The sequence below is a fragment of the Brassica napus genome, chromosome A2, assembly GCF_020379485.1.
Source record: "Brassica napus cultivar Da-Ae chromosome A2, Da-Ae, whole genome shotgun sequence".
Taxonomy (NCBI): Eukaryota; Viridiplantae; Streptophyta; class Magnoliopsida; order Brassicales; family Brassicaceae; genus Brassica; species Brassica napus.
The window spans coordinates 9159745-9303923 of NC_063435.1; the positions used below are offsets into that span (position 1 = coordinate 9159745).

Below are 144179 nucleotides of genomic sequence, written 5' to 3' on the forward strand. Positions count from 1 at the left end.
ATAGATCACATTTAAAAGATTGAAATGAATATGGCGATTGTGTTAGTAAGATTGATATCATTTGGTTAATTTCATACCTAAAAATAGGAATTGTATTTCTAATTTCCTTGAACGGAGGTAGTCTATAAGTTGGTTGAGTATAACATTCCAAATATTGTATTTTAGTTATATTTTTTTAAGATTATTATAATAATCGTGGTTATACAAACCATGGTTTCAGTATGTAGTTTGACATGAATTTTTCTCACAAAAACTGGATTCATATTCAAGATTTGAAAGTTATACGAACCGACATGACATTTGATTTAGTGATATACATAAAAAATTCTTGAAATGATGAAGGATTTCTTGTTAGTTTTCTTATATTAATGTCTAATCTGAAAATACAGCATATATATTTTTGCAAGCTTGAGGAAATTTTTTTACTCGAGTACAATGATAATTGCCCATTTTGTGTTGAATTTTCGTTGATAGAATTTATGAAAATTTTTAGGTTTGTGTGGTGTATGGCCATCCCAGTGCCTGATTGACCGCTTGGTTAAGTAGGTAGGACGGCTCCTTCTCTTTTTGCAGGCACTGATTGCTGAGTCGATAAGCTACCCTTATCCAACCTGTTCTCTTGCTTGAAGTTGAAGGTGTGGAGATTCTACCTTTGTAAGTGTTTTGGTTGTCTCGGATCCTTCCCTGATTTCCCGGCTTTTATGAGCTTCATTGTCCAGATAGATTGCGGTTTGTTGAAGTAACCGGTAGTCAACTACTCCGGTTGGAAGGTCGGCTCATATGATGAGTACAGTCGCTTAGGCTCGGGGTGTACTAGCAATGTGGATCTCCTGCATTTATTCCATCTTCACATGCAAGAGAGATCCACTGGTTGAGAACGATATCGGTTCCGCGTATGTCTTTCTTTTTTAAGTGGACTGTGCAGGTCAGGTTTGTGTAAAGGAAACTTAGTAGGTTGGGATAGAAACGGGTTCGCTGATTCAAATCTGTAATCGATTCCGAAATCCCCGAACCCCGATTCGAGTTTTTTCGTATTTTAAATAAATATAATATTAAGAAAAAAAAACATGTTTTGCCATATATTAAAATATTGAAATCCAGATTTGAATAATGTTCAGTTTAATCTAAAACAAGTAAGCTGGCTTTGGAAAAAAAACATCAGAAGACAATGGTAAGTAATGTGAACACTACTAGGTTCATTAAAACATCAGAAAAAAACAGAGGAATGAGCAAAAAAAAAAAAAGTCTCAGATGTTAACATGTTCCCCACAAATTACGTACCAAATGACGACTCCTTGTTCCACGAGTACGTTTGCGTGATTAACGTTAAGATTCACACGCACACACTTGTATACATCAATCAGATTAAGTATATATATATAAAGAGGGCTCACAGATTTGCGAATCTTACTTACTCAATCAAAAGCTAATTGGGTGGTTTCGAATTTGATTAAGCTTTTCTTTGTGCAAAAGTAATAATTGTGTAAATCTTATGAACTAAAGTCTTCGTTAGGGGCTGCAGAAATGTCCCATCTTGTCTCCCTTTTAATTATATATCTCCAGGCGAATCTGCATTACTCGTTTTCGCTGGTTGCTTGTATCTATCTTCTTCAAATCTCTTCTCACACCCAAAGTCACTTACAAATCCCTAATCAAATTGATTTTGGCATTCATATGGTGACATAATATTATAAAACTAACTCAAATATGTGTTGAAGATGCTTCAATTTTCTTTTGAAATCTATCGGAGATCTCTGTTTCATGGAGAACACGATCATCAGAGAATTCGTTCCAGCGAACTTTGATTATCGAAAACCTTGGAAATTTTGTTTTAAAATTACTGAGTGTTCAACTTGTAGCGAACATAATATGCGTAATCTCACCCCTAGGTCGATTATTATTTACATACACCAATTTCGTTAAACTAGACCTAATTTATTTTAGAATTTTAAAACTGAAAATATAGATGATTAACTAATCCTTCTAAGAATCTCAACCCTACGCTCCTCGATATACAATATGCATGTCATGTGGACCTACAATTTACTTATGCAGGTAGATTGTTTTGTCACTATTTTTTATCATGATAATCATGTTATACATCAAATATTTCTTATTGGAAATAACTAAAAGCAAAATGATGTCCAACATGCAATTAACTTTCCCCTTCTTTTTCTTTCTTTAGCGCATCCAATGGAACTTTGTTTTGACTTTTTTTATTAATAATGTTTTGTGCATCGAGTAATATGTTCCTCGTTTCTTTATGCAACTGAAGGACTAATATAATGTGTGTATGGTTTGAGAACACATACAAGCATATATATATATTGGCCTATCCTATTACTAGAAAAACAAAGATTAGCATACTTTAGAAAACAAAGATTGCCAATCCTAGAATTAACTTTCAAATGTAATTTAAGAGTTTAAATGTTTAGGTTTTTTCTTGCTTGGGGACCAGATCTGCTCGGTGGCCACTTGACATAGTCATTTAGTTAGGGGCTAAGAGAAAGGTTCCAAATATGAGAAAGTGGGTGGATATAGGCACTTATAGATTATCTCCACTAATTAAGGATTATACATGTGATTATGAATCCACAATGTCTATATCTCTTGCTACCTTCTCCATAAACAGATTTGAAATAGAAAAATAGAAAAGTCTTTATATATATATTATAGAGATTACATGAACCATAGCCATGTTAGCCCAACTTTGTTCAAAGCTACTACAAAATTTCCAGAATTTTCAAATAAACATGCATCTCATTGAGATGGAAGACCACTAATCTTGCGTCTTAAGACAGTTGAGAACCGGTTTCACCAGAAATTGTCCAAATAAAATTTGACCAAAGATTTATGGCACAAAAAAGTTTCTTTAAATTACTTCACTCCAGTTTAATGAAAGTTTTTAAAAGGAAAATAAGGAGAAAGTATTGGCCAACTTGCTTTGAGTATAAAGTTTATAAACTGATAGGATTTAAATTTCTTCTTGAACAAGTCGATGTTTCTAGGTCTCAAATTTAAATCGATTGAATGAAAATTTGGTCCATTGGAAAACATATAACGATATTTTTATATGAGATCTTTCTTTCTATCTTGTTAGGTGGTGGTAAATGGACATACCAATGAAATGGAGCTGCAATTCATGTGGATTATTTAAATTTCTGTGGCTACAATATTCAAATTAGTAAACATTATGGTTTTAATAGACAAATGACATAATGTTAAAATGATTTAATAATTTCACAGGTTTTTTTTACCAACTACACTTCGAAATTATGATGTGTGTTCTGTCATTACGTACTTCCACAGTTCCACTATTGCACAAAATAATGTTCGAATAATAAAATAAAATCCTATTATTTAAATCATGTAACTAAGTTAAAATAAAATTGTCCTCTGATTCTATAATTTCTATCAACAATTTTATACCTTTCACAAATCACTGTTAGTCGTTTATTTTTTTTGAACAAACCTTCATTAGATAAAGCAATCAAACAATGTTCTGAGGGTTCGACAGAGCAAACTTTGCTAAAGCATCAGCTTCAACATTGTTAAGCCTGGGAACATGACGAAAATAAACAGCAGAAAAAAGATTACAAAGATGCTCAATATCAAATAGCACTCCTTGTGCTTCAACTGATTTCGATCGGGACGAGATGATGGTGCTGAAAGACTGTGAATCTGACCAGATAGTCAGACGTTCGTAATCCCAAGTTGACTGCCTCTAAAAGGCCAGTTTTAACCGCTAAAGCTTCTGCTTAAAGACAGAGCCGACACTATAAGACACTATAATCAAACCTATATAAGTATGAAGAAGTTCTTTCTTACAGCATAACGGGTTAAACATATTTTCCATGGTAAAGAAGTGATGTTTATAGACAAGAAACTGATGGCAACCATCAACCAAACGGTTGACAATCTGATAATAGTGATGTTTAATCTCTTGAAATTCATAATTAATCACGAATTTGGGAATAATACAATTGATCTCTTCATTCAATCTATAGTCCCGGCAAAAGTGTTATTATTTGACAAATAGAAGTACCAGCTGTATATATCTTGATGGTTTTTTCTAGCACCATTTAGGTTTTCTTATCAATTAGTCTAATCGATTTTGACATAAATGGTGTTTATATTATCATTACAAGATCTCCAAGATCAACATTATGACCCACCATAATTTGATTAGCAGCGAAATTCAACCAATGGGGTTTATAATAAACTATTACTTTAAAATAAAGTCGATCCCACAAAAGAGAATAATAAAACTATAATGTAGCTTTTGGTTGATAAATGCGATTAGTTTAATCTTGACCCACACATCAGGAAGACTCCACAAAAACCAAAATTAGACATTTGATTATTCAAATCCCAATCTCCTTTAATAGATATCTCCTAAGCATCTTTCTGAAGCCAACCAAAGATGGTGGGGTGTGATGATTCATCCCGAAGCCCCATCATACATTCCAAGTGACACTTAATCGAGCAAATTAAATGTTTTTTTAATACTAGATATAGCTTTTCTTAAAGCAGAGGGGCTTTAGGCTGCAAACTTACAAATTAATCAAAGTGGGACACGTCAAGTGGTTACATTAACATGCACGCACTGTCACACAGATACATCTATACTCTTAAATGCCATTATTAATCGGGCTTTACTTGTCGACAAAAAAAAAAGAAAAAAAAATCGGGCTTTACTAATCGCTAGGAAATTATTAATTATAATACTCTTTCGGTCTTATTTTAGTTGTCGTTTTAAATCTGTGCACACAGATTAAAAAATTATGTAAATTTGTAAATAAAAAATTATTATATGTACATGTAACCACATTTGAATCAACAGAAAAATAAATTAGAATATAAAATCAATAGAATATAAACTATATTTATTTTGAAATAAAAATTTTACATTTAAAAAATTAAAATGTAATGGAAAGAGTATTATTTAGGAAGCATCTGCCATGGATATGAAATTCAGAAACTGTTTTAAACTACTAATGCAGAATTGTAAATGCAGAATTGTAAGAAGAAAAGGAACGATTTTTCAGAAAAAAAAAAGGAACAGTTAGAATAAAAATATATCTATAAGAATCTTGATATTTTTACTGTTATACACTAGTATATTCAATTATTCATATACATATCTTTTAAGAAAATATTTTAAGATAACAACATATGTGTATGCATATTATACATATGGAAGTTCGATGCAAGTTTTTTTTTTCTTTTTAGTTCGATGCAAGTTATACTCCAGTTATACTTTATTACTACGCAGTTCTGCAATGTTCTCTGATAAAGCTTTGATACACGTGATTTAGTACTTACGTAAAGTATCGTTATAAAAGTTAACTAAAACAGAATATATAAACAACATTTAATATGATCATTGATCCGTGGTCTCAAGATATAAGCAGCCACATATTTTCTTTGTTAGATAAGCAGCCACGTTTTATGCCTCACATCGAGGAAGCGACCATGGAAAACTATTAGAAAATCTTTTATTTATCTTTTAGCACAACTTACTTTCATTTAAATCAACTTATTAGACTAAGCATCTTTTAAGATAAAAACCATACACTACAATAGCAAAATATATTTTGATTAATCTTCACGAAAAGTTAACAACGAATTCGAGCTGAGGCTTGAACGGTAAAAGCCTTTACAAAAAAAATCAGACATCAGAAATTTAGTCACTTTATGTTGTGGTGTTGAAAGCCAATTCCCACTAACAAAACAAACTAAAATAAACTTTCGGGCTCCGTTCAGACCGTTACACTAGTAAGCAAGCTGAAATTAACGCTCGGTAAAAAAAAACCCTCGATTCTCAAAATATTACTTCTGGCAGAATTTGATGATTTCTTCCGTTCCAGAAATTTTAATTAGTTAACATCTAACTACGAATCCAATCGATTTATATTTGAATTCAATAGTTTGCTAAACATTTATTTTCAAAGTTATCGTGTAATATACTTTTTGTATGAACCCACAGTTTTACCTTCCTATATAAATTTTATTCCCATTCTTAATTCTTATCATAAACATGCAAAGGTAAAAAACATGTAAGCGTTTCACGTTTAGCTACTAGGCTTTGAATTGACTAGTAATGTAAAACACAAAGATATGTTTATGATACGAATTAAAATGACGACTTTTTTTTTGAACTTTATTAAAATGACGACTTGGAAAAAAACATCTAAAACTAGGCTATGATGACGAAGGTTATCTAAAGCTTCTTGAGAATTAGCTCGTTAAACTAAGTTATAAGTACTGTTAGTATAACTCGATGATACAAAATTCGTATAAATAATATTACAGTGTCTTTTTTTTTTTGATCGAAAACCATACTTGATTAGCTAAAGAAGAAAACATAAGTAGTTTTTACTCATCCACAGACGGAGAGCTGATTAAGGATAGCAGCGCTGATTTCGCAAGAGTATCAGCTAGAGTATTTCCCACACGCGGGATAAAATGGAAAGATATGTTACTAAACGAACTAGATAGATAGTGAATATCGAAGAGTGTTCCTTGAATCCAAGTGTGGTTCTTCTTGGTAACAAGCAGTGAGATGAGGCTTTTGGAATCAGAGAACACTCTAAGAGAATCAATGCCACGGTTGACCACTTCGGAGATTGCGGTCTTTAACGCCAATGCCTCTGCTACAAGGGCTGAGGGGACTGAGCGGCGTTTTGAGAAGTTGCTTCCTGCTGGTGAAGCCATGCTGTCGCTGAAGTGCCAGCCCATACCACAGTTTCCGGTTCTAGAGTCCCAAGCAGCATCAGAGTAGACGCTCCACGAGGATCCTGCAACAAGAGGGAATTGGGGTACATGGGGGTTAGACACATGGCGAGAGAGATCCACATTCTGTGGCAACGGAATACATTTTTTCGACTCCTGAGCTTCTCTCCAAGCTTTAGAGTCTTTGAGGATTTTCAGAACTGATTCCTCAACAGTGTACTCTTTATTTTCAAAGAGTAACTTATTCCTATTAGTCCAAAGGATCCACAAGACCCATGGCGAGATCGGAGTTGATCCCAATCCTATCGGAGGCAAGGTTATTACTCTGCTACAGCTATCAAGTAGATCCGGTACCGACATGGGAGGTTGCTGTAGTGAAGATGGAGCATGGAGACAGGGGAGTTTGTTCCACACTTGGGTAGCAAAAGGGCAGTGGAGCAAGACATGAATCTCTGTTTCAACTGCTCCACAACGTTTGCACTTATCATCAATATCAATTCCCCTGCTTTGTAGTGCGGCTCCAACGGGTAGGGCTCCAACGTTTGCCTTCCAGAGTAAATGCTTGAGCTTCGGGGAGGTGTTGAGGGACCATATCCTCTTCTTCCAGTCGAAATGGTCAGAAGGTTCTGCCTCAGAGTTGATCTTTGCTAATGCGTACCCTGATTTTGTAGTGTAGTTCCCAGATTTATCCTTCAGCCAAACCAACTCATCCTTCATGTTGCAGTCGCTAGGAATAATGGACTTAATAACCTCCTCATATTGAGGCAGATGGTCTCTGATCATTTGAATGTTCCATTCTGTGGAGGAGGGCAGTAATAAGCTGGCTACACATAGGTTGGAATTTGCTAGGGTAGGCGGTCCTATAGGAGCTGTTGGGCTCTCAAGATTTAGCCAAGGCTCTGACCAGACAGAGATATCGTTCCCGTTTCCCACCACCCAACCCAGGCCCTGCCGGAGAACCTCTCTTCCCGCAAGTATCCCTCTCCAGCCATGGGAAGCTGAGGCGGGTGCCGTGCATTCCAAGAAAGAGGAGTTTAAGCAGTATTTACCAAGCAGCGTCTGTGCTAGTAGAGAATGGGGTTCTTTCAGGATCCTCCAAGCAAGTTTTGCCAAGAGAGCGTCGTTGAATTGTTCGATTTCTCTGAAACCCAAACCTCCAGCCCCTTTTGGCCGCGTGAGTCTATTCCACGAGACCCAACAGAGCTTGCGAACTGTTGGCTTTACATCCCACCAAAAGTGCGTTAAGACACTCTGAATCTGCTTGCATATTGAGAGAGGTAGCTTGAAACAGGACATAGTGTATGTTGGCAGAGCCGCTAACACTGCTTGTAGTAGGACTTGCTTTCCCGCCTTTGATAGATATCTCGTTGTCCAGCCAATTGATCGTTGTCGGATCCTATCAATGAGGTTAGCAAAAATGTCCCTTTTTTTCCTCCCAAAGTGCTTGGGGAGTCCCAAGTATTTGCCTACGCCTCCCTCATTATGGATGTTAAAGAAAGCTTTTATTCTAGTCTTCACTTCGCTAGGTGTCTTTGAGGAAAAGGTAATTGCCGACTTCCCTAGGTTGATGCACTGGCCCGATGCCCCTTCATACACTGTTAAGATGCGTTTTAACGCTTCACAGCTAGACACATTTGTTTTGGTGAAGAACATTGTGTCGTCCGCGAAAAGCAAGTGGTTAATTGGAGGGCAGCCTCGTGCCACTTTAACACCCGCCATTCTCCCATCTTGCAGAGACTTATCGCAGAGCTTCGAAAGAACTTCCGTGCAGAGGATGAAGAGGTAGGGTGAGAGGGGATCTCCTTGTCTTATACCCCTTGTGGGGGTTACTTTTCCCTGAGCTGCTCCATTTACAAGAAAGGAGTAAGACACTGAGCGGATGCATTCCATTATCCACACCACCCAGATTGGGTGAAAGCCCAGCTTTCCTAAGACTCTCTCCAGAAAATTCCATTTGATTCTGTCGTACGCTTTACTCATGTCGGTTTTCACCGCCATTGAGCTTCGTACACTAGCCTTAGAGTTTTGGAGATAATGGAGGACTTCATGGGTAATGAGCACGTTATCAGATATTGCTCTTCCCTTAACAAAGGCAGATTGGTTCTTGGAGATGATGGCTTGAAGCACAGGTTGTAGTCGCGAGGTGAGTACTTTGGCTATGATCTTGTAGTGAGTGCTACACAAGGCGATTGGCCTATAGTCAGCGACTGTCTTTGCTCCTCTGTTTTTTGGAATTAACCTGACATGGGTCTCATTGAAGCGAGCATCAAGGGTGTTCGTCGTGAAGAAGGAGCCGACTTCCTCTGTTATATCATCCCCGATAATGTCCCAAAAGCTCTGGTAAAAGCTTGCAGAGAAACCGTCCGGCCCCGGCGCTTTATCCGGGTTGATAGAGAAGACCGCCTGTTTGATTTCCAGCTTATCCGGTATCTTGACCAAAACCTCATTCATCTCAGGTGTGATGAGAGGGGACAAGACTTCATCCACCACATGGAGCGAGGGTGTTTGCTGCGACGAGAATAGTTCCGTGTAGTAGTCTGAAATGGTCTGAACTATTTGTTCTTCTTCAAACACCGGTTGACCCAATGAGTTTTCTATCACAGAAAACTTATTAATGGTTCTTCTCTCAAGGGTAACAGCATGAAAAAAGGCAGAATTACAGTCTCCACTGTAGAGCCATTGAATCCTGCTTCTTTGTTTCCAGTATTGTTCTTCCTCCAAATATGCCTTTTCCAGTTTCTGCGATAGTGTATCAATTACTATTGGGTCGGGGTTAGTGCTTGAAAGCGCCTCTTCCAGCTTTGTCTGTGTTTCCAAAATGAGCTCTTTGCTGTTCTTGTTTTGTAGCTTAGACCATTCCATGATCTTTCGCCTGATCCTACATATCTTAACTAGGACCGACTCATATGACATTGAAGTCCAATGTTTCTCAACCAAATCTTGTATCTCAGGCTTATCTTTTAATCGTCTGTCGAAACGGAAGAGTCCACGTTTCTTTGGAGGACTTTGACTGAGGTGTACCAGTATCGGCCTATGATCTGATCCTTCAAATCTCAAGTATTCGCAGCACCCAGAAGGGTAGTCCTCAGCCCATCGACAGTTGATCATGGCTCTGTCCAAACGGGACTGAATGAAGTGACTATATCGGTTTCCTCTCCAAGATAGCGAGTTGCCCGAGTGCTGGAGATCCCATAAGCCTGTCTGAGAGACAAAGCTTCTGAACGCCAGGAAGGACCCTTCCCATCTCAGAGGTCCTCCTAATTTTTCCGAGTTGTCCAGCAAGTCATTAAAGTCGCCCACTACGAGCCAAGCTTCCTCATCGCGTCCTAATCCTAGTTCTGTCAGTTGGTTCCAGAACTGTGCTCTATTTTCTTGTCGGGGTGATCCATAGATAAATGTAACCAGCATAGATCTTTGGAACATGGATATAGATGTGTCAATAAAGTTTGAAGAAGAGGAGAGGATATCCACCTGAACCTCAGGCTTCCAAGACAAGGATAGTCCCCCTCCTGTCCCACTTGGGGGTACTGTGAAATGGCTTGTATATTCCGTTCTTTGGAATAATCGGAGCACCACTTCATCTTGATTCATAGTTTCTTGAAGGAAAATAATTTCAGGGGAAATTCGCTTTTTGAATTCCCGCATTCGCTGGCCTGTCAAGGTGCTCCCAAGTCCTTGGCAGTTCCAGCTGAGAAGCGCTAAGGAAGAGCGCTTGGGTTTACCCGAAAATCCTTCTGCTTCTTTGTTATTGGAGGGACGATGGTGGTCTTCCGGATGCCTTGACGCTGAGACGGTGCTGTTGTGTTTCCAGTCTGAGTCCTCCTTCTTGGGGAGCTTTGGGTTTTTGTGACCCTTCTCTTCTTAATGCTAACTCCTTTTAGCGGGCTGGTGTTATATTTCTTTTTTTGTGGCATTTTCCCATCCTTCTTCTTGGCCACGCTTCTAGTGATAATTCCAGGTCTTTCAGATAGTCTGGCTTGCATAGGGGAGTCCATCTGGTTAGGCACAGGTTGCGGCCCTAAGCGTAGAGAGACATGTCTCCTATCTTCACTAAGAGTTCTTATCGGAGAGTTTTCCTGCGGGGGTGAATGTAGGACTCCTGGAGGACGTGAGCCTGAGGGTCGACTGGTATCAAGTCGTGGTGGTTCCATGATCTCCTCCAGGTAGTGAATATCGATATCTTGTAGGCGACTAGAGCCTGTAGAAGTTCCTTGCTGCGCAAATCTAGATTTCCCATTAGAGGGCAATGATAACCTTTGTTTAGCTGGGGGTCTGTCCGCAGATGTCTGGCCTCCCATCTCATTTCCATCATCTCTCAGTGATAGAGACCGTCTTAAGTCTGTGGAATGAGGGATCTCAGGTAGCCTCAGTCTTTCCTTAATGGGGCGACGTCCTGAAGACACTTGGTCTCCTGAAGCTTCTCCATCCTCTCTACGTGAAAGGGCCCTTCTTAAATCTGTTGAGTGTGGAGTAGGGTCTTGTAAGGCTGGAAATTACAGTGTCTAACGATATAAGATATACCAAAACTTGTGTGATTTGTTCTTTAGGAAATTCACCACCAAAAGCAAAACAAATTGGCATGAATTCCTCCAAAAGTAAGAAACCGCCACTCAAATGTTACCAATATGTCGAAGCTGTTTTTAATGTTAGTTTTGGTAATATAGCTACTATTTTTTCCATAACCAGTAGAAAACCTCCAATGCACCACAGAACATTTGATCACCAATCAAATCCAAGTGTTGTTAATCCAATGGATTCAAAAGTCAAAACAGGTAAACCTTTTTTTAATGGTCGGCCTTTTTATATTAAGAACACTCGTCAGCCAATTATCCTTTTACTTCATGCCTTTTGTTCTTTAAAAAGATATATAATTTGACATCTTGACTTCTTATTGAGGATGTTTAGTTGAAATCTAGTCATTTGACATTTACAATTACTAAAAAGTAGCTTCAATAAAAGGAAGGTAACTTACATGCATACGTCTAAAAACCAGTATGTAAATCATATAAATTATTTAGCCCGACTTTCTTCTTTATTAGACTTTAAAGATATAATTCTCCGTAATCTTATTGAATAACATTTCTCGATCAACCTAGTATGTGTCCATCATTACTACAGAAACCAAATATATATTCTGAAGAAAATGAAGGACAATAAACTTATTGGAATTGATCAGAACCGGCGAAGCTAATCCGACGTGCCCAAAGTGAATGTAATGGGTGGTTTGATGCAAACTTAAATCATAATGATGATGCACAGCCACGACACCAGACACAGAATACACAGTTCTATGCATGTGGGATCTTAAACTGTAGAATCATATGATTGGGTACGGTTAGATGAAATGGGAAATCAACAACTAATGGGTTTAAAAATAAGAAGAGATGCTTGTCCCTTCTACACTCAGAATTGGATGTTCTCATCTGGGTTACGGAGAACATGATTCAACATACCACATGTCAGTATTTCGGGACAGACTGCAAGGAGGTAATTGCGATAATCAAAGATTTTTTGACAAAACTATCAGAGTTAGCATCACTACAAGAACGCTTCCAAGAATTTAAGATCTCTCACGTTCCAAGGGCACATAACAAGACATTCGATTCTCTAACCAGGACTGCGCGATCTTTTCATAAGAGTTTTAGTTTTTATTGATTGTTCTATTCTGATCTGAATTCTCAGACCTACTCTACTTTGAGTAATAGTTTGAGTAATAGAGCAGTTGTTTATTGTAAAAAAAAAAAAATTTCATATGTATTATTTTTTGTCCTTTGCAAGAAAATGATGATTACTCTTTCCATTATTTATGGCTCAAAGAGAAAAGGGTTACTTCAAAACCTTACAACGAAATAATACTGTTGCATAATAACCTAAATTTAAAATTTCTATGACAACAACAATTCATGCACATTAAAAGAATCTAAGGAACAATTCATGCACATTAAAAGAATCTAAGGATCATTCTAATGAACATATTTACCGATATAACCGCACACATATTAATTTCAAACACATTTTCTCCTCAGGCTCTACACCTTGAGTAAAACATATTTACTTAGCCACATTGTGTTAATGGCTGAACAAGTTTTACGTGTGTTCTAAAAATTGGTCTAGGCGGCGCTCACCTAATCAGTAAATCGGATATGAGCTAAACGACTTTTCAAACCAATTTTTTTGTTTAAATTGGTTTTCGCATTCAAACAATCAGCCTAAGCGCCCGCGATCACCGCCTAACCATTTTTAGAACATTGGGTTTACACCATCTTCAACCAAATTTAAGCCTCTGAATCAGTTTTCTTTCTAGATTTGGCAACTCTTAAGAAAAATTTTGGTAAGTGATGATTGTTGAGTATATAGCTACAAGAGTGAGTGGAAAATAGATGGAAGTACTTTGACAAGTGACACTAAGCATGCAGGGAAAAAGAACCATAGACAAAATGGTCAATGCAAAAATACCATGAACCCACTATAAACCCTGCAATCTAACTCTCTCGAACCCTTGACCTCACCTACAAATCCACAGCATTACCCATTTGGTCAACATCAAGTACAATTTAAATAACTAATAGGGAAGTGTTGAAACAATGACAAGTCTCAATAATAAATGTTACAAACAATGAATCAATGATGCATTTGCATACATTTCAAAACCACCATCAAGTTGAGCTTTTTGCATCTCTCTATCAACAAACCATTCTTATGAACATATATATATATATATATATATGCCTACACATAGAGCAACCCCCCAGGGACACATCTGTTTTAACGAATAAAACAATGACACACAACAAATCTGCGTTTAAAGTGAGGTCAACCAACCTTCTTATCAGATCCTTTTAGGTTCAAGTTGAACCATTTTCTCTTCGATTTGTCTCTACTCTCTGATCCGCCTTCTTCACCCACACTATCCCCATCGCCTTTAGATTCATCTCCCTGAGCTTTGCTGCTACTTCCATTGCTCAAGTTGCTACCGCTTGGTGTCTTCACCACAGAGAAAGAGGAATGGATTGAATCCCGTTGCTTTAGCAGTTCATCCACCTTTACCATCATCCAAACAAGACACATATCAATAAATGCAACAGTTCCTAAGTAGTGCTTAAAGTTCACAAAACATCAACGCACCGTTTGCTTCTCCTGTGTATATCTGTTGGTTACTTCTTGAAACCGCGCCAAAGCCTTGCAAAAAGAATATAACAAAGTCATCATTATATATGGTCTCCCTGAATACTAACTAACTGAGCTCTTAATAGCAGAAAGTTACTTTTCGGTACTCAGTTTCAAACAGCCGCAGATCGTTTCTCTTTCTTAAAATCTGAGCTTCAATCTCCTTCAAACTCTCTGTTGTGTCCTCGTAGGTCTTGGCACAGAGTGCCTCAATTGTGTAGGATGCAGTCTTGAAAAAGTTATCACCTGAAAAAGTAGCCAGAGACCACTTAAACTAAAAGTCTCAAAGACAGTCCAGTAAAAGAGAAGAATTATTCATTACCATAAACTGCAAAGATATGAGTGCCAGCTTTCAGTTCTGAAACCTCACAAGGTTGAAGACCTTCCAGTCTCTTAAAGAAAGCAGATTCAGGGTCTTTGGCTACAGCTAACTGCACAATAAGGAATGCTTTCACATTCTAAAGATCGAAAGGAAAAGGAGCTCAAAAACTTGCATACCGCATTGATAGTAGAATCCATTCTGTACACTTGAAAATGTAAGAAGTACATGCCAGCTGACGTCACCTTGCCTGTTTTCTCACTCTCTTCCTGCAACAACAAAGACAGTTCAGTAATGGTGTAATGCTAAGAACAACATTCTTTTAATATGAAGTTAACCTGTAAGGCCAATCCATAGCCGCCACTTGAATCTTGCTCAAAATAAAGTAACTGCAGATAGATAGACAGAGTTAGAAGCTAGTTGGATACAGTCATGGTTCAGTAATGGCATATACCTTAAATTTACTTTGTGCTGCTGATGTAACTCTAACAACCACACCTGACTCAGCTTGTTGTTCACTTATCGTCACTCCAAAAAAGTGAGCGCATTGCTTCTCCACCTTCCCGCTGACAGATGTTCCAATAGGAAGGGGCCTAACAGTAACAGTTCCGTTCATAGCCTCTTCGAGAACATTGGCAGATACACTAGTCTTGATAGGCACACCTAGCTTGCTGAATAAAGCAGCAAACATGGTGTTAACGGTTCCAAGGTTAGACAAGTCAATTTCCATGTCCATTCCATCAGCATCAAGTGCCTCAAAGCCTGCATTGTCGTATTGCCTCCTCTTATCAGGATCAGACAAGATGCTGTATGAATATGCGACTTCCTTGAAAAGCTCGGAAGCATCAGGGTTGTTGGCGTTCTTGTCTGGATGATACCTATCAAAAAAATCAAATTGGTTTGGATCGAATAAAAGATTACATCTTTACTGGGAGAATCTAAAAAGAAGGATACTTTAGAGCAAGTTTTCTGTAAGAGGATTTGATTTCTTGATCAGAGGCGGTTCTTGATACGGAGAGGACCTCGTAAGGGTCCCTTCGAGTTGCCGGAGAAGACGAGCCTTCAGCCTTTTTGGAACTCATCGTCTCTCACCAAGAATACGACCAAGGGATTTAACCTCGGATGAACAAAAGAAGCAGAAACGAGATCGAGAAAGAAATCGAGACGAGGGTTACTTCGGGTTACTCAGACCAAACCCTTGAAACAAGTTGGCATACGCCTGGTCTTTTAAGTTTTTTTTTTTCTTTTTTTCTTTTTACATGACATAAAAAATAGAAAAATTACACCAACTAACCATAAATTTATTAATAAAGAAATCTTACATTTTAGATTTACATATTCTAAAATATATGTGTATGTGAAAATAAGAAACATACTTGATTTTATAGTATATGTATTGATTAAATTTTAAAAGTACAAATTTAATGTTAACTTTATATGATTAAATGGTGTATCAAAAATATGTACAGTAAATGTAAATACACTATAAGTGTAAAATGATAAAATAACATCAATATATTCTGAAATATTTTAAAAAGAAAGATAGAATTAAAAACAATTATACAATATATTATTTATGTTTATATAAATGTTATCTGTATCTATACTATTAAAGCAGAATTATATTGTCCTTTTTACCTTAACATGTCCTTTTATTTACTAACATTGCATGTTTCATTAAAGGCAATCAAGTAATATTAATAACACATCTATATTGGGTCATTTTTTCGGATCCAGCCCACATCAAATCTCTTTTGGGCCATTTGGGCCGATTAAGAAATCAGATTCAGTTCTCACATTTTTTTTCTTTGGGCCACTGAGTCCAAGTTCAAATAATTTTTTTCATCTATTATTAATTATTATTTTTTTCTTTTCTTAATATAATTTAAGCATTCATAAAAAAATTAAATTTTTTCATTCAAAAGTATAAATCTTTATTAAAAGTATATAATTTTTTTTATTAAAATATTAACCACATAATTATCAGAGTTATACCAACTTAATTCATTAAAGAAATAAAGTTTATTTTTTTAAACATAAATAGTCATTTAAAATAAAATACGATAAATAAAGATAAAAAGTTTAAGTCTTTTATAAAATAAAACACAAATATATTAAAATATGACATTTACTAAATATTTGTCAATTGAAAAAAATAAAAAAAATAAACTCGGCTTTGAAAGCGCGGGTCAAAATCTAGTTTTATATTATATTGTGACCATATATTTACATAAGTTTTTTTAAAAAATAATTATCTTATTATATTATTGTATTATATGTTACATTCGTCCAATTCGAAACTGACAAAATTTAGTAATTTATTGTATATATTAATTTATGGAGGTACTATTATATAATGTTGAATTTTATGTGTTACTTTGTACTTTACTTATAAGATGTTCAATTTATTTTGTGCTTAAAAATATATGTAGTTTTAAAGTTTAGTATCTTTTACATTTAGAGTTGAATTATTAAAGGTTAAGTAAAACAAGTTTTTTTATCTAAACATATAAGAAGTGAGAGAATAAACCAAAATTTTGTATCCTACCTTTAGACCACCTTGCCATGAAATTTATCTCTATTCATTTTCTGCAGTGTTTGAAACACTTCTTATTTTGTATCAAGTTCGGTCAAGTATGAGTTCATCTCATCAAAAACCATTTGAAAATAAATTTTTAGACAAAATTATAAACTGAAGAATTGTGTTATTTTATTAGAATTTTAAACTATCAATTACAAAACTATAAATTTATATTCTCCAGTGATCTTCTAATGTCGAATTAAAAAAAAGCGAAAAAACATAAATAAGAATGTACATTATCATTTATTAAAAAAACAAGATTTAAGCTAATTTGAAAGAAAAGAAAAATTAAAAGGACTAGTTTAATAAATATATTAAATATGTTACAAGAAATTATATTTAAACTCTTTTATTTCACTTAATTTTGAGTGTTCGACTTAGCAAAATATTCTAGGTTCTTGATTCTTTTAGGAATTAGGATAAAGATCTTCTTGCTTTTTTAAGACTTGTTGATCTTGAATGTCCATGCATGGCACTAAATACTTTTGGGGCTTGGGGGAAGATAATGGCTTTATTTTATTGGGTTGGGGTCTGGTGGTGCCATGATCGGATCTATAGAGCATTGGTCAAGTTTTGGAATATCTCGGCCAGTATTCTCCAAAACTACTATTTTATCATATAAACTAATAGTAATACAAACATTTACAAAAACAAAAAAAATTATACATGTGTTCGAAAACACGCGGTTCAAACTCTAGAGCCAGTTATATCTAATCAAGAAGAATTATCACTGGGAGGAGCAAACACAAATTAGTTAGGACGCAAATGGCAGAGTTAATATATACTGGAGTATCAAACATTCAAACTTATAAAATTTAAATATTAGACACATATACCTTCTCCCTTAGTATATTTTAAATTTTGAAATCTAAAAAAAGCATCCAACATATATAGATTATCAATTTAAACAAAAATAGAACCAAATTAACATAGTTTTTTTTTTTTTGTAAAAACGAAATAAGGAAAATGGAATTAGCCAGATGCAGGCAATGAAACAAAAAGATAAAAAAAAAATACACAGAAGCGGTAAAAACCAAATACATGACAAAAAAATGGTAAATATACTTTGTAAATTATATGTCAAAGATTGGTTGAGCTAGAGACAATAATTATGTAACACGTGCCATCCTTCCTGGAAAGTCATAAAGTATTATTGGAAGCTTCATGCCATTTGGGGCATAAGATTTTGTTCGTTTCCTAGAAGTGAAACTGAGCATAATAATAAAGGAAGTCAATTGAAAATCGACAGATTAGACGAAGACTAATGATGGCTGAAAGTTTGTGGCCTGGCTCCTTAGAACAAAGTTGAAGGCTGAACTTGTTGAACCAAGGAAATATGAATAATAACGGAAAATATTTGTGATTTCTCAGATACCAACCTACTTCTTTGTTCTTCACATTTGTCACCAACTTTTCATATCGTTTTCTTGGTCTAAATGTTAAATTTCATATCGCTTTGTTAGTTGTTAAACATGCAAATCCTAAAAGGTGTTGACACGAAGCAGTCATTTGCATAATTCACACTCGTCTGTTTTATACTTTTGTCTTCCCATGGTTTTAATTTAATAAGTACGTACAGTCACTTTGATGATAGAACGATATGGAAATTTACACTAGTTAATATAATGGTTTTACTAATTATTTTTACTTGAAAAAGTTTCCATTAAATACTTTCTTTTTAAATAAATTCATGTTGTTTTTATATAAAGTTGGTTTTCAAATAAAATCACTTTATACTAAAACTAAAACATTAACCGATAATTACTAAAAATTATGTTAAATTTTTTTGTTGAAAAAGTGTTTTCTTCGAATCATTTTACTTGAAGCTTTTTTAACTAAAACTCATTTTAGGTCAACAATTTTTAATTATGGTTATAAATGGCAGTGACAGTTTTACTTCAAACAAAAATAAACGTCAATTAGTTTATGTTGCACTTTGAAGTTCTTTTACGTTTTTCTCACCAAACTTATCGAAGTTGCCCGATTGGCATTTACTGTGTATGAAAAAAAAACTCATGCCAAAAAAAAAACTTAACATAGTGGCGTTTTTATTGATTTTATTTTGACTAGTAGTACGTAATCTTCTTAGGTTTCTTAAGGATATTGCCGACCAAAAAAGTTAATAAAAATATTTTACTAACTAAAGAATCAATTCCATAAATTTCAGCTATTCACCTGAATATATTATTGTCTGTCATTTTCCGTACTAAATTATTCAGTTTTAATATGCGATTAAATCACCATTACCCGTTAAAATCTTCCATAACTAGTTTCTAACAGATTCTTCCATTAATGTTTAGTACATAGACTTTATATGAAACCTTTATTTTGGTAAGCAAAATTCATCTTTTCAACCCCAAAATTTTCTATTTTGACAAGCAAAGACTCCACAAAATAGTATAAATAGAATTCTCCACTTGTAAAGGCGGGTATCATATCTCTTGCCCTTAAAGCAAAGAACTTGTCTCTCCTCCATCTTCAAACTTTGTAAATCCATTCACCCCTAAAACACAACCCTCTCTTTCTTTCTCTCCATGAAGAACCTAAAAGAGCAAAGCTCATTTTTGTCTTCTTCATCACCATCTCTAGTAGCAAAGCTTCTCAATGCTCAATACCATCATTTCCTCAATCTCATTTCATTTTCCCTTATTCTATGTTGCGGCATAATCATCGGTATCCTTCTCCATTCCTCTCTACAAGACATATCTTCCACATCTTCTCTCAACATCCAACGGATCTCTCAGCTCTTCCTTGTCTCGTCTCCTCCTCCTCCTACTATTCCTTCTCCTCCCCCTCCACCTTCTAAGCCCGTGCGCGTCGGGCTCAAAGGGTTTCTGAGGTCGCCGAAGAAGATCATGCACGACATGGAAGATGAAGAACTTCTTTGGAGAGCTTCAATGGCACCTAAGATCAGAAGTTATCCTTTTTATCGAACACCAAAGGTTGCTTTCATGTTTTTGACAAAAGGTCATTTACCTCTGGCTCCTTTATGGGAGAAATTCTTTAAAGGACATGAAGAGCTTTTCAATATTTACGTTCACTCGTATCCTTCTAATAACGAGTCCTATCCCGAAGGTTCCGTCTTCCATGGCCGGCAGATCCCAAGCAAGGTCAGTTTCCTACACTTTGATGTTTCCATTTTTTGAATGAAATAAAGATCAAACGAAAAAACGTTTAAAATTAAAATTTTGTAACATTTCTATAAGATATTCAAACTATATCAAGCTGTCAAATCGATATCAAAAAGGATAGAATAACAAATTGCTATACAAATTCTTGAAATTAATAATGTTACAAATCTTACACTCTTAACTTTATTGAAAACTGTGTGCTCTTGTTGTAAACATGCTCTGACTGTGATTGAGTAAATGTCAAAACAAAAATTTTACATTAAAGAGTTCAAATTTCATATAAGATTGTGAAGGGAATGTATAGATTATCTTGCACACTACGGTTGCTTTTTGTTACATAAATTATTAAAAAGATTTAAACAAGTAATTGTTTGTGGTACATCGTCGGTGCCAGTGCTATTTTATTATATAAGTATATGCTACAATACATTGCATGGTTTTCCTTTTCTTTTTGGGTCAATCTATTATTGCATGGTTTCTTCGTTAGTTAACATAAACGTTTTTGCCAACAAGAATCGCAGGTGCAAACGCATGTACCCCATAAAGGAAGATGAATATATGATCTTATTAGTGGTTAATTTAATTTAGTTGGCACAAACGCATCTGTCTTAAATGAAAAACATATCCCAATTGATTTCTTCCCGTAATCTCTCAAATCAAAAGTCAAATTCCAAATTAATTATTTCCCGTAACTTTCTCAATTTAAGATTCATCAATCTTCTCTTGTGACGTGACTTTTGTTGAGTGCGCCTAGTGTTACCTATTTTAGAAGGATAAATCTTACAAAGTTGGTTAACAAGTTGGATTTGATTCTAACTTCATCGATAAGACTTTTTTTCTTGGTCCATTATGTCACGCGGTCATTTGAATATAATTTTAGTATTAGTTCAATACTTCAATTATATCAATTGACCACAACTAGATTAGCTTATGTTTTTTTTGGATAAATTTGCTTATTTATTTTATAAACTTATACGGGTCTTGTAACATTGTTTTTATTAATGTTAAAAAAAAACATTGTTTTATTGATAATGCAGCGAGTGGACTGGGGATATGTTAATATGGTGGAAGCAGAACAAAGATTATTAGCAAATGCTTTGTTAGACATATCAAACGAACGATTCGTACTTCTTTCCGAATCATGCATCCCTCTCTTCAACTTCACAACCGTTTACTCTTACCTCACGACATCAACTCAAACTCACGTCGAGTCCTACGACCAACTCGGTGGCGTTGGACGTGGTAGATACAGTCCTGAAATGAAACCACGTGTCCAGCTACGCCACTGGCGAAAAGGCTCCCAGTGGTTCGAGTTAGACCGTGCCATGGCCCTTGAGATCATCTCCGACACAACCTATTGGCCTCTCTTTTACCGTTATTGCCACCACGGTTGCTACGCAGACGAGCACTATATCCCAACGCTCCTCAACATCAAATCTAGCTTGGGTGGCCGCAACTCGAACAGGACTCTCACTTGGGTTGACTGGACGAACGGTGGGCCCCACCCAACCCGGTTTATCAGATACGAGGTGACAGAAGAGTTGTTGGTGAAGCTGAGGAATGGTGATGATAAGAATAGGCAGTGTTACCACAACGGAGAGAAGACCAATGTTTGTTATTTATTTGCTCGCAAGTTCTTGCCCACTGCTCTCGGCAGGTTGCTCAGGCTTGCACCTTCTGTTTTATATTTCTGATCATTCTTCTTTCGTAATTTATTTTTGTCAACTTACGCTGTATTCTTTTTGTTCTTTTCCTCAATTCATAAATGATCATTTATAAAGTGAGAATAATTTCTGTGGATGTCGGTTCCAATTTATCTACTTCCGGTCAAGGATCCCGGGTTGTTCTCTGTTCAAAAATTCCTTTTTTTTGGGTGTAATGTTCAAAAATTCTTATTTAGCAGTTGGTATTATCCATGCCTAACGTTTTGATCTAAGCTTTCACTTTGCTTATGCGAACTTGATATGAAATAGACGCTAATACATGAATATCTATGCATATCCTCTTACTGTTTGAAGTATAAGAATGCTACCTCCATTCGTGATCCAAGATAATTGTCTCGTTCTTTCTTCTCTTTTTATAGCTAAACCTCTTTCTTGGATCATAATGTTTTCTTAATCAACAGTTTGTTTATGGGCGTAACCACTTCCTACAGTTTGTTTATGGATTCTAGATAGAAAGTCATATTAATTTGCAAAGGCTTGTGACAGATTGAATACTTTGTAGAAATAAATCCTATCAAGTCTTATTTTTCCAACATCAAGATGAATTTTCAGACTACTTGACTACCATGAAATGAAATAATTGTATCCGGGTCATCTATTTGTAATGGTTCATGAAAAAGTCTTCTACAGATTTTTGGATGATTCATTTACACATTGCCGTAAATGGTTTGTTCGTCCGTAATATCAGCCAACGAAATAACCTTTAACAATCACATGTATTCGATATTGTATGTTTCTTTTGTTGACTATCGTGTAACTCTTATATAAATACTATACAATCAGTAGCCGACAATGTTACCATACTATGCGATAACAAGCGCGCACATGGTTTCATTATACTCTATTCGTGTAGTTTTCATCGTCCGAGAAATCAGAAAGAATAATGGACCGGACATTAAGGCATCACTAGTGGGCGGCGTTACATGCATTTAGACCCGGACTTTCTAAAGTAATCATCACTCGCTACTTTCTTCCTTAGTTTAATACTACTACTTGTGTGCTACGCAACCCAATATTTCAAAAGTACCAACCTAATTTTTGGCTTTACATACAAATAAAAAATATAAAAAATAAGAAAAAAATAAAAAAAGAGATTCCTGCTTTCAATTACAAAAATATTTTTATTGTGTAGATGTAAAATTTTAACGCAAAATATTATGAACTTTCAGTTTATGTTATCTTAATATTTTTTTGAAGATGTTGAAGATCTAAATAGAAACTAGCAATATCCATAAAACAGAAACTAGCAGTATTAAAACAAATTAAAAGTGAAAACAACTAAGAAACGCCTAGAACTCTAGAAGTGTAAGTGTTATGAAGCAAAGGTAATGATTCTGCTTACGAGATTTACACAGAGTTTAAGTTCACACATCTCGCTACTGACTAGTAGTCCCACCACACGTGTCCTCAGACAAGCACGGAGAAGACTCCGCCGCAGAATTGATCCCGTCGTTACACGGCGACGTCTCAGAGCCACCACCACGTATCTCCTCTATCATCTTCACCACGTGACCCATCTTTGGCCGGTGATCCGCCGTGGCCGCAGTGCAGGCCATAGCAATCTGCAGCAGTCCCACCATCTCCTCCTCTATATCCTTATACCTCATCAGCTCCAAATCGAACACTTCAGCCGTCCACTCCTCTCTCACCACCGATTGAACCCACCTCGGTAAATCCATTGCTCCGCCCGAGTGACCCGTCTCCACTAAGTTTGGACACTTCCCGGTGAGAATCTCGAGAAGTAACACTCCAAACGAGTAGACGTCGGATTTTTGGGTGGGTTTACGACCGTCCAGCAGCTCCGGTGCACGGTAGCCGTTAGACTTGGCGGTGGTTTGCGAAGGTGCGAAGAAAGAGAGGCCAAAATCGGAAACACGAGCGTTGCCGGAGCCGTCCAGGAGGACGTTGGTGGATTTTATGTCACCGTGAGTGAGCTTCAGGGTTTTACATGAGTTGTGGATAAAAGCTACTCCACGCGCCGCCCCAGCTGCGATCTTGAGGCGCGTGGTCCAGTCTAGTGGGGTCCTACCCGGTCCACGATTACCTACACCAAAGCGTAAATAACCAATTAGACACTATCATAATATTACGAATATGGCTCTGAATGGTGACTGCGGTTTGAGCGGTGCGGGATAAGCGGTTCAACTGCGGTGCGGTTTTAATAGTTATAAAAATGTAAAGATATATAGTATATGTAAATTTTTTTGTTACTGTTAACTGCGGTGCGGGACAGAACAATGGTCACCATTCGAAGCCTATGACACTTATCTTGAAAAATGTAATTAGTCGCTTTATTAGTTAGTAAAAGTAGTGTAAAACAATGAACGAAGTGATTATATTAAATTAACTGATTAGGTGGAAGGGACAAAGAGTAGAAGCCGAGCCGAAGAAACAACAAAAAGCGATTAAATGAGACAGATCAGGACTTTATTTGTCCAACTTGTTGCCAATATTTGTGTCTATCCAGAGTCTTTAAATTCTCAATTATCTACATTTAGTAATAATAATAAATGCCCACGTGAAAGTGAATCAGTTTGGATTAGGCGGCTTTGGTTAACCGAACCCAGCCCTTTTTTGGTTATCGATTAACCAAAGTTTTTCTAAAAGATTACTACTTCAATACTATAATAAGTTTTGGTTTGGTTCGGTTCTTAATTAATTTCGATTTTTAATTTTACTAAACAAAAAATAAACTTTTTGTAATAAGGTTAACATCAGATTTAAATCATATTCAAATAATTCAGTTTGACTAAATTCTAGTAATGATAAAAATTTAATTTACTTTTGGTATAATCAATCTAGTTTCCTATAAAATTTGGTATAATTCATCTAGGAAAATTTAAAATTAGTTGTTCCGGCCAGACGAGCCAAACCGAACCAGTAGAAATTTTGAAATATTGGTAATCACTTCTACTAGATTAACCAAACCAGAACCAAACCAAATGACTAAATTCTAGTAATGATAAAAATAAGTTTACTTTTGGTATAAACAAATCTAGTTTTCTATATAATTTAGTATAACTCATCTAGGAAAATTAAAATTTTAAGATTAATTGATAGGTTCCGGCCAAACGAGCCGAACCGAACCAGTAACTGCAGTAATTTTGAACTAATGGTAATCAATTCTACCTTACTAAAAACAAACCAAGAACCAAAAATCTAGATTTGGTTTTGTTAGCTCGGTTTGGTTAAAATCTGCAGTGCTACTTTGGATATATGTCCAAAGTATTAACCCTACTCTTAATGCCTTTTGGCGTTATCCTGGCTGTAACTGGATTGCATTTTTTATGAATGGAATCATGTGGAATTAGTTATTCATGAGCATTCCAGAAAAAAGTTACCAGTTAAGTGGAAAAAATTAAAAAATTGATTCCATTAATTCCTCTGGGATAACTGAAATTTTTTATGAATCACGTTAAAAACCATTCATAATAAAAAAGGTTGAGGAATAAAAGGAATGCATGGAATGGATTAACTTAAATATAATTAAAAAATAAATACATATATCATTCCATTAATTCCTCAAATTATCTCTATTCCATTCCACTTTATTCCATTTATTCCAATTCCATTTATTCCATTCATTCATAAAATGAGTTACCAGTTACAACCAATGTCATTTCCTTTCATGTACCAGGAATTGGGAATCACCTGTTTTTGGCCCACACAAGAACATCCCTACCATTTCTATAATTTCTCCTCCTATGGAAACATAAACCTAAGCCAACTTTTGGTAAAAATAATTACCCCTAAATCTCTAAACTGATTAGCAACTGATTTCCAGGATTGGTAATGATTAACATAAAAGTAAAGAACTGAAAACGACGACGTACCATGGAGAAGCCAGAAGAGACTACCATTAGGCATGTATTCACAGACAAGAAGCTTCTCTTCTCTAGCAAAGTAATAAGCCTTCAAGCTCACAAGATTACTATGACGTAGCCTTCCCAAAACCTCCATCTGCTGCTCAAACTCTTTCTTCCCAGCCACATTCACCGCATCTTTCAACCGCTTCACCGCCACCTCGTTGCCGTCGTCAAGCACCGCCTTGTACGCCGTCCCAAACCCTCCTTTCCCCAGCATCTCCGCCGAGGCTCGGAGAAGATCTTCAAGCTCGAACCGCCTAGTTCCTTCGAAAAAGACCATTCTACCCCTCTCGCCGCCTTGTTGCTGCTGGTTGTTGCCACTGTTCTGCGCCGCCGTTGGGTAAGGACTCGAGGAGTAGACTATCTTCTCTCCTTCGAGAACCTTCGAGGGTTTCTTCCTGTTTGCGGCGTATTGTCTCCAGAAGCAGCAGTAGAGAAGGAGAGATACGAGGCTTAGGATAATGACGTCTCCGAGTATGATAGCTACTAGTGCTAATGTGCTGATCCTCGCCGTGCTGCTTTTGTCGCCGTCTTTGGCGGTGTGAACTGATGTCGGAGAGGAAGGTATGGTTTCCGGGTTGTTTAGAGGAGAAGCTGTTGCTCTACCGGGTTGACCCGGTTTAGTTGGGTCGTTGCATTTTACCAATGGAGCTCCACAGAGAGATGGGTTTTGTCCGAAGACGGAGGTCGGGAATTCCGACAAGGAGTTTGGTATCCGACCAACCAGGTTGTTGTCGGAGACGTTGAAATCTTGGAGATCGGAGAGACTGATGTCTGGTATCTGACCGGAGAACCGGTTTGCTTCTAACCGGAGAGTGAGGAGATGGGTTAAATGGGTTAGCGTCGGTGGAATCTCGCCGGAGAAGTTGTTGAAGGAGAGATCAAGGCGGTAGAGACGAGTGAGTGAAGTAACCGACGCCGGGAACTCTCCGGAGAATTGGTTTTCCGATAAGAAGAGTAGCTTCAATGCTGTGAGGTTCGAGATGTCGGGGACTGTACCGGAGAAGCGGTTACGCTTGAGGCTGAGAACTCGGAGCTCGGTGAGCGAGGCGAGTGAGGCGATTGACCCGGTGAGTTCGAGGTTCTCGAGGACGAGTCGCGTGACTCGGTTTCCCCCGCAGGAGACTCCGGTCCATTTGCACGGGTCGGTGGTTGAGTTCCATGAGAAGAGTTTTCCGGTGGAATCAGCGGCGGATTTGAAGTTTAGAAGAGCCTCTAAATCAGAGCTCGAAGAAGAAGAAAGGAAGCAGCAGAGAAGGAGTAGAGAGAGAAACAAATGCTGGCTGAAGAAAGACCGTTTCTCCATTGTCGCTCCGACAAATTTGCAGACAGACAAGAGATAGAGAGAGTTTCAAGAAGAGAGCGTTGAGAGGAAAGTGGTATGGTCGTGTAACTAAAGCGTTTATTGTGTACTGGTTTTGTGACGTAACGCAAAACGTAACGACAATGACTAATTTACCCTTCTTTGCTATCTGAGTATCTGGACCGTGCGATTGTTTCGGATTTGACCAGTGTATAGAGGGTTTTAAAGAGAGTCAAAGGGTTTTGATGTTCCCCGTAACGGTTGTAATATTTGCTTCTGCCACACGCGTGCCTGTGTCTCTCACGTGTTAACTCTATAGATTTTGTTCCATGTGAACAAGATTAATGTTCATAATTACTACTCCTAAACCAAGAAAACAATCTCTTAACAATTTTTGCATAATTTTGAAAGATGGTACAATCTGGTAAATAAAGAGAAAAGTGGGGGCCTTTCAACGATTCTCGAGACTTTTGTTTGTTGATTTATTATTTTCGCTGCAGGAGAAGATGAGCTTTTTGCTTTATTCATAATAAAGCAGAAGAAGTCTGAGCTTTTGCTTCAACAATGTCTTTGCTTGTTTCATGCAAAATTGTTCCCCATCAAAAACATACGTCGCAACCTTACAAATTCCATTACTATTTTTAACTAATACTAAACTTCTGACATCTAATGGTATTTACACTTTATTAACTGTATAATGAAAACATTTAAAGTTAGTATTATTTATCATATGTTATATTATGAGTAATCAAATTCATTAATCATACAACTAGAACATATCCTATTTTATTTCATATTTACTACAAATTTCTTTTCGGAGTAAAATATTTTATATTTTAGAGTAAAAATTAAAATTATTATTTATTACTCTATTTTATATTAAAATGAATACTGAAGTAAAATTTAATTATATTTTAGAATTATTATATTTAATTTAAAATATAATAACATGTTAGAGATGCTCTTGTAATCAATAGCTTTTTGAACAACAACTCCACGACCTACAGTTCTAAATACACACATTTAAGATGGACAGAACTCTCCTGCATCAGAAGAGCTCTACTTGGGGCAATATATATATATATATATGAAACTTTTGATAAATTTTGAAATAAATCTGCAAAAGCTGTTTGTTAGAAATCAAATTCCAAACCCGAACCTTTAAAGTTTCTTAATTTCGTGAAAAGTATTTTAGATATTAAAAAAACTATGTTTTGGCGAAAGAAATCATTTATAGAATAATCTTTTGGCCTTTTTCGAAAATTGAGTAATAAGGAAATATGCCAAAGGAGCGTAAGGCCAAGGGTGGAAGCCAAATCATACAAATCTCGTGTCTTTTCTTGGGTCCATTTAAGATAGTTTGTCACTAGAGACATCAATCGGTTTGGTCCGAACGAGTCGCCAACATTTCGGGCCGGTTTTGCATATTTTGGACCGACCATCATTAATTAGAGTTCAATGATTCTTCTATGTCGGTGGTCTTCGTGACATGTGTGGCCGTGATTAAGTCAACTTGCGCAAGTAAAAACTTATAAACAATGGTGAAATTGCTAAATTATATGGCTCCTTCATCACCAAGCCGTTCTTCTTCTAAAACTAGTTTCAGTTCTCTTTCTTAATGGCTCTTTCATCATCATCTTCTTCTTCTTCTACCTCCTATTCTCAAAATTGTGTGTATGATGTCTTCCCAACCTTTAGCGGAGAAGACGTCCGAGTAACTTTCTTGAGCCACTTTCTCAAGGAGCTGGACAGAAAACTTATCACTGCGTTTAAAGACAACGAGATCAAGAGAAGCCTGTCACTTGATCCCGAGCTTCAACACGCAATCAAGAATTCAAGGATTGTTGTGGTTGTGTTGTCCAGAAACTACGCCTCTTCAAGTTGGTGCCTTAACGAATTGGTGGAGATCATGAATTGCAAGAAAAAGTTTGGTCAAATGGTGATATCGGTTTTCTACGGTTTGGAATTTGGATCCTTCTCATGTACGAAAACAAACCGGTGACTTTGGAAAGATCTTTGAAGAGACATGTCACAACAAAACAGAAGAAGTGAAAACTAGATGGAAGGAAGCTTTGACCAATGTAGCAAACATCCTTGGATATCATTCTGTGAGCTGGTGGGAGATTTTATGAATCATTACATCATGCTTATACTTCATTAACAAACAATCAATTTGCTGTAAGAAAAACATGTTTGTGAAATTATCTTTGTCCTTTGTTAGGGGCAACGAAGCTACAATGATTGAAGCAATTGCCAATGATGTTTTGGACAAACTGCTTTTAACTCCATCAAAGGATTTTGATAACTTTGTTGGCATTGAGGATCATATAGCTCAAATGAGTGCGTTGTTGCATTTGGAATCTGAAGAAGTGAGGATGGTTGGTATATGGGGTTCTTCGGGGATTGGTAAGACGACAATCGCAAGAGTTCTGTTCGGGCGGCTCTCTCGACACTTCCAAGGTACTCCCTCCGTTTTTTTAATATAAGTCGTTTTAGCTATGCACGTAGATTAATAAAACCATTAATTTCTTATATTTTCTAAACAAACATATCATTAATTATTTACCTAACCACAATTCAACCAATAGAAAAATATAAGATATATTACCATTGGTCATACAACATTAATTATTAATAAATTTTACATAGAAAACCGAAAACGACATATAATTTGGAACAAAAAAATTTGTCTAAAACGACTTATATTAAAAAACGGAGGGAGTAGTATTTACATAGACAGACGTTTCATCTCCAAGAGTACGGAAAATTATAGTCACTAACCTCGAAACACTTAATCTTCCGTTTTGCTCGAGTTTGGTGGAGCTTCCTTCCTCTATTCAATATCTCAACAAACTCAAGAAGTTGGATGTGACATTCTGTGAAAATTTGGAGATTCTTCCAACCGGAATGAATCTGGAGTCTCATGAACGGTTCACTCTCAAGGGATGCTCGAGGTTGAAGAGTTTTCCTGATATTTCAACCAACATTTCCGTGCTCGATTTAAGCGAAACAGCCATTGAAGAATTTCCATCTAGCTTGCGTTTAGAGAATCTTGCTGAGCTTGGAATGTGTAGAATGAAGAGTGGAAATTTGTGGGAAAGAGTCCAGGTATGTACTTAACCTAACGTGCGTTTTAAGCACTTCATAAGAAATTATTGTGGCTAGGTCTATATTTCGTAAGAAGCAATTAGTGAAAGGAAAATTTCATAAAAAATATTTTTACTAAATTTTATTAAACTTTTTAATATTTAAACTTTTTGGCCAATTAATATTTTAACTAAATTTTATTAAACTTTTTGGCCAATTAATATTTTAACTAAATTTTATCTAAACTTTTATTAAACTTTTTAATATCTAAACTTTTAAAACTTTGCTTATTTTAATACTCAAACTTTACTTATTTTTCATCCAAAAACTATACTTATTTTAATATAAAATATTAATAAGTTTCAAACAAAATTTAAAAATCTTAAAAATTCAAAAAAAAAAATTAAAACAAATTCTGATTTTATTCTAAATAAATAAAAGAAACTAAAACTGTGGCTAATCTTAAAAAATTTAATTTTAGTTTTGTTTTAATATCAAATATACTACCAATTCATATTTTCATTTAAAATTAATATTTTAAAAAATTTAAAATCTTCATTCAATTTTTATTCATTCCTAAAATCTGAAATCAAAATAGAATTTTTAAAGTTTATTTTTAAATTCTGAATATTTTTTAAATTTTGTTTGAAATTTATTAATAGTTTTAATTTACAGTTTTAAAATTTAGTGCATTGAATTGAAAAATAAAATAATTAGTTGAGATATTAAACTGGGTAACAAAAAATTTTGGGTATTAAATATCTTAACAAAATTTAGTTAATGTATTTTTAGGAAATTTCCCCTTCACAGAAATAACAATTTTATTAGTTTTTGTTTTGTTTGTTTTTCAGCTGCTTACACCCCTCATGGCCATGCTGTCTTCCTCTTTAACGAGGTTGTACCTTTCGGACATACCAACTTTGGTGGAGCTTCCTTCTTCATTTCATAATCTCAATAAACTGAAAAGTTTGAGCATTAGACACTGCATAAACTTGGAAACTCTTCCTAACGGCATCAACCTCAAATCTCTCGACATACTCGATCTTACTAGTTGCTCACGGTTGAGGAGTTTTCCTGATATCTCGACCAACATCTCAGAGCTTTTTCTAAGCTAAACAGGGATCGAAGAGGTTCCTTGGTGGATCGAGAACTTCAGTAATCTAAGCTTGATAAGTATGTGGGAATGTAGAAACCTGAAGCATGCTAACATTTCCAAACTGAAACATATTGAGGAGGTTGACTTTTCAGGTTGTTGGGCATTGACTGAAGCTAGATTGACTGATAGTCCAACCGTGGAGGCAATGTCCAAAGATAAATATCTACCAAACATCCTGCTCAAATTCATAAACTGCTTCAACTTGAATCAAGAAGCTCTAGTTGAACAACACACAGTTTTACAGGAGCTGGTCTTTTCACTCACCAAGCTACTGGAAGCTCCTCCTCAATGACTATTCCTCTATCTCACTGCTTTCTCTTGCACCCCCTCTTCCAATTTAGGGTTTGCACACGACTCTATGCCCACAAGTGATGTCAATGGAGTATATATCCATGTGAGTTGTCGGTTCAAAGGCAGATTTGGGAACATCTTTGAATCCTTTGGACAGCCACATAGCTTTTTGACAAATCAGAAGGACAGCCATCTATTTATAATGGACTGCCGTTTTCCCCTAAACAAAGACAATGCTTGCTACGATCAGGTGGATATACAACTTCATGTAAGTAATAATGGGGAGTCTACGTTCAAGTTAAAGAAATGGGGTATAAGCCTATTCAAAGACTGACTATTCAGTAGCGGAGAACAGACTTAGTGATCAAAACATTCTTCCTCGATGAAGAGAATACTGTTTATGGTATTTGCCATGAGACTGAACTAGGTGCGAACCTGGAGATGAGTTGGTGGAAACGATGAGATGCAGGAAGCGAATGCGAGTAAGCATGAACTGAAACTGAATACTATATATGTATCTCATAATTCGTTTTTGAGGACCAATACATGACTGTTTCTATAATAATAGATAATTCAATTGTGTTTTACAGACTACATGAAGCACCTGACAAGAAACTATGCCTCCAGACCCGTAAGATCCATATTGAGTAGCATAGGATAGGAGCATCATAATTAAGAAACCTATACAAAATCTTCTGCCACTCTGACCAAAGAGTTAATTCAATTTTTAGTGCTTTCATAAGATGGGTGCCCATCAGTTTCTACATTTGATTCTTTTTGTGTTGCTAACTTTGGTTTTAATACCTGCTCCAGCAAGATAATGTAATGGTATGTAGCTTGTGATAACTTCATCTGCAGAGGATTTTAAGAAATAGACTCTGGTCATGCCATTAATACTTGGTTTGCTAAAGTCTAGCATATTTAGGAGATGGAGGAGACCAACAAAACCATAAGGTTGATTATGGATTTGCTTGCCAGCTTTTCAAAAGTTTGGATTCTATTTCATAGTACTTAGGTTTTTAATATTATAATAATGAAGTATAAAAAAGGACCTCGTTTTTTCCGAGAATGACAAAAGAGAAGACATAAGTTTTTTGCTTTAGTAAGAACACAAGCTTTTCAAACCGTATACCAATCAATACACTCTATCCGACACTGAACTGATTCTCATATGCATAAAGAATCAGTCCAACTCAAATTTATTTGAATGGATACAATAAACAACGAACCAAAGAAGAAAGAATTACAATGAATATGAATATAGAGTGTGTGTGTGTGAGAAGTGGAAGTGGATACCATTCTTCAATCTTAGATGACTTTAACTCCACTTGGTCGCTTTCCTTCCATTGCGTCCTTTTTGTCACGACAGTCTGTGCATAAGAAGGGTCCTTGCCACGGCTTCAAACTCGTGGAGAAGATTGAACCCGCATGGACCGATATGCCTTCACTTGGAGCCAAGTCTAGTTGGCATATCGCACACGTGAATATCCCTCCTCCTCCTCCTCCTGTTGTTGGTTCCTTAGAACAATCACCTGATCCTAACCTGTAAGAAGATTAAAAAAGAAACATAGCTTAGGCTCAGACATTACGTTCAAGTCTTTGAGGGAGAATAAGGACTGACCTTTCTGCTAGCATTGCAGAGCCTTCTTCGAAAAGCTCTTCAACGATACTGACAGTGGAGAGTTTCTTGGAGAGTTTGTTAGATGAGTTCGATTTCTTTCTAAAGAGCAAAGATCTAAAGAAGTTGTTGTGTTTCTTAAGAGGAGAAGAGGACGGTTCTTGGGAGTTGTCTGGTGGGATTATGTCGACCACAATGCAGGTTGTGTCATCCTTTAGTCCCCTTCTTCTCAGTGCTTCCTGCAACACAAAACTCAAAGACTCAATCACCATAGAAACGTTCATTTATGGAATGTTTTGAAACGAATTTTCTTCAAAATTGTTGTATCTTATATATAAACTCATTTACTTTTTTTTCCAAAAATTAAAAGCAGCTAAAATTCTAACTCTATTTTAACTTATATTCTTGTTTCTATGTTTATGAAAGTTTACTAGAATCAGATTTTGATAAAAAATGTTTAATCATTATTTATATTATTATTTAAATTACTATACTGAAGTAATTTTTATGTTAAGAATTTGGTGTAATTTTGTCAATTATGGATAGCTTATATATTTTTAAACATATATATATATATGTGTCGTACCCATAAATTTATCTATAAATTTCTAATTTTGCAAAAAAAAAAACATAGGATTACACAATTTGAAACTGGTTTTAAGAAAAGTATATCACCTTAACTACTTGTCTAGCAGCAAGTTCAGCGGGTAAACCACGGCAAGCTTTAGCTGCGGCTTCTGAGGAGAGAGCGTCCCATATGCCATCAGAGGCTATTATAAGCCTTCCTCCAAGGTTTGATAGCTTTTATATTCATATATAAACAATTGTGAGTGTTTGTTTGTAAAATGGCAAAATAAGGAAACACTGACTATATATATATATACCTTGACTTGCTTTACAAAAGGAACTGGAACAATGAACTCTCCAACATCCATATCCCCTATAGACCTCGAAAGACAGAGACCTCCAGGCCAACACCGTAGAGGACCAATCTCAACGCCTCCAACAATGCTTAGCCTTCCAACTTCTCCACCACTAGCAGTCACCCGTTCTCTCCTATATAATAAGGGTTAGATGTTTGCTTTAAGAATCTAAAAGCAAAAGCGAGATACATACTCTTCTTTGTTATCTTCAAGCCTGTGATCCACAGTGAGACTGGAAACAGAACCGCCTGAAGTATCCAAGATGCAGCGGGAGTCCCCAACACATGCAACAGTCACAGTCCATCCATCTACTATCACAAACGTGGCTGTTGTTCCAGAAGTTTCTCCTGTTATCAATCAAGAAAGTAAATAAACCACAACATCATTCATTAACTACTAGAGGCAATACAATACCTCTGCTCTGAAACTCCTTGTCAGTCTTGACGAATCCAGAGACTAACGCACGAGGCAAAGCTTGAAGCCACTCATCACGGCTAAGCCCGCGGGGAAGAGCACTAAGCACATGGTTCAACAGATTCTCCCTTGTGAAAACAGCTGCAGCTTTTCCATTGTGCCCATCAAATATCTAACATTACATAAACACAACACTAAGGTATAGATTAATCAATCCATTAATTACAGAACATATCTTTAATGTTACCGCAAAGACAGAGAAAGTAGTATCAGTGTTGATCAAGAGATAATCTTCGCCTTTCCTAGATTGAGCAGCTTCCCCGTATCTCACAATCGGTTTCTCCATCTTAGCAGCTCTCGTCTCTCTGCTTAACAGAGCGGCAAGAGGCACAAGAGTCTCATGACTAGGCCTCTTTCCTTCTCTAGACGCCATTACAGACCCGAGACGACCTTACAACAATCTCAAATTACTAAAAGAAACAATCTTTCAGAGCCAAGTCATGAGTTTACTTGACCTGCAAATAACATATAAGACGAAAAGTAAATCTGAATCAAGAAGTAAGTAAAGGAAGTAGCTTTTGTTTGTTACTTGTAAGAGAAATGGACTAACACTTAAGGCTCTCTTTGTTGGCGAGAGAATGTCTGCCTCGCGATTTGCCGGTGGCGAAGACAAGAAGAAGAGCAAAGTGCATATCTGCCCGATTCAGGCAGAGACACGGATAAGGACAAAAGTGAGTTGAAGAAAATTATTAAAATGGTTTTCCGAAGGGTGAAGGAAGAAAGCTCAACGCGGAGACATAAAACGCGTGATTGTTGGTGCTCACTCCAAAATAAAAACCCCACAATAATTCATATCTTCAATGAAAAAAAAAGATAATACGGTAGTACTTTTCATTTTAATTTGGTTTTCTAGTCATTCTCATTATTTGTTGGGTTAATTAATGTTTTTATAGGTGTTGACTATGATTTAACTTTTATTTTAGAATCTTTACTAGATTTTAACCCGCACGTTCGTGCGGATATTTTTTCATTTTATAAATGCATTAGATGTTATTACAAATTTTTTAAATATAAAATTTTCATTTTAGTATTATATATTATGTAACTCTATAATATTATTGTTTATATTTTTTATTCAGCATTATTCATATATAGTGATTTTTAATACATTTTACTTTGTTATTAATGTTTATTTCTTACTAATATATTTTTTTGAGTTAGATACAATAAAATAATAATATGAAATAATCAAATAGAAAACCTCCTTCAAATTTTTTTTTAATTTATACATTTTTATAATACATTTTAAAATTTTAAAATTTATATTATAGAAAATAAATATGTTCAAGATAATTTATATTTGCATGCTCCATTTAAAAAATATATTTTAATATATATTATTTTACTATATTACAGAATTTAAGTAAAACAAATTTGTTTAAATATTATAGCCTGTTATTTTAGTAAATTTTATACATAGTAGCATCCATCATATTATTTTACTAAATTTTATTGATATAAGATATTTTTTTGGATGCTATGATATTAAGTTTTTTTTTAATTATATTTTCAAAATATTCGGTTGCTTTAATTTTTACAACATATATAGTTTGTTTTTTTCCGTGGTGCATTTCAAAAAGTTATTCTTTATTATCTGTGATTTAATATTTTGTAAAATGAAATATTATCATTTCGAGTTTGAATATTTATTTTCAAAATTTATATTGCGTCAAGTAAACTTTGAAAAATTACAGTACTATATTTGAGTTTGGAAGATTACATTTTGAATTTGTTTTTGTTACTATATTAATACATTATTTTATAATAAAAATATTTAAATTTTGGTGATATTTTCTAAATTTTCTCAACAGATTTTGTTATAATTAAAGAAAAAATTATAATTAAAATTTGATTTGAAATATTAAAATTTCATAGTTTTTAATAACATATTTTTAAATAGTATATGAATTAAAGGTTATTATATAATATTATGTCTTTGTATATAAACATTTTAAAAAAATATTGTCAAGAGTTTCAAAATAAATAAAAGATAATATATAGTTGTAGATATAAAAGTTTAACATATCTTAATAAATTTATTTTTGTATAAAAATATTATATAGTATACGATTTTTATCTAATTTTAATGATGAGTGATGATTTATTTAAATGAAACAATTAAAAATAATTTTTTTTAATTTACCTATTTAATATAATTTTATTATATTTAACTCTTATAGAACTTCTATTTTTATATAATACAGAATCTAATTATATAATTTATTAAAAATAGTATATAATTTTTATTTTCTTTTTTATAATAAAATTTTAGTTAACATTGATTTATAATAATATTATATTATTAATTACGAAATTAATTAATATGTTATTTTATAAAAATATTTAAATTTTAAGTAAGATTTTGTTAGATTCTTTTTCAACAGATTTTGTTATAATTAAAAATAAAATTCAAATTTATAGTTGGTTTATTAGTAATGTAAATAATCAAATATGTCATATTAACTATTTCTTTAGGTGGTCTTACTATGACTTACTAATGGTAGATAAAAATAGAACCCTAAATTAATAGATTAGATGTTATGTTTCGAGTTTATATCGCATGGTAAAAAGGAGATTTTTTTTTTGTGTGAGTCTACGCAGGTGACTTTTCTTCTGTGTTTTCTAGTATTGTGGTTTTATTCTAAGTGATTTGTTGTAAGTTTACATGGATATTTTTGTTCTCCGTCAGCTTTTGTAATCGAAGATATATACTCGTTTTGCTTTGATTGTTGTTGTAATGGTTGTCACAGATTTGTTTAACGGGTTTAGAGTATATTTTTCGGAAGAGATTTCTTCTAGAACATTTTTAACCAAAGAAAAGGATCTATCTTTATCTGGAATTTTTTTTATCGTGTAGGCAATGAAGGTGACTGCAGCACGTTGTGATATGGGAAACCACTTTGACTGTTAAAAAGCACGAAACGAGATCATTTTTATATCAATGTATTGGCATCATCAAACCAAATTTCGGGCTGGGCTTCATCATTGATTTTTTTTGTAGTAGTATTTGTCAGATCTTTTTTTACCGGTTAGATTGTTTCTCAAAAGCTTGTTTTGGATTTTTTGATATGATTTATCATATCAGATGTTTTGTTATTGTCTTTGATAGACAATATTGAAATAAAATAACATTTAGACGGAAAAAATGTTTCGAGTCATTTTTAGAATCTTTATAAGTATTTTTTATAGGTTTAAGTATGTTCCATACAACTTTAAAGATTCTAGAACATATTGAATTATGAAGTGAAGTAATGCTAAAAAGATCAAGTTAGAGTCTGTATTTTTGACTTGAGTAGATCGACACCCACATAGACAAAAAAGCTGACATGATTTATCAAGTTTTCAAGAATTACCAAAAAAGTCTAGAATTATTTGCAATTTCGAACGTGTTTTGACCTATATAATCTAGTCTCTGATATTAGAGAGTTTTTGGAGAGAAACTTCATAACTCCTTCTTGATTTTGAACTATAATATTCTTTATCTTAATATTTTAGTGAAATTTATTTAGAATATGATTTGCGTTTTTGTTATCATGTCTGAGTAAATCCACTTATTAGATTTAGGATTTTAATTGCATGATTCGTTTGAGTGCTCCAGCGAACATGGTACATGTTACGATTTGAAAGGAGAGAGACACAAATCAAGATGAGAGTGTGTCGGCTACTTTGATGAAGATGTGAAACAAGGAAGAGTTTTTCATTATAAGTGGGAAATTAGCAAAGCTCTAGCACACTTAAACAAAAACATTCCTGACCCAAAGAAATGTCTAATTTTGATGGTCCACATGTGATAGAGATGAAGTTATCCAAGCACTCAACATGTTGATCAATGAGATTTTGGCAAAAGAGATGTAAGGACCCCATAAAAATCAACATAACTGTTCATCGAGAAATTTATCAACATATATTTACAAAAACTCATTTTTTACGGTCGCCACCATTTTTCTTGTGTCTGAGAAAATCACTTTTGTACATACTTGCTCCACAGCTAGTCACCAGGGTTTAATGAAATCAATGCACCAGCTCCAGTTTGTAGCTATTTCTCAGTCAAGTATAGCTGTCACAAATCAGTTCATCTTAAGAAACTCTAATCCAGATATAGATCCTTAACACAATCACATTCTTTCTGAAACACTTTTAAACATCTTGTGTGTGACCACTACTTTTTCAGTAGATCTTTACCATAATTAGTTTTTCATCCAGAGATGAAAAGAAACATGTGCCTCAACAGGACAGTGGTCGAAATCAGAGACAACATGTGGTAGCATTTTGTTCCAAAACGAGTATCCATCACACGGGGCCTTGTATTGTAATTTTTATGTAACACACCCCGTTCTTTACCGGACACACTAATTTCACCCACGTGTTTCTGTATATTACACTCAACTTTTATAATGTTTCTCGATCCATTCCAGATAATGATATTCAAACCAAAAATGTGTTTGCATCCTGATCTGAAATGAGTATCTTTCATTAGTTTTGTGCCTACCAAATAAGTCTCTAGTTTCTTTTTTTATTATTGAATTGTGTCTTAAGTTTATCATCTTTGAAGCTTAACTGGAACAAACGTTATGGTTCTCTTTTATTTATGTTATTTCGTATTTACCAAAGATTTTTTGACAATCAGTAATTCTCTCAGTATCACAAATACTTTTGGAAAAAAATGCAGAAAATTTCACTAACATACAACATAAGAAAAATATAGAGCACTAAAATCATAATCTTAAACAAAATACTTGTTGTGGTCCTGAAATCTGTGGCTTTATCAGAGTCTCACCAAACCGTCCACACAAGCCATCTAGGAGAATCTAGCGATTGAGGTTTCGTCCAAGGAGCATATCTCGACAACCAAAAGGAGCTTTAGCATGAAAACCTTTTCCAAGAAGTTCAACTCATCAATTCATCACTGAGGTTTGGAATTACCAGAAAATCTCTACGGATCAAGAAGTTATGGATCCTTGAAGAAGACATCCAACCCACCCGGAGCCATTTAAGAAAAGAGTAGAAAATCTTTCGGTTCAATCAATTCCAAACCAATCTATCTCAACCAGGAGGATTACTACTTGAACCAAGACCTCCATAATACAAATCCAACCACCCATGAGCACTTGCCATCATCATATCATGGACCAGCAAGCATAGGATCTATATATTCTTGCCCATGTTTGCCTTATTTGGAGTCTCATACATTCAAAACCCAAAAGCTCTTTTCCCTTGAGTTTATGCACGAGATCAGCACCTTAAATCAATAAGGAAGACTCCAAGGAAGAAGACTCAAGTTCTTTAATTGGAGCTAAGATCCCTCAAAAGCTCCAACGGCTAGTTTTTAAATGCTTGATTTTCTTTTTTAGTTTTGTAATTCTGAGAAAGACCACGACTTACATAAGCTCATTCTATTTCTTTGTACAAATAACCTTACAATCATTAAGTAATAAAATCAGTTTGTTCTTATTTTATCAAAGAAGAGTCTTTGCATAAAAATTGGTCTTTAGAATTCAAAGTGTGATTCTTTGTTGTTCTATTGATTTCGCGAATTTCAGATTGTTTGTGTGATTCAAACACACTTAGTTCACAGATTGAGAGAGTCAATCGACCCACTGATTGATAGAGTCAATCATCTATTCATCAGTTCTATCGCATCCACTTCAACCACCATTTGATCAAGCTGAGAGTGTGCCAGCAACTTGATACCGCTTTATCTATTTTTATTTTATTTTCTTTTTTCATTCTTCTTGTTATTATTATTATCATCAGAATCTATTCAAATTTCTATTTGTTTTCAGGTTATAAGGTCAGATTCCATACATATCGATATATCAACCATATCTTTGGTCGATCAGATTCAAGCTTCTTCGACCATCTGGTCAAGTCGGCTTTCGTGCCCACAACAATACTACACCAACATTTCACACATAGAAAGTACTAAAGATCAAAAACATAATCCTTTAAGAGGTTTGATATTTCATGATCTATTATGCGTTTCTGGTCACTGTTAGTAGTTGAAGTTTTCAATATAAAAGTTTATTTGTTTTATTAGAGCATCTTCAGTCGCTATGTGTCTTCTCATTTTTTAGGATTTTGCATCCAACAAGCATTGATCCTCTCAAATTTTAAGGGTGTAACATTGTACCTTCAAACTTTAATCATTATCTTTATATATATATAATAATAATTTCATGAATAATTTTTTAATATCACATTTTTGTGCTTATCATTATATTTTCACATAAATATTTTATTTAGCACTTTTATATTATTGATATATAGTTACATTTTAGTATTTATTATTATATATTTCTCAAAATATTTTATTTTAATATTTGTCAAATACTAATATTTTATATGTATTTATAAAAAATAGTGATTATTGTAAATTATTAATGATATTAAGGACTCAAAATGTAAATATCAATTTTTTAAAAGAACAAATTAAAAGTGACCATTATTGGAGCAATACACATTCAACCTCTTGTATTTCCCATTCAAAACTAAGGTGATTGTTGGAGGTGATTGTTGGAGATGCTCTTATGATATATTCAAACTTATAGTTTGTTGGCGAGATACGAGATTTGATGAAAGCATAAATATACTTTTTTCATAGAGAAACTAATGGTTTCCAAATTAGTTTTGAGTGTCACATAAGAAAGACAAGAAACTGGTTATACATTACTCAGGAATGGTACCAAGCTTAGGACGCCAAGCTCGCTGGAGAAGCCGCTTGCTGAATCTAAACCAAACCGGTGCTGCATTGTTCCCCACCTGTGAACTAGCAGCTGCGTTTAATTTAGCTGCCATGGCTGCAAGAACTTCTTCTTTTGTCTTCCCTTTCGGTCTCTCTTTCTCTTCTCCTTCCTCTACGGGAGACGAAGTCACGAATAAGTCTCGCAGTTTGCGCGCAGCTACGTCCTTGTCAGCAGCCAAGGAGCGGCCATGATGAATGAGCGGCTGCTCTCTGCGGCTAGGCGGTATAAGACTCAGAAGCATCTTTAAGGTTGTCTTCTTGCGACGAAACTGCACCAACGGACTTGTCCTCGGGCTTGGACTTCTTGTCGGGCTCGGTGCAATTCCACACTGCGTCGCTAGGAACTTGATTCTCTGCAGCGTCGCCATGGATTTGCGAAATTGAAAACTTGAGCTAATAACAACGTGCCTCGTTATAGCTGTTTCCAAATGAGAATCAAACGCAAAAACACTTTGATTTGTCTTTTTTATTCTTTTGATGCAGTCTCTTCTCTCAAAAGTGCGTGCTTTGAATGGAATTTATGTGGACCTTAAGGACGTAGTTTCCGATGAAATTCCAAATGTGTCATTGCCGAAAATTTGAAAAAGAAAAAGTGTTTGTTTTATTCGATTCCTTTTTCTTTCTCATGTTGTTTGCACTTGTACTTTCTTCAATGTGCATAGCGAAACCTGATGAGAGCCACATGTTTCTGGTCTTAGATTCATCTTTTCAGCTTTAAATATTCTCGTCTTCTTAGTGCGTTTTGGAATGAGACACAGTACCTTTTGTGATTTTGATGACTAGTAGTTATTTCGTATGCCACTGATTTGCAAAAAAAAAAACCTCCATAAGAATATCTAACAAATAAACACAGTCTTTTTTTTTTTGGTTCAACAAACACAGTCTAATATTAGACTGCATAGCCAGATTCAGGTGGTCAGTAGCAGGTGGTCAGTAGCGGTCCTGATTAGAAGCCATAGAAGCATATGCTTTCCGCCAAAGCTTTGTTAGGATATCTATATTTTGCCACCCATTTTTCAAAATCAACGCTACCTTTTGTTGTTATGTTGCTCTTGTGCTTTAAAAGGTGGCCAGTTCAAACCTGATTAGCATCACTTTTAACTTTTCATTATGTCTTATATGTATTTTTTTTCTGACGTCTCTTATATATAAAATAGAAACATTTGTAATTAATGCGTTCACGCTATATTAATTACGTAGCAGCCTCACATTAATTTCAATTTCACATACTAATTTTTTTAACTTTTCATTATCTCTTATATATTAAAAGAAAAATATTTGTAATTAATGTGTTCACACTATATTTTACCATGTGGTAGCTTCACATTGATTTCAATTTGAGTGTGCTGATATTTCGGTCTCACAATTATTTAATAATTAATGAGTTTACACACTAATTTTTTAACTCCACCGCAGATAATTTAATGTGTCCGCACACTTTTTTTAATCAACTAATCTGGATCCAAAACTGAATCGAACTAGATTTGAAAGTAATATTAAACACAAACTAAAATTGATTAAATATATTCAGATGGATCTAAAAGTTTAATATTCAAATAACCAGACTCGATACTAATCCAAACTAAAATATTTTGGATACTAAAATATATTAATTATTTTAAAATTATATCTATTAGATATTCAAAAATATGAAAATATCTCAAAATTATCAACATAGTCACAAGTAAATATCTAAAAATAACAGTAAATGTTTAAAATACTAATAACATTTATTTGTTCTCCATCCAAATATTTTAATTGAACTAATTTTTATGTCAATTTAAATAGTTAGTCTTACATTATTCAAATGTGTATGTTTTATATTATTTTATTTTCAGATTTTGAGGATTTAGGTATATTTCGGTTTTTTTATAAAAAAATATGTAATTAAAATGGGTATTTGAACTCAAATTCGAACCGAACCCACAATGATTAGAACCAAATTTAAACCAAAGTTTATAAATATTTAAATAAGATTTAAATTATTACTCTGAAAATTTGAAAGATCAAATGAATCCAAACAGATATATGAATATTAATTCATAAAAAGCTATACGACAAATCTCTTAGTACATCATACTATAAATAATCTAATAAACTATTTCACTTCACATACATCAGAGGTTACTGTCTAGTTATTATTTGTTTAAATAAAAAACTCACGTTTTTTACTGCTTCCAGCCCAATTTTTGTAAGGCTGGGCCTATATATGGTCAAACAAAGTGGTTTTGATTGTTATGTATCTTTTATATACTAAAGCACAAGTCACTTGACCACTAAAATAATGACATATGGCTATTGTTTTACAAAAAAAAAAACTAAAAAGGCTAAAAAAACCATCACGTAATTTCCAAAATTTGCAACTTCAAATATAATTAAACTCCTATATTTTCTCAAAGGATCTCATCCCACGTTCAAAATTAGTTTTCACCCCTTCAAACAATTTTTCTCCTACATAACTTTTGATCTACGAATCGGTTTCACGTCATATATAACTTCTCAAATCATGATATGACTTCAACCTGTTTCATTTTCTACTATATAATTTTCCATAACTGTTTTTTTTTCTCTCTTTTTCTCCATCGATTCATATTCAATTTTCCCAGCTTTTTTGTATATAAACAAAAATCAGTACAGGTCTGTGACTACTCTATTCATATTCTTTTTCTATTCTGTTCAAATTAATATCATTTGATTCGTTTAACATGATTCAGATAGAAGATGTAACTTCAGTCTGTTTTTTTCAGAGCTTAATTCTTCTAAAGGACAGGGAAACCAGAGTAATATTTGCAAATGAAGTAAAAATAATTACATTCTCTCTATATAAAGAATTGGCTATTTTAAATTAGTTTTTATGGCTTATCTTTAGAAAGGTATATTCTTCAATCAAAAAGTTCTAATTTATTAGAAGTTTTGCATGTTTTGGTGATGCTTCTGTATAGAAAAAGAGTGAACACGTGATTAGTGGACCATTAACACAAGTATTATGTAAAATATGAAGAGTCAATAAAAACAAAAACAAAAAGATAAAACGATGTGCGTACAAATGAGTGTATTCTTCTAATACAACACTAGACTAGAGAATCCACATCATTTTACTGGATCAGATTATAACAACAGTATATCAGGTAGGAAACTTTTTTGAGGATCTCATCAGTTACTTCATTGGATCTTCGACCAATATTATTGTATATATTAGATTTTCATAAAATATGCAAATTAATTTTTGTGCAAATTAATTTTTGTGCTGTAGTACGAGACAGAACACTAGTTTTAACTAATTCTTAACACAAAATCTAGAATTTTGAATCGTATCTCTCCTTGAGTAATCATATCATATATTGATCAACTCATTCATTGGCTATTGAGAGCAGAGAGCCGGTCATCGGCACAAGCCCATCAATTATGCTTTTGGCTGTACTTTACATAATTTGTTGAGGCCAATTGTCAAAATTAGTTGATTCAGACGATTTTAAAATAGTTGTGTATTTGGTAGTGTTCTTAAGTTTGAGTCTTGTAAACCTGGTTTTTATATTGGCTATTGAGAGCAGAGGATCGGGTTTTTACATTGGCTATTGAGGGCAGAGGGTCAGCCATCGCACAAGCCCATCAAATATATGCATTCGGCTGCATTTTACATAATTTGTTGATGCCAATTTGGCCAAAGATTAGTTGATTCATAATATTTTAAAATAATTGTGTATTTGGTAGTGTTCTTAAGTTTGAGTCTTGTAAACCTGGTTTCTACATATTTCAAATTAAATACTACGAGTTGTTGCAAATACCCATTATTATTTTATATTGTGTCATGAAATGATAAATAGAAATATAACCCCAGAGAAATGTCACAAAGGATTGAATACTCAAATACAACCAATTGATAGAAATATGAATTCATATTTTGAAGTTATGACACCACCTCTAAATAACAAAAGAAAACAGAAAAAATGTAACAAAAGAACTACTAAATACACAAAATGACACTCTTTGTGAACATATAAATTATTAATTTTTAATAAATTTACTTTAACAGAAAAATATTAGTATTTACTACAATGAAAATAAATTGAAATAATGTACTTATAATATGATAGACTAAGGGTTTAACTGGTGACAATTTTAGGAACATCATGAAAAAATATGAAAAGAATAAAGAAGAATAAAATTATAGGAATTAATAGAAATTATTGCTCCTTTCTAAATTTAGTAAGAAATAATTTTGTTATATTATTTTTTACAGAAAAAATAATAAGAAGAATATTAGTAAAAAAATATTCCTCGTAAATTATGTAATTTTATAAGAATGATAAGGAATTGAATTATTTCTTGTAATTGGTGAATGTTCATTTTCGTTTTCTTGGTCACCATCTAGCTCTTTCATTCATAGGATTCAAATAGGATCGGGTTTGTATCATATATGGCTGGGCCGGGCCAAAATTGTTTAGTTAACATCCCTGGATGTGCTTATTGTTATGATTAGGCTGGAAACAAAGCAAAAGAGGAAGGATTTTCATTTGTTGGGCAGAAGAGATTTTCATTTGATTTGATTTATTTGGATCAATAGTGAATCCAAGTGGGTCACTTCTGAAATTCGTTTGGCCCAACTCTGAAACCCTTTTCCAGCTGTCGAATTGGTGGCTTCTCCTTTTCAGAGTTTTCTCAAAAACATTCGTTCCTTGATAATTTTCCTATCCAAATCATAAAATCATTTTAATGGATGACTTTTCTTGCACTTTCACTTTACAAATTACAACATGCATCTCAACTTGACTCCACATTATTGCCATGCATAATAATCAAATCTCATCATTATCAAAATTTTATCATTACTGTCTACTTCATCTGAACGAGTATTCTATACTGAGAGTTACCAAAAAAGTGTTAACTAAATAGTTACCCCCCCCCCCCCTCTCTTACACATCTTATCTCAATAAGAAAAGATCATATAAAATGACAAAAGTTAATAAATATTAAAATGAATCTTAAATACTGCAATAATTTACATTGATGTGTTAAACTTGGAGTATTGTTTAATCAGAAAATCATGATTTACACGTCCCTATAATTAAATGTAGTAACATAAAAATCCATTCAAAGAGCTCAATACCTTAGAAATCGGTAACACATTACTAGTGTAACCCATTCAATAGCTTAAAAAAACTAATCCATTTATGCATTTATTTGTAGGGTAGAAGAATACCTTCACTAATAAACGGATTGGATCGAGTCAAGCCACCATTCTGGCATATTCGGTGTGTAAGGGTAATGTACCATCATGAGAGGATAAGCTTAATTAGCTGTTGAAAAATCTTATCTTCAAAATAAAAATTGCACTAAAATCTACTCCTATAACTTTATCCCAAAAGAAAAGTCCAACATTTACATAAGTAAAACAAAATAGACTTTGCTTTGAATTCTTTTGTTGAACACACAAGTTTTAAGTCAAGATGAAAACGTAAAGCCCCTAATCAACTATTAAGTAAAGATTTGATCTGATGATGTTACCTTCTCATAGAAGAAACCGTGGCGTGCATCTAACCATATAAAAAATTATTGTGATTCATCTGGACCAAATCTATCTACAGCTCATGTTGGTAGGAATCAACTTATAAGTTATAAGTAATGGCTATAAATGCTATTTCGTTTTCCCGCTCGTTTAGGAGAGACACGTGGCAGGAAATATGTGGTTAATATGTCTTTGTTCTTACAATACGAAATTGTCTCAGACCGGGTCCACGAGAGTTTCTAGCACCCTTTCTGTGTTTTTAATATAATTTAAAATTTCTGATTTCCGAAAACAATATTCATATGTTTTCAAAATTCTGTAATTCTGTAATTTAACATAATATGATAAATTATTTTTACCATACTTTAAGAGATAAAAGTAAATTTAATCGCCACATATAATAGTCAAACGTACTTAGTATACTTTTAAGTATCTTTCTAAAATAAAAGTCATGTATGTATTTTAAAATTTCCTTAATACATAATGATAAGAAAATAAATATGTATCGGGAAACAGTTGTCATATTTTATGAGTTGTCATATAATAAAATTATAATCCTATTATTGTTTTAAAATGCTCATAAGGAAAAACAAAAAGATCTTATTCTTTGAGGACCTCAGTGATCATCTTAACAAAGTAACCACCACCAACACAATTATTTTGGGCGCCTCAAATCCAAACCTGATTTCAATTATTGTGAAGTAGGAAAAGGCAAATACTAAAATAAAGCTATATTGTGGTAGGTGGTTCGAACTACTCGTGTATTTATGATTTTAATTACTAAAATAACACCGAAAAAACAAGAAAATTTGTTTTTTATTGTGGTGCAGAGAGATAATAGTTTTAACACTTTAATGATAGACACATAGAACCCATCTGGCACAAGTTAACTCATTCCGATTGTTACCTTATCTTTCTCACTCTTTCATACGTGTGCCCACAAAACTCTCACGCTCATCCACTAGTTACCGTGCTCCTCATCTCTCTTTATAAGACTTACTTCACCTCTTGCATTCAACCCTCTTCTTCTTTCTCCTCTCAACCATTTTCTCTTTAGCCTAATTATTCTTTTTGTTTCTTTGCTTAAAAACTTTTAGCCATGGAGGTTCCGATGATTAATATAATAAGAGATTTCGAAGTGGGCATGAGCTCAATAAACGACCCGTCGTTTCTCTCCAGATCTGTTGCTGTTTCCGGTATCGGAAAGCTACACCAAGCCTACGGTTTCTGGAAATGGGGAGCTTTGATTATTGCTTTCTTAGCTTATTTCACAAATTTCATTACAAGACTCAAGAGTTTAGTTGTTAGGTTACGAAAAATCGATGTCTCGATATCTCCCCCAACTCTTTTCGATGATTACGACAGCGACTCCGATGTTTCTTGCTCTTCCTCTGTTTCTTCAGACGAGGAAGACGAAGATGATCGAGAAGATGATGAAGACGAAGACGAGAAGGATGTTGACTTTATCTATAATAAGGGATGGGTCAACGGAGGCTTCCGCGTGAAAGGGTCTGATTATTACAGTAATGACGACCAGGGGCAAAATGGTAATTTCTCATGTTTCAATGGTAGCTTCGGGGATTTGTTCTCGTGGCCGGATCTCGGTGGGATCGGGTCGAGCGGAGTCGTGAAGCTTTGGGATCATTTAGATATAGACGGCGGAGACTACGACGGAGATGATGATCAACAGAACAATGTGGTGGCGTCGTTTCTCAGAAACTGTAGCTCTTCTTCGCCGTCGTCGTTTTTCTTGACGGCGGAGAAGAAAGGCAGCGACGCCGTTAAAGTGGAGGCGTGTGATCCACGCGTTGGTTTTAGGATGCCGGCGTTGCTGGCGGAGTGGAGGCAGCCGGGGAGGTTTCTTGGGAACATAGTCGGAGTTGACGTCGGCGGCGTGGAGAAGTTATATGTCAGGGATGACGTCAGCGGGAAAATCGCCGTGGGAGATTTGAGGAAGTTTAACGGTGCGTTGACGGAATCTGACGGTGAGACTTGGTGGGACGCTGACGTCGTTATCGGGGCTGATGGTTTCGTTGAGGAGAAGCGGTGATTAAATGATTAAGAATTGATTGGGACGGTTGCGTCTATAAATTAAAGACGGCGAATGATTTAAACGCGAAAATGTTTAAAACGGGGACGCCGAACGTTTTGTAAATAATTTGTATGTTTGTTTCTCGTCAGTTTTTATTTTAAAATTTGAATAAAATCATCTGAGGATGATTTTATAAAAAATAAAATAAAATGATTTAACATATTTTTCAGTGTTTGGTTTGGGTCGATTAGTGGCTCAATAATGCGAAGCCAGCAATGTGGCCGGTTGCAAGTTTCTAATAGGTTTTTTAAATAAATTGTGAATATAATGTCGTAAGAATATGGCAAGGACTAATAATGGAACATATGGCTGAAAATGGAAGAAAAAGCTTGTATTCTAATTTTAACAATCAAAAGTGAGGAAAATATTTAAGATTTGATTGGGGCGGTTGCGTTTATAAATTAAAGACGGCGAAAATGTTTAAACGAGAACGACAAGCTGTTTGTAAATAATTTGTGTGTTTTGTCGTCTGGATAATTTGAGTGCCACATAATGCGAAGCCAGCAAAGGCCGGTTTCGAGTTTGTAAAAGGTTTTGAAATAAATAGTTATTACGAGATTAAAATATTTAATATAGTATAGGGCAGAAACCACAATGGCAATGTACTTTACTTTATTCTTTGTATGTAAATAGAAAAAAATAAGGTAAAAACGTGACTTGTTTCTATGTATTTTTTTAAATAACATTTTTTAAATATAGAATAAAAGTTAAGCAATATAATTACTTTCTTTATAAATAGAAAAACAAATTGTAATTCTACTTTAGAAAAAAAAACAGATATGAGATATAACAGTTTACCTCAAATCAGTGTTGTCACTCCGATCCATATCCATGGTCGGACCGGCAAAACCTGATGACCTATTAAATGATCTAGCTTGGATTTTAAAATATCCATTAATTTAAAACCTGTTAAAACCTCTTAAAACCTCTTAAATCCAATAATCTAGCTACTGGTAGAACCACTAGATGAACTAGTGAGTAATTTTTATTTAGCATTTTTTTAGATTTTTAAATATTTTATTAAGAGGTTGATTGTTTGTAGTTTTTGTTTTAGTTTTTGGTTTTTGCTTTTGTAAAAACCATTTTTTATCCAATTAAGTTTTTAGCTTTTAGTTTTTGTTTTTGTAAAAACCATTTCACTTGCCAATCAAGTTTTTTAACAAATAGATTCCCTAAAATTTAGGAAACTAGTTTTTCAAAATTTCAACCAATTTGTGAAGAAAAGCCAAAAACCAACTTTTGTGGGTTTTCAATACAAAAACGAATTTTGTTTATTTTGTATAAAATACTATATTTTAATTAATTAATAATTAAGTAAATAATGTTTTCATAAAGGTAAAATTCCCATACAATTTTTTTTATCATTTAACACTAATGTAAAATAATTTATGTGTTTCATATATGTAAATAAATATAGATAATTTCAGTATTAGTTGTAACCAATTACTTATTAATATCTATAAATAAATTATTGAATTTTTTTATGGAAAATTGCCATAAATAGCACATTCATAGTAACACTTTTCATGTTTACACTAACCATTTTTACCATCACTTTTAATGAAAGGTAAAACACAATTATACCCTTAAGGTTAACTAATCTAGACTTAGGGTTTAGAGTTGAGGGGTGGGGTAAGGTTTTTGGAATGTTAAATTTAGGATTCTAATAAATATATAAATAAATACTTAAAAAATATAAAAAAATTTTAAAAATAGTTTCAAACATAAATTTCGTTTTTCAAAAAGAAATTTGAAAAAAAAACTTCAAAAAAAGAACATTCAAAAAAAAATTATAAAAAATTTCGAATTTGAAAAAAATATAATTCGAAAACATAAAAAAAAATTATTACTTTTATTATTATTATTATTATTATTTTTTTATTTTTTATTTAAATAATGATTTATTATATATATAAATAATAAGGGCATAAGAGTCTTTTGCCATTTAGTAAAGAAGATATTTTTGAAAATGTCTTCTTAGTGGTGGTAAAAATGAAAAGTGGTAACATGAAAGTGGTAAACATGTAATTTTCCCTTTTTTTGTTATACATACTAAACAACAACTAAAAATTATAAATTTAAAATATTTTATTAATACAATATATTATATTAATTTGAAAAAAATAGCCATTCAAGTTCTAAAAGACGAAAAATATTTTATGTAATAAAATTTATTAATAGTTTCAAATTTTTAAAATATTTTAATTTTAATAATTTATAGATATTTATTAATTATATTTAAGTATAACACTTAAAAGTAAAATAATTTAAAACATGGTAATGTTTTTATTTTAAATAACAGCCACTATATTTTGATAAACTTTAATGGTAATTTTTTTAAAAATTATTATTTTAAAGCAATGTATTGCATATTTTATAAAAAAAAAACTAAAAATACAGTAAAACCAAAAACCAAAACCAAAAGCTGAAAATCAAAAACCAAAATCTAAAAGTTAAAAACTAAAAACCAAAATCTAAAACCAAAATCTAAAAACCAAAAACTAAAACCAGAAACTAATGGAAACAATCATCACCTAAATATGTTTTGTATTTCAAATAAGAACTTTTTAATTTTTAGTTTTTCAGAAACTTATCGTTTTCCTTGCTGTTGCATATCTTCTATATCTCCTTTTTCTTTTTCAAACTCTTGCTTATTTTGTTCATCGTGAATAACATTTTTTCAAGCATCCTAAATTCTAACTTATATCATATAAACTGTGTTTTTAATTCCTTTTTAGTAAATTACATGCTGTTACCTCTCTCTTTTCTTGATTTTACATGTTTCTAGATAAATAATATTTTGTCGTGAACAAAGTCATTGGATTGGATTCGATTTTGCAAAATTATATTTAATATAGTCTAAACTATTTTAATGTGATATTTAGACTTGCATGAATTTTTCACTTACTACCTGAAAAAATATAGTGAACAATGATAGAAACAACCAAAATTAGTTAATGAGATTTGATGTTAATATATTTTTGTTATCGAAAATCTATTAAATTTTTATGTTTTACTTTTGGTTTATTTAGAATTTAAAATTTAATTTTATTATTTAGATTAGATTTTAAAAACTTACGAAATTTAAGTCATGCTATGTTTTATTATATGTCCTAGCTTCTTACAAAACAATTACTAAATAATTTAAATATTTTATACGTTAAAATAAAAATAAAAAGTATGAACCCAAATTTAAATATGAAATTTATTGTATGAAAAATAAAAAAATTCTTATATTTTTAAAATAGTTAATATATAATTATATACTAAAATTAACTAATTTACCAATCTGCGGTCAATCCAATAATCCCGTGACCAAGAAAGTTATCCGATTCAAGGTCCAGATGGGGTTTTAAAAACATTGTCTCTAATTTCTTATATATTATTTGAGAAACATTACAACATTTGAGTTATGACATGTGTTATGACTATATTAATTTTTAGATTATTTTGAGAAATAGATTGGTATGTCTTAAAATATACTATATTTTTTATTAAACTAACCATAAAATTAATTATGAATATATAAAAGATATTTTTTTTCTTTTTTTAGATTTAAGCTACGAAATTACCTAATGTAATCAAGATATATATGAAAGTTAGTGACTTTAAACAATGAATAAACCCGGAAAATTGTCAGCACTCTCAAAATTATTTTCATTAGGCTGTTAAAAATCGGTATTGCACTGATTAATCATTTCAACCGTGTGACTAAATGTTGGCCGATTAAATTAGAAGATTTGAAGTTAATCGCCACATAACATATGCACCTAGGCAGCCGATTACTCGGTTAAGAGCATCTCCAAAAAAACTTTCTATTATAGAGTCTTGCAAATTCTATATTTGAAGTTTCAAGGCGTTCTTCTCCAAAAGTAAAACTTCAAATTTAACTTCAAATTTATTTTTATTTTACACTATGCTCTTTATATTTGTCATAATTAATATAAATCCATATAATTTTTTGTAGATAACTAGCACAAATATAAAAATATTCTAGTAATATTAATTAATAAAATCTTACACTAAAATATAAAATTATAAATAGAAATACATAATTAAATATTAAACTACAAGAAAAATACCACATTATTACATAATTTTTTTAATGTACCATTTTAGGTTATACAAAATTTGTTTGGACAATATTTTAGAAGTTTCGAAGAAAAATTACTAGACTATTAGTGTTGATGTAATATTTTAATTTGTGTAATAATTATATCTTCATGTATATATATTCTTAAAAAATTATTAAGTTTCTTTTGTAATATTCTTGTATCTAATTATACTTTTAAAATATTATAAATCTTATTTTGATTTAAAAGAAAACTTTTCTATGAAAAATTTTAATTTATAAAAATAAATTTGAAATATTTAAAATATAAAAAAGTTTTGAAGATTAAAACTATGAATGAGAAAATACTTAAGAATCATAAATGTGATGTATAATTAATTATAAAGACAAAGATGCAAATAAAAAGATAAAACTTTAAATTTAGAGTTTTGAGTAGTGAAATTTCAAATATGAAGTTTCACTTCTTAAAACTTAAAACTTTAAATTTGAAAATTTAAAATTTCTTTTTGAAAAGCAAAAAACTCTATATTTGAAATTATAGAGTTTTTTTTTTAGATGCTCTAAGTGCGTGTGTTTTTGAACATGGGCTAGGACTGGTCGAAATATAATAGTTTCATGCTAATTTTACCAATCAAAAGAGAGAGAAAAATAATTTTCTTTGTTATTTCCATGAGGAAACCGAGACACAGGAGCAAAACAAGAATTTAAATTCCAATACAGGTGGGAAAATATTAACAATCATTATCACTTTTTATTTTTACTGTTGAATTCCTTTTATTTATTTATTTCCTCTAATTTTAGCACCACTCATAGGCTCCGAATGGTAACTGCGGTTTGAGCGGTGCGGGACAAGCGGTTTAACTGCAGTGCGGTTTTAACAGTTAGAAAAACGTATAGATATATGGTATATGTAAAGATTTTTGTTACTATTAACTGCGGTGCGGGACGGGGCAGTTCGTAACATTCTAAGCCATACTATTTGTATTTTTAATACTAATAAAATAGATACTTGAAAAACTAAAACGAAACCAACCAGACTTTACCAAATAACATACTTGTTATACTTCGTTTTACTTTTAAAATATTTAGTAATTGAAGAATTTAAAATAAAAACTACGTTTTTTCCTCTTAATTTAATTGTTAGGTTGGGAAATAATAAACCAAACGTGTTGATCGGGGATGTTTTAATATTTAGGGAGACTTTGGCTGCTTTATGTTGAACAGTTCTTTGATTTTGGGGGTCACGTTTCTTCTATTCATGTATGTCGTTCACATTTTCACGCAAACCAGTCGCTCCAAGCATTTAACAAAATAGGCATAAGTTTTAGATTTTAGATTTTTTTCTTTTAATAAAATTTTTTCTATTGAAAATGCATGAAAGCAAATGTTACAAGCTGTTGCTAGTGGACGAAAGGTCGAGATACATTAAAGAACCCAATCTGATACTATCAGTAATGTTAGAAATAGTTGGAGGAGAAGAGATATGCGATAAGACTGAGACCGTTACTGATTTGAGAACCAGATTTCCAGAAGGGGGGATGATAGAGCTGGGTTTGCTAGCCTAAAGGAGGCAAGCTTTCTCCTGATAGTGCAATCAATCTCAGAGATGATTGAGTGGGAAGAACGGAAATTGTTCCTGTGAATTCTGTTGTTTCTCTCCGACCAGATGAAGTAGATCGTTCCTTGCCATGCTAGAAGGAGAAGTTTTCGAGTATGCTTAGTACCCCTATAAGCTTGGACATCCAATAGTGTTGCATCCCAGTTTCGTCTCGGTGAGAAGGCACAGCGACGTAAGATATTGGTCCAAATCTCCCATGAGAATGCACATTCAAAGAATAGGTGTGATCGTGATTCAGGGTAGGAGTTGCATAGGAGGCAGTGGCTGTCTGTTTGAAGTCCCCACTGGAGCATACGATCCCGGGTAGGGCAGCGGTTTAGCACCATCAACCAAGTTCTGACTTTGTGTTTGGGAATTTCTCCCCCAAACCAGACTTCTTTGTGCCAGAGGACTGTTGGTTCCTTAACGCGCAAGAGATCATACGTCTTTCGAGTTGAGTAGACGCTCTCTGGGCTTGCCTCAGGTGACCAGACCATTGCATCAGCATAAGGCGTGATCTGTAGTGATGAGAGGCAAGAGTAGATTTGGACTTGCTTCTCTGATCTTGCTGGAGGCAAGACCCAATGATCAGTGTCCCATAGCTCAGCCAACGTCGATGAAGATCGGATTCCAACTGACAAGCTAGATTCTCCTTGCAAGTAATCCCTGATTTTTCTAAAAGGGGACCAATTTGAAGTCTACATTTTAGTTACACCCGATTGCTGCTAAATTATGAGACAGGAACTGGTATGTTTTGTATACATTTTTCATAAATTTTCTTTCCAAAAGAGATTTAACCGATACATAAGAAGAAAAAATATCACAACTTTAGGAGTAACACAAAATTACATATTAAAACAGTAATCACTAGATCATCGTCACCAGGAGCGAAGCTAGAAATTTATACTAATTATTTATAAAAAGAGCATAAATGAGAACTTGAACCTGAAAAACTATGAGTGTATAACTTGAGTGTATAACTTGATTTTTACCATTTCAGCTGTTTTAATTTTAAAATCTTATTATTTGTACAGGGGCACGTGCACCCATTACCATCAACGTGCCTTCGCCCCTGATCATCACTAAACCAATTATTCTTCCAAATTTTAATTGATATGTATATGAAACATTTCCATTGTATATATCGTTCTCGTGAACTTTTTCCATCGTCTCCTCTTTTTTGTATTAAATTTACTTTTGGAACATTGAAGCATGTAGAACACTAGTACATGTCTAACCCCATTATATTTTTGTCTAAAATAGAATTTAAGTAAAAATATTTTAATGGTATTCTATTTTGTACACTATAATAAAGTAAAAATAGGTTTACTCTATATCAGAGTAAGTTGTTATATCATGCATTTTTTGTTGAATCCACCAGAACTAGAATATGATATAATGGAGTGGAATAAATAACCTATATCTGGGCTCAATGGGTCCTAAATCTTAACGAACATAGAAAAATATTTCATTTGGTTATTTGGGCTCAACAATAAGACATCTACAAAAGGTATTAATTTTGGATTAATGAGGTCGACAAACTAAAGTTGTGGACCATTCTCATAACTATGCAAAAAAAAGAGAAAAAAATGAAAATATAAAAATTACAGATATATTATATTTTCTTTAATTTTGCTTTGTGAATGTATATAATGAAATTTATAACCACAAGTTACTCTTTCAAAATATGTTAAATATTAATACTTCAACAATAATGTAAATCATACATATGCTGCTTTACTTTGACCAACAATAATGTAAATCATACAAAAGATTCGGAAACTTATGAAAGATACTAAAATAGAAGATATATAATTATTTTGAATTTCTTAGATCAACAAGCATTACTCAAGAAAAATTGAAGACTTGGGGGTTGACTAGTTTCTCCGCTACCACCCGCAAACGCAGCTTTTACGGTTTGTAGCGGTTATTGGCATTTTGCAACAATCACTCAAACCGCTCTAAATCACTTCAAACCGCTTTTAACCTCTTTAATTCAAAAGCTAGCGTTTGCGGTCGTGGGCAGTTGCGAAAAGTAAATAGTTTTTTCTTTTTCTAAAAACAATATAAATACAAAAATTAAAATTAAAATTTTAAACTGAAATAACAGAAATACTAAAATATATCTATTATATTATATTTATATTATAAATTTTAAAATAAAAAATATTTTCAATAATTGTTTAAAAAAAATTTAAAATTTTAAAATTTTAAAATATAGTTTCAAAAATATAATTTTTATATTTATCATCATATGGTGATGTTTGATATTTTAATAATTATATAAAATGTAAATATTGTTAATTTATTATTTAGCCGTTATTTTATTTGGTGGTTAACGAGTCATAAGTATCCTGCAGACGCTTCAATTTCTAACCACAGCACCGGCCGTACAAATCTTTTAAAACCGGTTAAAACCGCAATCATCTGTATCCGCAAACTTCTTTAACCACTGCGGTTACACCAGTCAGGCCCTTAATCGCCACCATCAACTAACTGCGTTGCGTGATACCCACAATTCTTTCTGCTAGGATAAGCAACATATTTGAAAAAATAAAATAAAACTATACCCAAAATTAAAATTTTAAATAATAGCAATTTGTTTTATCTTTCATATTCTTACATTGAAATATTAAATATACAGCTAAAAATGAATAAATCAATAATAAAAAATGCTGCATAATAGAAATATTCACATAATAGTATATTAATTTAAATTATGCATAAAACAATATGATAAAATCAAATAAGATGAAAAAAATTGATAAACAATCCTACATAAATAAAGAGAGAGAATATAATACTATAAGTATATACTGGAATCCGTAAAACGGATGTTTTTTTCACATGTGTTCTTAAAATAAAAATAAAGAAATCAAATATAAAATAATAGAGAATCAGAAAATGTTTTCGTTTGAGAACTCTTCGGACCTTTGTGAAAGATAAAAAATTTCACGTGTCATAATACCAATATTTAATTTTAAAAAATAAATGGAAATAGATACAAACCGAAATATTGATATTTCTTATTTATTGAGAAATTTAAATAGTATCTACTGATATTGATGCTCCAATTCTGACGTAATATTCCAACACAGAAATATGATGGATATTCCATCATAAATTTTCTTCTTATCAAACACAAAATTTTACGATTGAGTTAAGACGACACCTCTTCATTTGGTGAGTTCAGCCCGCGATCGCACTTGGTCGTCCATGTGCAGCAGAAAAATCAACATGACGTATATTCATTTTCAAACGTCATCACTAATCCATTTAAAATAACGAAGATTTTGCAACAGATTTGAAAATTGCGATTTTATGCGATATAATTGAATTATTCTGTAGCAACATTTATTTTGCCGCATCATATTGTCATTTTGTATCATGAGATATTTTGTTTTTCATATATGATCAGTATTTTTACGAGTGTTGGAAGAAACTCGCGGTTCTTTTGTATTTTTTTTTTGGTAACTCTTTTGTATTTTTCTTTAAACTGCCGTAAAAACGATAAGAACAAGTTTTCCAAACCTGTTGCGTTTCAAATCAACCGATTAAAGAAACCAAGTGTCTGTAACGACCCAGATTTTTCTGGTGGGCCAGTTTGACCTTTATCTACTCTATTAATTTAGGGTCCTATTTGAATCCTACCATGGCATATTTTAAATTTGGACTTATTAAACATGTTGTGACCAAATGTAATACACATTACTTATACTAACCTATATCTTATTGTGTTTAACATGTTTTATTAATTCATCCCTAACAAAAACTTTAATGTATTTACATAAACTTGATGCTGCCGTTCATAGGATTTCATCTCCGAGCAGTGCCTCCTGTTTCCAGTTCATCGTATTGGGTCCGGCCTCCCGGGTATGGATCTCAGACTCATCGGATCGGTCAGATCGCGGTGAAGCTGCCATAGATATCGTGTAAAATTTTGATTTTTCGATCTGGGTTCCTTCAATTTGATTACTAATTTGAAGTTCTCAGTATAGAAGTTTAACTTTAGATTAGAGTACTGTTTGCCTTCCATTTTTCAAAGGACGTTGACTTAAGATTTTAGTGATCTCTTGATCTATTGTAGGATTTCAACAGAGAGGCAGTGACAACAGGTTAGAGCTTTTATAATGGCTGAGAAAATGAAGAGTTCTTTTTGTTTCTAGAGATGAGACGGCTCGAGAAAGAGCATTATAGTTTCCTTCTCAACAACCCTCACGAGTTCGAGACTCCGTTAACACTTTACGTTTTTTCTTTTATTTTTCTAATTTGTGGAGACAGCCCTGATGTCTTTTGATTTGGTCATGGTTCTATAGGTTGAAAGCCTAAAACTTTACCCGTGTTCAATATTTAGCAAGGAAAACAATTAGATTCTTTAAAAATGTGATTGGGTTAATGGATGTAAAGTGTACAAGTAATGCCTACATTATTGAATATGTAAACGATCTATATAATTTATGTGTTTTCCTTTTGCAGCCATTTTGTGTACCAAGAATCTAAAGTTGCTTACATGGAGCTGGTTTGGCATTTGCAGAACTTTGGCTTTGACGGTAAACTGGTGGTTAATTATGCTTTATCGGTGGCATAGGCTAAAGTAAAAGCCTAATCCTACTCTATTTTGAAGCTGTTAACTCTCTTTCTTCTTCGGTTTTGATTAGCTACCTTTGATGCCATGTGTTTCTCTCTTTGGTACATTTGTTCAATCGCCACTCTAAGTTAGATTTTTTTTCTTTAAAAACTTGATTGGGTTAATGGTTGTAGAGTAAAACGTAGACTTAAGAAAATATGATTATAAAGAGCTCCAAGATCCGCAACCAACACTTCCATTGAGTTCACAAGTTGTAACTGCATATCGCGATTCTCGGATCTAGGAAAATTCGATATTCCTATTCAGACCCACATTTTCGGATTAAATTTGAAATTCTATCAGATTATTACCATTGTTATTTGAATTCAACCAAAAACCAAAATAACAAAATACGAACCAAAACTCAAATTTATAAATAACCGAATTATTAATTTATTTTTTGAATCAAAAACAAAAACCCACAACCGAATTGAAACGAAATTGCAAACCAAAAAATTATAATCTAGACGCAAACCAAAATTTCTAAAATATTAACCAATCATAAAATATTTTATAAACATAAACTATAATTATAAATAATCCCGCGCAACAGCGCGGGTCAGAATCTAGTTAAAAATTAAAGTCTAATTCTCTCTTTTTACTTTGTCCCACATTGGATGTTTAGAAAACCTACCTCCCTTCCCTTCTCCTATATAAGAAACTCCATCCTTTCTCTTTATTCTCATCAAGTCAAAGTATTTCTTTGCGTGTGACGAGTTGTTGTTGAATTATTCGACGACCAGTCACTAGTGAATTTTCCGGTGGGATTTCCGGGTGAGCTTCCGGCGAGATTTCTGGACGAGCTTCCGGTGAGATTTCTAGACGAGCTTCCGGCGGGTTTTCTAGTAAGTTTGTTGCCTCCTTATTTCTAGTTATAGGAATATTTTAAGAAAGTTTCTAATTTAGGAAATAAGTTATATTAGGAAAGTTTCTATTTTAGGAAAGTTTCCATTTTAGGAAAGTTGCTATTTTAGGAAAGTTTCTATTTTAGGAGAGGTTTCATTTTAGGAAAGTTTCCATTTTAGGAAACTTATTTCCAGAGAAGCTGAGCTTAAGTCGTTGATTCTCGTGTTGCAGTTGACCTCAGCTGACCGCATCTTCCGTTGTTCATTTCAGCCTGTGGCTAAGGTGAGGGCTATCCCATTAAATCCCGAGCTAGTTTAGTACTACTATTATAGAAAGTTTAGTTTCGAAACATGATCCGTCTCTGTGAATTGAGTCTGTTTGAGAGTCTTGTTTGTTTATTATTACTATTGATTGTTAAACCGGAAATAGGATAATAGAGGATTCAACGGTTGACTGAATTGAATGAATTAAGAACTGTTATTTATATATGTATATACATAAGTCTGTTATGAGATTGCGGGGCACAAAGATGTTGTGCTAACGGCGCATTGTGTGGAGATTGAGGGACACAGAGACGTTTGTGTTAGCGGCGCATTGTATGGAGATTGCGGGGCATATAGACGTCTATGCTAGCGGCGCATTGTATGAGGGATTGCGGGGTACAAAGACGTTTGTACTAGCGGCGCATAGGTGATTGCGGGGTACAAGGATGGACTCTTGTACTAGCGGCGCATAGAGTTATATATTTATATCCGTATAAAGAGAATGCAGGGTGTGTGATCTAGTTATGCACTATCAGCGCATTTGATGTTTTATGTGGTGTATTAGACACTGTGTTTGTTTCATGCTAGAGCTAGGCCTACATAGTCGTAGTGCTATGTACTGAGTCAGTGGTTTGTGGTTTAGCATCCCATACCTCACGGAGTAACTCCCCTGTTACTCACCCCTCTTTCTTCCCCCTTTCAGGTGAGACCGACGAGCATGAGTGATTACTATCGGATTGGTGCTTTGGGAGTTTTATTTCTTTCTTTTTCAAACTTGCGGATTTTATGCTTTTATCGATATTCTCGAGATTTATTATGTTATTTGGATTTATGGCTATTTATTGGATTTACGACTTTGGAGTTGACTTTTGAGAAGTAATAAATGGAGATTTTAGAATTTTATTTGTTTATTTTATTTTGGAAAATACGGGTATTACAGTGTCATTTACACCAAATACTCCTCCACTAAGCTAACCAGCTTAAGAACGGATGAACACACGTACAAACAAATAAAAGCATAATCTATCTATAATAAAGGAACCATATTATAGTATTCTATTGGAAGTCTTTTATGAACTTAAACAGAGGGTTTAAACCGGATCGTTCCGGTTAGGTGATAGATAATTAAAGACGTTGAGTTGGAGAACCAAACAAGGCCATCGAGCTCGGCGTATACAATGGAATATCAACTAGGTTTTTCCTTTGTTGATGTCTCTCCCAACTTGTGTCATCAGTACCGACACTGGCCTCTTCCGTGGTTAACACAGACAACGATGATTCGTTGACGTCGTTAGGGTTACGCCTTCTAATCCCTTCGAGACCCGTGAGCCGCTGAACCAAGGCCATAAAGTTTTCAGCACGCGTGTGGATCACCTTTGGAGAGTGCGCGTAGATGACTACGGGAGCTGCACGTCCATGTCGCCGTGACTGTTTGAAGACGTTGAACGAAGTCGTTTTCTTGATGGAATGGGATTCTCCTGTGAGTTTAAGCGACGGAGGACGAGAGCCGCTGAGCTCATGGCATCTTGTAGGAATCATGATGAGTACTTGAATAGTATCAAGAGAATGGGTTAAACAGAGATGGAGTAAAGATCAGGGAAGACTTTGAAGATAAAGGGATTAATTTGTGTATCCGGACAAGACATTCATTAAGCTGATTATATATAAGTTATAACTATATATGCGTGTAAGTATAATTAAATTAAAATCATATTATATTAGAGCCAACGATTCTGACCGTTGACTTTAAATTGCGGTTAAGGTTGGGTATATTCTGTTAAATTTGATTAGATCTGTTTATTCATTTTGAGTCGATTTAAAAAATCCGGATATCCATAAAAAAATTGAATCAAAGTAATTAAGTAAATAATAAAATGTAATATCTGTAAAAAGAAAAATATCAAAAATATTTTTTTTTTAAAAAGCTAGATATCCGATACGATCAGTATATTTATAGATATGTAACATAAACCATTATGTTTATACATATTTTACGAAGTAATTTTTTTATTTTAAACTATTAAAAAAAAATTTAGATTATTGTGTATCCAGTTAATTTTTATGTTGAATCAAATGTCAACATATGAGTTTTTATTAGGCTTGTCACTATTTTTTTTTTTTTTGCTTTACAGTTTCAGTTAAAGATGTTAATTTGTTAGTATGGTATTATTATTTTATTTTATGATTAATAATATAAAAGATCAATACTATTAAAAGGGAAGAAGTTTTAATAAATCTACTTAAAAAAGTTGTTTGGACTCTTTTCTTTTCTATTTTTTTAGACTTCTCCTATATATTATAACAATATGTGACAAGATATTTTACCTATATATAAGCGATTTTTAATCTAACTATCAAACTGGATACATTATTATTTATTCTTAACTATTTAAATCATCGATTGCTAAACCACCCTACCCAAACAAAATAAATTACATGAACCAAAACCAAAGCACAACCTATTATAACACAACTTTATCGAAATATTATTCCCCCATTTATAAAAACATCGAAATATTCATTTCACCCACCAGAAGCATAGTACCATCGACTACACAATTAATTTCTAACACAGATAAACCCCAAATTAATAAGACCAAAAATTTAAACATAATTAAATTGAGACCCATATTAAATTTAAAATAGAATAAAGCCCAAATACTTAAGAACATAACTTACAAAAATATATGTGAATAAAATATTCTTTTTAAAATCTAACTTTTAATAATAGAACATATGTTTGTGATACTCTTATAAAATAGTAAATTGTAGTTTAGATTTACATTATAGATACTTTATATAAAAAAATTAAAAATATTATAATACTTAGTTTTATAATTGGTAGTTTGATTGTTAATAGACATACAATTAAATGTAACATAAATCATTACTAATAACAGTATATTTATTCCAGTTTCAAATTGCTATACTATTTTTACACACAAATGAATCTTCAAACAAACTTCAAAACGCAAACGCGTGATCTAATTTTATACACATTAATTGTGCTTATGCAAATGACCTATATATTAGTGATATAATCTTCAAAATTATATGATTCAAACCCTGAATCTCATAATTATGAAAATTAAAACAAAATCAAACCCGCGCTTTCAAGCGCGGGTTAAAATCTAGTTGTTTATTAAATTTTCCGGATTGAAACGAATCACAAATATAAATATTTGTTCGTGAACAGATCAAAAGTATTCTAAAATTTTCGTATATTCGGGCCTAATTATAGTTTTGAAGTAGAACGGTCGTTCTCGTTGAATAGCAACATGACATGGCTCAGGTATATATCATGCTTATTAACAGTTTAATTTTCTAAGAAATCATAAGTATTTCTCAAAAAATTAATACTAAATCTCTTCTTCTTTAAAATTTTAGTTGCAATCTCCTTCTGTAATCTGTCTCTACCTTTTAAACGTTTGTTTTAAAATGTTATGGTTGTAATGATCATTTGGTAGATCGTATCCAAAACGAATTTGTAATATAATTAATTCGATAGAGAGTTCTTTATTTTTGTTCATCTTTGAACTTTGAATATTACTGCTGTGACCATGCAAAGTTGGCTGCAGGTGGTCCATTTACGCAATAAGAAATTTTACAAATGTTCAAAACTATCGGCTTCTTTTAATTAAACCCACTTACAGTCTGCTGTAACCACTAATCTATTTGTTGTCCCCAAATTGTTGTGTGTTTATAATGATTATCAACGACATTGTATTGTTATGTATATTATATGCATAAACTATATTATTTGCGAAGAATAAACAAAGCAACATAGAATTTTACATACAAATACATATACAAAATAGTCCACACATTAATTATATATGTAGTAAATGATATATATATATATATAATGTGTACATGCGCCACAACATTCGAAAACTTGTAAACTCTAATTGTTTATCAAAAAGTCAAAAGCCTTTTAGTACAAAAAAAATCGAATAGAAAACCAAAATAGTTGTTTCGAAATACAAAGCTGAAACATAGCACAACTTCTATACAGTGTCGTGCCTACAACTTTGGGAATGGGGGCCTAAGGTTAATTTTCAAAAACATGGTTTTTCACAAAAAAAAAGTTTATACAAGTTAATGAAATTGTAAATATACTAAAGATGTCTATTAAAAATGAATCTACTAAGAAGAACCAAACTTAAATGTAAAGAACATAATATACGAACAATCGAGCTCTCTCCTTTCTCAAAAAAAATAAAAACAATCGAACTCTCTATAAATATATGTATACACTCATGAACTACTAATGTGTTTTGAAATTGAAAATATGGGGGCCTATATATTGATTAAAATATGGGGGCCTGCGGCTGTTGTCTTTTTTGTAAAAGGGTAAGCACGGCTATGCTTCTATAGTTAATTCAGACAATGAGAGGCTCAGAAGGCGTCTATCTTCCTAAAAAGGTCAACCCCAAACGTATTTCCAATTTATGATAAATCATTTTGTCTTTTTTTTTTTGTGGAATATATCAATATTTCAGGTTTAATATCTCACGGAATTATATAGTGCTAAAAAACGCTTTTACTGTTTTACACACCCACGCAAAATATGAATTTAAGAACAGAAAATGAAATAGGCACATTGATTTAATGGTTATAATTCATCAACTGTTCATCTCGTCAAAGATTTGTCATTTGTTCCTTCGTAGCAACCGTTAATTGTTGTCACTGTTCTGTTTTTTTCTTTAGCTTTAGGTTGTTTCATCTGTTGAAATAGCTTAAACCTAATCTAGGAATCTAAGAGCACTTTTGCTCTCTCTTTTTGCAGTTTTTGCTTCAAATTTGTATTTATGCAGATTGGATACAAGTCTTTTTAAATACTTTCATTAACTATTAATGATATTTCCATCTTTAGCAAATAAAAAACTGTCATTTTATTTATCTTTATGATGCATTTTATACAACATACATGTCACAAAATTAGTTTTGAATAATTATGCTTTTTCAAATATTTTTTTTCGTTGAAACTTTATAAATACCTCACGGATGTAAGTATTAAAAATATGATTTTAAAAGGTAATTCTTTGCCGTCTTTGTTATATTCCAACATTACTCTATTTCAAAAATTTACAATGTAATAATTTCAACTGCTGTACACAATTATTTGTAGGTTGAAAATTACATATGAGTTCTATTCTTCTCCCTTTTAATTGTTTAGAAAGAAAATGGGCGGCTGTTAAAAAAAAAGAAAGAGAAAGTGGGCTCATGTTTAAAATAATAAGCGTAAGAACTAAGCCCAAACATTACGTAGAATAGAAGCCCAAAGTAAAGATCAAAAGTCCTAAAGCATACAACTAGAACATGATACTATTATAAAATGGTAAGTGAAAAGCTGAGGCATCGGGATTATAAGATCATGCGCAAAGGCACCGCACGCGCACTTTCGCATCCTGTAGCTACACATTTGGATGCAAGTGTGCTACACATTTAGGCCTTGTCATATTTAACGGATGCAAACTGTTGTGCTTCGGGAAAGAAATCAAATTAATCTGATAATGTATGAAACTATAATTCTTTCTTACATTTCTTGGATCTCCCGCATCTCTTACAGTAATACTGTTCTGTGTTCTTTTGTTTTGTCTGTTCGTTGTCCCTCGCAATATATTTAATTGTTCATATCAACTATTAAGTGGTCTCTATTTACTTGTGAATTATAGTATAGTACTTAGAAGATTAACTTATTTCTAAACATTTATTAGTTGCTTCAAGCAACAGCATTCCCCCTCTCGTCAATAGGAACACATATGATCACGCATGCCATTTTCTCGTTCACGAATCACGACATACAAATGTACTACTTCACCTGCCTTCGTGACATAATTCCAATATATATGTGTGGATGTTTGGTTAAACATTGGCATACTCGCTAGGTGTTTTCAAATTCACCAGTCTCTTTGTAAAAAGTAAGCATGTAAATTAAACCTAATTATTAACAATTTCATATCATAAAATAAATGGAAATATACTGTATCAAACAAGCTATTGAGAAGTTAGAAAAACATTTGGGGTACTTGCATTAGTGATCGTTCACCATAACGTTTAACCAAAAAAAAAAAAAATTAATGAAAGAGAGAATATAGATAAAAGCACAATCGTTTCTGTAGGAAGAATCTTGCACATAACTAGTCTTGCATTATTATAGATTGGGTATCTTGCACATAACTCCACACAACTCACAACACTCTTTACCTCTCAATCATATAAAATGCACGTTTATTTCAAGATCTAATAAGAAAAATGTAGCTACAAAGTCGCATCAGCGACTGTGAGGGAGGTGACAAGTGATCTTTTGCAGTTGTAGGAGTGGAGATAGCCCCTATCAGTCAAACATTATACATCAACAGTCCACGAAACTAACAACACCAACTAATCATTCCAAACAAACCAAAAAGGCACGTTACTGCATAAAACATAAAAACATAAGAAATCTTTGATAAGTCGTGTAAGCTAGTATGTATATATATATACATATATATATACATATATATATATATGATTAACATGACAGATTGATATTTGTTGTAAATTGTCATAAATGAGAAAAAAGATAATAAAATGCAATGCATCATGATCTTTGAAAGTAAAACATTCAAAGGGCAAGAGAATTGAGGTGTGATTTGAGTAAAAAACTTGAGCAGGATAAAGTAATCTGAATATGCATGTATATCACATAGTAGAGATTTTAAGTTTAAGGTTTCACATTAACCAATTAATTTTATACTTAACAGTGCTCTAAAAGGGTTCTAGACGTCTGAACGCCAAAGTACTAAACCTAGTAAAGTCATGACAACTGTTTTCTAAACCTTCTAGACAATTACAATATTGTAACAATAATAATATATCATTTAAATTCATTAATTATAATAATTGATATATCATAATGTCGAAATTTTATGAAAATAAAATATTAAATTTTATCATTTGTGATTAATAATATTTAATATAAAATATATTTTTGTATATATTAAGTACCATTGTTTTTAAGATTTATAGACATGTAAACCGTCTAACTAGTAATTTAGATGTCTTTTTTTGTTGTTAAAACAACATTGCATTGCATTAAGCTTAAAGGGTTTATGCTCCATGAGTGGAGCTTGTTATAAACAGTGCGAGAGCTGTTTCGCCAAGGCGTCTATCAAACATGATTATTTACTGAATATGGTTTTGCGTCTTGTGTTTTTTTTTGTTCTAGTTTTTCTTGTTCAACTTCTTAAAAAGTTTTAACATGGTATTTTAGTTTTATTTCACGATTTGAACTTTATTTGTTTTAGTTCAAGCAAAAATAATAATATAATATACTACATCATAATATACTACTAGATGATGAAATTTTATATAATATATGTATGTGCATTCTATTTTCAAACTAAATATTTATTTCATGCACTTTATATTCATATAATGATTTTAATTATTTAGATTCAAAATATATGGATATATGTTAATTTTTATTTGTTTAATAATATTGTATTTTAGTCCCTATTAAAAGAAGTCAAACAAATTTCTTTTTTAATCGTGTTTTTGTATATCACGAATCAATTCCGATCATTCTACAAATAAATATATATTCGGCATAATAACTAGGAGGAAAAGTTACTTATCATTAGTACTGTTTTAAACTATCTAGATTTCATATATTTCTTTTGCACATAAAAGCAGATGCCGTCCAAATCATCAAAAATGTGAGAAGAAACTGCAGATATGTAGTATACCACATTGGGACTCCCAATGTCTACACAATCATTACTCTCTACAATATAGTCGTGAGCAAGAATCGAATACAAGACTTGCCGAGTGGTCTGGATAATTATCGTTGTATTGTTGATATTTTAATGAAGATACACAGCCCTTGTATACAAAACAATTCGACCATAAGTCGGATGTTGCAAACTTGCAACCATACGCTACGCATACCATAACTATTTGATTTAAATATTTTATTCTTTTGACAAAGTTATTTGACTATTAAGGTTTGACTTTATTAAAAAAGAGTTTCTGACTTTATTAAACATTCAGATATGAACAAAGAACGTATGTGTATATACAAAATAGAATGCCACCAAACAGGGATTATAATAGGGTTCGAAGAAGTCCGTACTTTGATCGTAGACCTTATTGCATATAATAAAGATCGAATAATCTGGTAGAAAGTTATAATTATATTTCCATTTGATGCAAAGCTGTCATTTGCATGAATTTAGACATATTGGAGATAAAGAGAAGCTTCCTTCCAATCACGAGACGCAAATCGGATTAAGCAAGTATTACGAAGCAAACTACTCGGTGTCATCAATACTTATAATCAAGAAAATTTATTGTTCCATTTTCTTGATATATTGTGTTATAGATCCTGGTTTTAAATCAGTGGCGAACCTAAACTACTCAAGGAGACGGCAAGTGCCACCATGAAATTTTCATAACTTTTGTTTAATATGCTTAAATTTTAGTTATTTTTTCTTAGTAAATATCATTTTTAGCTATATTTTTAAGCTTATATAAACATTCGCCACTGCTTTAAATTGAACGTCTAGATCAGGAGAACGATTTCTTGTTTATTTTATTGTCAAGCTTTATGAATATACTCTCTTCTTTCATCATAAAATTTTTTTTGACTGAATTCATCACAAATTACAAGACAGGCTCTTGAAAAAGAAGAAGATAGGTTCTCATTCTCCCACATGAATTTAAATCAATCAGACGGCTGTGCTATTATGTCTGATAGAGACAACTTAATAGATTTAGCCCCTGTTGCTAGTTGCTACGATGCTTCGAAAGCAACCAATTTCAAGCTACTCCTAGTTGTGCTTGGCGGTAAAGTATGAATGATCATTATTATGACAAACTGAAATTCAAAATTTTACAGATTAGTGCACTAACTAAAGACGATTGAGTTAAGTGTTAAGTTAGTTTGTGATTTCTTGTCTAAATTCTATAATAAATCATAAATATAGTGAAAAAAATTTAGTAGTTTCAAATAAAAATTTACATAAAATTTGGGAAACAAAAATATGTTAACACTGAATTAACTATATTATCAATGTTATTAGTAGCTAGGTAAAAACATCATGATGTATTGTCGTACGCCTTGGATCAATTGGTCTATACATAGAACATTTGTTGGTAACTCATACAAAAATACTTTATAATTAAAACGTTTGTTACTTGTTAGTAGAAAACACGTTTGTTAGTAGCTAATTACCAACATATGTTTCTAGAACCACCAAGTCCCTACTAACATTTTATGTCATCACATCTCATACACGAATTGGAGTTATTAAACCCCGGCAGCACAAGTGTCAACCATTAGCTATAAGCCGGGATTATAAGAAAAAAAAAAGAGAATATGCTAGAATGACAAAGTATATAAGTTAATTGGCATATAGTATGCATAAACCCCATTGAAACATATATCCAATACATATGGGAATATGGGACCACTCATTCTAGGTTTACAGGACGGACAAATACACAATCTAATTGTACATAAGAGGAGATCTATAAGTTTTTTTATTTTTTATTTTTTTTAGATCTATAAATTTGTTAGCTAGATACTTATTTCACTTCTAGGATTGTAATTGAAGAAATAATTGTATATATAGCGTTGTTGACCAAACCTATATCAATGGTATAAAAGTTTTGATAGCAACCCCTGCAGTCAACAGTTTACGTGCCAATATTATTGTCTTGGTTTCTGATCAAGTACTATCACAAATGATGACCCTTTCACAAAACTGCAAAGAACACTGGTGGACAAAGAGAAAATAATAAATAGTGATAGAGATCGATGGAAATACCTTTTTTTTTTATATTTAGTGGGGAAATATACGTTGTATGGCAATTAGTTTACCATATAGGAGGAGTATGAGTTTTGTTGAACTGCCCGACTAATTTAAAGTATACCATAAAACATTTCCGCAAACTCATCACGGATACAATGGTCGAACCAAAGTCTAAGTGGCCAAATACTCCATGGAAAGTGTTAACACATAGTAGCCTCGACCGGTCGAACCCAAAGATACAGCAAATTTACGTTTATGGTATCAAATAAAATCGTCCACACGTCACATTCACAAACGATGTTCTTCTTACGACCATTACGCATATATTATCATAAAGTAGTATCACAGATAATTAGTATCATTTTTTCTTAAAATACAATTATCATTCTTCTTAAAATACAATTATCATTTTAGTACAAATTGTAACGTGCTGGATGCACTTATAGAACTCAAGAATCATCAATATCTTGTGATTAGAGTTTGGATCCACGGCTAGTAGATGTGGGACATAAAGTCGTGTGGGAGATGTATAAGAATCTATCATCTCATTATGTTTATTATGATGAAGATTTCATCGAAGTTTTAATACTATTGAAATAAATTGGATCAAAAAGGGGGCTTTAAAATTCAAACGAATCATAACCAAGATCATTAAAAACTAGTCGAATAAGATCTATCTAAGATTGTCTTTTAAGATTTAGAGGATTTTGTTTTAACTAATATTAGTTGTCATATCCGACTTCAAATAAGTATGTGGAGCTGTCTGAATCTGATAACTCATTGCGGCTCAGGTTACAAAATTATGTTTGCAACAACAAGAAACACACATAATTATACAACAAAATGACAATTCGTGTTTTCTAATACAAAGCTCTATATATTTAAAAGAAATGTAAACTTAAAACAAATAAAATTTTAAAATATCCGTATTTAATAGAGTATAACATTAGCTGTCAAGCATCGTAAACATATCTTTAGAACTTAAGATAGTACCAATGGATTACATGAACTGTTATAAAAAAAATGCTATACACGATCATAGACAATAGACTAAACTTTAAACCGTATATAAATTCTTCAATCCAATGTAACGTTTTACTCGTAACTATGATCGGGATTGTCTTTGCCTTGTTGGAGAGTAGATTCACAGAGCTTTAAAATTTTGTAAAACCAAAATTTCAGTTCTATCTTTCACCATATTTTTGTAAAAGTAATTCAAATAAATTAGGTATGAGGCTTTGTAACTGAATCTGAACCAAATCTTATCTGAAAACCTGAATCCGAATATGATCCAATATATAAAATACATAAATAGATCATGTTTAACGGTAATATAGATATCCACTATTATCCAAACTCGTTCCAAATTCACAATATAAAATCTGAAAACTCTGAAAAATTGACAATGAATATATGTTTTTAGATTTGAATTAGTATCTGAAATTAGTGTATGGAACCAAAATAAATAGCTCTAATTATCTAATACTTATATTTATTATCGGTATTGGTCATACATTGTTCAAGTTTATATGTTAAATGATAAATTAGATCGATTTGTTAAGTGATTTCAGAGTACTTAATAAGTAGTTCATATTAAAATATCAACATTAAATAAAAAAACTTAAAATCATATATATATATATATATATTTTTTTTTTTTTTGAAAAATCCCCCATATAAATACTTGAATTCAGCATGAACCCAAAAGGATTTGAACCAATTTGGCTCAAAATTCAAAAACTACTCAAATGGTGTTTAATATTTATTCTAAAAATTTAAACTGAATCCAAATGAATATCCAAACGTAAAATAAATATAAAAAGATCTTTTATTCTTAATAACGTAAAATAATATACAAAAGGTTTCTTTGGCAAAAACAATTTTTGATTTATACTGAGGTTTAAGGTCTAGACTTCCGTTAAAAAGAACAGAAAAACTTAAAGGTAAATTTCCAATGACATAAAAAAACAACAAAAAGGTTTATTTTGTTCTGACGCTAAATGCAAAGCTTCGCAGTTTAGCTCATCCCTCCTTGCCGTTGCTCTCTCATACGCTTTTCTTTTCCCACACACACATTTCTGCAGACTAGACAAACAACCTCCTAATTTTCTAAAGATCAAAACTTTTGTTACATTTTAAAGAACATAACTTTTGAAAAAAAAACTTAGTCAAAAAAAAAAAAAAACTTTTGAAAAAAAAAAGAAAAGGAACATAACTTTTGAAAAAAAGACAGAAATGGACTTTTTTTTTTGCTTTAATTTCCACAGCATTTCGGAATAGAAATGGAGTTTTGGAGTACCAAAAATGGCGGAGATCATATGTATTACATGTTTGTAGATAACCCAACAAAAAAATGTGCCTTTTTTCGAAAAATAATCTCTCAACGAACCCTTTTAATGATATGAAAAGCAAAAAAAAAATGAGCTGGAAAATGGCTGGGAAATAACCTAATCTTCCACCAACAGCCGATTCACAATCTTTACGCTTGGCTCCAAAACTTGCTCCTCCCAAATCTCTCTCCACTCCCGCGACGAACTCGAACTCATCATAACAGCTCTAAACGACGCCGTTGCGTCGACTCTCTTAATATCCCAACCTGCTTCTCTCAGCCTCTCTATCTTCCATACTTGCCTCCTCGCTAACCTCAACGTGTTCTCCTTGATATCCTCCACCGCCTTATCGTACGCCGTTCTCCTCCCTGAATCCCACTTTACCTCCTTCTCCGGTGGGTACATTTTGAAGTAACCGTCGAACTCCGGTACGCCTATGGCTTTCCGGATCCCAAACCGGGCCCTACTCGCTTTCACCGGGTCGTAAAACCCGGACAGCTCCTCGAACATGCCCGAACCCATCATCTCGTCGACCCGTTTCAGAAGATACTCGAACAGCACAGGTTCCGACACATCCACCCAGACGAAACAGCTGTCGTAACGCAAATCCCGACATATTGAAGAAGACGCGAAAGGATCGATCTTTGGGTCGAATCTCTCGGCGAGGAGCGCGTGGACGAAGGAGTTGGATCCGCCGGCGATGATCGGAAGCTTTTTACGGGAGATTATGTCGGAAACGGCGTTTGAAGCGTCTGCACGAAAATCTCCGGCGGTGAGTTCGCCGTCTTCGGAGGGGAGGTAACCGAGGAGGTGGTGAGGAACGCCGCGACGGTCCGGGAAGGTAATCTGGTTGGTGGTGATCTCCAGTCCTTCGTAGACTTGGATTTTGTCGGAGTTTATGATCTCTGAAGGGAAACGAGTGGCGAGATCGACTGAAAGACGTGACTTTCCGGCGCCGGTTGCTCCTAAGATGACGACGATCTTGTCTTTTCGGTTTCTCGGTCGTGACTGCTCCATGCGTACGGAGACAGGTCTGTGGTTACTTTGTCGTGTTCGTCGATGGGTGAAGGGAAGAAGGGAATGTGAGGAGAAGGACGGTGACGGTGACGTCGTGGTGAAGCGATCGGAGATTGTTGGGAGGAAGTTGAGTTCTGTCATTACCATGGAAAGAGACAAAAAAACAAAAACAAAAACAAAAAGTCTGTGTCTTTTTTTCGTGTACGGGTTTGGTTATGTTTTGTAACGATGCACCACACTACAATCTCTCTCTCTCTCTCTCTCTCGGAGCTTCGCTTCAATGGAGGAGGTGGCCGAAAACTAATGCGTTACTACTTCTCTCGCTCTTGTGTTTTTGCTTCGGTTTATTGGGTTTGGAGAGGGTTTAGGAGAAACAAATCATGAAATTATGTTTAAAATTTTATAAAAATAAGCCAAATTACATGATTAATCAGAGAGTTTTTTTTTTTTTGTCTCTAGACCTGAATAGAACCTAGAAAACAACAAAAGAAAATGTTAATTTCAGGTATATTATATTAGTACCTTTCAGTACAAGCTTATTTTCTAATTTTTTTTGTTTCCTGACATTTTAATGATTGTTTGTTTTTATTGTTTTTCAGTGTGTTCCATCATTAGAGTATAGTACTAATAAACAAGGACAAGCTGAGTCTATTTATAATTTTATCCAAAAAAAAATGATAGATCATCCAAATGGCAAAAAGGGAATAAATAACTTTGGGTTTAAAAACGCAGATGAGTGCCACGTGTTGGGGACTGAAGTTTATGGGGTGAGCAATGGGAAGAACACAATGGTGAAGGTGTGTGCGCAAGAGAGACGCGTGGGGGGATTCATTGGGCTATTGCGAGCGTGAATTACAACATCACATGCTTCTTAACAACTCTCTAATTGTGTGTTTCCACGTTCTTTAAGCTCTACACGCACCTACAATCTTCATAGATAAGTATTAGCTTACAAGCAATGATCCAAATAGCTCTCTCTTTTCTCTAAACCGAGAGAGTTTTTATATCGAAAGTTTGTACTTTCTATGTTTCTTCCGAATACCAAGAGGTCCATAACACATCGTATGGCTTTAATTGCGAGCATAGAATCTAAACTTTAGATTTTCATTCTGCTTGATTTCCCGTCTTTTTACTTGGTATGAAACATTCTCAACTTCATTTCGTAAAGAAAAAACTTTGATTGGTTATATGTTTATGTTGTTTATCATTCACATATTTATGTTTTACAGTTTTTGAATTAATATAAGGTTCTAGATCTAAAGGCTCGCAAATTATTTTAGGAAGATGCATAACCATTTCAACATCTATTATGAAAACTTCTCCATCAAATATTATCAACAAGGAAGTTGAAAAAACTTTAATTGTTGATTTCTTAACCACATTGTCTCAAGTTAGTGGATTTAAGAATCTTTCTCTCTTCACTGTACTAGATGATGAGGATCAAGCCACCAATGAACCAATAAATTTGCTCGGTTTGACAAGGAGTGGAAAAGAGACAAAATCTCATATCAAATACCAAGATTTGGAAGGGAAAACAATGTAAAAGAGATGTAAGCATGATTGGCGCGGCGGTCGTGGTTCGTGGTACTACTCGCTAGTTGCTCTTTCTCATTTTATTTTGGTTCATCTCTTGTGCTTTAGAAGTTCCAAGGTATAAAGTAATTATATATGAAATATATTCATGTAAGCTTTTTCTCTATAAAGTTATTAAACCTTAGCTTATAAATATTTATATTTTTAAGAAAGAAAGAAAGATGTGTAACCATGTTAAATTACATCTCCTAAAGAGAGCATATCATTTCTAACGAGAATCAAACATATGACCATTTGTACACTGTCAACTTTTCGTTGGATACAATTTCACTGTTATGATAAAGAAGATAAAAAGAAACGTATCTTTTAGCAATTATAGTTAAGAGGTTTCAACGAATTATTTTATCATACCGGATTATGGATATTAATTATTTTCCTTTTCCATTATTCTCAGTTATTTTGTATTTCCATTTAATCAAACTTTTTACCATCATATTTTTGTAGAAAACAAATCTTTCCTTGACGATATTTTGTATAGTCTGTTTGTACCGAGTTTTGGGTGTTTAGCCGATTTACAAATAGGAAAAGAAGCAGTGAAAAAAAAATGGTGAAAGCAAGTTCACCGGAAAAGTACAAGTCGGCGAGAAGAAGAAGTAAAACCCTAATTCTAGCCACCAAGAGTCTGTGTAATTGATTTCAGATTGTTTTCTCAGCGTTCTTTTGTTTCTTTCTATAGTTGATTTTCGCCAGTGATTACCCTAGGTCGCTCTATTTCATGGGCCTCGGCACGTTGGGCTGAGCGATTAGGCCGTCGGGCTTGAGCCGCTAAGTCGGTATACTTTTAGTCGCTTGCGTCACTCGGGTAAAAGTAGTCACAAGCCGAGCTGTTTTTTTGTCGCGTGGCTCCGAGAGCTGAGCTAACACCGAATTATATATAATGGGCCGGATATGCTATCTGATGGGCCTGATGAAAGGAAGTAATCCACCTCCTATAGTACCTTCTATCTGATGGGTCCAATAGAAAGATGTAATCCACTTCCTACATAGTCTTTTTTTTTTTTCGCTGAATGATTTCAGATGGCGTTGAGTGAAAAGATTGAATATCTAAGTTAAGAACTTAAGATATTGAGCGTGTGACTAAACGAACAACAGCTGCGTATAAGCATCCGAATTATTGTATCTTTCCACAAAGGAATTAAGAACTCTGCAATATAGCTTTAGTCTTTAGGCTTATGCAGGATTCGAACTTTATATCAAGAGACTCAATATTGACAAAGTCCACACGGACTTTTACGTTTTACCACGACTTCAAATGTCATATAACATGCATACTTCATAAAATAGTTAATACGCTAATAACAGTCACTTGAACTGCATGCTATTGTATTCCTCGTACGTTTCACACATATGATATTTCTTGATAACTACGTACGTTACGCACGTTGTGAAATTGTCATTAAACTTACTCTATACGATAAACATATCGCCAATAGGAATAATCTATATGCGCTTACGTTGAAGCAAGGTTGTTTCTTTTGTTTGGTCGGAGGCTGATGATGTCGACGTATGCTACTATCATATGATCGACCATCTATCTAGCTACTCCTTGTGGGCAATAAAACATAAAATAATATACGATTAGTTATTTTATAAATGGTATGCCAGTCTTTCCGCAAAGTCAACGGCTTCTCTAATCCAATACAAGAAAATATAATATTTATTAACACTAATCAGGTTTCTTATTTTATATACTTCACTAAAACTTCCCTTTCATCCACATTATCATCAACTATTATATGATTTAAACCGACATTAATCCAACTAAACTGAAATTAAAAATTCACATATCTAACAAATTATATGATATAATAGTCCAAACTGCCCCCTACAAGATGTCAACCGATTCAGATGGATACATAACTTACGTATACACAAATGGTTTTATTAGCTTTGAAATTCACAGTCATTGCTGACCAAAATAAAGAAAACCATGCACTCTTTAGATATAAACATATACAGCGAAACACACATCTCTATCTATGAATATAATCAATCATCAATTCTTGAATTGACAAAAGATTTAAATTCTCATGCATGCGTGCCTAAAACTGTACGGGCAAATATCGATGATCTTGTATGTGAATTATCTAAGTTTGTAATAACGGCACCCAGCAAATTTGAAAAACCTACAATGACAAGGCAAGCAAAAAAAGAGCGTATGGCGAGATATTAATTATTACCAAAAGTTGGAAAAAAAGAGATTAATTATTAGAAAAACTTGAGAAATAAAATTTGATAAATGACAAAGAAACGTTGGACAGAGCCTCCACTTGGCTTCGCCACAACTCAACGCCACGGTGCACACATCATCCGGAACTGTATCTAATTAATGTTAAACCAGTGGCTGTAATCATGATTAAGTGCCGTAGGTCTTGTCTCTTGTGGAAATATATAGATTATAGTCTTAAGTTCGTTTGATATAATATATATAATAATACAAATACATCCAAAAAGTGTAGCGCTAAAACTGAACTCATAGAATAATCATTGCTTATATTAAACAAGTCAGTGATCTGATGTATCAAAATATCAAATTATATAAAAATATTCCATAGGTACTTTAATTAAAATCACAATAAAATGGCCATTTTTTCTTTTAATATAAATACTAAAACCCGTAAATGGGTAATCGAAAACAGTAACATAATGGCAGTGCTATATTACAGGAAGTAAAGCAAAAGGGAACCAACAACAATAACATAAAGAGGAATTGACAAAAAAAAACAAGTAAAAGAGAAAAAATCAAGAGGGGAGGGGGGAGGAAAGGAAGACTATGGAGGCAAGCCTCCTCTTCCGATAAATATCGGCGGTAGTAGATTCAAATGTTTCAGATTTCACTAAGGCCGGAGTGTCCAAACCCGCCTTTAGATCCGTTTTCGTTATATCATCATAGAAATCATTTTGGAGGCGTTCCGCGGCCACCGACACCGTATTCTAAAAAAAAAAGACTCCTGAAACCCCAACTGCCATAAGTCGCCATAGAGTATCGCTGCTTCACAGTTCGAGCGACCACATGCTTACCATAAATTTATAACCATTATACGAGTCATACAAAATGTTAATAATGTTTAAAATCGCAACCATCCAAATCTGTAAACTATGGCAACTGCATCTCCAACCGTTATGTTTACACCGGTCAGATCTTAAATGGTAAAAGTTTCAACAAAATTTCTAATTAAACATTTTTTGTGTTACTGTGAATTCAAATTAGTTTATTAAACATACCATCACCGCTAGAACTGTCACCAAAAAGAATTGTCTCCAACAATAAAGATGCTGCTCTTTTGGAATATACTAACGTTAATAATCAAGGAGATTATATGTACTGCTCCACAGAAACAACATGCACTATAGAAAAAAAAAGAATAACGTAATAATACTTGTGATGTATATTTCACATATTGCTTATTCGATTTTCATTATATAGCTTTAAAAAGAATGATACGTCGGGTCTTGTAATTTATTAAAGTTGAGAACGGGGTTTAGCTACCAAATGATGTATTTTTTTTGTCAGCACCAAATGATGTAATAGAAAATAAAAAAAGGAAAAACATGTTGTGGACATGGAAACTCGGTTGAAGGTACGTTTCACGTTTCGGAAACGTTTCAGAATCGGAATCTCTCGGAAACTTGCAGAAACGCATTGGAAACTCGTTTCTTAAAAAATCTCAGTTTAGAAACTTAGTGGAAACTCGTGTTTCTGTTTTGGAAACTCGTGTTTCTGTTTTGGAAACTCGCATTTCTGTTCTGGAAACGCTAGAACTTTCCGGAATTGATTATGATTTGCTGTTATGATTTTTATTTTAGTTAATTTATTTAATATTTAAGTACTTGATTTTTGTTATTTTAAACTTTTTATATGATTTTGATATTTAATGATGACTTTTTCGTATGATTAAATAAAATAGCTATTTGTTTATTTGTATTCTAAGATATACTAAACATAATATTAATTAGTTACATCTATATATATATATATATATGTGTGTGTATTTATAGACGTTTGTAAAGCGTTTCCAAAGCAAAAAAAATCAAAAATCACGTTTCTACGTTTCGAAACGTTTCGTCTCTGCGTATCTGTTTCCGTTTCCATGCAACCTAGGTGGATACAAATTGTATTATTCAAAAGTTTACAAGGCAAACACAACATTATGATGATGTCCATTAAATTGTGGAGTTATATTTATTTTAATATAATGTATAGAAAAAAGAATATAAGTTTCTCTGCAAATTGAGCATCCACATGCTGCCATGCTATGCCTCTCCACACGCGTGTTTGAGACCCAAACAAAAGTACGGCATAGTTTAATCTCCCTAAATCAAAATTAAATGCGTTGATAAAAAAAATATTAAGGAAAACTAACAGTAACAACCTTCTCATATTTTTTTCTTGTTACATAAATCCATACTGATTTACCGGTTTACCATGATCAAATTTCAATAGACTAATATTTGAGATTTTTACAAGACATTTGGTCATCGTAGAGTTGGAAGGCCAAAATTTGAGTTTTTACAATTCGATTTGCGGTCACAGTTCTCCACAAAATGAATTATTAGCAAGTTTCTGTAATTTTTATTTTTAAATGTCAAACATCAATGAGTTGTTAGAAGGGTTCATTAAACTCAACATCACAAATTTTAAAGAAAATCATTTTATAGTATACAATGTATTTACCATTTATGTATATAATTAATTTTGATTTTTTTTTTTTCGAAACAAACTAGCTAGCAACAATTATACTATTGAAAAGAGGTCGATTAGTTGTAGATTTATATAGCTTTCTGGGATTTTCAGTTAGTTTTATACAGTTAGAGGCTGCATTAATAAGTTAGGGGAATTTTTAAACATAACTTCGTTTGATTTTAGCATATCTGTTCGAGTTTACGTAATACGTACGTACACTTAAATAATTTTTCTACGAAAAAAATAAAATTCTACTGATCAACTTTATTGTGCAGTCATTTAGCATTAAAAAAAACTTTATTGTGCAATAAATTCTCGGACATAATTTGAGATTCAAGCTAGTTTGGGCTTGGACTAAATAAAATAGCAATGGGCCATTTCTATAAGCTCACTGATAAATACCAAAATTAATTATTCTCGGGACCATTTAGGATTGCGTCCCCCCACCCACCATGTAGAAACTGTTTTCATAAATTCGGGTAATCTTTAAACTTAATAATACATGATTTACGTCTTCCACATATAGTTAGAGTGGCAGGAAAATCAAAGTAGCGCCTAAATCTTTATTGTTGGGTCGCAAATGTGCAAGGAAAATGGACATTGAGATGCAACGCATGATAGTTGATAAAAGGTTAGTTTTAGAACCAAATAGATAAGGGGAATCTATTAGGAAAATCATATATGTTCTAAAGCACATTAGAAATATATAACTCCCTGAAGCAGGCGATTCAACCGGGAAAAGAAAGCCCTCGCCTCTCTGCAGGTGACGCCGAGATAAAGGCTTGTCCTCAAGCCCTCGTGAACATCATAGGAAGCAAGAAAGAGAAATACAAACGAGATAAATCGCTATGGTTTTTGTCTCTCAAACTAAGGAACAAAGGTTCTCGGTGGCTTACCTCGAAACCACCTTTCACTCGATTTGAGAGGTGAAGCTTTGTGGAGACCTCAGACAAGCCGCTAGTGAAAACCTACTAGAGCGAGACGACAGGTGCATGAACGACGACGGTGGCGAATGTTCCGGCGGTCCTGGATCTCAAAGCTGACCCAGCTTTGAGCTTTGAGTGAAGTCGGTGACTAACATGAGATCCAAGGTCCGAGAAATAACTCATATTCTTCTCGCTTTGCCGGTGGTCCGGAGGTAACCAAAAATGCCTTTGAAAACCGACTATCCGGTGGAGAAACGACCGGATCCAGAGTCACCAAACAAGGAGAAAATAGGTGAATCGATCAACAAAGGGTGAGGTGGAGATGGACAAAGCGGGAGACTCGTGGGCCCTCTCACAACACCATGCCATACAGCGACGGAGAGGCTGAGCAGGAGGCAAGATTAAGATCGCAGAGTCTTAGACTATCTCCAACCCATACCTATTTTTTCCTCTATAATTTCCACAAAAATAGAGTAACTCTATTATAGAGTAAGTTTTGCTCCAATGGTTTACTCTATAATAGAGTTACTCTATTATAGAGGGGAAAATAGAGGGATTTCATTTTTTCACTCCATATTAGTAACTCTATTATAGAGTAAACCATTGGAGCAAAACTTACTCTATAATAGAGTTACTCTATTTTTGTGGAAATTATAGAGGAAAAAATAAGTATGGGTTAGAAATGCCCTTAGAGAATGATAAAAAAATTTAGGGGTGTGTTGGGTCACGCGCGGGATTCTCTTCTTGAGACACTGATTAAGTTCTTATGTGTATCGTGTACATGATGGTAGTGCTCATAAACAATTAGCCCCTACTGCTTGTAGACAGAATTGTGGTGGAACGATCACTCCTCAGAGGCGGATCTAGAAAATATTTTGAGTGGGGCATAAATTATTTAATAAAAAATATTTTTACTTAATAATATTATATAAATATTTTCTTTATTTTTAATAAGGATAACATATAGAAAATAAAATAAATTACTAAAAAAAGGTAACAAAAACATGTTTGTAACTAAATGAAAATTAAGAAAGAAATTACTAACAAAATACACATGAAAGTACTAGAATCTAAACTATTAAAGCAGAATCCCATCATGCCCTTATAGTTTCAATTTATTTACAATGGCATGCCATTGCTTATTTTTAGGATTTTTTAATTAATTTCGTCTATTAAATAAGGAAACAAATTTTTTGAAAATAATTTTGTTTACATATACAAGTTTATTAAATAATGGCACAAAAAATAAAAAAATAAAGGTAAATTAAGAAAATGAGACCATGATATTGTTTTGGTATGTTAGTCAAGAAAGGTAAAGATACAAATTTATTCTTGATAATTTATTTTGAAAAAAAAAACTATTTTTTTTTATTTTTATACTTATAGATTGTTTCATTCAGAGTCAGATTCACTCACACGAATTAAAATAATTCATCAATAGGTTTTGGGTTATATGATCTTATTTTGATCATTAAACAAATCAAGACCAATGCAAAACAGAAAAAAAAAACGAATAATTTTTTTACCTATCAAAATTTACTTATGTGATTTGAAGGTGTGATCTACAACACAGTGAACTTCTCTTTAAATCCAATATCTAGGTTCCATCTATTAACAAATTACAATTATAATTTATCTTCTTTTCTTATAAACATATACAATCATCTCCTTTTATCAAAAACAAATCATCGCAACTATAAATGTAACTAAGTTATAAATATTTTAAACACACATATATCTTTTCAGTAAAAAATATATCCTTTCAATAGAATTTTTGAAAGTAAATAAATACTGTGCTTTTAATGCGCAATCAAAATCTAGTATTTGTTTAAAACAAAATATTTTAAAATAAAATAGTTTTTGATGAAAAAAATCAGGGAACAAAAACTGTAAAAGGGATAAATACAACACGTGGATAAAGAAGGAAAATTAGAGAATAAAAGAAAGAAAAAAATCAGTTAAAAAATGGCCGGAAGGGCTTCGTACCCGAGTTTGGAGGGGGCAGAAAGAGGGATTTAACCAACTCAGCTACATAAACTAAAGTAATCCTTTTGTACTTTTAATTAACTTATAGAATTTACTGAGGACAGCTGCCCTCCTCCTGTAAAGGATAGATCCTCCCCTGTCACTACTAATCCAGTCAGCGGGCCGTGAAGACTAAATTGAGCAAGTAATGAAGGCCAGACGATATGCTGACAAAAACGCTTCCCAAATATTTACGTATTTTATGCTTTGTGAGACAAATAAAAAGGGGTTCTGATGAAGACAAAAAAAGATGTAAAGACAAACTAACTAGTAGAATTACTGTTAGGCCTCCTAGATTTACTAACCTTTATCAAATGAATTGAGAGAGTTAACCAATAAACACATTAGGTGATAAATACAGTAGCCAAACGTGGCCATAGTTGATTAGTTGTCACTAAATGTTACATAATGTTGATGATTATGGTCCCTCTTAATGGAAAATGACCAACAATTATTTTGGAAACAAACACTTCTATAACAATATGTAATTGTTAAATTCAAAAAGTTAAGAGGGAGAAAAACCACTAAAGCTGCACCCTCTAGTTCACACCAGAGAATGCTATAAGTCGTCTCTGATGGAGTCTTTCTTTAACCCTTTCCTCTGGCCACCGACAAAGTTGAACAAGTGGGGGCGTCATGACTCTTCTCAAGTCCTCTTGTCACATCAGCACCAACATGATCATGACACGTAGTCTTTGCATGTGTCTGATTGGTCACAAAGTCAATGCCCTCACTAGATCGCATGACATCCTAACTTAATCTCCAAGAAATGATCTCGACCGTTACTTCTCCACCATTGCTGACCACTCACAAAGTTTAGCCATCTAACAGCAGTTTGAAATCATCTCAACCGTTGTCTATCCTCTTAAGAAACGATCTCAACCGTTGTCTTTTTTCTTACAAATGTCTCACCTAACCTAATAATGTAGTATATTTGCCGTTTAACGAAATTGATTTTCCATGGAGTTGTATATATATACACACACTCCTAATATAATTTCCCACTAATCTCCGATCGCCTCATGGCGACGGCAAGATCACCCTCGTCTTTCTCCCCTCACATTTTCTTCTCCATTTTCAACAGACGACGTACCAACCTGTATCCCTACGCACGGCCTAGATAAACTCGTCATCATACCACGTGCCGCGGAGAGAAAGCATGACGATTCGTCGATCTCACCTCTCGTTTTCTTGCCGAGATCATCAACTCCGACAAAATGAAGGTCCATGGGGAATTGCACATCAACGCAAATCAGGTTACAATGCTGGAGCGTCGCACACCTCCCCATATTTGATGCGGCGTCTTTCTTGAAAGAGCTGGCACTGTAGATGGTGGGAAATGCCGCGACCCTCACGCATCGTAGTTTGATTCTTGGTGACGTGCTATTTCTTGTAGACTTACATCTTGTCGGAGTTTATGATCTCTGCGCGCAAACGAGTTACGTGATCGACGGTAAGTCGTGAGCTTCCGCCGCCGCTGACTCCATGGATGCTGAACACGTTTATCTTTCCGATTCCAAGGCGCGTGTCTTTGTTACGGCTTGTTTTTTGTTTGTTATGTTTTTGAAACGATGTTACAATGCACCACAGTAAAATCTACCACACCTAGCATCTTTTAATTGTGATTCCTATTTGTTAATTTCAAGAAGCATCTACAATCTTGAATCTTTTAATCTTTTTGAACTTTTCCTCATATTATTAACCAACAAGCAATTTACCAAGTCCTGTCTTTATTTACTTTATGTTCTCTCTAGACCGAAGAATAGTTTTTTTTTTTTTTTGAAGTTATATGCTTCTCTCGATTCACACGATATTTGACTTTCAATCGGGACATAATCATTCTTTCAATAAAATCACGTTCAAATTGCGCTTATATATGACATAGATAAATCTCATATACATAAATTTAAACATTTGACAAGATTTTAAGAATATATTAACAACCTATAGATATCATCAGTACAATCCTTTTTGAAATATAATAATTATTTTTTCACATTAATTTAGGCTATAAAAGACAACAAATTATTGTATAAATATTAATAAATTTTGATAAGATAATTGTAAGTGTATCTTAATAAATAAAAAATCTTGACAACACTGAATAACTCCAAATTTTATGGATCCTTTAATTATAATTGGCAAGTGGTTAGGATCTTTTTCAGCTATAATTTTTTTTCTTTCTAAAACACTAAATCTCTTTAACTTCTTTTTATAGGGCTAATGGTAATCTTTCAACTTCTATACAGGTTTTTAAAAGTTAGAATTTTATTTTATTTTATTTTTACTATATATCTAAAAAATTAATATCCTTGTTTTAGAAGTAAATTATTAAATTTTCTCAAACTTACTAGTAGGTTTTTACGGCATTAAAATGTAGATCCACAACAAAAATATTAGTCTTAAATTATATTTAAAAAATAATTATTTAAAGTTAGCACATTTCCCTCCAAACAGATCATATTTTCTATGATTTTATGCATTGGCATGTTTGGATATACTTGTGGATGGCATTGTTGTCATCAAATAAAAATGCATTTTGATGTGGATAAAGTTAAATTCTAAGTATCGATGTAATAAGTAAAGGTCAATTCAATCCGAAATTGTTTCAAGCAATGAGAATACAAGACATTAGCTTAATTTAAATAAACAAGTGGTAAGTGAAATAAAGTAACAAGATTCAATTTTAAGTGAAAAGTAACTAAAAGAAACTTTCAATCAATGATAAACAAGAATCCATGAGCAAGGCATCTCCAACACATCTCATGCTCTACGATCTTCACCAAACCGTTGCACCTCAATCATACCTCGAACCACCACCCGCGGTTTCTTCTGTCTGAATCTGACCTCTACCGACGTGCCCTCCCCTCTCCAAATCCACGTCGAGCAGGTGTGATTGTCTCTGAGCCACCTTAGTTTCTTCTTACGCGGTTGTTACTTGCGGGTTCTCCTGTGAGATTGGGCTTCGGATCGCCGCGGTTTTAATATCAAGACCGACACGGTTCTCACCTCGAAGCATTGTCCCTCAAGCAACAGACATTGAGCATCGATCAATCCGGTTTGTCGGGATCGATCAATCCAATCCAAACCAACTTTCCCTAATTTGCACATTTTGTCCTCTAACTTTTGGTTATTTTCAAAATGACAGGAAAATGCATACATTATTTCAGTTTAGACCCTATCAAATGCAAATGAACCAATATATGCAATATATACACCAAAATACAATCTAAAATAATCATAATGAACTAAAATGATAAGTTTAAAATAATGAAAATCACAAGATATCAAATTTCCATAAAAAAATAGCAATAACATTCCCATAATAAGGTTTAATTGGCTTCCTAAATTAGAAGCCTTTAAATATTATAAGTTCTGTAACTGGGGCCTTATTTCTCTAGAAGTGTGAAAAGATGATTCTAGAAGTTGAAAATGCTAGTTGTTCAAAAAAAAAAAAAAAGTTGAAAATGCTAATAATGGTTACTATTTTCCATACATCATTTTGGCAATTTAACAAGACAAGTCGATTTATCTAGAGTGCATTACAGTATAACACTTTTTAAGTTATCTTTTATACAATAACACACTGTAGACTTGTACAGCACTTTGGATTTGTTTTTGTATATTTGTAGACGAATATACCTCTAATATGTGAAACTGTTTACCTCTAATGTTATGGATAAGTTTCAATATTTCAAAAGAAAAATATAAAAAATCAAGTGGACTAAGGCATAGTGTGCGGCGAAGGAGCATGATATATGGTATGATGATGATTCTATAGATGTGGTGGGAATATTTTCTTGAAAATCAAGAATAAAAGCGCCAGTGAGACTAGACATATAAGGTCCCTTATCAAAATACCCGTCTCTAGGCATTTGCTCAAGACATATTTGCACATGGCCCATAAATTTTTTTGGCAAACTTTAGTTAGAGTTAGGGTCTTTTACGAAAATATTAGGATCCATTTTTACAAAATGCATGTGTCATTCTTATAAATTCGCACTGGATCCAATAAAAGAGTGAGACGGGCCTGCTTATCAACATGGAAAAAGAAAGCTTGGAAAAAAAAAACGTAGATGAGGAAGGCGTGGATGGGAAAATGTTGAAGGGCGAGCGTGGATAGGGGAAGTAAGGACAAAAGATGGACGTAAGCATGGACATGAGAGTCGTGGATCAGAGAGTCTAGATGGCAGTGCTGTGTAGTATGTCACAAATATTAAGTTCGTAGCTGAGAAATTGGTCAGTAGCAGACAACCGTCGGAGCATTGGATGGATGTTCTTAAATATTTAATGTGAGCTGCAAAATGAAAAAAAAATGCACACATGATTTCAGTGAGATTAACAATCTTCAGTTGAATGTGTTAGAAATTAGGTACATTAATTTTAGTAAGATCTACAATTTGAATTCAAGTACAACAAATATCAAATTGGTAAGTAAGAAGTGAGAATAAACAAATGACGAAATCAAATCTTCCAAATCGATTTAAAGGTGAATATATATGTTTTATGTTTTGTAGATTTACCGTTTAAATGCTTATATTAAAATTACGGAAGAAAGAATCTCCAGTGTTAAATGTATTTGTGTAAAAATGATGTGGAAAAGAAAAGATGAATTTTGAATTTTAGGATTTCAATGTAATCGACGAAGATTAAAAAAATATGGAGATGGAAGAAGCATGATTAGGATTGTAAGTTTAGCTTTAGAAAAATATGGTAACAAACTGAAAAATATTGTAGAAAGATAATAATGTCTTTTGATAAGAAAGTAGGGGGAAATTATAACATTTTGCACGAAAAATTTGTGACACGGTGATTGTGTGTCTTTGTGTAAATAGAGTTTTAATAAACGTGTATGGTCGTAAATAACTCATGTCTAAAATTTTTTATTCAATTCTCATAACGTACTTTTGCATTTATGAAAAAATAAAAAATATAAAATGGAGCATACACTTAGGGGGCGACTGGTTTTCCCACTACCACCCGCAAACGCAGCTTTTGCGGTTGGTAGCGGTTGTCGCCAGTTTGCAACAATCACTCAAATCACTCTAAACCGCTTCAAACCGCTTCAAACCGCTCCGAATCTCATAAATTCAAAAGCTGGCTCCAGCTAGCGTTTGCGGTTGCGGGAGGGTAAAAAAATTTTCTTTTTTTAAAAGAAATATATATACAAAAGTAAAAATATTTAATAAAAAATTTAAAATTGAAATTATGAAAATATTAAAATATATCTATTATATTTTAATTAATATTATAAAATTTTATAATAAAAACAATTTCAATAAATTTTCAAAAATTAAAATTATAACTTTCTAAATATAAATTTTATATTTAATATAATTTTATGATTTTTGATATTTTTTATAATTATAATAAATGTAAATATTGTTAATTTATTATTTGACTGTACCGCATTAGGTAGTTAACCAGTCATAAGTCACCCGCAAACGCAACAATTTTTAACCGCAGTACCAGTCATACAAATCTATTAAAACCGCTAGAAACCGCAACCGCCCGCATCCACAAACTCCCGTAACCGCAACCGCAACCGCTGCGTTTGAACCAGTCAGGCCATTAATATGTGGTTTATAATCACTTTAAATGAGTTTTTTTGTAGTCCTAAAACTCTATGAATTGGATATTTTGCTCATTAGTTTCAAAACTTAAATCATCTAGTGTTTCAAAAATAAATGACAACTCTCTATCTTAGTCCAAAAATTACTATCTCTATTTTTTTGGACTCTACTATTTTCTTTGAACAATAAGTTATGCTTTATAATTTTGTGATTTATATGCAGTTTACAATAAGCCTAAAATTTATCTAAGCTTATACTACCAAGATATATATATATATATATATATATATATATCCAAACTCATTTTTTTTATTTTTGGTCAAAAGTTATATTCAAACTCTAACATCCTGGTTTTGTGTATATCTCATTTGGATTTGGTATCTATACTATTATTTGAGAAGTAAATTTGTTTATTTGTCACATTTTTCATGATTTTAGGGCTGAATCATTAGTTTTAGTAAATAATTTTAATTATAATTATAATATTCATTATTTATCTGAGTCTAAATTAATATTGTTAAAGTTATCTCAAAAAAATAAATGGAAAACATTTTTGAAAAAAAGAAAAGATAATTTCATGTATTTATTTGTGTTTATCTACATCTTTCTTATTCACTAACTTTTATCATTAGCAGTATATCTATACATATAATAATTAGATTTATAATTATATAAAAATATTTAAAATAGGTTTATAAAACTGACAAAAATTGATTTATATTTTGTTTGTAAATATAATATATTATGGAATATTGTTTTTCTAAATTATTAAATTTTTTAGTATTAAAATATTAAAAAGAGTTATATAAGAAATAACAATAAATTTGATTTATATTTATTTTTTATTCCTGATCTTTAAAATATTTTCAAAATATATGTCTCCAAAAGAGAATATTTTCAAAATATTAATTTAAAATTAAATCTATTTACTTTAACCTTTTAATATTTATGTTTATTTAAAATTAAAATATATTTAAACTGTTTATCGTCAATATTTTTATAAAATTTGTGATGGAAACAAATTATTTACATATAAAATATTTGAGGGCCCTTTTCAACCAAATTTAGTGAATATTTAGATTTTTTTTTCTATATACAATATGTATAGATAAAAAAATATTAAGCCCCTTAATTATCAAGATACGGCGGCACGAGTCTAGATCGGGGCGGTTGTCCCTTTTGTCCCATTGCCGGCCATGTCTATACGTGTTGCATATCTCTGCGTATTTATCTATACACGTAGATGTGGTGGATAACGGACGCAGAATCCCGAGATAAATCGGAAGAAAGGTACGGGACGAGAACGTTTTTGCCTGATGGATCTGTCTCTGCGTGTGTGCCTTCTGGCTTTAGCGATGCGAAAGATTTGTAATAGTTAAAGTTTGTCTTTACGTTGCCGTCTCTTTCTCGCTCTCTTTTTCATTGTCTTAACCTTGACTTGTTCACATCTTTTGTTCATGCTTCAAGCTTTTTGAGCTCTCCTTTTCTTCATTTTTTCATTGAAATGTTAATATTCGATTGTCACAACCATTCTGCTCATTTTGTTAGGGTGATCGCCATTTTAATTTTGTATTACTAGATTTGGAGAGTTTAATACGTCGGTACCTGATAAAAAGTTTTGAATATGGAGTTAATTCTCAAATCTTAAATTTTGATAACACTTAATTTTTTTAAGAAAACTTAACACATGATTTTGTCTATGATGTTCTTATGATAAGAGGCTGGGATCCAACTAATGATATAATGATGTAATTAAATTGTGTCCTGAGGGATCAATACTCAATCATGTTTTTTTTTTTTTTTTTGTAAAAAGATATTCTATTTAAATTGCAAGGGAAATCAAAAGTTTTACAGCGTTAGAACGCAGTAGGCCAAGTGGCCCTACATATCCAAAAGATACGTTAGAACGCAGTAGGCCAAGTGGCCCTACATATCCAAAAGATACAAACTTGAATCAGCATTAGTTAGGAGCTTGAGCCATCAGGTGGAGAACCAAAGCTGGAGAAGAGATGAGGCAAGCTTGGGCCTGTCAATCCTTAAACTGAAGGCTCTGTTTTTTATAATCAGTTTAATCTGGCTAACCAAGATTTCAGGAGAAGAAAACTGAGCATTGTGCAGTCGGTTGTTTCTTTCAGTCCATAGTGTATACAGAGTCGCTTGCCAGCATAGGAGAAGCAGTGTCTTGTTGGTCTTGTTAGTTGTAGGTCGCTGAAGTTGGAGTAAGATCCTTTGCCACTGTCTGGGGGAGTTAAAACTGCATTTCGCCGCAATTACTCTCCAAACATCCCACGCGAAATTGCATTCGAAGAAGCAATGCGCAATGGACTCATCTGCAACATTACAATAAAGGCATCTGGGATCTGTTTGCAGCCCCCAACTCAGTAATCTGTCACGGATGGGGCATCTGTTCTTCACCATTAACCAGACCAGGAACATATGTTTTGGGATACCTCCCGAGAACCATACCTCTTTGTGCCAAGGCACCGTTGGAGTAGAGGGACGAAGCAGATCATAGATCGCTCCGGTCTGGAACTTTGCGTTCTTTTGGTCCCCAGGCCACCATTCTGCTTCATCACTGCCTTGATTTAGAGTCAAAATAGTGAGGTAAGAAATAACCTCAACTTGTCTATCTGAGCGCGCATTTGGGAGGACCCATGCTCCATTTTTCCAAAGTTCAGCAATAGTTGCGTTTTTGTTTACAGGGAAACGCATTGCCCCAGGAGTATGAAGATAGTCAGTGAGCTTACCATAAGGAGACCAGTTGGTGGACCAGAAGTAGGTGGTTTCTCCGTTTTGAACACGCTGCCTGATCCAAGGGTAGATGATTTCCCTAGCATCAAGCAACTTGTTCACCAGCCAAGAGTGTTTCTGTCTAGTATTAATCACCCAGAACTTTTCAATATCTCCATCTAGAATTTCCACTCTAAACCATGATGACCATATTGACTGTTTGGAGAAGAATAGCAACCAAATCATCTTAAGTGCACAAGCCGTGTTCCAAGCGTCCAGGTTTCTTAGAGACAGGCCCCCTTTATCCTTTGCGAGACAACAAGTTTCCCATGCCACCTTAGCAGAAGCATTGGCAGTGATGTCACCCTTCCAGAGAAACTTCGAACATAAGGAGTCGATTTCGCGTATTACCGTCTTGGGGATGATGAACGAGCTGGTCCAAAAGTTAGTGATACCATTTATAACAGAGCTTACCAACTGCAATCTTCCAGCGTAGGTTAACTTTTTGACCGTCCAAGAACGCAGCTTGGTTTTAATCGACTGGAGCAGGGGAGCACACTGAGCAAGAGAGATCTTTTTTGTGTGCAATGGTACTCCTAAGTAACGGATAGGGAGCACACCAGGTGAAAGCCCTGTAAGCAGCTTGATATCTCCCACCTCAGAGTCAGACATCCCAGCAGCAAAAAATGAAGTTTTTTGAATACTGATCGCAAGACCCGATCGTTCCTCAAAATCTTTCAGTACCCTTAGGATGGACTGGACTGAGGACAGAGCACCATCAGAGAAGATGAGGAGGTCGTCTGCGAAAGACAGATGAGTGAGTTTTGTTCTACCGCAGCGAGGATGATATTGAAAGGACCCCCTTGCCGCTGCTCTATCCAGAGCAAGCGAGAGGCAATTCATGACCAGGACAAAGAGATAAGGAGAGAGAGGATCTCCTTGCCTCAGACCCCTTTTCCCCTTAAAATATCCATAAGTAGACCCATTGAAGGCTACAGAGAAAGATGGGGTACACACACAAGCCTGTAGCCAATGAATCAAAGTCTCTGGTATGTTGTAGCTCCTCAAGCAAGCAAATAGAAACTCCCACCGGACAGTATCGAAAGCTTTAGCAATGTCGACCTTAATAGTAATCCTTTTTTGTCCTCCTTCCCTGTGATAACCTTGAACAATCTCCGAAGCTAGTAGAGTGTTCTCAATCAACAACCTGCCTTGTACAAAAGCAGTCTGGTTTGGCAAGATGAATGACGGGAGAATCAGCTTGTAGTATTCTTGAGATAGTCTTGTAGGTGGTGTTACAGCATGAGATTGGTCTGTAGTCCGCTATGAACGTAGCACCAGGCTTTTTTGGGACCAAAGTGAGGATAGTAGCGTTGGTAGAGCGAGGCAAGAAGTAAGAGATGAAAAAATTCGAAATAGCCTGCAGAACCTCGCTTCCTACAATAGGCCAGGCAGACTTGAAGAATGCAGAGGTAAAGCCATCCGGACGTGGAGATTTCTTGGGGTTCAGCTTCTTCAGCACATTTGCAATTTCTGCCTGAGTAGGAGCAGCAGACATGAGCTGGCGGTGGTGGTCAGAGCAAGAGAGATTGTGGAGATCGAGCAGCCATTGGTAAGAGGGTGATATCGCATCCAGAACTTGAGGTGCCATGATAGATTCGAAGTGAGAAACCGCTGTGGTGCTTATGAGATCCGGGTCTGTGATGATTGTACCGTCTGAAAGGGTCAGCGACCTGATAGCATTTTGAGATGCACGGGCAGCTGCCACGCTCTGATAGAAGGGGGTGTTGTGGTCACCTAACCTCAGCCAGTTTACTCTCGATTTTTGCTGGAAAAATGACTCCTCAATACCACGGAGGAAGTGATATTTTTCTTGGAGTTCCCTCTCCTCATTGAAAATGGTAGTTGCTGGATCCGCCATTGCTTGTACCTGCACCAGTTTCAACAAATTATTAGCCTCACACACTCTTTTTTGAATATCAGAAAGACTCTCATTGTGAAGGGTTTTGAGTGGTCTCTTAATATTTTTTAGTTTGTAACCCAACGAAGATAGATCAGATGCTTTGCTTCCGGCAAGGGTCCATGCAGCCTCAGTCGAAGATAGGAAGTTAGGGAGGCTGGTAAGGTGGTTGAAGAATTTAAATGGCTTTGTACCCGATGATGGGAGAGGGCAGGCTAGGTTTACAACACAAGGAGAATGGTCAGAGAATTCATGGGGGAGGAAAGTGGCAATGCTGTTGGGGAACTGTCTGATCCACTGATTGTTAACCAGAGCTCTGTCTAGCTTCTTTGTAACCGGGTTGTCTGGGCTCTTGTTGGTCCAAGTTCGAGCATTGCCCTGAAACCGGAGGTCCTCAACTCCAAATTCAAGGAGAAAGTCTCTTAGCTCAACCATATCAGCAGTTAAGTGGTTGACGATAGGAGAAGAGTGCTCGGCATGGTGAGTAATCTGGTTTAGATCTCCTCCGATCAGCCAGCTCTGGTCTTCCAAGTAGTAGGTTTGCTGGACCTCAAGTAAACCTTCCCACAGCTCAAGTCTCTCTTCTCTGTAGTTTGAAGCGTATACAGCCGAGAAGAAGAAGTGGTGACCATTTTGAAGGGTAACCTTACAGGTGAGAGATTGTCTAGTTTGGTGAATCTCTTGGACTGAGACTGAGCTCTTTCAAATGATAATTACCCTTCCATCCTCATCAGTGTTGTGGTTTGATATGTAGTTCCACCCCGGACAGAAAGTTGATAATAACTGATTCAAGTTTGGCTTTTTTATATGGGTTTCCAAAAGAGCACCTATAAATGGCTGATGGGAAGAAAGCCATTGCGCAAAAGGGCGGTGCTTAGCCGAGTCGTTTATACCTCGGACATTCCAAAAAAAGAGGTTTGTACACATTATAGATAGCTGGGAGGCACTCCTTGAGGAAGGAGAGCACCCGCAACAGGGTAAGATTCGCCAAAAGAAGGAACAGGGGGTAGGACAGAGGATGATGTAGGGTGGGTTGAGGAGGTTAAGTCAGAGGAATGGTTTGAGGGATTTTGGTCAGGTGGGCGGGAGGTCGATGAGGAAGCCGGGCAGGGAAGGGAAGGATGGGAAAGAGAGGAGTCAGTAAGGGGAGAAAAAGAGTTGAAAGACGAGGAGTTTTTAACAGGTGGGGGAGGAGTGGTTAGTTTGGTAAAATATTTTTTCTTTCTTTTTGGTGATTCCCATTTTGATGAGCTTAAAGGAGGAAAAGCTACAACATCATTTGTAATCAGATAGGGTGCCTGAGACACAAAGACATCCTCTGGGAGGGGAAAAGGGGGATCAGCAGGCACCGAGAGAGCAGCACAAGAGTTAACAGTATGGGGAAGGATTGAGGACTTAGGCATCACAGTTGCAGCGAGAGCGAGGACGTAGTTCAAGGGAGGGAGACAGGGGGAGATTGGAGAATCAAGGGGGTTAGGCGAGGAGGGGAGGGTAGGAGATTGAGGGGGATGGAGGAGGGGACAAGGTGGGGTGGGATTGGGAGTGGTAGGAGGGAGGGTGGAAGCAAGAGGGGAGCGGAGCGGATCTATCTCCATTGCAGTAGAAACAGGCTTAGGATCACCTATTGAGGAAGGAGGGGGCGGGGTCTGAGCTCTTGAGGAGTCTTCAACAATACCATTAGGATTACTGGCTTGTGGATCTTCAGACATGGGCTCATGGACAGTGATGACCACAGGATCCGGGGTATTACCGGAGTCTTGAGTTCCCTTTGCTTTGTTGACTGGAACCCATTGTCTCTTGATCTTGAGACAGTCTTTAATGATATGTCCAAGCTCTTTGCAATGAGAGCATGATGGCGGTAGCCAAGGGTACTCCACTTCTACTCGGAACATCGCACCGCTTTGTCGCACAAGTTCCAGTACGGTCGGGAAGGGCTTTGTAGCGTCGGCTTCAACTTTCACATGAGCCACTGAGAGACTAGATAGATTTTTCGTCCAGTCATCCATCTCCTTTGGTTCTCCAAGAGCATCAGCAATCCAGCCAAGTCCTTCGTTGGTCATAAGATCAAACGGAACTCCAATTAGATGAGCCCATATCGGGATTACTTCCAGCGAGGAAGTGTCTGCAACCTCTCCATCTGACCACTGTGCAACGTGGAACATGGCCGTGTCAACGTACCAAATACGCTTCTTTAGGACCTTTTCTCTAATATAGTCGCTCGGAATTCGTACAATCATCGATCGAGTAGATTGAATCATATGAATTTCGAGCTTGTTCCCTTTGCCCCACAAGAAGTTCAGCACATTCTGGATTATTTTAAAAGCAGGAACTCTGCCAAAGAAGCGCCCCACAACGAAGTCCTTATGCTGGAGAGCTCCCCTTTCAAACACTTCATCCGGAATCATCACACGAGGAATTCCCTCAGGTGAAAGTGCAGGCGGGGTAGTAGACATACGTTTTAGCGTTTTGTCAGTAGAGTATCTGGCTTTATCAGCTCACGTAGCAGTGGTGACAGGAGATTGCGGAGAGAAAGACAGACCACCAAGGTTGGAGGGTTCTTTTTGGGGAGGGGGGGAGGAGCCTAAGATACCAGAAGAAGCTGGCAGTTCGGGAGAAGTGGAAGAGGGTAGGATAATGTTTCGAACAGTACCCAAAGTGGAATTTTGAACAGTACCCAAGTTAGGGATTTGAACAGTGCTTGAATTAAGGATTTGGGAAATTGATTTTGGGGAGATGAGGAAAGAAGCAAGGAGATCAGCCGCTGATACTCCAGTGGGACAGACAGAGGGGCGGGGAGAGCCTCCAGAATCCGGCAAGTAGGCACGGAGAGGAAGGGTAGTAAGGGAGACAGGGGGGGAGACGGAAGAAGGTGCTTGAATTTTGAACAGTACCCAAGTTAGGGATTTGAACAGTGCTTGAATTAGGGATTTGGGAAATTGATTTTGGGGAGATGAGGAAAGAAGCAAGGAGATCAGCCGCTGATACTCCAGTGGGACAGACAGAGGGGCGGGGAGAACCTCCAGAATCCGGCAAGTAGGCACGGAGAGGAAGGGTAGTAAGGGAGACAGGGGGGGTACTCAATCATGTTATAACTCAACTAGCTAGATATGCATGTTTTATTAATTCGTTGTGGTAAATCCAAAATATATCCCATGATCTCTAGTGTTTACTGTGGTCATGTGGCCAACGTATATTCACAATGAATTGACTTGTGCTATATTGGCAACTTTGAACGCAAAATATTAGAATACCTTTCATAATAGTAGGTATACTAATGAAAAAATATATATTGTAGCGCATACTAAAAGCAATTAGTTATCAAAGCATCTAATAAGCTGATACTTACTAGAAATTAGTCTTATAATTTCTTAAACGAAGACATGTGATTCTTTATTGAACACATGTTATTCTTCGTATAATATATCTTAATTATATACATAAATCCTTTATATGCTAAAGCGCAAGTCGCCTCACCACTTAAAATTTGACACATGGAAAATCTTTTTTTAAAAAAAAAATTTGAAAAATACAAAGCAAAACACGTGAAGCAAAAATACAAATCAATAAAAATATGGAAGTTTCAAAATAAGACCAATAACCAACTTTTTTTTACGATCCAATCTTATGAAGCAGTTTTTTTGTTTCTTTTTTCCTTATCAACTATTTGAAGCCATTATCTATGTGTCAATAAGTTCTATAGAAACATAGTTAGTTTTGAATATTTCTTTGCATCTCCTATTTTTTCTGGAGCCTAAATATAAACTAACAATTTCCTTATCTTTTATATACTAAAACATAAGTTGCATGACCAATTATATTTTTGACACTTCATTAATATAATTTTAAAATTAAAATTAAATACATCATTAATACAATTAAGATTTCTTTCGATGAAGACATAAAGTTAGCATAGCTCACTCTAAACAGTTCCTCAATCAAAGCCACGATGGCACAATTACCACCATCTTTTCACGTAAATGGTTTCTTTTTGTGCATCGAACTTTAAAATTATTTCAACAAATTTTCAAACCAATCTTCGTTATGAGTTTTGAGTCTCTGACGGTTTCTTAATATCTTCTTTCTTTTTCTGTGAAATTTTTATCATTCATTGCCTAGAGTACTTTGTATGATGGGTTTTCACTAAGTTTCATAACGAGTTTGCAAAATATGAGCAAACAAAAACATTAAAACATCAATCTTTGTATTATTTAGTTTTTGAAACTATTTTAGTTTGCTATAGACGTGTATGGGAAATAATAGGTACAAGAAGAAGAAGAAGAAGAAGATATGAGCAATCAAAGAAAAGGGTGGATGAGCAATGTTTTGGGTAAAGTTAGCAAAGGTTAAAGACGATTGGAAGAGTTGCATAACGTTTGACCATTCATAATTTAGGTAAACAATAATTTTGATTATTTTTTTGTCTTTACGATTTCGAAACTTTAATTTTTAATTGCTTTCTGTAATTGAATTTTGAAAATTTTCAAGTTTTGTTGTTTTATAAATTTCCTAGGTTGTTTTAATAGCTATCTAAAAACAAAAAATAATTAATATTTTTAGATAACAAACTTTCCAGCTAAACCTGTAAATAATAATTCAAGAAAACAGTTTTCTTTTAATGAAACAAGCCAAAAAAACTCAGTTCAAGCCATCTCCAAAAATTAGTAAAGGACTATGAAATGACATTTCCAGATGTTAATCACATTTCCAACTTAATCATGTATCCTCATGTTTGAACTAATTTTATATGTATGTGGTTAACCAATGATAATGTTCTTTTAACACTGATAAATGTGTTTTAATAGTTTGTTTATGTATATATATTTCCCTCTGATAAATCAAAGTTATTATACATGTAATTTTAGTGATATATTAAACTGATTTTGTTTTTGTAACAGAAAAAAGATTCCCATGCATAGCATGGGGTCAACACTAGTATATATATAATACACCACAAAGAGAAGAAGACTATAGCAAAAAACAACAATTAGACATTGTTGTTAGAAGACATAATTCTAGAAAGAGATTAGAAAGTTTTATAGAGAGAAAGTTTTGATGAATAACTCTGAAATGACATTTGAACATTATTTATTTTTTCTCTTACTATTGCGTCTATAAATTTCATATCATAATCATCTTCATTGTTAAATCGGACTAGGTATGTGTTGGTTTACACGCTTCCACATATAAACTCTTACAAAATATGACAACAAGTGTAGATAAAATGTAAACTAGGCTTAAAATCCTAAACCTTGATTGTCTTAACCTTGCTTGGAAGAAACATGATCTGGATATTTAGTTCCAAAAATCAAGTTTTTGGGGTTAAAACCTTTCGGTAAAGTTTTATATATCTGGTTAAAATCAATATGATTATTTAACTGATACATCATAAAAATAGGCACAAAATTTAGTGGCCTCTTGGTGGTTATTAATTTGGATAGCCAGCGAATAGCCAAATTCATAGGTACTGAAAAATTTACGGCTAATACGTTTAAATCGACACGATTGGATGATAGCCTAAACCTTGGCTATTTGATTAACCATTAAGTGACTACAGAGCCTTAACCTTACTCATTAAACACATAAGAGGTTAAGACAGTTTTGTTTCGTATGAGAAAATAGTGTAAAAAAGAGACGATAGATTTCAGTCCAAAAGTTCTTTCTTGACCGAATAATATGAAATTTTGATTGAGATCTGCAACTTGCGTAGAGTAAGAATGTTTAATAAAATTTCACTCAACACACATAGATTACATGTCTGATTAATTGTAAGATCCACATGAGTGAGTGACTTAAAAGTTAACCATAATCTTGGAGTACCCTTGTCTCAAGAATAAATCAAATTAAGACTAATTAATTATCACCCTGAACACCATTGCATAAAACAATATGAATTTCAGTACGTTAAATAAGAACAAACATATTAAAATTATACAATTAAGAAACTATATATGGTACTGACACTGGAATCAACCAATATAATTTTAATAGTCTCTCCACCTTACGCAGAGTTTTGCTACTATAACCAAATTATTTTCACTTTAGTTTTCCACATAGATTTAAAAGGTTTAATTGTGAAACTTGATAAAAAGCACCCATCGATTTCTAGGGAGATGGTATTTTCGAATGGAGTTGAGCTAAACGTGGTCTTTATATAGTTTTCAAAAACCCTTAGGTCAGTGAGTACTCGATTGTATTAGTTAACATGTCTTCTGGTCCAACACATATTTAGAGAATAAACTTTATTAATTAGATGAATAAGAAAAAAGAACTTATTTTTGAATAACGAACTAGGTATTTTCATGCACCATGTGCAGTGATAAATTTTTAACAGTTAAAATATATTCTCTTATATTTAAAATAAAATTTATTAATATTATATATTTTATCATTTTTAACTAATATTTAATATAAAGTTGATTATTTAATCATAAAATTAAGAAAAAATAATTTTGTTTATTTTAAATTACATTTAATAATATATATAATATATTTAAAATTCAAATCTCAGATAAATTTTTTATCTATTTATTTTGGATAAATGTACTAAATCAACTTGTATAAAATTACTAAAAAGTTCATATAAAAATTGTATAGTTATTAAAAACTATAGCTAAACAATATTTATAAAATTTTAGATATCTAAAAGAAACTAATGAAATTACGATTAACAATTTATTATTTTTTTTAAAAAGATGTAAAAAAATTTGAAAATATTAGTAATAAAAATTTTATAATTATAAAAATAAACTTAAATAATGTATTTCAAAATTTGTAATGCATATTTCAATATATTTATTTTAGTGATGATTTATGAATTATTACCATATTTTAAGAAGTTTACCAAATATATAAATCAACATTAAATGTAATGTATTAGTTATTGCTATATTCTATAAAGTTTACCAAAACAATATGTCAGTAATAAATGTGATTATCTATGTCATATTAACTATAAGCCATGTCATCAATCTTGTTAGTCATGTCATCATTTTTTTTGTAAAAATGATTGTAAAAAGAACATATGGCAAAATCACTTCACAAATATAGACTAGGAGAACTACATTGAATTATAGAATATTAGTTACATTATTAGTCAATTGAACTTGTCAATCAAACTACAACGAATTCACACCACATTTTATGATTTTAATAACTTCTTTTTTTGCAGTAAGCGCCTATCAAAAAGTCAATTCTTTATATTAATTTATACTAATAAAATGGATCTTTTGAAACTCCATAAAACGTCCACATCAGCAAAAAAAGCTTCTCCCGAAAGATGACATGTGGCATAACATATAGTTTTACATTTTAATATTATTAATTTTCGAAAATTATAAATAATATGGAAACATACAACATAAAATATGAAAAAACTACATTAAACATATGTAAGATTACCATTTTTAACTTAAAAAAAGACGGTTTATCTCCATAATGTAACATTACCGTTTTATAAAAAAACAAAAAACATTATATATAATTTCAAAAATAATAAATATATGTAAACATACAAAATAAAAAATAGAAATACTACATTAAACTTATGTAAGATTACCATTTTACATTTTTATTTAAAAATAATAATATGTAAACATACAACATAAAAATGGAAAAACTACATTAAACATATGTAAGATTACCATTTTTCACTTAAAAAAAGACGGCTTATCTCCATAATGTACCATTACTATTTTGTAAAAAAAATATTATATATAATTTCGAAAATAATAAATAATATGTAAACATACAACATAAAAATGGAAATACATTAAACATATATAAGATTACCATTTTTCACTAAAAAAACGGCTTATCTCCATAATGTAACATTACCATTTTATAAAAATAGAAAAAAACATAAATATAACTATTTGGCTATTTGTCCAAGTTCTTATATTAAACATTGCCATTTTACATTAAAAATGAAAAAATACATTAAAATTTAAACATCTATCTTAAAATATAAAATATAGATACTAACTAAATATAAAGTATAAGAAAGAGAAATACTAAATATATACAAAAATAAATAATAAGTAAATATTATAAATATATAAATATACGAATTATATATACAATAATAAGTAAATGCACAATTTTTAAAAAATGGAAAGAGTACATTAAATATTAAACATTTATCTTAAAATGTAAAATTTGGATATTAAGTAAATAGAAAGTATAAGAAAAAGAAATACACAAATTAAAAACAATGGAAAAAGTTTATTAAGATTTATACATCTATCTTAAAATGTAATATAGATATTACGCAAATAGAAAGTATAAGAAAAGGAAATACACAATTTAAAAAAATAGAAAAAGTATATTAGTATTTAAATATCTATCTTAAAATGTAAATCTTTCTTAAAATATAAAATTATTAGTAAATAGAAAGTATAAGAAATAGAAATACACAATATAAAGAAAAATAAATAATAAGTAAATATACAAAAAAAAGAAATATTAAAAAAATACATTAAATTAGAGAATATTTATTGAAAACCCACATGTATATGCAGGGGTTCACATATTAATCTGGTTTGGAATACATACACTTATGTAACCTAATTCTAAATAATAGAATCTTCTAAAGATATATACAAATCTAGAGAAAATTTCATTATATCTATGATATCTTGGGATCTTTTCTACTCAATTAAAGAGTTTGACCATCAAGTGGCTTTTTTTTAAATCTAACAACCATCAAATTATAATAACCAGGAAGAATAACCACAAAAATCACATTGAAGAATGAGAAACATTCTAGAGTGTCCATCTCTGAATTTTTAATCAACCATCTTATATCTCCATCCCAATGCAGTACAATAACAAAAGAAAAGTTTTAGAAACATTCTAGAGTGTCCAAATTCTCGGCCTAGGTGCTTGGCCCATAAAGCACGGCTCAGCCCATTAGGTCAAACAAACTTAGGGCGAACATATGAAAATGTTTATCTATAAAAGGAGGACAAGAGCAACTAAGGAGGAGATCCAAATCTTATTTTTTCTTGTGACATATTCTGATGACTATAAATTTTTTATCAGTTTCAGTTTTGAAAAACTCTTTTCCACAAAATGCTAACAGTTTCGTATGAGAATATATTGTTGCTTTTATCCACAATTTTCTTATTTTGTTTGTCCTTAGAAAGCTATTGTTGTTTTAAAACTTTTCTTTTGTTGTTGTACTGCATTGAGATGGAGATATAAAATTTATTGAAAACCCACATGTATATGCAGGGGTTCACCTAGTAATCATAAAGGTTGAAATACATACACTTATGGAACCTAAATTCTAAATAATAGAATCATCTAAAGATATATAAAAATCTAGAAAAAAATTTCATTATATCTATGATATCTTTGGATCTTTTCTACTCAATTAAAGAGTTTGACCATCAAGTGGCTTTTTTTTTTAATCTCACAACCATCAAATTATAATAACCAGGAAGAAAAACTACAAAAATCACATTGAAGAAGGAGAAACATTCTAGAGTGTCCATCTCTGAATTTTTATTCGACCATCTTATATATTCATCTCAATGCAGCAACAACAGCCAAAGAAAAGTTATAAAACAAGAAAAGCTTTCTAAGGACAAAAAATAAGAAAATTGTGGATAAAAGCAACAATATGTTCTCATACGAAACTATTAGCATTTTGCGGAAAAGAGTTTTTCAAAACTGAAACTGATAAAAAATTTATAGTCATCAGAATATGTCACAAGAAAAAATAAGATTTAGATCTCCTCCTTAGTTGCTCTTGTCCTCCTTTTATAGATAAACATTTTCATATGTTCGCCCTAAGTTTGTTTGACCTAATGGGCTGAGCCGTGCTTTATGGGCCAAGCACCTAGGCCGAGCATTTGGACTGGTAAGCCGAGCTCCCAAGCCGAGCTGGTGGCGCCGACTATGTGAGGCGAATCCTTTATTTGATGGCTTTTGTGAAAGGATGTAATATTTTAGAAAATTCTATCTAAGTTGGATTTCATATATCCTTTTGATTCTGTTTCTTTATTTGCCAAATATATAGATTCTTTTATACTTTACTAGGATTTTAATTCTTGGCAAATATAGAAGTAAGAGATTTTAACTCTTTTTTAGGTTTTAGCTTTTTTAGTTAAAAGTTGAAATACACAGAAAATTGATATATGAAAAGAAATTCTTCTCTGGTTCTTGTTCATTTGTGACGGGTGGAAATTTCTATGGAAAATATTATTTTTTTCTTAATTGTTTTATGGTGAATTTTTTTAACTGAAAGCAGGCACAGTGAAATTAGAGAATATTTCATGCTAAATCTTATGAAATCAATGAATCAACTACACAATGATATAGTATAGCCAAACTTAAGAAGTAAAAATATTGTTGTACAATAATTTTGGAATTATTTTAAATAATAAATATAAATGTATTAGTTAATATATAAGAACTTGATAGAGGGTTTGAATCTTTCATATCTTACAAATTTGGAGTATAAGACTATTGCAAATGTTGTCTTTCCCCATATTTTCCTAGTTTTTTTTTTGCTTTGCTCTCCATTTGTTCAAAACAAATTGATTTGATTTCGAGTTAATAATACTGAGAATCCATATTACATGTCTCTAGATTTTCCCCATTATTCTAAAAACACCAGAATACATTAGTAGTTTGAATTATGATATTTAGGTTAAATAGCTGGAAACAACTAATCTCAAAGACACTCAAGAACTTAGACACAAATTATTGCCAAATGCAAATTTCATATTAGTATTATACGAGTTTGTAAATTTTAATTTTTTTAGAACTTAGTCAAGTCAGCCTTGAAAAAGAAAACAAGGCTGAGTCAACATTTTGTAGGGCATTAGGTTTAGTTACGGGTTTGGTTTGGTTTGGATTATTTGGGTCTAAGAAAACTTGAACCAAAGTCAATCCAAAAATTAATTTGGTTTGGTTTGGTTTTAGTTCGGTTTAATCTGGTTTTATTTAACCTTGAACCCAAAGTCAATCCATAATCAAAATAGCTATATAGTTAACATTTAAAAATAAAAATAGCCCTGCGCGTAGCGCCTGCTAACTCCTAGTACATTCAAATAAGAGTAACCTTTGTTTTGTAAGTAATTACAAAGAAACCAGCCGACGTGTCACTCTATTAAGTACTCTCAAGTTCAATATGTTAACAACCTTTAATTACTAGAAAATTTACATAATATGACATTGAACTCTCTAGGACAGCCCAATTAATATAGCGTTTATACTATACCTTTGTGTATGACACAAAAGTAATGACATAAAAGTAACTGTTTCTTTATCTAACTTTACTACTAGATTTTGATCCGCGCTTTCAAAGCGCGGATTTATTTAATTGACAAATATTTAGTAAATATCATATTTTCATATATTTGTGTTTTATTTTATAAAAGACTTAAACTTTTTATTTTTATTTATCATATTTTATTTTATATGACTATTTATGTTTAAAAACTTAAACTTTATTTATGTAATGAATTAAGTTGGTATAACTTTGATAAATTAATTTTATTATGTGGTTAATATTTTAATAAAAAATTATATACTTTTAATAAAGATTTATACTTTTCAATGAAAAAAATTAATTTTTTATGAATGCTTAAATTATATTAAGAAAAGAAAAAAATAATAATTAAGAATAGTTGAAAAACAATTATTTGAACTTGGACTCAATGGCCCAAATGGAAAAAAAATGTGAGAATTGGATCTGATTTCTTAATCGGCCCAAATGACCCAAGAGATATCTGATGTGGGCTGGATCCGAAAAAAATGATCCAATATAAAATTGTTATTAATATTACTTGATTGTCCTTAATGAAACATGTAATGTTAGTAAAGAAAAGGGCATGCTAAAGTAAAAAAGACAATAGAATCCTGCTTTAATAGTATAGATGTCCTTATTTAACTTTTTCTCATCGTTGTGTTAAATTAAATTACCTAAAACAAATAAATATTCATATGGTTAGATTAACATTCAGCTAATAAAGCTGTCTTCCAAATGATTGTCAATATCATTATTTGAATAACAAATCTACATTGAATTATAAAATATTGGTTAAATTATTAGCCAATTGAACTTGTCAACCAAACTACAATGAATTCACACCACGTTTTAAGAGTTTAATAACTTCATTTTTTGCACTAAGTGCCTATCAAAAAAATCAATTATTACAAATTTTGTATCTAAGCGTCTATCTATTTATACGAGGTCAACTATGTTTAATAAGATCTATAAGACGTCAACTATGTTTAACAAAAGTAAAGACTATGTTAGTATTTTATTAAAAACGTTTTTAAACTGTGAAGAAAAAAATTTCTTAAAAACTCCCCGATAGATTATGTTGTTAGTTTTTTTCTTCATTACGCTTCCATAATGTAAATTAACCTTGGCTGACTCATTATCGCTGCAACCAAAACAAATATAAGAATCAGAAACACATAACACTAATATAATTCTAAAATCTGATACTCGTTTAAAATTATCTAGTTTTCTTCATCTTTTTTCTCGTCATGAAAATAGTTTCCATTTCAAAACGATATATAGGGAAATCAAAGCGAATAAGAAGAACAAGAAAAAGAACCAAGTTTGAAGAATAAGAGAGGTTGGAAAAATTCTAAACTCTGTAATTCATGTTAAAACATAGTTGAAGTCGTCTAAATCAATGTGTAAAATCTGTAAATTTCAAAAGTTTGTATATTTAATGGAATACAAAATTTAGTTCGTGTATTAAACGGGGATCCAAAATAGTTCGTGTAGTTTATCAGCGAATGAAAATTAGTACGTGTATTTTTAAAGAATTTGCCTTTCATAGTTTAACCACATGTTTAACTAAACACTCACCACTACCGTTAAACATAGTTGATGCCATCTATAACGATGTGTAAAATCTACGTATTTCAAAAGTTTGTATATTTAATAGGCAATAAAAATTAATTCGTATATTAAACTGAAATTCATAATAATTTGTGTATTTTATTAGCAAATGAAAAATAGTTTTGTACTTTTAAGGAATATTTTTCTATCTCGAGGCTTCACCCTTTTTTTAGTTCGGCAGATCACGTTAGAGATTCGCACATAGCTCACCTATCTCTTTCTCACTCTCTATATATATAGGTCTATGTGTAGCAATAGTTTAGCTTTTACAGCCCCAAAAAATTAAGAGATAATATGTGATTGTATCCCTTTTAGACCACCATATTAAACTCCTACCTCAACCGAAGAAGATAATTATATATTCCCGTTTTGGCCCTACAAACCTACGAGTCTACTTCCCCTGCAATCCTATCAACCCACTCACAGACGGTTGTATCAGTGTGTCAGTCAGTGTGTCAGTGTATCAGTCTACTAGATTCTAGCTATCTCTCTTTCCTCTTATAGTAAGCTCTAGCTCTCTTTCTCTCTCTCTCTCTCTTTAATACTGTATCTCATAGGAACAAAAAAGAGAACATTGTTGTTAATCATATTTCTCTTTACTGACTTTGATTTCTAAGTTAGAAGAGAACGTCATCATGGTTTGTTTGATTTTTTTCTTGTTCATCCGGCGGACGAACCCGTCCCAAAATAAGCCGTAAGTAGCGAATACATGTTTTGTTAGATGATACATTGTTTGTTAGCTTATATGTATTTTGATAACAATTATGTTAACCAAGTTTTTACTTAGTTATCTGATACCATTTTATGTTTAGTTTTATCAATTTTTTTCATTTTCTACTCTTTGAAAAGCATATTTCGTAAGTTATTATTATAATAAGACATTGTTACTTAATAAAATAAATAATTGAGAATATACAAATAAACTTTTCATTAACTGATATATGATTTGTTAATTAATAAATTATTTGATAAATTGTTTGTCAGTTTATACATTGTATTGATACATGATTTGTTAACTGATAAATGAGTGGATACATGATTTGTAAGTTAATATATTTTTTTATAAATGAATTACTAATTGATAAATGATTTTTTAATTGATATATGCAGTGTTAGCTGATGAGTTCCAGATGAGTGAATCATTGTCTCAGATGAGTTCCTGGAACACAACAAAGGCTTTCAAATTCTCCATCTTGGTGGTTATGGTTAGAAAATTGCTGATCGAGATATATTTCTGGTTAGCTGCTACGAAAGTGTTATTAAATGATACAAGTTTGTTAACTGCAACAAAATATTACAAAATGTTATTAAATAAGTGATGTTAACCAATACATTATTTGTTAACCGATACATGGTTTGTTAACTGATATATGGTTTGGTTTGTTAACTGATACATGATTTGTTAACGAATATATGGTTTGTTAGTTGCTACAAACTTGGCTACAAAGTAGTGGTCACTCATTTGGTAGAAAGCAATGTATCATATAACAAACTATGTAATAGCTAACAAATTATGTATCAAATATTTTATTTGTTAACAATCATGTACTGGTTAACAATTCATGTATCAGCTAATGACAACTATTTTGTAATCTTGAAAACCATTTATCAATTAACATATTTTTTTCCATAAAATTACTACTTTAAATCTACGATCTTCGTTTTATTTTTTATGGTTTTTTACAAAAACAATGAATCTTTTGGAATCTTCGTAAAAAAATCATCAATGTTTTTTTGATCTTTATATAAAACTGTAAAATTAGTCTGATTTTTTTTTTCTATAAGCTTGAATGATAAATGAAAGAGATGAGAAAGAAAACTAGATTTCTATTAATATGATAAAAAACCATAAAATTAACTCACAAATAAAAGAAAAAATGTAGAGAAAAAGACTAACTACAAATCTATCCTAATTACATCTCTATAGCTTTGACACTATTATGTTTCACCTGTCGTGCGTCAGAAACTTTTGTCAGAAGACAAAGACTGCAAGTCGCAGAGTTTAGTGTCAGATGGGAAAGAAAGTCGCAAGTAGCATCGAAGACATTTTCGTCTATTTCAAACCAAAGAGATACAACTTGAATCTTTTATGTCACTCAATAGATCGAAATCATTTTATGACCTCATTTTAGGATATCTAGCTAATTGTCCCAATAATTAAAGAAGAAGCGATAGATATGGTCGACGCCATTTATCTCTCCAGTGTAAGCATATAGCCCACTGACTACGTATAAAATGTCTCAAAATATAAGCATTTTCGTATTAGTTAATTCATGTTACTTTTAGAAATCAAATCATCAACTTGGTAAATAATCATATAATTTCTTCAAACAAGGACACGTACACGATCGATGTGATGAATACATAATTCTTTTGTTATACAATTTGCACATACTTTACTATATATCGTCTGTATCTGTTCCTTCATGGTTTGTAAAATGTCTTCTTTTATTGCAATTGCATAAATAAATACTAATAATAAACGTAAGATTCTGCAAAATTGGAGATTTTTAAGATGAAAATAAAAAATTCTGAGCTGTATTGAAAATACATTTATTATTTTAACTTAACAGATATTAAAAGATAAAAAGATGGAAGTAGTAGTTGAGAGAAACTAGAATGCACTAGAAAACGTAAAGGGAAACTTCTACTAGTTAGGGGAATTTAGCGGGAATCTAACGGTCTTCACCTGGATCTAGTTACTTTCTGCTACAATGTGGGTGTTGAATAAAAAATTCAACAGTTGAATCCTTACAATGAGGATGTTGAAAAATAAAATTTGATGATGTCGATTAATTGGTATTGAAAAGATTCAACATGTTGAATAAGAAGAAAGTGGAGACCACCGACGACACATGTCACTTTCTAAAGATTTTTGATATTTTGATATTCTCTTACTTATTTAAAACTAATTAATTTCATTATATATTAAATAATTTATTTTTATTTCTTATATTAAAATTTATCTTTTTAAATTATCTATAAATAGATATTAGGTTTATTTAATTTGGATATAGAAAAAAAATTATTAATTAATAAAATAGAGTGTTGAATTTTATACAACAAGACTATTGTAGTAAATAAAAATTGAATGTGTGTTAAATGATGATGTGTAAGAAAGAGAATATGACATTGAGTGTTAAAAGATGAAGTGGAGGGTGTTGAATCTTGAAACCATTGTATATAGTTACGTTTATTACTATATATAATAAAATGTTATATACATATATTTAGAACTTCCTTCATCATTTTTATTTGGAACAAACCAACCAAAACCCACAAACCAATTCCCTCCAATCCCCAAGCCTCATAGCTAGCTTCAGGCTACAGTAGCTGAAGAGTTGTAGCTGAGCTCAGATAAAGGCTGTTCCAATATCAGTACACATTGTATCCTCTCTCTCTCTCTCTCTCTCTCTCTCTCTCTCTCTCTCTCTCTCTCTCTCTCTCTCTCTCTCTCTCTCTCTCTCTCTCTCTCTCTCATCACTTCCCTTGTGTATCCATAAATGGAAACAGTGTTAAACATTTTAATTTATATTCAATAGCACACACCCCAAACGAGGGTTCCTCTTATTGTTAACTTACTCTTTAAATGAATTGTGTTTTAACATCATTTGGTATCTCCGACTTTTCATAATTTGTATTTATCCTCACCCCCGTTACTATCGAGCACAACATATCATTAATTAGATCATAGTAATATTTCAACTAGAACGTCGAAAATAACAAAAATAAACACAACAAGCGGGCCATTTGGTTAACACATGTCTGATCCATGGTGTTTAGACATTTCAAGATCCCCTACTTTCTCGACGACCAAACAAAATAAGAGAACAAGAAAATACCCAAAAAAGTAAAAAGGAAGATGACAAGAAAAGCAAAGAAAATATGTTAAAGTTCAGAGTGAGTGATGATCTTGAAACCGCTGAAGAGAGTGATCCAAACGCTGCCGTGAAGCATCACCATCACGAGTTAGTGGCGGTTCAAGCGGGGGCGTACGGATGTTAAAGAGCCACGGCTAGGGCAATGGCCTGTCTGACCAATGGGTGCACCAACGCAAGTGTAGCTCGATTTCAGGGGACAATCGGACATGTTATTAACGTTTGTAGTGATAGAGAGATTAGGGTTTGGAGAGATGCTTTTGCTGCCTCGAAATGTTCTGCTTAAGTAGTAATCGTTGGTCTGGTTGTGAGAGTATTGGTTTGAAGAGTATGGATATGGCGGTTGAAGTGGTTGGGGAACCAAGGTTGTTGAGGAGCTTTCGGCATATACCATTGGTGATGAGTAAACCGACCGGTATATTGTTGGATCTGCGGTATGATATCTGCCAATAAATCCATTTTTTATCACTTCATTCATATGATTGATCATTATAACAAGAAACTTTCGTAACTGTTATATTATTATTTGAAGTTTTAAGATAAATAAGCGTACCCGAAAGGTGTAATTCCAGGTGGGGCTAAGGTATCGTTACGGTAGACCAATTGACGAGCTTGATTTAATGTCTCGGTCTCCCTCTCTTAAAGTTTATTCAACCAAAAGGACATCAAATCTAAACTATTAAAACTGAAGTACAAATAAATCTTAATTCTTAGTTTTCCACAAATATTACTTACCTATGCCACTACCTTATAAATAGCAACTTCCATAAAAATTGTTAAGAAATTGCCTAATATTTAACTACCTAATAAATTTATAAGATATGCAATCATTCATTTATTAAAAAAATCAAAAAGTTAATTTTGCAATCCATAAAAAACTATATAATAGTCAGATTAATTTATTGGTTTATTAAAAATAAAATTGATCAACATGGTTTAAATTTTTCAGAATAATAAAACTAACTCAGTTATATTTATTTAATTAGCATCTTCTAATTTAATTAGTATAATAATGTATGTATTTAGTTTTTAAACGTTTACAAAAATTAAAAATAAATATCCGTGCGGAGGCACGGGTCAGGATCTAGTTAAGTCTTAAATGCAATTAGCTACTATCTATTGGAACTAAGTTGTAGTTGAAACATGGATGTGACATCAATCATCATTTATTAAAGACAAGATTTTGAAATATGGGTTTATTTGCACGAACTATAAAGTGTGAATATGAAATGTGGATTATAACAAAGTTAAGTAAACATGCCTTGTCGGTGGCGATTCATGTGGCCACCAAGGGCTTGGGATTTGCAGAACTTGAGTGAACAAAATCGACATTCGTACACCTTCCCGCTCTCATCTTCCCCTTCTTTACTTCCTTTCTTCTTTCTTTGACCTAATTATCAATATAAAAAAATCCCACACATTAACAACTTCCCCATCAAATTAGTCATTTGGAATCAAAACTTTACCATAAACACACAACAATACCAATACGATTATATAAGTATATATCCACTTTTTTCCTTTTTAATGATAGGATCTCCATGCTACATATAACGAAAAAGCAATTAGGGTTTTCAATGGTAAGCATACCAGAGGAAGAACCTTCCTCCAGCGCTTGCTTATTGCTATCTTTAGTAAAATCATCTGGCAGATTGTTGAGGTCTAAGTAGTTCTCCTCATGCCTCCTGCCAAAAAAAATCAATAAAGATAAGTATGAGTTTAAAGATTAGGAAATTGGAAGATATAATGAAGAAAGTGGTCTTGTGTCTTGTGGGACATATACATAGTGGGAAATAAGAGATTTGCGTGAGATAAGACTTCTCTCGAAGAGCTATAATAGTTGACAGTATATATTATAGAGGACTTTCAGTTGGAGGCTGCACCACAAAAGGAAGATAAAAACGTAGAGAGTAATAAAAAATAAAGAAAGAGAGGTTCGAAAGTTTTCTATCAGTTTATCTGCCACAAATCCTCCCAAATCTCTCTCTGCGTGTTGAAACTAAATGAACAAAGTGGGTCTCGTGACCTTAAAAAGATAGTGTGGGCTTATTAAGGGGTTTTAAACTTTTAATTAAACCAGAGAAAAAGTGTTCTGGTTTGTGGTTTGTGGTTTGTGTTTGTGTGTGTGTGTGTGATAAAAGAGAGAGATGAGAGGGACATTTCCTGAGTGAAAGGAGAGGCTAGGGCTACTAGCCTAGAACCTTTTTTTTTCTTTTTTGAAACACTACTAGCCTAGAACCCTATTACTGTGAAATTAATTCATGTTAGAAAAGACAAACTCCTAATATTTTAAGAAATCAATGAATTTTGGAGCTTTTCTGTGTATATCTAAATACTGAAAATAAAAATAGACATAAATCTGTAAAGTTAGTCATTACATTCGTAAAATTAACCACTAAATACAACCCATAGGTGGAAGAGATAGAAAATTATTTTGTCTTTTTTTTTTTGTCAACAAATTATTTTGTCATTTTCTCGCTGCTTGAAAATTGACAAACTTATCGTAAATCTTTAGAAGTATTTCAAAGAGAAGTTATGACTTCATCTCTTGAATTAATAACCTGGAAATAACACACATAATGGTAGGACGTGTAACGTGTTAAGTGTAAATTATGTTTTACTCTTTTGACCAAAAAAGCACTGTGTACATATATGTAGCGTCTGTTCGAATAATATGATGAAACGGTTGTATTTGATTAGGTTCTCATAATCTAACATATATGTAGCGTCTTAAAAGAAACAAGGGTAGTACTTTGTCAACAATGAATTAAATGTGGAAAGACACATCTAGCGAATCATTGTCTCTTGATAAAGAATCTTTCCTGAATAGTTTGCAGTTTCAAGATGGTCCTTGATGGACTTGTGATCCTCACTTAAACGCACAGAGGAAACAACAAGTAACTAAAAAGAGAATAGATTTTATACTTTTAAGGACAATCGGAGACATTGCTAGTTCTATGGTCCAGCTGCTTTGGACATTAGGTTTTGAGAAGTTTTACACTAATTGTTTGAATATAAATGTAAGAAAATTGATAGATAGCTGGTATTGGTCCCCCATTTATAGATGAAATGTAATGGCGATAGGCCTCTCCTGAGGCTTCCACAAATTGTTTTTTCTACCCTAGGGTTTTGCAAATGGGACATGCAAGTGTTGCTATCACATAAATAATTATTAGGGTCCTTTGTGATCTAAGTTGGATATGCATGTCTTCTACTTTTTCATCTCTTTTTCAGTTCCTAAATATTACATGCTTAATCTTCCTTGTTAATTTTTTAACAGAAAAACTCTTCCTTGTTAACCATATCATCATTTATGTAGAACATTATAATTCTAACAAAGGTCCCTCCACTCCAACCGTTATCTATATTGTTAATATATCTTACAGAGTTATCGTAAGTTGTAAGCTTGATATAAAGGTATGTTCGCGCCGACCTATACAAAATAAATAAATTATATATATAAATATATACATACATATATCTTTTATATATGAACTAAGAAGCATTACAACAAAACATTCTTAAAATCATTAGACAAAAAAGTTGGTACATCTAAATATTGATTATACATTTTATTAAACTAACTATCAATTTAATTAGTAGTATAAAAAATAATATCCTTCATTTTTACTTAAATAAAAGCTATGAAATTACCTAGTGTGATTAACATATAAATGTCAATTAATGATTAAGAATAATACATATTTGATAACAATTTTTGCATCTTCGTTTCTTTTTTTTTAAATTATACCATTAAAAGAAATTAAACAATCTCATTAACCATATAATTAAAAAAATGATTTTTTCTGATTTTGAAATTTTTAAAACGACTATAAATACTAAAATGGTAAAAGTCTCACATTAAAAATTTTGTGATCAGTGATTTAACTTTTTTGTTTAAACAAAATACAAATAATCATAAATCGTATGAATATAAAATTTCATTTAATAGATATTTATATTATATATTTTTAATATCATTTAATTAAATTATATACCATACAAAAATATAAAATATGTTAGTTTCAAAATTTGCATTGAAATATTATTAAGATCTTAATTAATGAGATCTTAATACATAATTATATTTATTGAAATGAAGATTGGAAAAGAAATATGAAGCCAGAGGGATTTCAACAAATTATATACATATATGTATATATAATTTTACAGAATAGTTTGAGCTAAATTTGGCTGCATAATTCTATTTCTCCTTTTTTCTTCGTTTTGCCGCGAGAGAATTATTTTGATTATCTCCATTGAAGATCCGAAAGAGAAGGTTATATGTTTAGTTCAGCCCATTTGAATTCATTTTTGGCTTAGCATAGTTTTAAGAATATATAAAATTTTCTATATAAAATTGAATGTAAAATTATATTATGTTTTTATATACGTAAAATCAATTATGATGAGGTTAACGAAAATGTAAACTCAAATTTTAAACGATTACCACCATCAAATTACTAAAAAAAAAAAAAAAAAAAAATATTTAACTTTTTGTGTCATGTCTATACTTTATTAAATTTGAAACATGTTTTCACACGTAGAAGAAAAAAAAGAAATTGAAAATACATAGTTGTTTTAAATTGCAAACATTTCTTTATTTTAAGTATTTAACTCCGCACAGAGTGCTGACTATCACCTATGTTTATCTAATACATCATGAAACGGAGAATTGGTCATTCCGAATCAAAACTAATCATAGTCGACACTAGCCACCAACATATTTGTTTTGTCGTGATTTTGGACCGGTTGGCACAACTACTGTGGATTATGATCCCACTTAAATTTAATCATGAGATATGCAACCATATAACAATACTGCAGTCCATAATAATCTTGTGGATGGATGATTCATACCGGAATTAAGAGACAGGAATTTGAATCTTTCCACTATATTGTACTTACGATTGGCCATCGTAACCGTATTAAATAAGCAAGAAGCCAAGAATATCCGAGTTTTGCACCAACGCTGAGGATTTCTTTTTATGAATCATGAATGTCAAAATTTATTCACATCAAAAACAATTGTACAATAAATAAACGTGACCTTGTTTGAAATCAGGGTTCTAAATCATGATAAGTAATTCGAAAATTGTTAAAGATTCCTGTGGAGGAGGATTTCCCTTTCGTTTCAAACGAAAAATGTTTCATCCGCATAAAATACATGAAAGTATAGAGTACAAATTTGAATCGGGGACTGATTAATTTAAGTTTTTATGATGGGGCACCAAAGATATCGAGGATTTTTTTTCATATTTAGGATTTGCATACTACTTATGAGTGAGAACAGAACACCCAAAAAAGTAGAGTAAGTGAGTGAGTGATGAGGAGAGAGAGAAGGGATCAGGTGAGAGAAGGACCACACTACTACTCCAAGACTGTCACAGCTAGTAAGCTAGGACTTGCAGTCTCACCCTCTTCATGTAACACCTGCAACTCTCTTTCGGACAATCATACTTTTTCACTCCTTTTTCTTACGTGGTCCTCCCCTTCCTTTTTTCATTTTTGTTCTTTTTTACAGTTTCCTTCTGTATTTTAGATGGTTAATTACACAAATTTGCTTAGTACAACTCCAAATAATATGAGCATAATCAACGAATTTGTGAATCAATAAATATAATAGCAATAATAACATGCATGGTCAAATTCAGGCTGTAGTAACTAGGATTTTGGAAGAACTCAAGAATAAAATTTTCATTCTCAGACTAGGAGAGTATAACTATCTCCTCCACATTCACCATGAATCAACCCGTAAATAGGGGTTGCAAATAATTGTGGTATGTTGATGATTATGTCAATTAAAATACTCTATAATCATAAGAAAATATAAATTATCAAAACTTTAATAGTATTTAATATAATATATAAATGACATTGTGTTATTTTAAAAATTTAATAGTTTATAAAAATCAAAAATGAATAAAATTTATGTATAATTTTTTTAATTATTGTAAAAATTAATACCTAAATAGTAATAAATTGTACCTATAATTATCTAGTTTATTTGATATTATAAATATTTTTCATTTTACAGATTCTATGCCATAAATAGTAAAAATATAGAATTTTATTCTTATGTATAAAATTGTTTTCGTTATTTTTTCAAATTCTTTAGAAATAAAGTTAAATAATGACTGATAAAATTAGTAGTATTTTGATGTATTCTTTACTTTTGAAACTAAAGCTACATCATAATTGATAAGATTTGATGATTTAAAAATAAATAAAAATAAAGAAATGAGATAAAACCTAACTAATTACTCATATTGATGCTACATGCATGATACACTCTCAAGTGAACTTTTCATAGGGAAGCAAATATAAAATCAAGCCAGGTTATCTTCTTATTATCTATATTATACTAAAAGGAGAATATAAGCTCCTCTTAGAGTGTCCACGTAGGCACAAAAAATTGTCCAATCAGAGAGTCCGAAGTTGCCACGTCATCTCATTTATTTTTTCGTAAAAAATGAAAAAACAATGCAAAGGCAAGGATCGAACCCGGGTTAGTATGACATAAATATAGTGCAGAAACCACTAAGCCATTGAAACTTTCTTGAACACATATACAAGAATCACTAAATATATAATCACAAACTTTGTTGCCACGTCATCTCATTTATTTTTTCGTAAAATTAACAAAAAAACTAATAAAAATTAAACTATGATATATCAATTGAAAGCTTCTTAGATAATATTAATAAAATAGTAACCGATAATTAGACAAATTTTATTTTTTTTGCCAGCCAAAAGTTTATTATTAATTAACATCAGTTATTTCAAGATGTTTAAAAAAGAATGGAATTAAATGATATATGAACTACGAATAGTAGTACTTTGTAAAGTTGACTTAGATAACACATCTGCACATCATTTCCAATCATTTTTATGCCTAAATTAAATTTCTTCAGAACAGTTATTCCACAAAGAGATCGTATAAGATATTGTTTTGATATTCAGATTTTTTTCTTGACTGTTAAGAAGATTGATAACTGTAAAAATGTCTCCTTCGAATATTATATGTCTATAACCGAATCCCCGACATGAGACAACTTTGTTTAAAAAGTAAATAATTTAATTTTTCTTATATTATATAATAAATATATATTATTTACTGATATAAAAATATAGTTATTAATCTATCACAAATATATATGCAAATATGTGAATCAAGTACAACAATCAAACAACATAATGATTTCCACAAAGAAAATTTAAAAATATATTTATGTTATGTAATCTTATTTTATATTCTTTAAATAATATAATACAATATTATACATTATTTTTTAGAATTTAGAAATACATATATATTAGTTAGACAAATTAAGCGATAATTAGACAAATTTAATTTTTTTTTTGCCAGCCAAAAATTTATTATTAATTAGCATCAGTTATTTTAAGATGTTTAGAAAGGATGGACAAAAAAATAGGATGGACATAAATAATATATGAACTATGAATAGGACTTTGTAAAGCTGACTTAGATAACACATCTGCACATCCATTTCCAGTCCTTTTTGATGCCTAAATTCAATTTCTTCAGAGCAGTTATTCCACAAAGAGATCGTATGAGATATTGTTTTGATATTCAAATTTGTTTCTTGACTGTTAAGAAGATTGATAACTGTAAAAATGTCTCATTCGAATATGATATGTCTATAACTGAGTCCCCACATAAGACAAGTTTGTTTTAAAAGTTAATAATATTATTTTTCTTATATTATATAATAAATATATATTATTTACTGATAATAAAAATATAGTTATTCATCTATCACAAATAACTATGCAAATATGTGAATCAAGTACAACAATCAAACAACATAATGATTTCCACAAAACAAATTTTAAAAATATATTTATGTTATGTAGTCTTATTTTATATTCTTTAAATAATGTAATACAATATTATATTTTATTTTTTAGAATTGAGAAATACATATAATATCTTATCCGCGCGTAGCGCGGTTGAAAAATCTAGTTAAAAGAGAAACAAAATATCAGAGTAACCCTTCAAAGGGTATTATATTTACATGAGTGTCACGTATAGACTTTCATTAAAAGATCTTTTGAATGAGATATTTTAAACTTGTTTGTTGAATCCTTTCTTTTCACAGTTGTTGAACCAAAACTTACCGCAAATGTACCGTATAATCAATGAAAGAACGAAGAGATGATTAGCCCTTGCAGCCGCCATGAAATCTGTGGAGTTTTTAGTTCTGCTTGCTGTTCTAACCTCAGGTATAGGCATTCTGATTTAATCTCATTGGTCTTCTCTGTTTTCCAGAAACCCATACCTTTGCCATCAATCGATCTGATCTCCTTTTCTTTATGTTGTTGTTTCTCATCTTCAGAGTTTATGCAAGAAGTCAGCTGATATGATAGAATTGAAGATTGGTGACACGGTATGCTAAAAAAGCTCTTTTGTGTCGTTAAATTTTGGAGGCAACTGGTATCAACTTCCATGGTTAACTTGATCTCTCAATCTGCGTGATTGGAAGGTGACTCAGTAATGAAATATTCATTTTTACAATTCAAGCCTCGGAAATGTGATGTTCAGACTCACAAAGGAGACATTATCAAGGTCTACTATTGGTAAGTGTCTTATCTGATGAATTCTTATCCCCAAAACTCCACTCCTTAACTGTAAACTCACAAATGAGACATAAAGAAAACCATAATATAATAGACAAGACTACAAACTTATCTGCTCAAGTTTTTTTACATAATTTCTGGAACTCAACTGATGCAACTGTTGTTCTATGTGTGTTTACAGTTTTGGCAAATTGATTGGGGTGTTAGTAACTAAAGTTTTAATTCTTAAAAACAGTATTAGGTGATTTTAACATATGTTTTCTGTATCATGATAAGGTGGAATCAAGCACGTTATTTTTCAAAATAAATTCTTTGAGCCTATTGATGTTTAAGAGATTCAGTCTTTCAGAATGAGGGTAATACAATTTGATTACTGGATAGAGAACTAACTTGACTTTACATTTATGCTCACTTATTTTGTTATTTTTTTATAGGATGAGCTAGTTCTAATATTTTGTTGCTTTCATATATTTATAATTATTTTCTATTCTTAAGTTTATTAACCACCAAAACGATCTAAACTGCTAACAGTACAAAGATTAACACAATTTCTTCAATCTCACGATACTAACCTTATGTAAAGTGCAAGAAGTTTGATGCCCAATTTATGGATTGTGAACAACTGGTTGGGCTGAAAATAATCTTCATTTGTTGATCTGACCCCAAGCATAAATCCAATTTGTAGAAATATAAGGCTGACTGCATTTTGACATATATCAATAACTGTTAAAGGTGTTAATAACTTTTTTTTTTACTTCAGAGAGAAAAGCAAAACTAATAAGGGTATGAATGGTGACCGAGGAACGACGGTGGACAAATGCATTCCCTAACATTCCTTAAAAAAATCACCATTCATAAGAAATAATTTTTCCTTCTCATTCCCTACCATTCCTTTTTTTTGTAGAGAAATAAAGAACAAATTAATTCCTTGTTAAATATGGGATGGAACAACCATTCCTTTTCGTTCCTGCAATTCTATTCCTCTACATTACTTTCATATTCGTTCCTTTTGTTTCCAGAATGGTCACCAGTCGGACAAATATTTAGAAGAATCTGATGAAGCAAAACTAATAAGTATTTACTAAAAACTGTAATCTCTGGTCTTTAGAAGAATCTGATGGAGAAACACACATAACAAACTTAATTATGAATATCCTTCATCATCCCTTATAGCTTCAAGTTCAAAGGTTTCTCTCTCTCTCTCTCTCTCTCTCTCTCTCTCTCTCTCTCTCTCTCTCTCTCTCTCTCTCTCTCTCTCTCTCTCTCTCTCTCTCTCTCTCTCTCTCTCTCTCTCTCTCTCTTCTTCCGCCTCTCGCCGTGGCGTTAATGGAGATACCAGACAAGAATCCCACTGTGTTGGCATTACCGGTGCCGTCTTCACAAAGAATCCTCTTCGTCAGGGTCATTGGGGTCATCTTCAAAAGAAATTGAAGTGAGAGAGTTGAGAAATTGATGTGATGATGATGACTGTTAGTTGAAGAATAGAGTAATCAGGGAAGATGAAGATAAAGATTTGGGATTTTTAATTTTTAATTTTGGTTTAGATTTTGGTTTTATGTAATTTTGATTTACCCATTTTAAATGAATCATAATTTGGTTAACTTCATTTATAATTGGTTATAAGTAATTTGGTAAACACTAAACCAAATTAAATTACGGTTTATGTGGGATTGAGTTTAAAACTTAAATATCATGTGTAAATATGTTTCTAACTTTCGAAGGGTGGGGATATACGTCTTTAAATTCAATACATGGGGAATTAGGACGAGGGTGAAATATCGTGTGGAACTATTACTATATGATACTTCTGGTGGGGAAATAAGTCGTTTACCCTTTTTTTTTCTATAATCGGATCTCGAACCTGAATATCTTTGTGAGGTTCTGATGTCCCTTCGATCTATTTCATTACATGGTCTGAATATTTTGAAAGGTGTTGGGTACGATCTCCAAGCCTTATTACAATCTATTTCAGTTGCTGTTCTATCAATAAGAGGAAAAAAAAAGACAATCGGCGAGGACCCATTGCCTGAAAGAAGGAAGATCAAAGGTTCGATTATCATATTCATTATTCTCATAATGTTATCCACTACCACACTATATATACATAAAAATCTTACTTACTTACTTACTTTGATCAATTCTTTTTTATATTTGTAACATATATAATATAATGAACACAATTTTTATATAAAAATAAGTATAATGATTTATATTTTACATTAAAATATATTCGTGTATAAGTATAACAGTTAAAGCTCCTCGTGTTACACCCCTTTTAAAAAGTGTTTCAAAAAAAAAGTATAACAGTTAATTTCTTCTAAGTTCATACATGTTTTATAAATTTTTATCATGGCTTACAAAATAATTTATTAGTATTTTAGAATTATTTTTAAGAGTATATAAATCATTTATAATAGAAAACTAGAAAATTTGGAGAGTAATGAAAAATTTGCAATAGAAATATGTTAATATATTTGATTCAAAAAGAATTAAAAGTAATGTGTAATTACATATCCATATAAATGTTTGATTATTTCAATTTACACACAACAATATATATGTTAGTTGTTCAATATAAAGCTTAGATTTGACGGATTATATTCAACAAAACATGTAAGAATTTTGCAATTATAAAATGTTTTGCATCTAAGTTAAAAAACCATAATATAATATGCAATGTAATGCGATGATTGAAAGAAAATTTAAGATGGATTTTTTGATTCACTGTTTATATGGTTTGTGTTACTATTTAGAAAAATAGAGATATTTGGCAAAAGAAAACGATGTAAGCAAATTATAAAGATATTAACAATGCATGTGAAATGTGATAAAAAGAAAAAAAAAGATAATGAGAGAAAGAAGAGACAGAAGAAGACAAATACGAGATGATGCATAATATGTGTTGTGTTGGAGAAGTTAATGTGATAATTGGATTTGTAATTTCATCGGTAGTTATTATTATTAAATATTCATGATTTATTTTACATCAAATTTATGAAAACTTTGCAAATTGCAACTGAGAATCATTTTGCATCAAAGTTAAATTAGGTGATAAATAAAACAATGAGATGATTCTAAAATGTTTTAAAATAGACTTTTGGCTCAATGATCATTAGTTTATTAATTATTTAATTAACATCATGTATAAATTTTAGTGATTTAGATTAATATAATTATTATCACTAAATCTCACGTTTCTGAAATATATTACTGAGACTTTTGATTTTCAAACTAATTAGAGTAGAAAAGATTAAAAACATTTTTAATTATTATTCAAAATTGATTGTATTATGTACATAATATATATTTTCATACAATATTTATAACCGAAAATTGGTGGATAATCACCTAGTCTAAAAGTATTTACAAAGAGTTAATTTTTGTTTTGCATCATTTCTTGTACGCATATATTCATTTATCCAAAAATTATATGTTCCCGCGGATTCACAATTTTTTAATATACATAAAACACCGTATAAGATCCATCCAAAGCTGTGTGTGTCTATGGTTAATATTATGTCAACGATTTTTGTGTATCACAAAGAGAAAAGGTGACTTCATAGACTAATCGTGATCGACGCAAATAAAACATAAAACATAGGCAAAGGGTCCAGTTTTCCAAAAGGTTTTTTTTTTTTTTTTTGCAAGAAAGCTAAAGAAACGTGCCTATTTATAAAATTTTAATCATATTTTGTTTAATGTTTTTAAGTAATGTATATAATGCTGCACATCAACTTTTTTCTATAAAATAGGAAACACATAAATACACTTAAGTAAAGTTAAATATTAAATCGGCATACTTCATAAAAGCACGACTTTTGATTTAAAGTTTAGGAGAAGTTTTCATATTGAGACCATAATTCGATGAATGAACATAAAAGATATTTTATTATGTTATACAAGAACCCGGTTAAACACTGCATAGAAACTGTTTGAATAGGGGATCAAACCAAATCATAGTTCATTAAAAAGGTGTTTAAGTCATCAAAACCGTTTTAATGAGTTCACGACTTATCGAAGAAAAGTACCGGGATGTTTGTAAATGATTTGAGATTATCCTTTAGACTTCGAGGAGCCTCCTTCTAGGTTTTTCTTTGTTTATATTTCCTTTGGCAATTTTTTTAAATAGCAATTTTAAAGTTTTTATCACAAAATAGCATTCAAAAAATAAAATGATTAAAATAATCTTTTTTTTTTATTTTGAAAATTTTAATATTTATTTTTTATTTTTTAAAATTTGAATATTTTCCCCAAAACCCCACCCCTTAATTCTAAACCTTAAGTCTGGATTAGTTAATCCTATGGTAAAAATACATTTTGACCCTTTAATAAAATTTATTTTGGTCAGGTTCTCTTTTGAAAGCTATTTTTGTGACAAAAACTTGAAAAAGACTATCATACAGAATTTCTCTTTTTCCTTCTATGTAATCTCATTGTCTTTTTTTTTTCTTTCTAGGTCTTTCTTTTTCTCGTGAATTTCTTTTCTTTGTTTACTTCTTATTCTTTTCGACTTCAATTTATTAATTTGGCAGGTTTGAAATTAGGAAGCATGTTGATAGTGGTGCCAAATCCGTATCAAACAACAAGTTCCCCCTCAGTTCGTTGATCGAGCATTTTGCGAGATCAATGAACTTGCAAGAAACTAGTTCAGCATGAATTGATCGGCCAATTTTATGCGTGACTCGCCGCAATGTTGGAGTAGATGATCTTTTATTGCGAGGTATTCTATCTTATTCATGTATAGACAAGTCATGAATGGGATGTCAAAGAGATGTCGCGCGCAGATTGTTGCGGACGAGCTGTCGTGGACGTGCTTCTTTTTCTATCAAACTTCTTACTCTATAAATGGCTGCTCAAACAGTCTATGTGGGTATATTTTTCCTTCCTATAGTCTGAATGAGCTGTCTGGATAAGCCGCCATGGATGAAACTTCCATTGACTAATATTAAGGACAAGTTGCCATAGACATACTTTCATGGACGAACCATCATAAACAAACCATCACGAGTCAACATGTATGACAAGTTCAGTATTGACGTGATCACTGTGGTGATGCGGTCAACATGTTGAGGAAATCAGCATGGAGGCATGATTGACACAAGGCCGTGATCAAAATGATGACTTGATGTTTTAGGCCACTTACAATGAGGGTGTAGAAACCCACTTTCAACAGATGAAGGGGCTGTTTGTTTCACCAATTGTCATCTCCATCCAAATTATTCATTTGTATGATCTATTCAGATGATCTATTCAGATGATCTATTCAGATTTTTGTGATTGTTTTTTTATTCATCCGTATAGTTCATCTAGATGAATCATCTAAATGGATCTTATGTTTGTTTCTTTATTTTCATTTCCATTCAAATGAGTTTAGTAAACAAATTACCAAATTACCCTTGTGTTGATTTAATCATATGTTTGATATTAATTTTAACTATATTACATTTAATTATTTAGTTTAATATATTTACATTAGAATTATTTCAAAATTAACGAGTTTTCTTTTTGCGGTTTGGGCGGAAAACAAGATTTTCAGTTTAGCGAGAAAACACATTTTTCGGTTTTGGCGGAAAACAAGATTTTCCGGTTCTGGCGAGAAAACGAGAGTTTTCTGTTTTGGCGGAAAAATACAAATTTTCGGTTTTGGCGAGAAAACACGTTTTAGCAGTTTTGGCGGGAAAACACGTTTTTTAAAGTTTTGGAGGGAAACACGTTTTTGCGATTTTCGTAGGAAAACAATTTTTTTGGTTTTAGCGAGAAAATGAGATCTTTTGTTATTGGCGGGAAAACACGTTTTTTTTTTCGTTTTTGGCGGGAACACATTTTTGAGGTTTTCGCGGAAAATCGAAATTTTTTGGTTTTGGCGGAAAAAACGGGATTTTCGGTTTTGGCGGAAAAATGGGATTTTCAGTTTTGGCGATAAAATTTATTTTTCGGTTTTGGCGGGAAAACGAGATTTTTGGTTTTAGCGGAAAAACATGTTTTTTTGGTTTTGGCGGAAAAATGTGTTTTAGGGTGTTGGCGTGAAGACATGTTTTTTTTTTGTGATTTTGGCATGAAAACACGTTTTTTGGTTTTCGCGGGAAAACACGTTTTTCGGTTTTCACGGAAAAACACGTTTTTGCAATTTTGACGGAAAACACACATTTTTGCAATTGAGGGGGGGGGGGGGGAATGCGTTTTTGAAGTTTTGGCGGAAAAGAAATAGTTTTTAGGTTTTCGCTGTTTTTGTAGTTTTGTCATTTCTCGTGTGTGACAAAATGATATTACGATTATTTTTGTAATTTGTGAATTATATTAGAGATATAATGGACATTATACTATTTTGAATGAACCATTTTCATTCAAATGATCCAAATTGGTTCAGCTGAATGAACTTTAAAATTAAACCTAAATTTTCAAAAGTCATCCAGATGATCCATCTGAATGAGTTGTACTTTTAGTGCTTAAATAAATAAAACTTTCATTTTTATTCAGATGACTTGTCCAGAACTCCAGATGGAGAAACAAAAAGACCCCGAAAAAGGAAATCCGTACCACACTAATCTAGCCATTCTCAGAACTAAAATCCCTGGAGATATATAAAATAATATATTCTTTCCAAGTTAAAACTAAAGCACAACCATATTAATAAAAATGCTTTTTTCCAATGCATATCCAAGACCTAGGAGATGGCTCATGCGGCCGAAGACCTAATCGCACTTTTTTGGGTTGATATTTAACCACACACACACTTGTTGCCCAAAAAAAAAATGATTGGAGAAATGTTTTTTTTTTTAATAATAATAAGGTAGCAATGGCCCTATAAAAAAAACAAGGGGGGACTGATTCACATTGTCTCGCTCGCCTAACACTTACCCCACACACACACTCTCATCTTCATTTCTCTCTACCCTTTATTAATTTCTTCCTCTCCTCTCCTCTCCTCTCTACAATTATCAAATCCATGTTCTAGCTCTGCTGTACAGTTAACCTTAAGGTAACCTTCTCTCTCTCTGTTCTCTGCCATAGATTCTCTTAGATCAGCGAATCTGTTTCGGTTTGATCTATAGATCTGTGAGTTTCGTTTCGGATTTGGTCTCGTGTTCGTGGAACTGAATCGAATCGAATCTCTGTAATCATTTCGGTTCTACGTGATTGCTATGGGAAGATTTAGTCAGATCTGATCTATTCAAATTTTGTTGAACAGGTATTCAAAATTATCATTTAATTGTTGGGAAGAAACGATGAATCAGTGGGCGATTCAGCCAAAGGCTTTCGCTGCGGGAGGAGAACAGAGTGTTGTAGTTTGCCCAAAACCACGTCGTATTGGTCTCCGTAACCATCCCTCCTCCCGCTCTCTGCGATGTTACTTCAGCCAGCAAGTTGAATCCAAGGCAGAGACTGATGATATCTTAGATATCATACTCACCAAGGTATAATCTATTTTTTTGGTAGTTCAAATTTGATTATCAAACCGGTTACGTCTTGGTTCATCTTAACCAACAAATCAGTAGAAAGTCGGTTTCTCTCTTTCTCTATATTAATTATTATTATAATATTTCAGAAACGGAAAAATATATAGAGAGTAATCGTGTACGTATCTTGATTTAAAGAACACACATGTTGCGCGTTGAGCCTTGTCGAAAGTTTATTTTTTTTTCATAAAATAAGACGTCTCGTGTTAAATCCTTACAGCACATACGTGGGCCTGTTTCTTACCTTTTTTTTATAAATATATATAATATGCGTCTTTTCTTGAAACCATTTAGCCACTCGATGATGCTTTTAGTAATCAATCACTCACTCTCTCACGCGTCATCAAAGCTGTTTGAACTGATGATGTCTTTGTTGTGTGGTGGTTACAGGAACAAGTTAATCATTCGCAGGTATTAGACTCGCCGTCCCCGTTTTTATGTGGGTCGCCACCGAGTAGAGTCGCTAACCCATTAACACAGGATGCTCGTTTCAGAGATGAAATCAAGCTGGTCTCTTCTTCCCCGATCACGACTCCGCTGGGCCATCCTCCGTCGTCCCCTTCTTCTTCAGGGAGGAAAGGAGGATGTGTTAGAGGCAATTTTGGTAACAGCCCAGCGGTTAGGATCGAAGGGTTTGATTGCCTTGACAGGGACAGTAGAAACTGCAGCATCCCTGCCTTGGCTTAGAAACCAAACCAACCTCGAAAACGCATCTACTCTGTTGAATTATCTCATGAAAACCAATTTAGTGCGTCCGTACATATATGAGTTTAAGGATATGGAGATGTGTGGATATAATCTTTGAGGGAAGTGAGATCAATCTTTTGGAGTTTGGCTGTTTTGTTTTTAAAGAGTGTAAATAGGTGACGGAGTAAAACCAGTTTTCTGGGTTAAGTTTTTAGTATTCGTGGTCATTTTGTAAGTATAAGTATCAAGGCTAAGGATGAATCGTTGAGGAGAAGGAAGAATAATATTTGAAGGTCAGGTTTTCTTGTGTAAAGAGAAAAGCGAGATAGAAAAGTGCATTTTGGGTATTTTCTACTTTTGTTTTTGTTTCTTTTATGTGTTGGTTATGAAAATGAGAAAGAAAGAAGAATTTGTACAAAAGGAAAGAAATTTAAATGATATAAATTTTACTTTTGAATTCCGAATTTTATTTCTCAGAATATATGGTGTTTTGATGAAATAAGTGAAAAAGCTGTGAACTATAAAGTGCCATATGTTACAGTAACGTTGAAGACTAATTCAAAATATCTGGGGGTTTTTTTTTAACGTCTGAATTGATTCAAATCATGGGGAAGACATAAACCTCAACTACAAACCAAGAACCTTAGAAAACTAAGGATACGAGAGAGCAAAACGGACGGCATTCTAAATAAGTATCAAACGTCGTTTTTGGTTGTTCCTCTTTGAATCCGATCAGGCAACCAAGCAGCACCTCTAAGGGACAAGTTGGAATTGAGACGCCCATTTCGTAACACATTTTGACAATGTCTTGCAATTCAGTTTGCTGTTAGTTTCTCCACATCAAAAGAATATGCTTGTGAAGCTACTTTTAAACGCAGAAATTTGTTCCAACAAAGCTCAGAGGTCTGGCTTCGCTATAGCTTCTACTATCTCAAGGTACTCTGAAGCAATTGTCACATCTTTCACCCATATATCTTTTAAACTTTGCTTCACTCATAAACACCACAAAGCTATATGATATGTTCAAATTAACCTTCAACCTACTTTCTCAAATATGAAGTTCGATGTAGTGATTGAGAATCGAATCCACATGGATTATATCTTTCACACAATAGACTTGAGTTTCAAATCAAGTTAGGCAAACAATATAAAATCAGTAAACAAAGCAGTAAGTAGATAGAACAGTTTGTAAGTTATAAGAAAAAAACGTTAGATCTCGAGATGTATCAGTCAAAAGATTCAAAACTACGATTAGGGATGCTAAGGGGTTTACATGTTCAATTCTAGAACTCAAATTTAATAAGCAAGTAACCAGCTTTCACATGTAATTACTAAGCGGATGCCTATCATGTGATTCCAACTATGTATGCGAATTCAGGAAGGATGTCGATCGATACTTCTTTAGACAAGCATTAACGCTCAATCGATAATGTTCAAATAAATCCTAGACCAATGTTCGTATGCGCCTAGGTATCTGATCCATTCATGGTTCGGGTTCCATTCATCAATTGCATTCTCGTGCCTCTCAATTGTCCTATAATTCTAGATTCAGATAATCAAACACATTCTCGTGCATAATTTACAATTGTTCGCCAGTACATCATTTTTTGTTTGTGGACAATAGCTTGTTCCTACTACTAATTTATATATTTGAAAAATAGTTACACCTTTAACATAATTGTGTCAAATGTTTTTTCAAAAGAAAAAAATGTGTTAAACTTTCAGTTTTTGTTGTTTTCTTCTGAATGGTCTCTTATAAGATTACAAAATGGCGATTTACTTACAACAAATTATATGGTACATCAAAATTGTATTTTTGATAAATATTTGTTATCCTATTTTTTTAAGGAAAAAAAACTTAATAGGTTCATGTAACTTTTGTGAAAATTCTATAAGTTGGTGTGGGTTTTCGAGAAGAGTCTATGTTCTATTCGTGTGAGACTACATTTAATTTTGATGGCCATAATTTCCTACATATCTTATTCCAGTAGAAAGTGTTGTAGCCATTGTTCATTTCTATAGGTTTCTAGATGAAGAGTTCGAGTCTCAACTTCTTGTATATGGGCTCTACAGTTTTATGGGCTATCCAATGAGATTCCAAATCATTCAGCCACTTCAGTAGATTTATCCAACGCCCCGTTGATGTTTATTAGTACTGTTATAGCCAATTTACAAATCGATTGAGATTTGAGATGATGGTTTGGAAAACGAAAATCATTTTTCTTTTAACATGTATGTGAAATTCAGCACATTTTTGGCTTCATGCATGCAAATGTTAATTGATATTATAGATTTGCATAAACTCAGCAAAAGATATGCATAAAATGTGAGGTAGGAGTAAAAATATGAAACAAAATTAATGGCTTTCATATGAAATCAAGAGGAAAAGTAAAAGGTACTCACAATGATACCATTCTCTATGTCAGCCATACACAAGTTCTAATTTTAACTTTTGTGATATTATTTCACGTATACCGTGGACGAAATGATATTTCTTTGCTTAAAGGGTTGGATAACGTTGCACAAAAAAAAACATGGATAACGTTAGAGATGATAATCTTGTAGGCGAAATGGGGGATAAAATGCTAAGTTGGCATCATCTAGTATTCTGAATTTCCTCTATAACTGCATATAGAATTATGTTGACTTTAATATCTACAATGCATGCAATACAACCATGTTAATTGGAGTGTTGAATGTGTCCGTCGACATTTATATATGACTAGAATCATATTTTACCAAATATATATATATATATATATTTGACTAGAATTCGGATATGTGTTGCCTTTAAGTATATTTTAATGTAAACTTCTAGAACTATGCAGTAAATATTTTAACTTTACTGAATAAAATCTAACATAACATATTTGACAAATTTTATAGACTTGATTTATGTGAAGTTTGTAAACCACGAAAAACAAAGCATACTAGTAATTTTTGTTATTGTCAAGGAACAGTGTCACTACAATTAAAATGTTATACACAGCCATGATATCATTTTTAAAATTACTTTAAATTCTAGATCTGGTGGTAAAGGGTTTACGGCTGTGAATTTCGTCATTCGGGTTTGAATTCCAGCCATTGGAGAATTCACATGAGGAACCCCATCGCCTGAAACCGAAGATCGTTCACGGTGACACACATAGTGACCAGCGCATACTAGGTCTTTGACCATTTCGGTCTCTAGCCTGGACCATCTCGGTGGGGCCATGACACTTGGTTATCAAAAAAAAATTTTGCTTTAAATTTTAATATATGTTATTTTAACAACTCAGCAGATTTATACTATTTAAGAAAGTATAATTTAGTTTTGAATGAATGAGAAGGATCAAAAGAATGTAACGAGTGATTGCTGGAGATTTCAAAGAAAGTAAGCAAAAATTTATTTTGACTGAAATGGTTTAAAAAACACAATTACAAAATACTGAATATATAAAGAAATAGATAACTACCATTACCCATAATAATAAAAGATAAATAATAAACTTTTAATAAATACGAAATAACCCACATTAAGTCAAACAAAAAACCTAATTATTCATAAATTCTAAAATGACTTTGAATCAACAAACAGTCCTCCTTATTCAAAGTTGCACACTCCCAACTTAGCTCCGAAAAACTCATGCTTTGTTTGAGGAAGTGACTTAGTCAGGATGTCAGCTACTTACACATTTGTTCCACAACACTTCATTGTAACTCTTCTTTCTGCTACAAGATGGCGAATGAAATGATGTTGAACATCAATGTGCTTGGTCCTGCCATGAATTGATGGATTCATGGCCATTGCAATTACAGATCTGTTGTCACATTAAATTTTTGTAGCTTCAACCTGTTCAAAAAAGAAATTAGCTAACATCTTCCTTAACCATAAAACTTTCCTTGTTGTTTCACCTCTTGGAACATACTCTGCTTCTAATGATGATAATGCCACAAAATCTTGATTCTCTGAGATCCAAGTAATAGTTCCAGACTCAAAACTAAAGCAAATCCCTGAAGCATTTTTCCTATCATCCAAACTTCCTGGCAAGTCGATACTTGTCCAATCAACAAACTTGAAATTGAACAAGTTCGAATAAAATCTACCATAACTAATTGTACTTCCATTAGAGTTGTATTTCGGTTAATACACCCACTTCAAACCAGTTACATTCTTTCCTTCTGCTGCATCAAGAAACTACCATGTAGGATTCTTTTCTATCGATTGCATCTCCTTTTTTATCGCAATTTGCCATTCAATCAAATTCTTTGCTTCTTCAAAATACAGAGGGTCAAAAGCATACACCTTTTCTTCATTCTTCAGCAACTTCAACCCATTCACGCTACCTTGGTGCAAATGCCACATGTTTTTTTCTGCATCGCTTTTAACATGTGCAACCAAATATTTTCCTTGCACAGTTAATACGTCAAGAGGAAACATCTTGTTACTTGTCATGTGAATAAGTACTAAAACTTGTCATGTCGTTTTATCAATTATTGCACACATATCATTATCAAACACAACCTTGTAACCACTTGTGTGAAGTTGTCCAACACTTAGAAAATTTATGAACAAGACTAGGAGCATACTGCATGATGTTAGGAGTTTTCAAGGCTCCTAAGACAAATGTTGTAGTATAGAAGATTGTCGAACCAGTTCTGAGGGATATCAAAGCACTGAGAATGCAAGTACTCACTTAATCTAAGTGCAACCAATGATTTAGATGGGTTTTAAACTATGACTAAAACTAGAAAGCAATAACAGAATGATACTTTCTTGACTAAAGGAAAAGAGAACTCATGGGTATAGGGATTAGACCTTGGGTGATCAAGTATCGAACTAAGGATGGCAAATGATCAATCAAACAATCAACCTTAAGCCTAGACACAATTTTAAGCAAGCTCTATGTCTAGATGAATGCTCATTTGCTAACATATCTCAAACATCAAATGTCTTTGGTTGAATAATATGAAAGCAATCATTACTAACAAGTCTATTAGCTATCTTAGTACCTTTAACAACAAATGTCTTTGGCAAAGTATACTAAAAGCCTAGGAGAGTTGTCTCGGGCATTTCATCGAACACCTTTCGGGTGAGAAATGCCTAAGAATCAACAACTGAGTGGCCAACTCAGAAGATGCATTATGATTACTCTACTAGCAAGGAAATATGAATGATCTACACTAAAACATCCTAACTCTAACTTAATCACCCTTAATCTCCCTAACCCATGAATTCCAAAGGTGATTACTCACTAATCTCCATGATTCCTCTTAAATCCATATTGGATTTCAGATTAATCATGTAGAGAAACACAGGAAATAGATAAGAACACAGAATTCTCAATAATAAACTGATCAATTCATTCAAAAAGATCCCTTTCCAAAGGTTTTTGGTGGTTTTTCTAAGAACAAAGATGATGTGCCTCCTGGTGGCTTACAGAGTAATAAAACATAGGTTTAGAAAATAAAAACGTGCATAATGAAATGACCAAAATGCCCTTGAGAAATCACAAGTTCGAGCAGAAACAAAACACGGAGCGACCTCAGCCCGTCGCTCCGACAAGTCGCTCCAGGCTTCGGAAGCGACCTCGCTGTGTCGCTGCGAGAGGTCGCTCCGGGCTCGTTCTCGCGTCTCCGGGTGATGAAAACGCGAGCGACTTCTCCCTGTCGCTCTGGTATGGTCGCTCTGAGCTTCGGGAGCGACTTCAGCACGTCGCTCTGGAAGGTCGCTCCGAGGTGTAAATGTGTGTCTCCAGACGTGAAAACGCGAGCGACCTTGTGCAGTCGCTCTGGATGAGTCGCTCCGGGATGTGGTGCACAGCGACCTCATGCCGTCGCTCCGAGAGGTCGCTCCGGCTGTGCTCGTCCAAAGATCACTCTTTTCACCTCTTTTGAGCTCCAAATAACCTCATGTGGTACTCCAGTACCTAATAGAGACTCATGTATGCAAAATGCAACCTAAACATGTCTGAATCCTAATCTATATGATGAAAATGCTCATGGATGAATGGATAAAACAATGCAAATATGCAAGATATCAACTCCCCCAAACTTGTTCTTTTACTTGTCCACAAGTGAACTTTCTAGAACTCATAGGAAGAGAGGTTGAAGGTGGGAGCACATAGCCAAAAGAAACACAACTAGCACACTCTCTTATTACACTCTAGCTTCTCTAGGCCTATCTTAACTCTTTTTGTTCTTACACTCATCATCAAGCATCCACACATTCAAATCAACCAACTCTCACATTCATTAAGCACAAAACATCAGGTGAATTCTTGCAAATGGTCAGTTGGTCCAAGTCATTTGGTTGGGTAAGGGAAGGCTTTTATTCAAGTGATTCAAGAGGTTCAAAACATATGATCTTTAAGGTGGTTTACTCTCAAAACAAGTAGCCTTGACATTGCACATAATATATCTAAGAAAGGGACCAACTCATGCATACAATGCTCAATCTCCATTGTTCTACCCTTTTCCCAAACATATCATTACACAATCATTCCCAAATGTCAAACCCAACTCACATCTCTCACCAAAAGATCTTAAGAACTTTAACTCTTTCTTTTTGAAATCTACAAGGGATTTTTCTACAACCTCAAAACATTTCTTAGCTCCTAACAACTTTGCTAGCCCCCTTTTCTTTCTTTTCTTTTTTTTTTTTTTCGATTTCTTTTTTTTTTATATATATTTTTTTTTTTAGGTTGGGGGCCAAGACTTTTCAAAACTAGAGCTAGAGGTTCTCTACTTATCCCAGAAAATCAATTCACTTAAGCACAAAGAGTCTATCCTTTTTATTTTTCATTTCTCCCAAATCATGATCACAACACTCACCCTCCCACCTATAGCTAGACAAAAGAGTGTCCAATCTAGCAAAAATGAAGATCAAGCATTGTCGTTCCCGATACTCTCAACATTATGCGCATGTAAGACTTTCCGAAGAAGGCCTCACTCATCAAACAATGAAAGCTTAAAAGGAAGGAAAGGTTTTGGGAGTGGTCTACCACTAGAGTTTGTCAAAAAGATTGGCATAAAAGATGTGACAACTCCAGTGTGTATAGCCATGACTCAGTACACAAGGGACCCTAAGCAAGAAGCATTAAGTTCATTCATTTCTAATAAGGTTGTAGTTGGCTTCAAAGACTGAGTTTCAGCAATCAACAAGTTTCAGGAAGAGTTTTCAAGGCTCGAAACATACAAGTCTTTTTGAGAGGTGCAAAAGCTAGTCAAGTGCAACGTAGTGTTCTTTACAAGGCATTCAAATCATTGCTCCCAATGCAAGTGAATGCAACCTATATGCTCTAGACTCTCCTAAAAATGCAAATGATGCAAACTAAATGATTGATTTTTTTTTTTTTTTTTTTCTATGCAAATAGGTATGCCATGCATGACTCAATGAAACAACATCAAAGCAAACATGATCAAATACTTGGTACCTCCCCCAAACTTGAGTGACACAGTCTCTGTGTCGTCAAGTAGAGAGAGAGATACCGAAAAGAAGACTAATATGCAAAAATGAAATGGTATATACAAGGGAGTGTGGTGGGTTACCTTCTATAGGGAATGAGTAGAGGGAGATGCTCCCTCCTCGTCGTCCTCAGGTGGTAACTCTTCAAGGTGCTCATCAGCAGGGGTGTCCATCTCTTCAATGTAGAAGGCTTGCCCGAACACAGTTGGTTTCCTCATTTTCCTCTTGATGTCAAAGTGGAGGATGTTCTCTTTACCCAAATGGAGATCAATCGTGCCTTCCTTCACATTAACAATAGCTCCTGCTGTAGCTAAGAATGGCCTTCCTAGAATCAATGGGTCTTGAGCCTCCTCACCCATCTCAAGCACCACAAAATCTGTAGGTATCTCATACCTTCCAATCTTCACAGGGAGGTCCTCTAAGATGCCCACAGGATACTTCACTGAACGATCAGCTAACACCAGAGAGAGTCTACACTTCTTGTACTGAGTGAATCCAAGCTTCTTTGCAACAGACAAAGGCATCAAGCTGACACTAGCTCCCAAATCGCAGAGACTTTTCTCAAATACCATAGGTCCAAGAGCACAAGGTAGTGTGAAGCTTCCTGGATCCTCTAATTTCTCTGGAACATCAAGCCTCTGGATGATGGCATTGCACTCATGGGTAAGAGTCATCATGCTTTCCATCTCCTTCTTCTTTGCAGCTACAACATCTTTCAGGAAATTGTTGTATTGAGGAATCAACATGAAAGCATCGATGATGGGCATTGCAACCTGAGCTTCACTCATTTGCTTCTCAAACAGAGCTTTGTATTTCTCTAGCAGCTGCTTCTTGAATCTACCAGGGAATGGAAGTTTGGGTTCATAGGGAGGAGGAACAAAAGAACTTTCACTTGCTGGAGTAACAACTTCACCATCCTTTACTGTCTTCTTCTCCTCTCCAACCTTTCCTTTACCTTTGGCTTCCACTATCTTCTCCAAGATCTCGTCATTGATCTTCTCATCAACAATCACCACTTCATCATCTATGTTGATGGCAACCCCCTCACCTAATTTCTCAGCATCCTTGGTGAGGGTTCTAGGAGGTAACTGCTTACCACTCCTAAGGGTGATAGCTTTGGCCTCCTTGGGATTTTGGTCAGACTTTCCAGGTAGAGATCCTTGCTGGCGATTCTGGTGAGTGTTCATGGAAGCAAATTGATTCTCTAAATTCCTGACTGTAGAAGCAAGGTGTGAGAATTTGTTGTTGAGCTCATTGTAGCTCCCATCAATCTTGGTATGAAGGTTCTTCAACTCATAACCAATATGCTTCTCACTTCTAGTCTGAGACTCCAAGATTTGTTTCAGTAAGGTATCAGTGCTGCTCTCTTGAGGAGCAGAGGAACCAGACGAGGGGTTTTGCTGAGGCTGATAGCTGCCTTGCTGGTTGTTTCTTGGCGGATAGCCACTCTGTTGGTTGTTTGGGTAGGATTTCTGTTGGTAGTTGTTGTACTGAAAGTTGGGCTCCTTTTTGTACCAGCTACCATTGTTGTTGATGAAACACAACTCCTCTTGACCTTCCAACCCCTCAACTTCATGGACAACAGCTGGTGTCTCTTGGCTTGGGTTGCCGACAAAGTGCAGCTGCTCTTGGGTAGCTTTATCAGCAAGGAGGATGTCTATCTTATCCTGTAGAGCTTTCAACTCCTTCCTCGTTTGCTTATCCTCAGTTCTACTGCTTCTGTCGTGGTCTCCACTGTAGACTGCATCACTCTTAACCATGTTGTCAACCAGCTCCTCTGCATCCTCCTCAGTTCTCCCCAAGAAGAACTCATTACTAGCTGTATCCAGTCTGGCTCTGTACTTAGGGAGAGCACCACGGTAGAATGTGCTCAGCAAGCTCTCCTTAGAGAAACCATGGTGTGGGCATTGAGCTTGATAGCCCTTGAATCTCTCCCAGGCTTCACTGAAACCTTCCAAGCCCTTCTGTTGAAAGCTCGAGATCTCGTTTCTCAGCTTAGCAGTTCTTGAAGTAGAGAAGAACTTCTCCAAGAATGCTTTCTTGCAGTCATCCCAAGTGGTAATGGAGTCGCTGGGTAGAGACTTCTCCCACTGACGTGCCTTATCCCCCAAAGAGAAAGGGAATAGCTTGAGCTTTAAGGCATCTTCGGACACACCATTGGTTTTTGACAACCCACAGTAGCTGTCGAACCTGTCCAAGTGATCAAATGGATCCTCTAGAGCCAAGCCATGATACTTGTTGTTCTCAATCACGTTGAGGAGTCCTGACTTGATCTCAAAGTTGTTGGCTGCCACGGCGGGTGCTCGGATTCCCAATCTATGACCATGAATGTTGGGACGGTCGTAAGTGCCAATGGGGCGAGCTGCTCGCTGTTGGTTAGGTGGGCCATTGTTGTTAGCGCCATTGACGCCTGCATCTTCTTGATGGACGTCTCCCATGTCAGTGTTCAGTCTCTGCAATTGAGCCTGATGTTCTTCTTCTCTTCTCTTTCTAGTACACTCTCTCTCTAAAGCCCTGATGTCTGCTGCTCTTGGAACTAGGTTTGATGGACCCCTGCTCCTCAAGTTCATACACCTGTAGATTAAAGGGAGGTGAAGAAGAGTCAGTAACAAAAGAAAATAAAAATGACTTAGTCTCAAGCAAGTGACTAAATCTCAATGTTCAAATCTACTCAGAATTTGGCAACGGCGCCAATTTGATGTTAGGAGTTTTCAAGGCTCCTAAGACAAATGTTGTAGTATAGAAGATTGTCGAACCAGTTCTGAGGGATATCAAAGCACTGAGAATGCAAGTACTCACTTAATCTAAGTGCAACCAATGATTTAGATGGGTTTTAAACTATGACTAAAACTAGAAAGCAATAACAGAATGATACTTTCTTGACTAAAGGAAAAGAGAACTCATGGGTATAGGGATTAGACCTTGGGTGATCAAGTATCGAACTAAGGATGGCAAATGATCAATCAAACAATCAACCTTAAGCCTAGACACAATTCTAAGCAAGCTCTATGTCTAGATGAATGCTCATTTGCTAACATATCTCAAACATCAAATGTCTTTGGTTGAATAATATGAAAGCAATCATTACTAACAAGTCTATTAGCTATCTTAGTACCTTTAACAACAAATGTCTTTGGCAAAGTATACTAAAAGCCTAGGAGAGTTGTCTCGGGCATTTCATCGAACACCTTTCGGGTGAGAAATGCCTAAGAATCAACAACTGAGTGGCCAACTCAGAAGATGCATTATGATTACTCTACTAGCAAGGAAATATGAATGATCTACACTAAAACATCCTAACTCTAACCTAATCACCCTTAATCTCCCTAACCCATGAATTCCAAAGGTGATTACTCACTAATCTCCATGATTCCTCTTAAACCCATATTGGATTTCAGATTAATCATGTAGAGAAACACAGGAAATAGATAAGAACACAGAATTCTCAATAATAAACTGATCAATTCATTCAAAAAGATCCCTTTCCAAAGGTTTTTGGTGGTTTTTCTAAGAACAAAGATGATGTGCCTCCTGGTGGCTTACAGAGTAATAAAACATAGGTTTAGAAAATAAAAACGTGCATAATGAAATGACCAAAATGCCCTTGAGAAATCACAAGTTCGAGCAGAAACAAAACACGGAGCGACCTCAGCCCGTCGCTCCGACAAGTCGCTCCAGGCTTCGGAAGCGACCTCGCTGTGTCGCTGCGAGAGGTCGCTCCGGGCTCGTTCTCGCGTCTCCGGGTGATGAAAACGCGAGCGACTTCTCCCTGTCGCTCTGGTATGGTCGCTCTGAGCTTCGGGAGCGACTTCAGCACGTCGCTCTGGAAGGTCGCTCCGAGGTGTAAATGTGTGTCTCCAGACGTGAAAACGCGAGCGACCTTGTGCAGTCGCTCTGGATGAGTCGCTCCGGGATGTGGTGCACAGCGACCTCATGCCGTCGCTCCGAGAGGTCGCTCCGGCTGTGCTCGTCCAAAGATCACTCTTTTCACCTCTTTTGAGCTCCAAATAACCTCATGTGGTACTCCAGTACCTAATAGAGACTCATGTATGCAAAATGCAACCTAAACATGTCTGAATCCTAATCTATATGATGAAAATGCTCATGGATGAATGGATAAAACAATGCAAATATGCAAGATATCACTGCACATCATATAGAAGTTTAACATCACCTTGTTTTGTTTTGATGGCAATAGTTCAGTTTCCTTTAACTTTCAATGTTTTGTTATCTTCAAGCCTAACTCACTCTTCTTTGACTCATCAATATCCTTGAACAACGACTTTGTTCCTTCTATATGATTGGAACAACCACTATCCAAAAATCAGACCACATCAGACGCACTTGCAAATAGAATGTGTCATGAACAGCTTGCTCACTTCTTCAACATCTTGAGCAAAATTTAATTTCAGCTCATTCCTTTGTTTGGACCAGCATTCAGCCTCCTTTTGCCCAAACTTCTTGCAATGCCTACATCGAATACTCTTCTTGAACTGACTTTGATCCTTGTATCCATTGAGGTGATAACTTTGATCTTCGTATGAATTTTGGTGTTGATTCAGTTCATTGAATCCACCTCTTTCTCTTCCAAACGGCAGGCTCGACCATGATATCCACCTTTTTCTCTGCCTTGACTTCTATAATATCCAGATATTCTATTTTCTAAAGAATCTTCATTCACTTAAAAAGCTCTTTCTTCAGTTTTCTCATTGGCTTTGCTAAGCCGATCTTCATGAGCCATCAAAGAACTCATCATCTCATCAAACGTGTATGTGTTTGGATCATTAGACTCAGTGATTACTGGAACAACATACTCAAACCGCAATGACGGAACCTTGCTCACGATGCTTTCATTGGTGGGAAACTCACCATAAGCCTTCATCTGATTCACAATGGTAGACACTCTATTCAAGTACTCTTGAACAGTTTCATTTTGTTTCATAAAAAGAGTTTTAAGCTTTTGAGTAAAGTTTGCAACTTCACCCGGATCACCTTTTGTGCTCCCATATACTCATGCTTCAGAATCTTCTACGCTTCATGAGCTTTGTTCACTCCAGAGATCTTTTAGATTATATCATTATCCACTGATGATTGGAAGAAAAATAATGCTTTTTCATCTTTATTTCGTTTCTCTTATGAAAGGTTGATCAGATTCTACTGGATTCCCATTATGAAAACTAGTTTCCACCAGATCATATAGTTCCTACAATCTGAATATATTCTTCATCTTCAGACTCTATAGAATGGTATTTTTCACCTTTGAAAGTCAGAACAAAAGCATGTTGAACTGTTGCTCACCATCGTTTCTTCTTTCTAACGGGATTGAAACCTAATTTTTTACTTTGTTTTGATATCACAATTGTTGAGAGATTGTAGAGGAAGAAAACAAAAGGTTATGTTGATTGAAAAAGTTTAAAAAACACAATAACAAAATATTAAATATATAAAGAAATAGATAACTCTCTATTACTCATGATAATAAATAAATAAATAACAAACTTCTAATAATTAGAAAAATCCCACGTTAAGTTAACCCACGAACCCCATTATTCAAAAATTCTAGATTAATTTTGAATCAATTAACATTGACTAGCACAAATATTATTGCTGTACTAGGTGTTTTGCTCGCACGTGCAGACTTAATCGTTTAAAAATATTATTAGCTTATATTTTATTAATTAAAATCAATATGATAACTTATTATTTATGTTTTTAGAAAAAAAAATCAAACATGAAATTATATATATATATATATATATATATGACTAAAAATTCATTAAAATATATATGTTTATTATTGTGTTGAAACTTTAAAAGAAAACATTCACATATTAGAAATATTTTCGAAAATATATTTATACAAAATGTTTTTAGATGATTAATACTTAATTATAAATTTTTTATATGTTATTTTCTAACTTTTATAACTGAAAAAATTATGATAACAACACAATATATAAGAATTATCTTATTTAGAATTTTTTTAATATTATTAAAATAAATTTGTTTTTAATTATAAATAAAATTCATTAAAATATATATGTTTATTATTGTGTTGAAATTTTAAAAGAAAACATTAACATATTAGAAACATTTTAGAAAATATCTTCATACAAAATGTTTTTAGATGATTAATATTTAATAATTATATATTGTTTATATGTTATTTCCTAACTTTTACAATTGAAAAAATAAATTTTAAGATAACAACACAATATAGAAGAATTATTTTATTTTAAATTTTTTTAATATTATTAATAAAAATTCGTTTTTAATTATAAATAAAATTTATTAAGGGTAATATTGACTTTAACCACTTATTATAAATTGTTTTATATCTTATCTTTAAGTTTTATAATTGAAAATATGTTTTAAGATAACAACAAAATATATAAGAATTATCTTATTTAAAAATATATCATTAATAAATTTTTTTTTAATTATATAATAGAATTCATTAAGGGTATCATCGACTTTGACCACTTTAACTTTTAACGTGAGAGCTCGATTAAGAAAATTTACTTCCCAAATAATAGTATAGATTAATATTTAATAATTATATATTGTTTATATGTTATTTCCTAACTTTTACAATTGAAAAAATAAATTTTAAGATAACAACACAATATAGAAGAATTATTTTATTTTAAATGTTTTTAATATTATTAATAAAAATTCGTTTTTAATTATAAATAAAATTTATTAAGGGTAATATTGACTTTAACCACTTATTATAAATTGTTTTATATCTTATTTTTAAGTTTTATAATTGAAAATATGTTTTAAGATAACAACACAATATATAAGAATTATCTTATTTAAAAATATATCATTAATAAATTTTTTTTTAATTATATAATAGAATTCATTAAGGGTATCATCGACTTTGACCACTTTAACTTTTAACGTGAGAGCTCGATTAAGAAAATTTACTTCGCAAATAATAGTATCTTATTTTTAAGTTTTATAATTGAAAATATGTTTTAAGATAACAACACAATATATAAGAATTATCTTATTTAAAATATATCATTAATAATTTTTTTTAATTATATAATAGAATTCATTAAGGATATCATCGACTTTGACCACTTTAACTTTTAACGTGAGAGCTCGATTAAGAAAATTTACTTCGCAAATAATAGTATAGATTATCATCAGAATTCAAATCTGCTAACGTGCATTTGTGTGAGTTGTTAAAGACAAATGAATGAGTATATATATTGCTTTTTTCGTGGGTTTTCTAAGTATCAAAATCAAATAAATTTTATATTTTATATTTAGCAAGACTAGTTAGTATAACAAAATTTCCACAAATTTTGTTGATCAATTTTTTTTGTAACTTGAAGAAGCCACTTTTTTACTATTCAACTCTTTAAAGTTACGGGGTTTTATTACATTGCATATGATGGAAAATTTTTAATAACTTATACAATAGTTTTACATCATTGACCCGAATCTAATCCCACTACTGTGATGAATGAATGAATGCCTTCCGATTTTTTAATAACTCAGTAATAAAATTAAATAAATTTGTTGTTGCGAACTTACATCTTTTATGCTCTTAATTATGAACTTGTCGCCACCATTTGTGGGGTTATCTAATATTTCTACGAGAATTTATTAGGTAAACTAATCTAAACTGAAAGAAAACTCAAAACAGTCCAACCTAAAACTTTACCAGCCATGCCTAATATTTTTGTAATTAAATGATTGTTGAACTAACATTTCTACAAAACAAGAACGTGGTAAGTTCAAAAAAAAAAACAAGAACGTGGCAACGCTGATAATGAAAGGAAATGAAGGTAGACGCAGAGAAGGTCCACTTGCCACTTTGGCCTTTTCCTAATTGGCTAATTCTTAAATACACTTACACATTTTTGTCGTTTTGTTTCACATATCAATTTACTTTTAGAAATTTTCTTTCTTCTGTATCCATTTTGGGTAGTTACACTCCACTAGAAAAACATAAGTACTAAATATTACCCTACTAGAAAGCCACAACTTCCTTTTTCAAATCATTACAGAACACACAATTTTTAAGTCGGCATGTACAATATCTTTTGTTTTTATGTTGACACACTCTTTTTTTTTGGCAACAATGTTGACACACTCAGATGTCGACACACACCCATCGACACAAACCAGTAAATTTATATATTTGTCCAACGTTTAGAAGTCTTTGAACTGATATTTGTGAAGAAAATGTTTGTTTTCTAACATATATTTTGATTATTCAACCCCCACGTCTAATTTTGGGTAGCGAGAATTTTCTAAAAGTAATCAACTGGAATTTTTCTTATTAAGATATAAATATTGCTTGAAACTAATTTTATTTTCCCTGTAATTTATGGAAAATATTAATTAATTTTAAATATTTATATGATGCTCATTGAAAGTAAATTGATCATTAATTACTATTAAACTGTTTAAACATAACGTCACATAAAATATTTTACTATTAAATTACATTTTTTGAGTTTTGGATATCTTCTTTTTTATTATAACAAAATCTTATAAGATTATTTCAGGTCTTATTTTTTAAATAATTAATTGTAATTATTATTAAATATTACAAATATTAAATCATTTTTAATTCTAAAAACGAAATATATTTTTTAGTATCGTATATAGTCTTCCTAAACTAAAAATATATTAAAGATCATCCATTTTCATAAACAGATTAAAAATATTTATTGTACAATACATTTATAAAAATAAAATGATCAATACATATTAAACTTTTATATCTGTGAATATTTATTATCTAAAATAATTAAACATAAAAACTAAAAATTATTAAAATAATATTTACATGTTTTTAAACCGTGGTTCAAAATTCAGCTTGATGCTGAATTTTAAACTAAAAAATGATCAAATTTATTTTATATTAGTTGTATACTTCTATATTCTCGAGGATATGAGATTAAAGCTGGTTTCCAATGAGTGATTGGCCAATATCCAAAACTAAGACTATTTTCAATAGTTTACACTATTTTTTACTCTAAAATGAGTATCTTTATAATAGAGTTTGTTTTATTAATACTCTATTTTATATTAAAAAATAAAGTGATAAATTAAAAAAGTAAATAATTTTATATTTGGAGTAAACCTACTTTTCACTTTATTATAGAGTGAGAAACAGAATATTATTAAAATATTTTTACTTTAAACTTTATTTTAATATTAAAAATAGAGTGGGTTGGAGATGCTCTAAAAATGCTAGCAGCATGTCGATATACGGTGAAAAGAAATTGGTCACGAAATGAAATATAGGTTGCCACGTGATGTAGAAATATGTTTTTTTTTTGTCACAAACGTAAAATACGTTCTAAAAGTAAGAGAAAACATACGTGGACCAACTAATCTTGTTTGCTCTAACATGTCACATAATAATATGCTATATCTATTTTCGTCAACTTGTGCAAAAACTATTTACCGACTAAATTGTTCGCTTAAAACAATTAAGGGAGCGACTGGTTTTTTCGCTACCATCCGTAAACGCAGCTTTTGCGGTTAGTAGCGGTTGTCGGCGGTTTGCAACAATCACTCAAATCGCTCTAAACCATTTCAAACCGCTTTGAATCTCATAAATTTAAAAGCTGGCTCCAGCTAGCGTTTGCGGTTGCGGACGGTTGTGGGAGGGTAAAATTTTTTCTTTTTTTTTAAAACAATATATATACAAAAGTAAAAATATTTAATAAAATTTTGAAAATTGAAATTATGAAAATATTAAAATATATCTATTATATTTTAATTAATATTATAAATTTTTACAATAAAAACAATTTCAATAAATTTTCAAAAATTAAAATTATAACTTTCTAAATATAAATTTTATATTTATTATAATTTTATAATTTTTGATATTTTTATAATTATATTAAATGTAAATATTGTTAATTTATTATTTGACTGTTACTGTATTTGATAGTTAACCAGTCATAAGACATCCTGTAAACACACTAATTTTTAACCGCAGTACCAGTCGTACAAATCTCTTAAAACCTAGAAACCGCAACCGCCCGCATCCATAAACTCTCACAACCGCAACCGCTGCGTTTGAACCAGTCAGGCCATAAATGGACAACCACAAAAGGAGATGGCGTCAGAAATAGGCATATAATGTGCTGCTATTTTTTTTTTTTTGTAAACTATATAATGTGCTGCTATTGAATGCTTGTTAGATTATAAATTATCTTATGGTTCTTTATTTATAATTGTTTTAGTATTAAAATTAGACACATGACGTATTTACTTTATGATCTTAAAATGTTTGAATGCCTTTTAAAAAAAATGTTCTAAAATTTTGAAAGAATTATATATTTGAAAGAACTGTAATGTCTTTAACGAACAGACTTGTTGTTATTGCAATTTAGGAACTTATCAAAATCTATTTGAATGTATGTTTAAAAGCTAATTTTTTAAGGAAGTTAGTAATTATATAATTCTATAAGACAAATGTGTTGTATGTGGATAACTC

General features: G+C 33.0%; 10 protein-coding genes, 1 long non-coding RNA gene, 1 other non-coding gene and 2 pseudogenes across 12 annotated transcripts; 6 read left to right on the forward strand and 8 right to left on the reverse strand.

The window, feature by feature from the left end:
• Window positions 1-13309: 13309 nt before the first annotated feature.
• On the reverse strand, window positions 13310-15455 carry LOC106394837 (chaperone protein dnaJ 15-like). Its single transcript, XM_013835395.3, has 8 exons — window positions 15176-15455; window positions 14676-15099; window positions 14560-14610; window positions 14401-14490; window positions 14225-14333; window positions 14000-14148; window positions 13861-13914; window positions 13310-13776 (listed from the first exon to the last, which is right to left on the reverse strand). Exons 1-8 carry the CDS (start codon window positions 15301-15303, stop codon window positions 13549-13551), a joined length of 1233 nt encoding a protein of 410 aa, XP_013690849.2. The 5' UTR covers window positions 15304-15455; the 3' UTR covers window positions 13310-13548.
• Window positions 15456-19254: 3799 nt separating this feature from the next.
• On the forward strand, window positions 19255-21733 carry LOC106420287 (glycosyltransferase BC10-like). The gene is made up of 2 exons (XM_048755478.1): window positions 19255-19912; window positions 20971-21733. The coding sequence occupies exons 1-2, from the start codon at window positions 19337-19339 to the stop codon at window positions 21625-21627; spliced, it is 1233 nt and encodes a 410-aa protein (XP_048611435.1). The 5' UTR covers window positions 19255-19336; the 3' UTR covers window positions 21628-21733.
• Window positions 21734-22797: 1064 nt separating this feature from the next.
• On the reverse strand, window positions 22798-26932 carry LOC125585796 (probable leucine-rich repeat receptor-like protein kinase At1g68400). The gene is made up of 2 exons (XM_048755484.1): window positions 25491-26932; window positions 22798-23701 (listed from the first exon to the last, which is right to left on the reverse strand). The coding sequence occupies exons 1-2, from the start codon at window positions 26827-26829 to the stop codon at window positions 23034-23036; spliced, it is 2007 nt and encodes a 668-aa protein (XP_048611441.1). The 5' UTR covers window positions 26830-26932; the 3' UTR covers window positions 22798-23033.
• Window positions 26933-28345: 1413 nt separating this feature from the next.
• LOC106381114 lies at window positions 28346-32250 on the forward strand (annotated as a pseudogene).
• Window positions 32251-32399: 149 nt separating this feature from the next.
• Window positions 32400-35184, reverse strand: LOC106390960 (probable protein phosphatase 2C 15). Its single transcript, XM_013831523.3, has 8 exons — window positions 34926-35184; window positions 34563-34830; window positions 34316-34487; window positions 34095-34248; window positions 33863-34034; window positions 33654-33779; window positions 32982-33217; window positions 32400-32903 (listed from the first exon to the last, which is right to left on the reverse strand). Exons 2-8 carry the CDS (start codon window positions 34746-34748, stop codon window positions 32669-32671), a joined length of 1281 nt encoding a protein of 426 aa, XP_013686977.1. The 5' UTR covers window positions 34749-34830; window positions 34926-35184; the 3' UTR covers window positions 32400-32668.
• A 5759-nt stretch (window positions 35185-40943) lies between these two features.
• LOC106420266 lies at window positions 40944-41775 on the reverse strand. The gene has a single exon (XM_013861126.3). It carries the CDS (start codon window positions 41483-41485, stop codon window positions 41042-41044), a length of 444 nt encoding a protein of 147 aa, XP_013716580.2. The 5' UTR covers window positions 41486-41775; the 3' UTR covers window positions 40944-41041.
• A 5813-nt stretch (window positions 41776-47588) lies between these two features.
• On the forward strand, window positions 47589-48877 carry LOC106393085. The gene has a single exon (XM_013833834.3). It carries the CDS (start codon window positions 47723-47725, stop codon window positions 48671-48673), a length of 951 nt encoding a protein of 316 aa, XP_013689288.2. The 5' UTR covers window positions 47589-47722; the 3' UTR covers window positions 48674-48877.
• A 5413-nt stretch (window positions 48878-54290) lies between these two features.
• Window positions 54291-55627, reverse strand: LOC106409923. Its single transcript, XM_013850467.1, has 2 exons — window positions 55623-55627; window positions 54291-55059 (listed from the first exon to the last, which is right to left on the reverse strand). The coding sequence occupies exons 1-2, from the start codon at window positions 55625-55627 to the stop codon at window positions 54291-54293; spliced, it is 774 nt and encodes a 257-aa protein (XP_013705921.1).
• Window positions 55628-59609: 3982 nt separating this feature from the next.
• LOC111208868 lies at window positions 59610-61052 on the forward strand. Its single transcript, XR_002660764.2, has 3 exons — window positions 59610-59856; window positions 60089-60139; window positions 60824-61052. It is a non-coding gene; the product is annotated as an uncharacterized LOC111208868 (long non-coding RNA).
• Window positions 61053-61064: 12 nt separating this feature from the next.
• LOC106420245 (VQ motif-containing protein 8, chloroplastic) lies at window positions 61065-71501 on the reverse strand. Its single transcript, XM_013861106.3, has one exon. It carries the CDS (start codon window positions 61657-61659, stop codon window positions 61246-61248), a length of 414 nt encoding a protein of 137 aa, XP_013716560.1. The 5' UTR covers window positions 61660-71501; the 3' UTR covers window positions 61065-61245.
• A 724-nt stretch (window positions 71502-72225) lies between these two features.
• LOC106420240 (adenylate isopentenyltransferase 1, chloroplastic) lies at window positions 72226-74403 on the reverse strand. Its single transcript, XM_013861096.3, has one exon. It carries the CDS (start codon window positions 73412-73414, stop codon window positions 72368-72370), a length of 1047 nt encoding a protein of 348 aa, XP_013716550.2. The 5' UTR covers window positions 73415-74403; the 3' UTR covers window positions 72226-72367.
• Window positions 74404-108764: 34361 nt separating this feature from the next.
• On the reverse strand, window positions 108765-111802 carry LOC106409915 (annotated as a pseudogene).
• A 13027-nt stretch (window positions 111803-124829) lies between these two features.
• On the forward strand, window positions 124830-126706 carry LOC106393069. The gene is made up of 3 exons (XM_013833823.3): window positions 124830-125084; window positions 125295-125520; window positions 125953-126706. Exons 2-3 carry the CDS (start codon window positions 125332-125334, stop codon window positions 126247-126249), a joined length of 486 nt encoding a protein of 161 aa, XP_013689277.2. The 5' UTR covers window positions 124830-125084; window positions 125295-125331; the 3' UTR covers window positions 126250-126706.
• Window positions 126707-135586: 8880 nt separating this feature from the next.
• Window positions 135587-135693, forward strand: LOC125589713. Its single transcript, XR_007325883.1, has one exon. It is a non-coding gene; the product is annotated as a small nucleolar RNA R71 (small nucleolar RNA).
• The last annotated feature ends 8486 nt before the right edge of the window (window positions 135694-144179 follow it).

Bases quoted from the DNA above. Each gene is read 5' to 3' on its own strand.
- LOC106390960 (XM_013831523.3), bottom strand. From the start codon at position 34,748: ATGGCGTCTAGAGAAGGAAAGAGGCCTAGTCATGAGACTCTTGTGCCT. The intron at 34,249-34,315 runs GTATTGTATTGC...GATTGATAACAG, and splicing joins CAAGGAGTTTCAGAGCAGAG to GAGAAACTTCTGGAACAACA. The intron at 33,218-33,653 runs GTGATATACTTT...TTTGTGTTGCAG, and splicing joins CTGCTAGACAAGTAGTTAAG to GAAGCACTGAGAAGAAGGGG.
- LOC106420287 (XM_048755478.1), top strand. From the start codon at position 19,337: ATGAAGAACCTAAAAGAGCAAAGCTCATTTTTGTCTTCTTCATCACCA. The intron at 19,913-20,970 runs GTCAGTTTCCTA...TTGATAATGCAG, and splicing joins GCCGGCAGATCCCAAGCAAG to CGAGTGGACTGGGGATATGT.
- LOC106420240 (XM_013861096.3), bottom strand. From the start codon at position 73,414: ATGGTAATGACAGAACTCAACTTCCTCCCAACAATCTCCGATCGCTTC.
- LOC106420266 (XM_013861126.3), bottom strand. From the start codon at position 41,485: ATGGCGACGCTGCAGAGAATCAAGTTCCTAGCGACGCAGTGTGGAATT.
- LOC106393069 (XM_013833823.3), top strand. From the start codon at position 125,332: ATGAATCAGTGGGCGATTCAGCCAAAGGCTTTCGCTGCGGGAGGAGAA. The intron at 125,521-125,952 runs GTATAATCTATT...TGGTGGTTACAG, and splicing joins TAGATATCATACTCACCAAG to GAACAAGTTAATCATTCGCA.
- LOC106420245 (XM_013861106.3), bottom strand. From the start codon at position 61,659: ATGATTCCTACAAGATGCCATGAGCTCAGCGGCTCTCGTCCTCCGTCG.
- LOC125585796 (XM_048755484.1), bottom strand. From the start codon at position 26,829: ATGGAGAAACGGTCTTTCTTCAGCCAGCATTTGTTTCTCTCTCTACTC. The intron at 23,702-25,490 runs GTACGTCGTCGT...GCTTTGGTGTAG, and splicing joins TCTCTTCTGGCTTCTCCATG to GTAATCGTGGACCGGGTAGG.
- LOC106394837 (XM_013835395.3), bottom strand. From the start codon at position 15,303: ATGAGTTCCAAAAAGGCTGAAGGCTCGTCTTCTCCGGCAACTCGAAGG. The intron at 15,100-15,175 runs GTATCCTTCTTT...TTTTTTTGATAG, and splicing joins TACAGAAAACTTGCTCTAAA to GTATCATCCAGACAAGAACG. The intron at 14,334-14,400 runs GTATGCAAGTTT...CTTATTGTGCAG, and splicing joins TGGATTCTACTATCAATGCG to TTAGCTGTAGCCAAAGACCC.
- LOC106393085 (XM_013833834.3), top strand. From the start codon at position 47,723: ATGGAGGTTCCGATGATTAATATAATAAGAGATTTCGAAGTGGGCATG.